Genomic DNA, 127,552 nt, shown 5'->3' on the forward strand with positions numbered 1-127,552 from the left:
TACTTCCAGTAGGATACAATTATCATCTGATTATCCCAGTTATAACGCCATATACTTCCAGTAGGATACAATTATCATCTGTAAACACATCTCTACTTCGTAATTGAATAGAAATATATTTTACAGATATTATTTTACGTTAAATACACTAATATTATATAAATGCAAAAAGCCTTAAATACCTTGCATGCACCTTGGTCGACACTTAAGAAATATTCGCCTTCCAAGTGAGGATAATCAATAATATTTTCTATTTGTGTTGGTCTGTTGCCTTTGGATACACCAGCCTGCATTGGTTCATTTCTAATTATGTCTTTACTCTTTACCATGCACTCAGCAATATTCCAGCTATATGGCAGCGGTCTGTAAATAATCGAGTCTGGACCAGACAATCCAGTGATCGACAATATGAGCACGAGATCTGCGCAATTGGGAACCAACCAAGTCAGCGAGCCTGACCACCCGATCCCGTTAGTCGCCTCTTACAAGCACAGTCACCTTTTATGGCAGGCATGGGTTGCTGAAGGCCTATTCTACCCCTGGAATCTATAGTGATTGACTTCGCAAGGTAAGCTAAAGCTCGGTAGAAAACATCGCCTTGCAAGATAAAGATCAATGAATAGTCAACTCTAATAAATCATTACCAGTTTATTGATAATGTATAAGGGTACAGAAAATACAAACAGTATTGCTTAATGACACCGCTATGAGTCCAGTCAGTGACGGCTTATTGAAACACTTCGTTTTGAAACCTAGAACCGCTTCTAAACGCCTACTTACAGAAACGATTTCAACTGTACACTCTAATTTGAGTCAAACCGTTTTACAACATGCACATACAAGAAATTCTAGAACATGCCGATTACACCAAGAAACCCAACAATCTGAACTATCCTTCAAGCAAACTAAGAAGTATGTCAAGTATTAGTAAATGCAGACAAGCAACAATATTTTGACCTTTGATTCCATTACACGATAAAAATGGCACTGACATATAAATCTCTGTTACTTCTACAGCTTGGAACCTGTTGACATTGTTATCTTGGCGAGCAGAGCTCTTGTTTTAGGATTTATCAACACACACAAAACTATCACTGCAAAATGTTTCACGGGGGTATCAACCTTAACCAGTGACTATAAGATGTTTGACAGAAAGCGTCAAACAATAGTCTTTCTGGGTGAATAAACACATGCTACAATAATCCATTTGAAATGTGGAATATGAGCTCTATCCTTGTAGGAATTCAACTGTTATGACCAATTAAAATACACGGATCATTATGGTTTGTACATGCCATCAAGACATCACAGTGCAAATATGCAGCTATTACAATACTAAACACAACATCCAGGTTATTCCCAATAACTCATCAATTTAAGGTGTTTTAAGAGACAGAACCAAAGTGTTTCATGGGGCACATCGGCATGATTTTATATTAGTTCATAACACACAGGGCAAATTATGTTTTTTTCCTCTACTCTCGAGGACAGATGTACACAGTTCCCGGATACAATTTTGCGTTTTATTTCCAGTGTGTAATAAAAAAAGTTACATAAATCAAATAAAAATAATAATAAATAAAATTGTTTCTGGACTAAATATAGGATAGGAATAGGACGTATAGGCTTGCCATACTGCACTGTATGGAAATAATGCAATGCACTGAACGTATGCAGGATCTGATTGGTTACGTCAGTTTAGGATTTAATGTCCCATGACCTTGACATCGCATACTCTCAACCGTATAGATCCTCCTGATGCCCTAAGTTCGACATACTGGTAGGAACCGAACAATCCCAGACAGGAGAACTCCTGGACACTGTTAGCTTCAATGAGCCCTGACGTTTTGGAGCATTTGTCCGGACAGGACGCCAACGGCCAACAGCCATTTCCGAGTGCCACTTCCATGATTGCAATAGGGTCGTTATCTGCAATGGAAATAAAAACAGTCTCAGCATTGTCTACTGTTGAATACAACGAAATACACAAGCGAACCGAGACCTTCTGCTAAATTAGTAATATCTAACATGCCGACTTACACTTTATACAAATATGGAAGTGTACTTGCCATGAAGTTTTTTCCTAATGACGCCGTCGTTTTTGAAAACGAGTTTTGAAGAAATTCAGCTACTATCATTAAAGTATAAAATGTTTGCTTTATAGGTCTTGTGAAATTACCAAGAAGACGTATAGACAGGTGCCTTCGAAGTTGCAGTAACTATACCAGTTGCTAATTGAATCATCTTGAAAAACAACATAACCTCAAAATCAACATCATTCATATCAACCCATATATTGAAAATAAGAAATGAGATTCTGAAATGAAAATCACATTTTTATTCCAATTCCACATCCCATCTTCAATGAAATTAAAAGTGTTGACTATGAAAGAAGATTACAATCCGTCATGAAGAAGAAACTCTGGGTGTGACTGAAGAAAGATCGTTTATGCACGGATTATTCAGTAACATAATACTCAAAGTTTGTTCAGGGCAAACTTTTGGATTACCAAAAATCGTTTAGATGATGAACAGAAAACGTCAGTAGTCACAGCACGACGTCCCCCATGTGCTTGAAAAAACGTTATTGAGTGTAATGTAACAGAATCGTCAAGCACTTTCGCGACCTCAGCGATAGAAACGTTTTTTTTCGGAGGTAGACGTTTGGATTAGCCAAACAATGACATGCGGGTGTTAGAATACAATCAGTAACACAGAGGAAAGAAGACACCTTTGTGACTTCGTGAATGCCACCACTCAGAGATGACAATCTGAACATCAGTGGCAAAACGAAATTATGCTCAAAGAATGCATGGTACTTTCCACCAGGCATGGCATCGGCCATGGAAGGTTAGCATTCGCATATCTCAGAGAAACACTATCAGGCATGTGTTGATTGGGCTGAACATTACTTAAATTGGACAGACCAGGACGCGGCCCAAAGCCTTTTCGTTAGTGAATCGCTGCTGTTGCTGACGTTGCACACTGTGGTGTCCGTGTGTGGCGCAGATAAGGAGAATGTTTTTCAGAATTTTCAAGTAGCCGAAAACAACCGTTATAGCGTTGGCTCAAACATGACAATCTGTCTCTATGACTGGAGGACACTGACTGTCGTTGATACCTTCTTTGAACAAGAGACTTTTGGCCTTTCTTGTCACAGCAGACCTCAGCTCGATGTAAATCATAAAAAAATCTCCCTTTCCCTACACCTTTCCTTTGGAAGCTCTACATGAACTCAGCTGTGTTCCTCTCAAGGAGAGGAAGAATCTTTCCTTGACAAGCCTTGACACTTATTGGGACAATGATACAACTGTGATCGCATCAAATGGATCACATTTACGCAATTCGGTTTTGTTCTCTGGATCAAGAATTTGTTTTGTCGACTTTTGGAATTTTCAAGTTAAGTCAGATACTTGTGATGTGACTGATTATTGCTCACAATTAGCTGGTTGGTGTAGTGTGGCGGATGAGAATGTCCATTAATCATCATTCAACGGTTACTTCAACAGATACATATAACTGAGCTTATTTTTTATCGGCATTCCAGACGTTGATGAGTCACAAATGAAACATACTACTTATGGAGTGATTTACAAGACTCTTATTTATGATTCGTCACCTGTGCTATTTGTGCTATTTTAAAGTAGTATGTGTCGTTTTGCAACCTGACTTTGTTAGAGATCGTCAGTAGTTATCATAATATTTCTTACTCTAAGGGAGCCTTCTGTTGCCTTATATGAGTGGTCATTCTAGAAGAGATATTATGTGACTACCCCTGTTTCGTATACATCATGCCAACAGCTCTCTGTTGAAAAAACTCACTGCAACAATGTTCCGAGGACGTTACTTGAACGGTATGTATTTTGTAGGGTTGACCAAGGTCCACCTTCCACCAGGGGTCGGTACTGTATGCAGTCCAGGCACATCCTCCAGACAGCGCCTTCGGTGCCGTGTACTGTGGGTATACAGTTGAACTCAGAGAAGCGGACTTGCTGAGAGCGACGTTGTAAGCTGTAAATTGAAAATGGCACGATATGGGTACTGCTGACACTTCAAATCTACGTCTTCATTACTGCTGGTATGGCTGCGACTATTAGTGGAAAACAGTATTGAATAGTAAGCAGTAACAGTGCAACGTTTATGGTGTGACATCATCTACAGCAACTACAAGAACATACTAATACATTTGCAAAATTTCAGCTCCCAAACTCTGCATAAATTCTGTAACGGACGTAATCGTCGTAAAAACTTGTTTTCCAAGTGAAATGTCAGCTCTGTCGTCTGTTTAATGCCATTTCAGTGCAGTGGCTGAGGTCCCATTTCGAAGTTGATCGTTACACGTCGGATTAATGCATGAAACAATGGGATGAGGAACATCATGATAAGCCATATTATGGGTGTATGTCCGATTTGGGGGCACATTTTTCGAAAACTCCAAGATGGCGTCCAAGATGGCCGCCCCAAATCAAAGATTTTCGGTTCTAAAAACTACATGGCTTTCTCCCGCAGGATTGTAACAGAAAATATTGCACAGTGTAAGGGAAAAACATATTTGAAGGGTGTGTCTGATGTCTGGGCCTGTTTTCCGAAAATCCAAGATAAAATCCAAAATGGGTGCCCCAAATCAAGGATTTCACATTATATACCTGTGTGACTTTTCCCCGCTAGATTAAAGCAGAAACCTTTGCACACTGTTAGGGAACATCATGATCATGACTCATGAGATATTACGACACTTTCCGCATAATAGTTCCAAAGTCCAACTAGGATGTTAGCGACTAGAAAAAAAGTCTTCATTGGTTACAATGTGAGACATATATTCGTCGTTCAAAGGGCTATATACTTTCAAGAAATATAGCAAATTAGATCTATGTTTAAAAGTAAAAGATATGATTAGTCATCCAATTAATGAAAATGGCATGTTTTTATCAGCCACGTGACATCATTTTGGCAAACATCGATCCCTGTGATTCTGAAGTCTCCTTTAACATTGCAGTTACAGGGCGATGTGCATAGAAGTTGAGAAGATTTACAAATACATTTCTATGTGCATATAAGTTGCTGCCACATTTGGTAATATTTTTTATAATAGGCACTGTTTCAAGATTTTCCAAACCTACACTTCCAGTCAGTTACTGTATAGTTCATGCAGTAGCCTGCAATGTGGAGAGAGTTAATGTGTCTGGAATTCACCCGCATCATCAAGTCGAGGATAATATCACCAAAGCTAAAGAAGAATCTTGGATTAAACACTGCATCATTGGCCTTCTTGCTAAAGAACATTTGGGAAAGGATGAGTTTATTATCTGGTGGATTTCATGCTTCTCGTCATTCCCAGGAACAGGTTTCAGAAGGAATAAGTTTCACCCTTCTCTCTAATGACAAAGCACCAAGGCTTTATAAAGGATGCTTGTTGTGGAAATGCGTTAGTCTTTCGATTTTGTAAGTGACCACAAGCAAAACTACGGACTCTTCATTCAAATGTTCATTGATTGATTGTCAGGTACGTCAACTGAGTCATAAAAAAGATCTTTTCTCATGAAAATCAGCTGTGGCCACCACCATATCAGTTCGTGGGAAACTTCATTTACCAAACTGCAAATCAGGTCTTGCAGCACCCGAGTATGAGAATGTGAAACTGTTCTTGCTTTTGATGCCAAAGTGTTTGATGGAGCCGCCGTTGTCCATGCACTGCACAGAGGTGATTCCCAAAGGTTGGGTGAATTTTGTGAATTCTTCTTCTTCTTCTTACTATAGACATACATTGTTTGGGACATCCACAATGAACAACCTGACAACCTGACAACACAAGAAAAGCAAAGAAAAGGCAGTGGAAAAAGTCCCCCATAGTACTAGACTACCTATGATCTTTTCTTCTTACTTAAACGAACCAAAGGGAAAAACTTTGCATTCGTAACAGATGGTGTGGCTGTCAGCTCTTACCAACAAGGAGTTCACGAAGAGGCGGGTACCAGAATTTGCCTTCATGTCAAGGATGAATTGCAAAGAGGCGCTACAAACATTATGGTTAGCACTGTCGATTCAGATGTTGTTGTCCAAACTGACGTAACTAAAGCCTGCTGTTATGCTGAGAGATTTCCTTTCCCTGCACAGCGTCCATTCAAACCTGTGGACCAAAGATTTTCTGCCATGGCCACAACATTCATCCAACGGAAGACGGTGCTCCGTGACTCATTCAGTTGCCTTGCAATCGCAGACTGAGACTCACAAATGACCAATTGCATTGTTGCGCTGAGCCCCAGTAAGTCTAGGATCGTTGGTCTTGGATTTTTTATGATGATGCTCCCTAGCACTGTGCAAGATTTTCTGCTTTAAGCCAGATGGGGAAAGAAAGCTACCTAGTGTTAGAATGGAAAGTGCTTGATTTTCGGCGACCATCTTGGACCGCTTCTTCGGCTTTTCTGAAAACATCGAGCACACCCCTCAAATATGTTTTATCATGATGTTCCATAGCACTGTGCGAGGTTTTCTGCTATAATGCTGCGGTGGAAAATCATATAGTGTCAGAACTGAGTGAGTGAGAGAGTAAGTGAGTATTGCACTCAGCAATATTCCAACAATATGGCGACGGTCTGTAAATAATCGAGTCTGGACCGGACAGTCCAGTGATCAACAGCATGAGCATCGATCTGCGCAATTGGGAACCGATGTCATGTGTCAACCAAGTCACCGAACCTGACCACCGATCCCGTTAGCCGCCTCTTACGACAAGTATAGCCGCCTTTTATGGCAAGCATGGGCTGCTGAAGGTCTATTCTACCCCAGGACCTTCATCGGTCGTGTTAGATCTGGAAATCTTTGATTTTTGAGCGGCCATCAAAATGGACACACCCCAAAATTGTGGTTCACCATGACTGTTCCCAACGAAACTTCATGCTTTACTCTGCCAAATGTCTATTTTCACCCCATGCTGCGGCATTTTTCGTCATACCTTATGCATGTACGAAATACACTTCTGTTTCCTTGGCAAGAATTTCTGTACTTTTCCCTCTTGTCTGTTATTATCCAGTGGAATTGCCCCTAACCACGACTTTAAGAAAGAAGGTTCTTAATTGCTAATTTGAAAAGAAAATGATCCTTCAAAAAGCTCCTAATAGCTCACTGAGTTGAGTTTGCTTTTAGGTTTAGCTTTGTCAGGACAGATACGCACCCTCCATATGTCTTCTGTATGATGAGAATCCCTGCTCCGTCACTGCTGCTGCTTCCGTGAGCATAGATGTCATGTCACACGTGCCGTTAGCATGGTAAAATCTGTAGCCAGCGCATCCTTGTGCACCAGCGCACTTTCGGGCACAGTCCAACACCGTCTGTGTCATCATCCTGTCCAGTAGATGACCATAGAATACCTCCCCTGTAGGGCTTCCAGTCAATGAGAACTGGACTTGGACACAGGATGCGGTGAAATGTTGCAGACATGCCAAATACAGGCTCAAGAATATGCCTTCACCTGATACCATTTCACCAAACATGACGAGTCGACACAATGAGACCAGTAATACGTCTTCTGTTGTGCACCTGCTTCAAAGAACCTATACATGTATATTCATTTGTCAACCACCAGTATTCACGAGACACATCCTAGGGGAGACTGGAAATAAAGCACCGTCAGTGTTCCCTAGGAATTGTAGAATACTTTACTGTTTTGATACCAAACCTTGTTAGTGATTTGATCGATCAAACTATTTTGGTTTCTTCATTGTTGCTTAGTAAGGTTATTGTGTATTGTCCCAGGATCTGCTCGTCGGGAGATTAAGATCACAGTTGCTCCGGTTAGTTTGTTAGTGTATTGTAGATGTTTCAATATACAGGTAATGATTTATATGCAAATGTGCTCAACGGAATGAAATGTTTGTTACAGTAGCTGCTTTGTAATTGAGTTCTGCATTTACTTTTGAATCGTTCACAATACGATTGATGAGCTTTGGTATTACACTATAGACCCACTGTTTAAACTTTTAACAGTTGGCGCATTGAAGAATTGATTTGTCTCATACAGCTTGTATCGCTATCAGCCAAGGATATAACGGCGAGACAATAATCATCCACTGGTTTAACTGTAAGACATTCAACGGATTTACTGTGTCCTGGTGTGAAAACAAGAATGAGAAACTCACATGCGCGCGTATGGTATATAAACTGGAGGATTATGCTGTGTAAACATGTGCATGTCCAATAAGAAATATTCTCTGTACATGAAATTCACTTATAGCTGTGAATATCTTCTCTGTGAAGAATATATACAGGAGAATTATCATAACAAGAAAGTTGAATTAGATGAAATAGTTGTAAATGATTTAGACCAAAACGTTAACATAGGCGTGTTAACATCAACAGAGTGTGACACTCTACCTAATTCACCATAAAGCATATATAGTCGGGTACTTCGACAATAATTTTCTTGCAAAATATATATGTATATATATATTAACATATCCCCGAATTTCACAGCTGTAAAAGGTTGGTGTCACCTGTGAATAAAAGCGATGTAGTTGACACTGCTTAAGTGCTTAATGTTGTAGATGATACGTGGAAAACCTGGATAACATAATAAGTCATTAGCAGGTTTAATGATTTACTTCTTTAGACGAACTTACTACATTCAATTTACATTTGAAAGAGAGTGAGTGAGAGAGTTTAGTTTTACGCCGCACTCAGCAATATTCCAAGCATATGGCTGCGGTCTGTAAATATTCGAGTCTGGACCAGGCAATCCCGTGATCAACAACATGAGCATCGATCTGCGAAACTGGGAATCGATGACATGTGTTAACCAAGTCAGCGAGCCTGACCACCCGATCCCGTTAGTCGCCTCTTACGACAAGCACAGTCGCCTTTTATGGCAAGCATCGGTTGCTGAAGGCCTATTCTACCCCGGGACCTTCACGAGTCAATTTACATTTGTGATGGAAACAATGTGGAACATAAATATTCACCAGTCAACAGAGATCAGTCATACAAACAAGATGCTTGATACCGAGCAATCGTGAAGACGTATGATGAGGTCATCATGGCTAACTACAGTAGCAGGCTTTTCAGTGACATTCTAAACGATCTCAGAATTCGTTATACAAGATCATCTACTTGGACAGTAGGATACCACTGCCAGCTGAAAACACACGTTTACTTCGTGATAAAATTGAAGTATTTCACATCTTTGTAAAGGAAAATGCAATCATATTACAACACGTCACAATTTGATTCTGGACTCACAAAAGTCCAGAAACTCTCGGCACTGTGGCCACTCTCTCACAAGGGATTTGGCAAAAATAAACATGCAGCTGTTATGAATATGTGCTAAGGATGAAAAAATGAAAACGGTTTTTTCTCGAAAACTCAAAATTTAAACTCGATCGCAGCATGGGGCAGAATTAAATTGTGACGTGTTTTACCTAAAAGAAGAGCCTTACATACCTTACCTTGCATTTGTGGTTACATCAGAAACATTCACCTTGCAAGTTAGAAGCCTATCAGTAATGAGCTGTTCTCTTTGTGTTTGTGTGTTGCTAGTGGAAACATCAGCTAGCGCTGGTCTATTTCTCATTGTAACTTTACTTTGTAAAGGGTACCCTGCTATGAAAAGAGTACCCTGAAAATGAGGTAAGTGGCTTATTGTTTGATCATTGTGTGTAAATATGCCCAACACAGTCAAGGTTATGATAATATTGACACAAACACCGATTAGTTTTAGATTTGTTTCTGAAATATCCCGTTACACAAAAGTAGGGGATGGCGTGATTACTGACGACGATTTCTCTGATGCAAATGGTAATGATAGTAACGTGACTATCTGAAAAGCTATCAGATACGTCATAACCTTCCGCAAGGTACGACCTTCGTCATCTTGACTCATGCTGTTCTATTTATTAAAGACAGGTGCCCTCAAACGCAATTTTTACGACGTCTCCAACCTCAATTCCGTCAGTCATTAAAGTCATGATAGAACACGTCAATAGAACAACGTCGATAATGTTGGTACTGACGTTCCTTGCGCCACTAACGCGTCTAATTCGAATGACGTGCTGCTAGGCCCGGGACGTGGACGTCGTGCCTGGACGTGACGTTACGCGTTTGTTGGTATCCGGCCAACACTGTTTCAGATCATTAAACAAACCCCGTATGAGCAACGCATTTCTGACGAGTGTCCTCCTGCCTCTGTCACAGTCGAGACGGAAAAAGACTCTCGTAGTTAAACCTTGCATCTAATATCTGGGGTCACTAACTTCACAGTGATCTTCGCGGGATCTTGAATTCTTTTCTTTTCTGAAAAGCTTTCATATCAAATCGTATTGTTTTACACAAACGAATGGTGAACATGTAAACATTGGTTAAATACTTAGCCCTAAGCTGTAAAACGTGTGGCAAAACACTTTGTTGATGCAGACTTCAACTTCTATTTGTCCTCGCCAGCAAACATTTGATCTTCCGCTACAAACCGTAGTCTCTTGACACTTGATTGAGACTATTGTAAAACATCTTTCCGTGGTGAGTGCTTATTGTTTACAAACTCATCCATTCAGTCAGATATTGTTAAACCATATACTGATCGAGAATTAACCTACAGACATACGTGACGACTTGTGTTGACTAGCGATAGTATGTCGCTAAAAGCAAATATACTAGGAACAATTCATAAACAGCCGGCATCCTAATGCATTACAAAGTTTCTCTGAATTTAAACAAAAAAATGCCCAGTTGTCATTACATATGGATGAATACAGGTAGTCGCAGTATTTCAGTGAACATGTAGACACAGAACTGGATATGTTCCTTCTTCGTGAAGTCTTGTCTCTGTTGAGACCCGTGCGTTGTTGTGCTCCAAAGTATTTGATCAATATCGATCATTAACTACACGAGTGATCATGAGATTGTGCAGTTCAAATATACAATGTACACTGGACAAATACTTCTTTACAATACTTACAGTATCAGAGTTATTTGACCCCATGTGAATAACACTCCTTTCATACATTTTGTTTGATACTTTGATGGTGTACGTCGGCTTGTGTCTGAATCCAGACCATGCTTTGTTCAGTCTGATGAAATATGCACATGATATCTGAGATCACCCGAAGGATTCGGATACTCATCTCACAGACACATATGACAATTCCCGTAGGTGCTTAGATATAGACGCTTCATATGAAATGTTGAGTCTTGACAGATGTAAATGGAGTTTTGTCAGTGGACAAGTAACTGAGACCATTGGAAAATAATTTAAGTATTTTTATACATACAAAATAAAAGTTGAATGCTAAACTATTTGACTTTGTGAAGTTATAAGAGGATAAGAGAGTTATGGTGATATATACATATTTATTATCCATACAGTGAAATATAACCAAGTATATAAAATCATATATTGCCCAGGTGTAATAAACCCTAAACCCTAATGGTCAGTTATCTGACCATCACCTCCATGACCACATTGGAATGTGGAACTACTTTCTTCATTCATTGTTTTACTACAAATTTACTACGAATGTTCAGTCTCGCTACTACGAGAACAAACCAATGAATTGCTATCAAATACAACACGTTACAAACATACAATTTATCACTAACCCTGTTTATTGATATGAGATTTCATGATCAAGAAAAGGGGAAAATAGAGTCGGCTCGAAAATGACAAGAGGAGTACACATGACTGGTGACAAACGGCTAACTAATCACAATGCCCGCAGACATTTGATTCAGAAGTTGCAGGGCAATAACGTAGCTCCAACGGAAAATCATGAAAGTGTCTGGACATAAAAATGTACAGTGTGTGAACAATTTTTCACTCCTTTCTGATGCACAACACATGGAAGTGGGAAATCTGTTGTCTTCAACCCGAAGCCTGGCATGCTTCCATGCTCGCTTCGCGCGTCTTCAATCGTTCCGTCATCTGAAGTTATCCAAAGTAAATCTACTTCCCAATGCATGTCGTACACAAACACAAGCAAAGTCTTGTCTAGTGACGATGTTTACACTATTTTCGGAGGTCCATTATACGTAGGGACATTCCACATCAATATTGGCAAGTCTTCTATGGCACTGAGTGAAACCGAGCCCGTTACAAAACGTCGCCGTGTTGCTCACTCTCGTCTCAGTGACGCTTCTCACGACGAATAACTTTCTCATTAACAATGTTTCCAGTTATACAATTCTTACAGATACTTAAGATGATAAAGATTAAATTTCAATTCAAAATGTGTTTGTATTTTTGTCTTCGTGCAAGAGTAGCTAGTCAGTATATCGCGCTCTTTACTTCCATAGTGCCATATCACTGTATTCTTAAGCGACCTTGACCTTTAAGTCAAGCGACAACAGCTGATTTCGGTTTACGTGGTCTTTGTTGTTTAGAAATAAAAAGTTAGATACAAATGCATAATAAAGAAATTAACACACTCGCGAGGGTGTCATATTGTTTTTACGAAACTCGTGTCGGAAAAATCCATATTTCTGAAACTCGTTTCTGTAAACAATATGACACACTCGCGAGTGTATTAATCTCTATGTAACCCTGCAAGGTCAAACCTGAGTAACTCTTCTTGCTGGTTGAATGAACGTTCGTGTCAAGGTCACCGCTTGCTGTCATATATGGGTGGAACCTCTGTGATATCTGACACCCACGTTATCAAACCATGCATGAGCATGACGTTTTCGGGCAGGAATTTGCTGTCAATCTTTGCTGGTTATGATATCTGTGATTGGCGCGCACTTTGAGCACTCCATCGACACGAACGTCCCTCCCTAGTATGACAGAAACAGCTTGCCGAGTTGTAGCTAGTTGTCATTTCGACGTAAGTCAGATTGTTCATAGCTATGAAATAAGCATACAGCAAAGGGCGCACTAATTCTCCCTTGTCATAAACATTTTGAGTAAATCTTCTGCAAGTGATTACACAATGTCATTTTGAAAGTGGTCAAATGAAACTTATTTAATATATTTGGATTATACTTTCTTAGTAAAGTGCAGATTCTAGTACTTGTATTTGGTTGAGTCCCAACCGGGATTCGAATCCCAAACCTTCAGAGCCACCCTTTTAATCAACAACACACAATATCAGCTGCATAACCCGCTCAGCCACCGCGACTTCGACGAAAAATGGAAGTGGGACAACTGGTAGTCCAGACTACGGACTCGGATGGGCGTAAATTGTCCCGGCTGCCATAGCTACGATTACACGATGCAATAATTAGAAAGCGGTCAAATGCAATATATGCCATATTTGTGATAATACTTTCTTGGTAAAATTTGGTGTGGGTCCGAATCTCCACCAAACAAAACAACTAGAATCTGCACCTTACTGAGAAAGTGTAATCCCAAATATTACATATGTTTCACCAAGTGACCTTTACACACATACTCACACAAACGCATACAACAAAACTAGCAACAAAAATAAAGTTTAACAAACAACAAGAAGACAAAAACGCAAACATATACATGTAAATGAAATGTCTTATGACCGTCAATAGCGCCCTAAACAAACAAGACACAGGAAATCATTAGGAAACGTGTGTTGCGTCCGAGGAGTGATGCTGTACATACATGTTTACTTTCTATATTGTGTTCACATGCACTAGGTTCTCATTGGAAGGACACGCTGTTCATATTTCGCTAAAAATCACGATCAGTAACTGTAAAAAAGGATGCACAATTCGCTTAAAGTTTATGATTCTTGAGAAATATCTGTCAGTCGCTCAATTTCGGATCAATCTTCCACTGAAAACAGACTTTGACATATTCAGTGAATACAAAGATATGAAATATGATTTAGGATCGAAACAATACTCAGTGGGTACCACTTATTAAGATTACCATATTATTAAAATGATATTCAACAAGGTGTACCTAAACATGCATTACAAGGTAGTGTTTACATTGTCTTAATGCTTTGTACCACCAATTATGATTACGATATGAAGATAACAGTACGAGGTGTATCTAAATATGTCTCGTTATCACAGTCTACACAAAAGTCATAATCGTTCTTTTCAAGGGCCTTTGCTCCCAAAAGCTTCGTAAGCTTTCTTAACATGGTTGTTCGAATCCCGCTCATCGATCCGTTTTCGTAATTCATCTATCTCCCGCTGCATGTTCGCATACTGATTCACGAATCCAAACGAACGAGCGAAGACACAGAAGAAGATTGTCCCTATCAGGCAAGTGATGAAGAGAATGATTCCAAGGCAGATCACTGTGATTCCAAGGCCGACTCTGACTGTCATGTATGGCTCACATTTGGAAGCCGCGACCTGATTGGTTGAAATACATTCACCAACTGCCCACCCCGTGGTCGCGAATTGGAGTGAGGCGAAGGTCAGGCATAATATGTTCATGACGTAGTTCACCATAACCTGAAAAAGGCGTTGAAATGATTCTTGATGTCTGAATCACACATAGAATATTAGACAATGAAGAATACTTCACATCGATACACTTTAAAATTTCTGCTAATTTTTATGATGAATGGGTGGACAAGGGGTGGAACCTGTGAAATTGTCCGAAACATATGTGAATTCCTGCGCTCAAAATCAACATTCTGGTTTATCGATGTATGCATGGCGCGCATGGAGGTGCTATCCTAAAGCGTTCGCTCATCACGCCGAAACCCGGGTTCGAATGCCCACATGGGTACAATGCGTAAAGCCCATTTCTTAATAAGGATCGGTTAAGGCAACTTGAATACGATGATGTCAACCAAGATAGCGAGCCTGACCACCCGATCCTGCTTGTCACATGTGCGACAAAGATGGTTTGCTGAAGACCAGTTCCAAAGCCGGATCTCCGCGGTTCTTACATGACCTGATAATCCAGTAATACTGCCCACAGCGGCGTCAAAGACATTTATCGCGGGGGAGCTTCAAGTTATTTTATGCCTCTTCAATCAATTTGTAACAAACTGATGAAGGGCGCTAAAACAAACCAGGTGTAATGCATTGAAAACAGCAACATCAGTGTCCACGGGGTTGGGGGCAGCAACATTCCATCTATATGGCGACGGTCTTAAATAATCGAGACCAGATAATCCAGTGATTGACACCATGAACAACCGTCTACGCATTTGGGATGATATCACATGTGAAAAACATGTCAGCGAACCTAACCACCCGATCCTATCAGCCACGTCTTCCGACAAGCATGGGTTACCGATCAGATCCGGATCTTGGTGGGTTTATTTCACTTTTATTGACATCATATGACGGTTACTGGATTGTCCTCATTAATAAACGGAAGGAAATAAATAGAAAAGAATGTAAATCAACTCCTGGTGCATACTTACGTGTTTTTTCACTAGAATTTCCCCATTTTCCAGAACGACACTGTTGGTAGCTTTTATGCCAGATAAACTTCCAATGAGGACCTAGAGAAAAGACGAATCATTTTTATTGAAGGCCTAGGATAACGACCGACCTTTTCAAGCTGGTATTGTTGACTGGTTGACTGGTTTGTTGTTTAATACCGTTCTCAGCAATATTACCGCTGTATATCGGCGGTCTGGAGTCTGGTTCAAACAATCCAGTGATCAACAGCATGAGCATTAATCTACGCCTTTCAAGTATAGCATCATTCGATTATACACAGCTGTCACCAACCTACGTAATAATAAATATCATACAATTTCATCTGGAAATATCAGAATGAGGAAAGAAATTAAATTTCAAAGGAGGAGTTGAAAAAGTTTTCATGCACGAGGCTGTTGAGTAGCCTAGTGGTTAAAGCGTTTGCTCTTCAGGGTTTGATTCACCACGAGAGAAATGTGTGAGGTCCATTTCTGGTGTTCCCCGCCGTGATATTGGAATATCGGTGAACGCGGCGTAAAACTAAACTCACTCACTCACTTTGATGCACACGTATATTTACATGTAATATAATAATGCCTTTTTTGTTCAGATATTCTCTGTCTGATCTTGTAAGTGTGTAGGGGTTCTCTAGACAGGTGTTTGAGTGGTGTGACATTTTACTTACTAATATCCCCGTGACGACAGCGTATCCATTTATCTGAGGGTAGTTCGGATTTGTAAAAGCCACACCCAGTGAAGCTACTCCGACCAGTATGCAAGGCACGCTGGTGAAAAACTGAACAAACGACAACCTTCGCAGATGTCGCGCCCCCTTGTCGCGGAAGTCCTTGCCGTCGGGGGTGTTACACGCTGAAAAATGACAATCAGGAGGTGGGCCGTATTGTTTTGTACCAACAATGATATATATTATAAGTTGTTCACTGGTCATGATTGGGACTTGGGTTGATGTACACTCTATGGACCATAAATACACGTGGAGGGTACATAAACCATGGGCCCCGATGGACCAGTGAAGAACGTATCTATCTAACCGCACACCTACTTGATTTAGAACTGATTGACGTACGAGTATAATATGGGATACTAAATGAAATAGGTTTATAATTAGGGATACTGAAGTTTGCAAATGAGCCGATGACAACAATGGGTAGATTTTCAGATGAGACAGAATCTAACAAGAAAATAAAAGCTATCTCCCAACACATTGGTAATTGTCGTACAACATATGCGTATCAATTATTCGAGATAAAGAATTACTGGCGCGAGGTACCAAATGAAATTCCACAATTCGGCACTCTCAGCGTATAACACAGAAATGTCAGTCGCTTGTAAGCGAGGATGCATTGAAAATAATAAAAGAGAGTTCAACCGATCAGAAAATGACATTTACGTGTGAGGTAAGATAAACATGGCTCTATCTGAGCTCCACAAAGCGTTTGTAGCGCTGCGACATTATTAAAGCTATGACAAACTATGGAGCTATATAGTTTTTTTTCGTACTTTCTATCCACAGTTGGAATAGGGAATGCATTTCTAGTTGAAGTGAGAAGAAGCGTGTCACTGAATTCTTTTAACAGCAAAAAAAACCAACAAAAAACAAAAAGCAACCCCCCCACCCCCCACCCCCCCAAAAAAAACAAAAAACAAAAACCTGCTCCGCAATACTTTGATGTTGGATTTTGGACCAATAATCACTACTATCACCCTTACAAAACTACGTTACATGTGTAGTCAACGATCTATTCCGTGCCGGTATAATAGATAATCCAAAATGTTCTTGTGGATATGTTTGTGAAAATTTTTATCATTAATTTACCTATTTGACTGCCAATTACATGCTCAGCAGAGATCTTCAATGATGACTAATTTACGCATTGTTGCCAATGTTTACATACACTCTGAGCATCTATTACATGGCAATGCAGATCTTACTGTTCATATAAATCAAGACATACTTACAATTGTTCATATATAAGTCAGTCAAAATGATTTTCTCAATTATTGTAATTTTTGCACTCTTTCCCATCTTTCTGTTCGTGTCTGTCCATCTTGCATAATGAATGTACTTAATATTATGTAACTGTTACAAGTTGTAAGTTGTATAACTTGTACCCTATCCTTTTCTAATGAATAAAATATGCTTAAAACTAAAACTATATACTGTAAAATCATTTATTTTCGCGCGGCTTAATTTTCGCGGAAACAGAAAATTTGACTAATTCGCGCGGTTTAATTTTCGCGCATCATCAAAGTACAGAAATCACGAGAGTATAACACAGGTAACTGTAAACTGTAAAGAAAACACTGACCCTAGCTGTCGTCCTGTCACCTGCCTAATTAGCTGGGGAAACATGGGCCTTCCGCTACATTGAGACACGCAATGGAGCACTGAAGAATCCATGTTGAGATTTGCGTAAGAAATCATTGACCTATGTGACCTCGACCCGTGACGCGCTCGGCCAATCAGCTACTCAGAAAGCTCTGTGCACGTGTACCAGTATTGTCAAACCACTACATGCGCAATGGATTATCCAGACCTACGACAACATATCCAAGAGGAAGGATTTAATCCAAAGCGGATTTCGCCAAGCTGGACTTTCGGACTAATTCACTAGTAGCAGGTGACCTAACATTTTTAATTTAGTAAAGTCGTGTGTATCGTGTCAATCAGAGACACTGAAAATGACGTGTTGAATCAACTATTTAATTTGTTTTTATGTATCTTTTTGTTTCACTGAGTCATGAATGAATGAAGTGTACTTGTAGTCAAATTACTAGCAATACAAAACTAAAACTCAAAGCTCTTTGTTTGTTTTTATTTCCACAATTTATCATAATTATTCGCGGAGGTTTGATTTTCGCGGATAATTTTTTTGCGCGAAAAGCGCGAAAATTAAACCCCCGCGAATAATAATGATTTTACAGTAGTTGGGACAGGTCGTAATGTTAGGAATACTTTGCGGTCAGGGCTGTGGCCTGTTGTGTCCTGGAGGTGATACAAATAAATACAAATTGTAAACCAAAAGTGAATGTGTTCTGTAATCTGATTGACTGAAAAACATGATTAAATGGTATTCGATTCCCGGAATCTGCAAGACTAATCGCTGCGTATTGACACATAGCAACATCGCAAACAATTATTTTGTTGTGCCATCAACAGTGGTGATGTCATTCAAATTATATTGTGACCAATTGACCAATTTTCGGGTGTTACTGAAATTGGCCAACACATGATGTTTATCTCGTCATGCGAGCCCGAATCTAGACGTCGACTCTAGATGTGATAAGCACTTTTACTACAGTCACTGTCAGACGTGGTACTACCATGGGACATGTTATCTCCTCACTACCCAGAAAAAGAGATATCAATGCGTAGTTAGAAAGGAAACGACAAGTACAAGTAACATGATGTCTAAAGCAGTCATCACAGATTCGGTCAACCATTCATGGAATACCGATGGCTGGTGCGTGTATTCATATGTCGTGTCTACAGAAAAACATCAGGTGTGCAGTGTTAACCTCTTATTGCGGTTCATGGGATTATTTTGATCTCCATGTAAGGCGTTTTCCCGGTACAGAACTGTAGCAGTTCCATCATATGTGTCTGTCTGTCTCTCCGTCTGTCCGTCTGTCTGCCTGCCTGCCTGCCCACCCACCCGTCCGTCCGCCCGCCTACCTGTCTGTCTGTCTGTCTGTCTGTTTATAACATTTGTCTCACCTGTGCTTCTGGTTGGAACAATAACAAATTGCGGTGAAATTACTTTATCCTAGAAGTGGCACAGGCATTGTCCTACTTTCGTAAACAATATCAATTATGTCACGAATTCTAAAACCTGTACCGGTTTGGGTGAATATCTATGTGAAGGTGCAGCTACTTGCTGGAAGGTATTTCTACTTACTGGCACCGGTATAGCAGACACAGCCGACGTCGTCCATGGCTGGTTGTGCAGGTACACAGCTGAGCAGAGATGTGACCTCGACACAGGTATCTGTGAACTGGAAACACGAGATCGTGTCACTGGAGATATCACAGGGTCAGATTACAGTGTTTACACATGAGGTAGTGACGCAGAGCTTAATATAATACCAGTAATGTCAGCTGCCCAGCACCTGACTGATAATGTCTGTAGGAGGTAGACAGTTTTATTACTAACTTGTAATGCTCTATACAATATCTCTTCTTCCGACTGTTAAACGGTATTTATTTCTGTAACAGGTCATTTTCCTCATTCTTAGCTCTCAGAATCCTTGTTGTCATTAGTGGGTGAGTTTAGTTACAAGCCACTTCTAGCAATATTCCATGAATATCACGGCGGGGGACACCAGAAACAGACTTCACGCAGGGTACCCTTTTGGGGAATCGAACCCGAGTTTCTGCGTGGCGAGCGAATGCTTTAACCACTGGACTATCCCACCGCCCATTGTTGTCATTAAGAGAAATCAGGAGACCTTTTCTTCATTACATTGAATGTATATCTAAAACTATCGTCAGTATGTCGAACGCCGCCTAAAATGAGGTTACATGTTACACAGCGGGTTGTGATATTGTCATTTGTATGTAGAAGCAGGCAGCGCGTTTGATTTTCAGAATGCATACATATGTCAATCCATAACATAATAATTTTTTTTGATATGATGTTCCTTTCTTTATACGGGTAAAGTGTTAATTCTCTACGATTTTATTAAGTGCATTGATTTGTGAAGCAGCAGTCAATTCCGTGTGGGAACGTCGTTGAACGGTGTTATTCCCTTCATTGTTTCATGCATGCTGGACCCCACGGACATAAACCCTTATGATCAGGGTATGCTGCCTGCTGGTAGACGACAGCGTCACGGAGTCATGCCGTCACTTACACATGATGTCGGTTAATACATGTTATCATTTGTTTACGTTGGAGGCTTAAGGTCAATGTCATATGGATCAGATTCACTCCACTTTATCAAATGTGACGTCACTGATAAGAAAGTTGAGCAAGCCGATGTATTTATCACCGGAATTTTGTGAAAGAGCCCCTCTGTATGGCCATATTAATGGAGTTGTCAAAATGATTTTCAAGCCACCGTGGATGCCGGTTTATTGTAGCCTCTGAACAAATGGCTTTGCTTCAAGCTGGAATGATTATTGCACCAACCCCTTGATCCCAGCCTGCTCATTCCGTTTGAGGTTTACATATTACGAAACAAAGTGCATGTCATAAAAACCGTCGCCTCAACATCCCGACTTCTGTCAGCCACGGCACTGACCTAGGTGACCTAACTCGAATATCGTTTTTCGCGTCCCTAAATATTTTTGTAATCAAAGAACAGAACAGTATTTCGGCATGTTCGCACCACGGTCAACCTAATGTGTAATTGAGCTGCATTGAAAGCTGACTTCCGGTAATGCGCTGTTAAGGCTAGTATATGTACGCCATCTAGCGAGAAATTTCGGAAGGCGTCTCCTGTTTCCGTGTTCTCGCCGTTTTGAACCAGAATGGCTCATCTACACTTGTACTTTCTGATGTGCTTCTTAGCTCCAACTCTGACATACGGACAAGAAAGCATAACTGCTGTGATAAACCACGTTAAAGTCTTACAGAAGGATATCAGCCAACTGAAAGAGGAAGTTCCGCGGTTTGAGACACGAGTGCTCACCAAGATGGGGATGCTGGAGTTGATACTACGTGCTGACGTGATGGAGAAGATAGTACCGTCGTATATACAGGGTCTGGTCGAACAGTCCTTTAAGCACATGCTCAGTGAGCAGTCTTTTGATGCAATGGTGCAAAACTACATGTACTCACAGGTAAAGCATTTGAAGCAAGCATATCAAGTGTTGAAGACTCAAGTGCAAAGTCTCAGTAGGCATATGAGACAAAATAAGATAACGAAGACCATACCAGGTCAAACTTTAAAATGTGACTGTCTGAAATCTGAAAGGAAGATAAACATACATTATTCTGATATCCCCGGAGTGATGAACGGTTCTGAACAGACTGAGACAGGCATATTAGTGAGGAATCTCCAGACAATGATTACTACCACTCGAAGCCACGTAAGACACGTGGGTCTTGAAGTCAAGTCCTTGAGTGCACGGGTGTCTCTGCTGAACCAAACATGTGAGAAGGCGTTACTGGAAAGTCATGCCATCAAATCGACTGTAGATTCCCTAGGAGTGAAGACGGATCAGGAACAGATAAGAGGTTTAGAAGGACAGTGTAGGAAACTGAAGGACTGTTTGTCACAGAGTGACGACAGTCTTATCGGGAACACTGGGGACGTGACCATGGGAAGTACCACTGCAGTGAACGTGACCAAATTGGAAACAAGTCCTCGGGGCTTTACTGCCTCGCCTGGGACATCAGTTGCGGCCATAACAGCAACTACACCAGTAAGTACGTTAGCAACTGCATCCAAAGCCACCACACAATCTGCAAGGTCCCATGTAGGTGAAATGACGAGGATATTAGTTGTGAAACTCGAGTCATTTACCGCTCAAAACCCTCACCAGATAGACATTCATAACAACGCTATGACAGTGTACGGTTCCTTGCATGTTTCACATATTTCATCTGTAACGTTTGATCCGAGATCAAGGAGACTAATTTTCTGCAGACATTTACCAAAGGTCATACTGTCTTCTAAGTTGGATTCCTCACATGTTCGACGACTACGTAAAGGTGTCGTTTCACTTGGAATGGCTGTTGACGTTGAAAGACGTTTGGTATTCCTCACGACCTTCATCCCTCGGCGTACAGTCAGTCGTATGTCAACTAGAGGGAAACACTTCCAGGGCATTGTAGACCTATCAGGGCATGGGTCGTATAACCCATACAACATAGCCCTGGATACCAAAAAGAAGAAGATCTATTTCTGCAAAAACAGTGATGGTCTTTGGTCTGTGGATTATAATGGCAAGAATCTTTACAGGATGTTGAAGACAGGAAGCTCCAGTGCTGTTACACTTGACAGTGAACGTAACATTATGTACTTCAGTGATGCTGAAAAAGTGATGAAGTTATCTTTGTCAACGGGTAAAGTGACTGAGATCATGAGGCTAAGGGCGAGGATATGGAGTATGTGCTATGTTCATGACAGTTTATATGTTGCTGGATATGCAGAAGGGTTTATTGATGTCATATATTTGAGAAATAATGTACACTTTAGTCTGCAAAACATGAAACATCCCAAGAATATTGTATTGCCGTTACCCTGACAATAGATGGTTTGTTTGTTTGTTGACCCGTGAAGGTCCCGGGATAGAATAGGCCTTCAGCAATTCATGCTTGTCGTAAAAGGCGACTAACGGGATCGGGTGGTCAGACTCGCTGACTTGGTTGACACATGTCATCGGTTCCCAATTGTGCAAATCGATGCTCATGTTGTTAATCACTGGATTGCCTGGTCCAGTCTCGATTATGTACAGACCGCCGCCATATGGCTGGAATATTGCTGAGTGCGGCGTAAAACTAAACTCACTCACTCACCCATTGTTTGTTTGTTGTTTAACGTCGCTTTCAGCAATATTCAGCTATATGGCGGCAGTCCGTAACAAATCGAGCCTGGACCAGAAAATCCAATGATCAACATCATGAGCATCTTTCTACGTATTTGGAATACGGTGACATGTGTCAAGCAAGTTAGGGAGCCTGACAAGCGGATCACATTAGTCGCCTTTCAGGAGAAGCATGGGTTGCTGAAGATCAACTCTAACCCGGATGTATCAGCGGAAGATACGTTGGGAGAACTAATGGATTCGTATATTTGTTCAAATGAATGGTTACTGAAACGCTGTGTGATATCTGTGGGTATACGTTGGAACATGGAGGATCTTCTAGCTTCTAGTAAACGATTACGAATGGTTTGCATGACACCGCCCTCAAACCCAAGATATTGCACTTGCAATTTTCTGTGAATGTAGTTGTGTAGTGTGTGGTATTCTATATGGTGCCTGACAAACAAATACAGGTATTATATCTTGGTCAGCTCTTGAGGTCAGCCTTGGTCAACGTTGAGGATAACGTGTATTATAATCAGGACGTACATTCGAGTCCGTGATCATCCGATCGTCGCACGGCTAAGGGACGCAACCCTGCAGAGCAACTGGTGTCGTGATCGTAACTCATATCACCAATGAAAAAAAATGTAATGATTTTTGTATTAACCTGTGTGGAATGAAATAAATAATAAATAATTTTACGCAAATGGGTCTACGCATCATATGTGTGAAATCAATTTAGGTTAGGATAAAACGTGTCAATGCCAGCACTGATGTTGAGGTGCCATGTTTGTTATACGGGATTGTGATTTAGGAGGAAGAAATTTGGGATGAGCACTTTGAGAGGACGGTGTAAAATTACATTCCAACGCCAATGCTCGTTATCTCAAACTCCATAAAACTTTTCACGTTTCCTACAACAATTTGGTCGTGATATTGCTGGAATATTGCAAAAAGCGGCGTACAACCATACTCACTCTCTCACAACATGATGTAATATCATTCCTGAAACAATTATCTGTGAAATAGCTCTTCGATTGTCTCCAAGGTTCATCACGTTGAAGTATTGAGATTTCATTCCACTTCGTGCATGCATCAATGAACACCACAACATAATCTGAAAGTTTATTGCCTCCTTGAATAAATGGAACACCAAAACAGCATCAAGGCTGAAGCATCAGGGTTAACCGTGTTTCACTACACGTGGCTACTCCGTATTACATATAGACAAACATATCCCTGTTGAAGGATTGGGAATAGTTGATATGACGTGAGTGAGTATGTTTTTACGCCCGCTTTTAGCAATAATCAAGCAACATCACAACGGTGGACACCAGAAATAGTCTTCACACCTTGTAACCATGAAGGGAATCGAACTCGGGGTCTTCAGGAATGAACGTGAGGAACGAACACTTTAACCACTAGGCTACCCCACCACTCGCGTTGAAATGAAGGTCACATTGACTTAGACCTGACTGCACAACATATACATATGATGTAAGATGTCAAGAATGTGAGAGACTAAAACATTCTTATCTCTATTCCTGATGTGGATTCCTGCAAAGAAACAGCGTTTCCATTCAGGAGAGAGGCTTGTGTTTACACTTACGTATGCAATCATGAATTAAAGTTGCATGGTCCTCTACCTGAAGGGTCTTTATACACACATCATTTATTGAGTGGGTGAGTTTAGTTTACCGCCACATGTAGCATTATTACAGCAATAGCATGGCGGGGGACACTAGAAATGGAGTTCACACATTGTGCTCATGAGAGGAATAGAACGCGGGTCTCCGGCGGGTCGAACGAACGCCTTAACCACTGTGCTGCCCCACCCTACCAAAATATTGGTATGAACCAGGTGCGACAGTCAATCAAAGAGAAGCGCCGGGGCAAGATATTTTTCAACATAGTCCCCTTGTGAGTCAAGACACTTGATCTTTTCTGCCAGTCGCTGATGCCATCTCTGTAGAAAGCGCCATTTTGGTCCTCAAACCAAGCCTCAGTAGCAGCAATAAGCTCATTATCATCCTGAAATCTACGACCACGCAAGTGTTTCTTGAGATTTGGGAACAGATGTAATCACTTGGTGCCAGGTCTGGAGAGTAGGGGGGATGCGTTCCTGGACAGCAGCGGCTGCAACGCGAGAGGTGTGTACTGGAGCATTGTCTTGATGTAGAAGAATACCACGTCTGATCTTGCCCCGGCGCTTCTCCTTGATTGACTGTCGCACTTGTCTCAACAAGTTAGCGTAATATTCCCCATTCATTGTTCTTCCTTTTGGTAAGTAATCTATGTGGATGACGCCTTTGCTATCCCAGAAGACTGTCGCCATTACCTTCTGCACTGATCTGGAGGCTTTGAGCTTTTTGGTCCTGGGAGAAGTGACATTCCGCGGCTTCTTGTTAGCTCTCAGGACCATAGGGGTGGATCCAGGTTTCATTACAGGTTACTAGCCTAAAGTGAAAATCTTCTGGATTCTTGTTGTATCTGGTTAGCATGGAGTTGATTATGGTGACCCTCGTTTGCTTCATTTCATCTGTAAGCATTCTTGGCACCCATCTTGCGCATACCTTAGACATGACGAGATGTTCATGAAGAATTGTCTCGACGGATCCATGTGAAATGCCTGTGGTCTCCTCTAACTCGTGGAGTGTGATTCGACGATTTTCCAGCACAAGGCTATGCACTCTGTCAATGTTTTCCTGTCTAGTACTTGTTGTTGGGCGACCTGGACGGGGGTCATCTTCAAGACTCTCTCTACCATGCTTAAATTCATTGACCCATCGTTTGATGGTAGCAGATGAAGGGGAAGACTTCCCATAAACTGCTGAAAGCCTTTCTTCAATGTTCTTCGCCGAGTTTCCTTCAAGAAGTAAAAACTTAATTACTGCTCTATACTCAATTTTATTCATTTTCACTGCCGTGAGGGGGTTCTCTTTCTGTCAATGTGAGCTGTTCAATAACTTCTGAGAGTAGGATACCAAAACTTTTATATCACATCAGCAACACCCCAAGGTTCAATGTCATACCATAGGCTGTGACACCTGTGTATGAAAAATGCTCAAGGCTCAAAACTTATTGACATCCCCTCGTACATTAATTGCCCTCGAATAAGGACGACATACTCAGTAGTGAAGGTCGGTTCAAATACGTTCCTTTTCCTCCATCATGTTTTTCACAAATGACGGGGTTGTTACTGTCTTGAATTTTAAACGCATTCTTTCATTGGTTAAACGCCAAAATGAATTCTACGTACTATGCTAAAGTAAAAGTTTAAAAATCATAGAATCGTCCCTAAACATTGTCTCTATGATGAAGCGAGTTTTGTGCAGGTGGATCATACGAATGTTTTCGTAACAAACGTAACTACCAAATTCAAAATGGATGGACCATGGTGAACCGGGAATCGAACCTACAATCACAGGTTTCTTATGTGGCGAAGGGACGCAACTCTGAACAGCAAATCACGGCGCCCTAGGCGACTTTTCCGCCTGGCCTGACAAGCAACACTCGGTGAATATGAGATGTGTTCTATTGCTTCACGGCCTTTATTCTAAATATTGGATTCGAACGCCAAACCTACTGACCAGTGCCATCCATTCCGGATTATAAGAAACAGTTTTCGATGCACGGTTTACACAATGAAATGGGTTTGCAAATGATGGACAATGCACAGTTTCAATAACGTAAGGTTTAAATGTTGTGAGTGTTTGACACATGTGACACTGGAACATTGACAGGATATCTTACATATCTAGCCCATCGCTCCACATAAAGTATGCTCCTACTGACATTGGATAAGGAAGAATGGACAGTGTGAAGTGATAATGTTAAGAGTCTGCAGAAACTCTTCTGGTCGCTTTGATGGATCTTTTATAGATCAAAACCGTGTGTTAACAGTTGACTCGTGCTGGGTCTTGCTGTCGTTTAGCATTGCTGTTTCGTGTTCAATACGATCCTGGCCATCCATGAATGCAAACACTCGCTTGTAAGAACAGAGGAACGTTGAGCCAACGACACTTGTGATGAACAGAACCAGACCGAGGATGATCGCAATCAAACCAAGGCTTGCATTGGCTGTTCCGTATGGCTGGCATTTGTAAGATGTATCCAGATTGGTGGAGAAGCATTCACTAACGGCCCAACCATTAAAGATGATTTGTAGCACGGACAAGGAGATGCACGTAATGCAGAGTGTGAAGTGAATGGTGATCTGAAATTATTACGTGAATGATTGAGCTATTAAGTTCTTCCTTCAGAGTATATATACAGACCCGTACAAAAGTATTCGGACGCTAATTAATTAACTATTGTAAAATTTGAGAGACAAATTTGTAATAATCTCTGCTATGAGCGCATAATTTTAGTTCTATTTCCGTCCACTATTTAGCTAATGACGTCACATTTACCGGCTTACATAGATCTATGGTTCCACAATTCACAACATCATATGCCACCATGTTAAAGGAGTTCTAGAGAGTTTGCATTTGTTGATCAGTCTAAGTAAACTTATCCTCAGTACTTTTCGTTACACTTCACTACTGAGTCGAACCAAACCTTATAGGAGGTCGCGTCAGGTAACCTTTGAGATTGACCAATCAGAGCAAAGCTTACCAAATCGCGAAAGTGGACATTCGCACATACCTTTTCGAACTTTTTATCTCGAAAAGGTTCGTACCCGAACGATTCCGAATGCTGTTTAGCGTACGCTCGCTTTCAGGTGATGCACACAGCGTACGTACAACCATGACATCGGTGAGTAAACAGTCACTGAAAATTTTGTTTTTGGCAATATTCAAGGATGTCATCTTGCGGAAATATTAGCTAATGGTAACCATGTCAACAGAAACCCCAAAGCGTATATATAGCAGGTCAAATAACTGTGTTATATGCGGATTTTTGTTTGTGGAGAGAAAACAAGTCCGGTCAGTGGTTGTGGTGATGTACTAACCCGACTGGATTTTTACAAGTTACGGGCTTACGTGTCACTGCGAATACCTTCACCTGCCCCTGCCACACCCTCCCTCCACCTGCCCCTCCCTCCACCTGCAGCTGCCACACCCTCCCTCCACCTGCCCATGCCACACCATCCCTCCACCTGTCCCTGTCCCACTCTCCCTCCACCTGCTACCGCTACACCCACCTTGCACCTGCCCCTGCTACACCCACCATGCACCCGCCCCCGCTACGCCCTCCCTCCACCTGCCCATGCCACACCATCCCTCCACCTGTCCCTGCCCCACTCTCCCTCCACCTGCTCCTGCTACACCCACCCTCCACCTGCCCCTGCTACACCCACCATACACCCGCCCCTGCTACACCACCATGCACCCGCCCCTGCTACGCCCTCCCTCCACCTGCCCATGCCACACCATCCCTCCACCTGTCCCTGCCCCACTCTCCCTCCACCTGCTCCTGCTACACCCACCATACACCCGCCCCTGCTACACCCACTCTCCACCTGCCCCAGCTACACCCACCTTGCACCCGCCCCTGCTACACCCTCCCTCCTCTGCCCCCGCCACACCCTCCCTCCACCTGCCCCTGCCACACCCACCCTCCACCTGCCCCTGCTACACCCACCCTTCACCTGCCCCAGCTGCTACACCCACCATGCACCCGCTCCTATTGCACCCTCCCTCCACCTGTCCATGCCACACCACCCCTCCACCCGAACCAGCTACACCCTACCTCCACCTGCCCCTACTACACCCACCTTGCAGCTGCCCCTGCTACACCCTCCCACCACCTGCCCCTGCTACACCCACCATGCACCTGCCCCTGCCACACCCACCCTCCACCTGCCCCAGCTGCTACACCCACCATGCACCCGCTCCTGCTGCACCCTCCCTCTACCTGTCCATGGCACACCATCCCTCCACCCGCCCCTGCTACAACCTACCTTCACCTGCCCCTGCTACACCCACCTTGCACCTGCCCCTTCAACTTCATCCCTCCACCAGCCCCTGCTACACCCACCTTGCACCTGCCCAAGCTACACCATCCCTCTACCTGTCCCTGCCAGATCCTCCCTCCACCTGCCCCTGCTACATCCTCCCTACTCTGCCCCTGCCACACCATCCCTCCACCTTCCCCTGCTACACCCACCATGCACCTGCACCTGCTACGCCATCCCTCCGCCTGCCCCTGCTACACCCTCCCTCCACCTGCCCCTGCTACACCCTCCCTCCTCCTGTCCCTCTATATCCACCCTTGCACGTTTCACCTGTGACAAGATGACATCTATGTACAGTTTATATACAAGCTTTTCTTACATATGCCCGGACTCTCACGCCAACTTCCTCAACGACATCCTTCTCCGTTGCTCTCCTTCCGTAGACGCCGGCGATTAACACCTGGAAATGTTCACATTACCCCTATTAGACCCACGCTATACAGGGAAATGAGTTCCACTGCACTGACCTCAGTGTACGACAGTAGCACCCATGGAATTTAAATGCAAAGTTGAGTTACAGTATGTTACTGGAACCAAACCATCAAGTGACTGACATCAAGAGCATCGTCCTACCCAGGTAAGATACGACATGAACATCGACATCTCCTGAACAACTATGCTACCCCACCGCCCCTATAGAAATCAGGAATCAAGAACCATACATAACACTGTGTTAGGAGGCTGTTTGCTAAATAAAAGTTGCACTCACCAGAATGCCATTGACGATCGCATACCCGTTTATCTTAGGGTACGTCGGGTTGGTGACAGCCACGCCAATGGATATAATGCCGGTAATTATTGAGATCACACTGACGACGATCTGAACCCCGGACAGACGCAACAGGAACCGAGCCGCCTTCTTCCGAACATCCTTGGCGTCTCGTGAATCAGGAGCTGGTAGTGTGTAACAGCAAACCATTTAAGTAATTTATTGAATTTTCAGAGATATGCTACATTAAATGATGCTACTTTAAATGTTCACAGATCTAGTCCTTAGCGTATTAAATATTGCGTACTATCCGTAGCATATCAACTACGTACTATTAATTGTATCGTATGAACTACGTACTATCGTGTGAATTACATGCTACAATGCACGAAGTATGTGTTATTCGTAGCATATGAATTACGTACTATCCGTAGCGTATGTACTCAATGCTATCCGTAGCGTATGAATTACGCACAATGCGTATCGTATGAATTACATGCTATCAGTAGCGTGTGAACTATGCGTTATTCGTAGCGTGTGTAATCTGTAGAGTATGAATTGTGTGCTATTCGTAGAGTGTGAACTACATGCTAGCAATCCGTACCGTGTGAACCAATCTGTAATCTGTAGGTTACGATCGATGTGTATAGAAACCGCTGTGTGGTGGAATAGACAATTAACTAATTTAGCGATGTATTGTGAAATACTTATGCATACATGTATATGAAAAGGAGTCATTGCTCATCAACTTATATAAAAATATAACTGACTAGGCTGAACATAACATAATTATATAAAGCAGATTCGAGACCAACGTCTGTTATTCAATAAAGCCAGAAAGCTCAATTTCACACAGGAAAATCCAGGTTACTTCAACCAAGAACAAAATTCTTCTTCTCTTTTCTTCAAATGGAGGTAAACATAACAAAACCACATCCTTGTGGCTATTCTATGGAAATGAAACCTTTTTTAACTCTGCTACAGCCGACAAAAATGATATATAAATTCCTTTTGAAAACTAATTCAGCTACTGATTCAGCAACTTCAGCTGCTCAAGTAATACCCCCAAATATACATTTCTAAATATTCTATAAAAGATTTAAAAAGGAAACTATTTATGTTTAGTGCAAATTACATCTTTAAATTTCCCCGACGTTGAAGAATCAAAGATGTGATTTCATACTTGAATCGATGATTAATGATAATAAATCTTTTGCAGGCAAATCAAATACAAAGTCAATACAAAATATCCAGTTTGGCTGTGAGAAACCTTTAAATGTATTGCACATAATTTCTACAAACCAATTCTCTCTCAGGATTCATAGCTACCTTCAACAGTAGAAACAAATATAACAGCATATGTGTTATCGGCAATCTGCTTTTAACACATTTATCTAATCTATCTAACTTGAACCAGGAAGACAGACGAGTTTGGATATGTACCTTCCTTGTATGATAAGTCATGAAATAGAAAAATACATTACGGCGCCAATATTCACAATAAAGAAATTGACATCCACACGTCTTGTTTTTCTGATACCCAAAAATATATTTGAGAGCCACCCTAGAAGATGGTGGTATAGAAATGACATGACTTTATGGTTGATCAGCTTCTTTGTTTTGACAATGGAGACGTTTAGTATAAATTTTCATACTGTAATAAGCTTGAAAACGATATCTGTACCGAAAGTGATGGTCGGTTGTTTATGTTCAACTCTATGCACGGTCATATGCACGTAATGCAGTGGCGAACTGTAATTGATCAGTTTACACAGCTCAGCGAACGGGGCTATCGCTGTGAGGAGTTTCCTATGTCAACAGGGCGGTTGGTAATCGGTCACTTATTTGTCAAACATCGTACGGAAATAAGAATCATATTTACCGGTGTTATTCGACCGGACGCAGCAACAGCTATTCTCCATACTTGGTAATTTCCGACAACGTTGGAAACGAGGTGATCAGATTTTCACGTCAAGTGTTCACATCCCACGTGAAACATAAGGTCATGTGACCCCCCACGTGACACTGTATCACCGCTGACGTCACTGATGTGGTTATTGTTATGTCCAGCAGCAGATACTGATACGTTCACGACGGCAGTCATTACTCGGGTGTCAGTTACCTTGTACGTGTCCGTAAGCAGTGTGAAATATCCACTGGTCCCGTAGCCCCTGACTAGAAAAAATCCAACTCTGGAGATTTACTGGCCCGACCGGCTAGTGAATTTTCATGGGGTCATTTTGTAAATAAACTTATATCACTCTCTCCGATTGTCTAGCAAAATTTTAAAACTATTTCGCACAGTCTTCTTTATCCATGAACCCCGATACACCACACCTCATCTCACACTTTACTTAGAAAATGAACGCCGCTTTCAGCAATATTCAATCAATATTATGGCGGGGGACACGAGAATTTGGCTGTTGACATTGCACACATGTGGGGAATGGAACTCGGGTCTTCAGTGCAGACGACTGAACCATTAGGCTACCCCTGAATTAATAATTGGTTATCAAAAGCCAAGACGCTTTTTCTGCGTCTCCAGTTAAATAAGTGCGAAGTGCTGTCTTTTTACGATTCGTCTGCTGTTTTACGGGGCAAGCTCCTTGACATTATGTTTCTGAGACAATCTATTTATAAGGCTAAATAAAAAATGTGAAACATTTCTCGGGCATCCACGCGTTACTTTATATCGTGCACGTAACAAATATTTATTGCCATTTTTGAAAACATAATTATGACTTAGCCGCGTCCCAATCGTCCATTTGTTCACTATAAGAATGAGCGTTTGTAAGAACGAGTGTGGCTGAATCTACAAATCATTAACACGTGCTAAACTTCCCAAGCTGTATTTCTGAGAGAAAAATAATGTGTTCCTCCCTCGTCACTTTTTTTATCAAGTATTAAAAGAAAGTCCTACCACCCTCGTCACTTATAAAGCAATATCTCAAATTTCATCCATGGAATAGTGAAATATCGACTGTTAATTTGTCTCCGAGGTTCTTCATTGAGGAGTTGTCAGTATTTCACTCCACTTCGTATATGAAGTAACGGACATCATTAACCCATGAGACCCGTGAAGTTCCGGGTTAGAGTAGACCTTCAGCAAGTTATGCTTGCTATAGAAAGCGACTATGTATGTCCTTAGGGGTGATTATCGGGACCGGAAGACAGGCTCGCTGACTTGGTCGACACATGTCATCGTATCCCAATGGCGTGGATATATCATGCTGTTGAGCTATGAAGCGTCTGTTCTGGACTCGATTATTTACGGCTGAAATACAGCTGAAATATTGCTGAAATATTGCTGAATGCGGCGTAAAACAACCAACCAACCTATTTTACCTTCTCCTCATGGCAAATGGTCAATTTTGACATAGCTCGAAAAATGCCAAGATCTGACATTGCAAATTACAGAAGTAATTAAAGTATATCTTAACAGACCTACCTGACATGACCCGTGAAGGTCCCGGGGTAGAATAGGCCTTCAGCAACCCATGCTTGCCATAAAAGGTGACTATGCTTGTCGTAAGAGGCGACTAACGGGATCGGGTGGTCAGACTAGCTGACTTGGTTGACACATGTCATCGGTTCCCAATTGCGCAGATCGATGCTCATGTTGTTGATCACTGGATTGTCTGGTCCAGACTCGATTATTTACAGACCGTCGCCATATAGCTGGAATATTGCTAAGTGCGACGTAAAACTAAACTCACTCACTCCTACCTGACATAATATTTAAAGGTGTTCAAAAAACAGGCAGGCCTATGGAGACAACGCTCCGAAACGCAACACCGCCTCTCCATTGGTCAACGATATGAAATCAACTATCAAATCTTGCTAACCCGTGTTTTCCTCGTGCAACATCACTTGTGCCGTGACTATAAAAGACTTGCTAAACACGTGGTGGTAATGCGGTCGCTGTCTGACTGGTGAGTGGCGTCTTTTCATTGGTGTCTCAAATGAATATGAGTTTTAATATTTTCATAATGTTCTTAGTGAAGATATGTTTTGTCTCAGCAGAATTCTAAATAACTGTTTCGTGTCGAAAGGTTTCATAATTTTGGGGGCTCTGGGATGGAAAGGACCCCGGCTTCTTACAGCCTTGTAGAGATCACAGAAATGAGAATTTGGTTGTTGCAATGTAACCTGGCTTCAAGAATGTGTAGATCAAACACCTGTCGCCGGACCTTAGTTGCACGGGTGGACGCTCATAACGTTGATCACTGGATTGTTTCCAGACTTGTTTACAGGAAGCTGCCATAACTGGAATATTGCTCAGTGTGGCGTTAAGCCGAATAACCAGATGAAAGTGATGTAGTCTGGGTGACTAAGCTCTTGCGGGCAGAGCTGCATTAGTGCAGCAATGCTGGACATGACTTCAGCCCTCTACTGCACCTAAGTCATAGCTTAACTCTTGAGGTTTAGGCTCAACCGTAGATAATTCTCCTAAACACACACATTGTGTAATTTCAGATTCAAGGATGTCTACCGAGCATACACTGTTGGCGTTGCTTGCCTTCGCGGTAAGTAGAATGGAGTATGTGAACCCTTCGTCGTCGGTAACACTGTATTTTGTATAGGGTTTTGAGGGAGATGCGGGATCATTGCTATATCAGCCCATGGGATGCTTACCCCAACTGATAGGCGTAAAGAATACATGTGACGACAAGTTTTGTGCAACTCTTGGGTCAGCAACCATTGCTTTGTGTGGTTTAATATTCATCTGCGGTATATGCCTTTGTGTCGAGCGCGGGGAATGTGGGAGGCAGAGAGGAGAAATGAGCGTTGCCTATCCTTAAATGAAAAGAGTGAAATACATAATTTATTTGCTCTCGTAAAGATTTAAGCTGTTTTGTGACGCAGGAGTGCAGGATACCGACCAAAGATACACCAGATACCGTTCCACATTGAAACGTTGCCAGGGCCTCTAGGTTCCAAAGCCGGCCGGGTGTAGATGTTTCAGTTAAAATGATCGCAGATGGACATCTATCGGGAGGATAGCAACTATATCGACATCTGCGACACCCAGATGCCAGTAGACGAGACTCGTTAGTCTGTCGGTTACAGCTGAATCTTCAGACAGTCTAAAGCCCTCATCTAAGATTCCTTTTGGCTGGTTCTTGCTCCGCGCTGATCTTTGCATTTTGATGTGCCTTTTAACACATATATCATGTATACCACTCTCAGTCAGCAGTTACACCACTAGCGCATTTCATGTAAGTGATTTCACATGACGATTCTCAAGATATTCCACCAACATCACTTAAAGACAACTGTTTGGGCAACATGTACAAATTTGTTTTGAAGTCGCAATCAGAATATACATTTCATGTCTGTTCTTGGAAGGAAATCCCCCAAACACCATGTCTGTTAATTCCTTCGGAGTATATCAAGGCGTGATCACAATCCTCAGATTACAAGTCGATAAGTCTTTGTACTGAAGGTTGTGTGTAGTTATGTTGAAATGTGATTCTGTTTGCAGGCCATTGTTCAGGCAGATATTCCAGCAGGGTATATCTTGAAAAGTAAGTTGTCGCAGAAAAAGGGCAGATACAAAACGCCATATCTGAGTATAGTTTTACGCCACTTTTAGCAATATTCCAGCACTATCACGGCGTCTGGTAAGGGGATTCTGGTTTTTCGCCGTGACGCTTGAATATTGCTAAAAGCGGTGTAAAATCACACTCTGGTCGATGATCATGCTGTTGATCACTAAATTGTCTGGTCGGAGTCTATTATTATAGACAACCGCCATATTGCTGAGTGCGGCGTAAAATGCTCACTCATTTTAACAACTTTGAATATTTAGAGTAAATTAAGTCCGTTATCATGGTAATATTTCATAATTTTGTTGTAATGTGACTACATTTAATCGTTCCAGATGCCCTTATTTTTGTTTGTATAGCCTTTTGCATTGTAAATATTGAAACCATGTGAAATAACCTCTTTCAGTTACGCCGAATTGTGGCGCTAACGGTGTTTCGGATGGATCGGTGACAATAGTGACGGATCTGAACGCAGACGCCAGGGCTATATGTGCTGGAGGGTTGAGCGTTCCCTTCGCAACCGTTGATGGGGTTAATTTCAACCTTCCCTTCTCGTTTTCCGGCAGGAAAGGTGGCCAGCCTTGCGTTTTTGTCGTAAGTACAGCGGGTAACCTCTAAATTTGAATGGATGATTCTTCCCAGCCGAGGTCGGAAACATACTGAACAAAAACATAATTTTCGAAAATTTCTCATGAAATTTAAGCATTCATCTTCTGCTGTTCAGTACATTTGGTTTCTTGCTCTCAAAAGCACTCGCTTTCTCAAACATAGCGTGAAATGAAAATATTATCCACACGCTTTCAACCAATTCACTGACCTGAACATCATAAAGTAAAACTGCGTATATATACCGATATCGGTGAACTGTTGTGTGCAAACTCTGCAGTATGAACTTGCTCCATAAAATGCAGTCCCTACGCTCTGTTTAATGTAGAGACGACCTAACTCCAAGATGTTTGCTGCTAAAGTTATCGTGGCCTATGGCGAACCGGGAAGCCTGTTGCACCAATACACGGAGGAATACACAATCTCGTGCTCGTTCGGTTCAAAAGGAAAGGACGTCAGTGCTGTACAGAGCATAGGCAAAACGTAAGAACTTTCATTGGAGGTGCCGAGCAGTAACTGTAAGGCGACAAATTATACTATTTGGTAGAAATATTACTATTTACAATTCTTTTATAAGATTATGAGCTGATTTCGCGATAAGGACTTGGGTCCACTTCCAAAACATGATTAAAATTTTAATATTAAATGTGTACAACACATGAGCGTAATGACAGCGCGTCTTTTACATACTACAATGGGCAAAAATGGCTATTATCTTACTTCACACATCAATGTCGTTTTCTGATTGGCTAAGCGCTATTCTATTTTCAATGTATACCGCTGGGAATTTGAACTCTTCAAGTGTTTCATGGTAGTACTTCTTCTTTATCTCGAATAACACTGAATTACACATGAAACACGTTAAGTGCCGATATTTTGCGATTGAAAATCGATGGAAGGGAGATAACTCTAAATCTGTTGACCTTGTGTCGTCTGCGATTCGCCTCGCATTCAACAGAAGTGCTTCAAACAGATTAACTTGCGGGCTCGAAGAACATGAACAAACCTCGAGGGTACATGAGCCCATGGCCCCCGAGGGACCAGTGAACAACTTATAATGTACACTTGCACTGCTTTAAAATATTGTTGACGAAGATCATAATATATTGGCCACTCAAAACGTGAAAGTGAATCTTTGGTATCACTACCATTACAAAGTCTGTCTGGTCCAGACTTGATTTTTTACAAACCACGTCCATATAGCTGGAATATTGCCGACTCTGGCTTAGCGTAAAACTGAACACGTTCACTCTATTGCAACGAATTGTTATCAAGGCTGATGGCACCTAAAGAGATTCAAACAAACGTTGGACGTTCAAGTAGCTCGCCCATCGTCTTGAGGATGCTTGATGTCCTTGGAAAGGACATGACTGGGGTTAAGGTCAATCATGGCCGGAAGGTGCGCCTTAGCGCTGCCTTTAGCGGTAAGTATCGTTACTGAATTACAAACGCATCAATATTTGTCTAAATTTGACCAGGTTTGTAGTCAACACTTCATTGTTGCCATTTCAAAATGGCCTTGGCATCTATTGAGTGTTAAATTGCTCTCTGAATTGGAAACCGTATATTTGAAGATAATAGTTCATGCTCCTTTAAAATCAGTACAGAAGAAAACTGAAGTTTCCGATATGACCTCAAATTTCAGTTTTTTACGACTGAAACAAATAAACACACACACTCTGGTTTGTGATAAGTACTCCTGATCTGCTTCAATAATTGGAGTCACTGGCAACAGTATTAGAAAATTTTATATTCATATTAAGTGTGGAAAAAGTCCTTTACCTTTTTTCTCATTGAACGAATACGATATGAAATAAAAGACAAAAAAATATCGGTCAAAATCTCAGGATTTGTACTGCAAGTTGATATTACAAATAACCGTTTTTTCCAATGACATGAATTTTTTTTCTCCAACCTAGCCTTGCAGCTATTTATCCCGAGTCAGGGCATGTGTAGTTTTGTCAAAGAACTCTGAATCCATAGGCACATGGATATTGTCAGTCACTGTGGTACGGGTCATTGCAAAACCCTGACAGTATCTTTCGCAGTTGGGTGGTTCATTTCACGAATTGTATTATGATGTGAGTCAATTAAAAAAAAATGGGCAATATTTCAGTTCAATATCACAATGACAATATAAAACATGAATTTACTAATTATGGTATAATTACTCCAGTAATTAACTAAAAATTGTACATTATTAAAGGTATCATCTTGTGCTGATATTAATGTTCGCACTGTTACTTACTTCGGCCACTGTCCTGTACCCGCTCATAACTGCATGAAGCATAGGTCATGTCTAGTTTTGCCCTGTCAGTTAGTAGCAATAGAATTGTTTGCACCTGCTTATGTCCTTGCCTTCCAAATTTGGTTGTTCCAGGTCCAGAGAAGGGCATCCGCCCTGTTTCTTGTGATGCTATCGACAGTACAAATGCTCGCTATGCTATTCTAAGAGCAGGGTAGGTTTACGTTAATACACCCCACATGTATGCATATAGACTGAGCATTACTCTAAACAGAATCTCTGCATATGTATGGAACGTGGTAATTCAATAGGGTAAAAATCTGTAACATGTCAAGGTCTTGGCATTAAGAGTTGAAGGAGTCCTACATTGAACTTAACAGCCCTGTAAGTTACCCAGTGGTAAACTGCTTTGTACAAAACTTTCATCTTAACAATGCATTTTCTATAGCTTGTCCATCAGTATTAACTAGCACTCCTGCTACAGTTGCGGAGACGGAATAGTGTTCCCAAAGAACAAAGGTTTCACGACAAAAGGCAAGAAAACCACCAGTCCGACCTTCAAGGCTTTCAGCATTAACACCGACACATCGCTCAAGTTTGAGTGCAACTTCACTCTGTGTGCCTCCAGATGTAATGGCGTGAGTACATGCTGTCACTTTGCACTAACCGTTCCTCTTGTGTTTCACATAGAAACTCTTCCAACTGTCAAATATCTCAACATGTATTTCTACACATTTGCCGGAAAGTCACCTGCAGTATACACAACTGCAGTCGTCGCTTCTCCAGAAATTCATTACCATAGAAGTCTGCAACAACACGTACGGTGTTTTTGTTTGTTTTTCTCTCCCAACAATTGAAATTTCAAATTGTTTAAATTGTATCAGGTGGGCCTTGGTCAATCAACTGTGACCTAATTAATATCTGTACGAAGTAATTGGTGTAATACAGTCCAGCAAGGTGACAACAGTTTTTCAATTGTTCGTGTTAGTAGTCAGAAATTCTGACAAAGGAATACGTGCACTTTCATGTGACTTCGTTTCTATGAGTGTTCACTTTAACTATGGTGGATATTGTCCCAAGGAGTTTGCTTATCGGACAAATTTTATGATTGTTACTTTCTTTTCTGCAGAATTCCTGTACTAATGCACGGGGTCGCCGAGGTAACTATGACAACCAGTCTACATAGCCATTACTCCGTCCTTTGGACGACCAATAACATGTCTCCGTACCAGACGGTGCTCATAACATCACCCATCCAGATTAGGTGTTAACGATTACATACAATGTCTTTTATGTGAAGATTTCTGCAACGTATTTTGGACCGAATGAACACGTTACCATCACCTTACAAATGTTCAGAATTGTTTTGTCACTGGGTGACCGTCAAGGTCTGCGTTAGAATATGGGTCTTCAGTAACTCGTGCTTGTAAGAGGCGACTAACGGTATCGGGTTGTCAGGTTCCCTGACTTGGTTGACACGTCATCTGTTCCCAGTTGAGCACATCAGTGGTAATGCTGTTGATCACGTGTCTGACCCAGACTAGCTTATTTATGACAGCTGTCATATAGCTAGAATATTTCTGACTGCGGTGGAAAACTAAACTCACTCGAACAATATTTTTCCACATCTTTTAGAAACATATTTTCCCGTTTCATAAATGTTCAAACTAGTTAATCACTGGAACTTGTCTTCTACTTTACAAATGCTTTTTTTCTTCATCCCACCTCCACTAATTATTCCTGGTTCGGGAATTATTTACATATTTTTCAATTGCTGCATGTTAAGTTAACCATGAACATGTTTTCAATATACTACTTGTGCTTTCAGCTGCAATCGCCAGGGAAGACGATAAAAAATTTGTATTGGCAGCGACCGACTCCTTAGATTTGAGCGGTGGAGCCAAACCTCGTCCTGTGGGAACGGTGGAACGCGTTAAACACCGGTCACCTTGACGACGACGACGCTTTGTACTAAACCGGTTGTGGGAGAAATAAATTCAATATATCATTCGGCTTGTCTGTTGTCCACATTAGGCATGCACCGAGTCTGGGAAGCATGCTGCATGTACAATCCATGAACAAGATTCAATATGAATAGCGTTTGAGTTGAACATAGTTGTTATCCTTACCAACCCATGATTGTCGTGCGAGGTGACAGTAGGTAGGGCTCGCATACTACTGCTAGACACATATTAGATGATCCTGCGCACTAAACGCATTTGTGACAAGAGGCGGTACAACGAATTGGGCGAGTACACTTACCTGCTACAGGTACATTTACGATTATGCACGTGCAATACATGCTAACCGTGACATGAAATGGACACCGCATATTCCTTCGAATGATAAGACTGCAATTTCAGGCATAAGATACTGATATTCCACGCTAACCTTTAGTTAAGACGAAGACAAATAGATGATTGAACTTCTCGATATTTATCAGACAACCTGTCTCCTTGTTTGAAGTGGATCGTTCTGTGGGGCGTTCCCAAGTATGCAAATTGGGGTCATTTGTCAGGTCGTGGATCATCTTATGTGTTTACCAGTAGGTTGGTGTATGGTTAATCACGTGCGTACTGATGATTATGCCTCGTAGAATGGTGTGATACAGATTTGATCGATATCATGAAAGTAATAAACAGCATTTCCATTAGCATCTAAACCGTTCAGCTAATCCTTTCGGATGGTATAAGAAGCAGTGGTGTAGCCCCGTGGTTCAAGACTTCGCCAAAGGCCCGGGTTCGATATCCCCAACACGTGTTCCACCCCATGATATTGCTAAAAAGCGGTGTAAAACAAGCCTCGCTAGGATCACCTAGTTAGCGTCGAAACAGTCATTTTTTTTTTTCTTAAAAAGCTATTTTCGTGCACCTGCTAATGTTTTTGCAATGCAAAAGTATAAGGTTATTGCAAAAACATTAGGATTGATACAGAAATCTGACGAATTGTAAAGAGGACTTCCTTCAGTGACAAGTAAACTAACCCATTTGTCAAGATTTGTGGGTTCATTTCTTAAAGTTGTGGAGAACTTCATATGGTGTTCGTGCGCCGTTTAGAAGACTCATGATCCGTGCCCAACACGAAGGCAGTTAAATATGTATAGTTCAGTTCTATTGAGAAGTTACTAATGTTTAAGGTTTCTCTGAAAGGTAAATCCTGATATACAAGATTTGTTCACCTATTGGTGCATTCGAATGTTCCCTCATTGAAGAGCAAGCCTTTGCTGTTTAGGTTTCCCAAAGTTGGGTGGGAAAATTCGTCCCCAACGATCTGAAGTTACTTTCCTGAGCATAAGCGTCAAAAGTGAAGTTACTAATCCTTTCAGACTGAACCCTCCGTCCAGTTCATATTGGTCAAGTAAAGGTCGCGCCCTTCACGAGGGAGTATAAAAGATACTGTACATGTGTTTCTTTCATGACTCACTTAATGCCGTAGTTTGAGATTATGACCGCTTGATACATTGGGACTTCCTGACTCACCACATGAGACACTACTTAGTTCTAATTAACATTTCACATATACTAGTATTGTAGATATAAATGTGAAAATCTTTACGACTGTACGTAAATAAAAACTACATGTCCAGAAAGATTCATTTCTGAAATAGGAAATAACCGTCGTCTAACAAATGTTGGATTTTGAGCGTACACTTCTGAGAAGTGTCTATGAAAACTAGTAATAACGTACTTCTTGGGATGGTTGCGATTGTGAGGTGAATTCGGATAACCTCCTTTTCAGATACGATTGACTGTCCATAAGCATCATGTACATGTGATTCGTAAACAAGAAACAGTCGAGTATCGGCATGTGAGACTGAAGATTCATCATGGATGCCTGAACATGGTTCATACTAGAATAGACAACGATCGTTTACCATCTTACGCAGCCAAAAGCTCCCTTTTTATACATGTACATTTTCTATTTGTGGAGGTCATTATAAATGCAGAAACAATACCCCAGTATCTACAAGTGTAATCTTGCCCGGAAACTGAATACACAATGCCATTTAAACACGGCAGGTGGGCACGTTATGGAGACAGCACATGTTAGTGAATAATTAACTTTCTTGGCACTTGTGCACGTGCTTCTCAGACACCTGGCTGTCCCTTTCTCCTCACTCATCCCTCGTAACAATGAACTGTCAATATTTTGATTAACATTTTGCGTTTTAGGACAATAAAATCCCAGTTTGTTTTATGATGAGGGTGTTATTGAGTATGTTGTGTTTCTTAGTTTCGTGATAGATTGCAATTCATCTGTCCGCTTTTGAGCAAAGCAGTTCACCGTCCGTCTTCGAACTTTGAGAAAGAAAAATAAACCAAATATCGACTTGATTTTATTTATTAACACAAGCACCAGATAAAAGTTTTGAAATTGGATGGGGTCGATCATCGCGGACTCAAGGACTCCCCGAGGCCGATGTCGGTCAGCTTGTAAGCCTCGGACACGCCCTGGGTCCCTCGCATCCACTGCATCACCGGCGACTCTGCAAACATAGGTTCATCTTCAGCTATTTGAATTTCAGCTTTATAAGACAAGAGCGAATGAGTTTGGTTTTACGCCGCACTCAGCTGTCTGTAAATAAACAAGTCTGGACTATCGATCTGCTCAATTGGAACCGATGACGTGTTAACCAAGTTACCGATCCCTTTTAGACGCCTCCTAGGAAAACATGGTTTGCCGAGGACCTATTCTACCCCGGATCTGCACGTGACCAAAGGGGCTACCAGGTAAGAAACCGAATAATAATCTGAATGTTTGAGAGTGCGTATAGGCAGGGGACACCAAAGTGGTCTTCACACATTTTGCCCATGTGGGGAATCGAACCCGGGCCTTCGCCGTGACAAGCGACCGCTTTTTACTACTATGCTACCCAATCGCTGGTGGATATTTATAATTTCGGTGAAACCAAGAGCACGCGTAGAGTGCCTTATAACCTTTGATATCTGGTTCGGCAATATATTCATTTTAGTATTTTTCAAACGTGAGCGAGAGTAGTTTTACACCTAACTCAATATCCCAACCATACGGCGGCAGTCTGTAAATAATCGAGTCTGGTCCAGATAATCTCGTGACTGATGTCATGAGCACAGATCTACACAATTTGGATACGATGACATGTCAACCAAAGCCGCTAGTCTGACGTAGTCGCCCCCTACCACAAGCCTTGGTTGCTGAACATCAATGCTAACCCGGATCTGCACGTGTTGCAAAACTTACTTTTCAGTTTTGTCAAAACTGCAACCCCTCTCCGTTTTCGGCCTGATTTTGTTTCCTTGGCACACGTAAACTGAAAGTTGAAGATAAATGTCACGACGTTTCATCGCGTTTTGCCTAGTCATGTTAGCCACCATAAAGCACCTTCCCCAATGTAGTTTCACTCCGGAAGTGACGTAACCATCTTTTCATTAGTGTGTAACTTTCATGTAAAACGATTATTTTGTTATTTCAAGCAATGAAATTTCGATTATCAGTAACTACAAACGTTTCATCGTAACCGATATGAAAAATGTCATTAATATTGTCAGAGGCCTTCAGACTTTCTTACGCCACACGGATAGTCGTTAACCTGATGTACATGTAGAAGAAACTTACCCCGTTGCAGTCTGTAGAACACACTAAAACCTTGCACTTAAAACGAATTCCTGGATCACCGTTGATGGTAAAGAGGCGAAAGAAGTGACTGAGGGCTACAGTTCCATTGGTCGTAAATCCTTTGTCCTTGGGGACAACCATACCATCGCCACATCTGCAATACAGCGACAGATTGCGTAAATCATGTCTGGACCAGACAATCTAGTGATCAACTGAATCAGCAGCAGTCTATACAAATTTAAGAAGACGACATATGTCAAGTAGTTGGAGCAACAGATCTCGTTAGTCGCTTCTTGATATATTACAGCTATATGGCAGCGGTCTGTAAATAGTCGAGTGTGGACCACATAATCCAGTGTTCAACAGAATGATCATCAATCTGCGCATCTGAGATACAATGACGTAGCAACCGACACCCCGATCCCGCAAGTCTCCCCTTGCTAGTACTGGTTGCTGAAGGCCAGTTCTAACCCGGATATAAACGTGTCTTCATTTTGGGCAGTGGTGCAGCATTTTTAGTATAAAAGCGGTTGAACGTTTAACCCATCCTCACTAAATTGTTTTGTTTTCATGTTTAATGTATTTGCCTCTCTAATATTCTTTCCGACTAGGTAAATACACTTCAAATGTTTTCAAAGGTGGGTATTCTAAGTATAATTTAAGAGGAGAAAGTCATTGACATCATGAACAGTAAATACTTGTTAATGTAATTTTAAGAGTTGCAATGGAGGTTTAGCTCAGCATTATTCCAGCTATATGGCGGTGTTAAAAGGACAGTTCACTACTGTCCTAACAATCACCTATATACCAAATTGAGTGAGTGAGCGAGTTTAGTTTTACGCCGCACTCAGCAATATTTCAGCTATAAGGCGGTGGTCTGTAAATAATCGGGTCTGGACCAGACAATCCAGTGACCAACAACATGAGCATCGATATGCGCAATTGGGAACCGATGACATGTGTCAACCAAGTCAGCGAGCATGACCACCCGATCCCGTTAGTCGCCTCTTACGACAAGCATAGCTGCCTTTTACCAAATTTAGAGAAAAAGTATCGTATGAATAAGATGATCAGGGAACATGCACGGAGGACGGAGACATGGATAGAGGCACGAGGGGCACGAGGGGCCCGGGGGGCGGCATGGACGGAAGGGCTTACCCATTCAAACACCACTGATAAGCGTTGCTAGGGATATGAAGTTGACATAAGGGGAACTAATGAAATTTGGTTTGAACCGACCTCAACTTACTTACCCATCTCGCAGCATGGACAATTTGTTTCCTTTGGAATCAACAGCGTCACAAGATTCTGGCTGGATTCCTTTGTCGCCAGCAGCTGAAAGTGGTTTTTCAGACAGGGTTATGCAATTTTAGCAACGTTTCCTATGTTTCTGCGATATCAGAACTCTTGAAGCAATCGGTAGTATTGAAGTCATTCCGGTTTTTTATCAACACATTTTATGACCAAATGTTTTATGATTACATATTTAGTACTCGATAATTCATTTATAACAACTGACAATTGCAAGACCACCTCACTACAAAGGAAGCGCTCAATAGTTTTTATTTCATCATTTGCTACGTTGGATAAATATATGACGTAATACGTGACGTCACAATTTCGGTGACGCACTTTACTGGCCACTCATTTGACTGCGTTAACCACGCCCATCAATCTGGACACGATCGCCGATAGATAGACGTGACGCCACGTTTGTTTACATGTGAAAGTAGTCCCTAAAATTTGCATATGACCCCCAATTTGCATCGGTATCCGTATGACCCCAACGGATACCGAAAATATCCGCTGGCTTTATCCGAGAACACTATCCATCGTATGATAAAGGGCTTCACGAAATATCGGAAGTTTGTCTTTCACATGCACTAGTCTGTTGTTTTGGGGCCTTAGATTCAAACATGCTGATGTGTTTCACTACCCTTGTTTTTCATTGTTTTGAACACTCAAGTTCAATAAACATTGAATTCGTGTTTTCACTACATCTTCCAACATGTCGTTTAAAGTCATGCCAAACAGACCTATATGATGTCAACCACAAAAAAAATTTGCTGCACCCTTAATTGTTATGGCTTTTTAGTTTGCTGAATGCCCTTTTGAATTATCAAGTGCCCTTTTTTTTCTACGAGACTACCCTGTCCTTTCGTAATCCTGGGAGGAACACTAAAGTGCCCATAACGCACACAAAACGTTGTATTTCCTTAGAGTATAATTTCCTCATCACTATTAAATTTGTATACGACTATCAAATTTTCGGGTATTCCATCCTTTTTGTTTGTAGTATACTTGCTTGCACTTACTGAGACTCATGGCTTTGAGGCGCACTGTCTTGCCCGCCGCGATGGGAACCCCTGAGAGAGATCTGCCTAGGACATCCACCATGATTACTTTGATGTGCGACTTGCTCTTAGGCGGTTTATTGCCCTGAAGTACCACCGGAGCGCTAGCTCTGAAAGGAATTCAAAACTGTTTCAACCTCCAGCATTGTTCGGGATCATGTTCCCTTTTAGACGCGACGTTCCTAATCAGCCTTATCAAACTATATGCATGTCCCATTTTCACAGTATTTACTCCCATGTCTTTCAGTGTACGAGTAATTGCATTTGGGGAGGAGTAACTAGCATTTTGTATACTCATACATGGTGAAGGAGCTGGCTAATTCGCCAGGCTAGTGATCCAGCGAGGTTGAGGTGTCGGGATCGAGCCCACCTGTGACCGGGTGTAAAAACCTTGGAGTCAACTTTGTGTGCATAATCTTCCAGTGTTGTCACAACCCCTAGTGTACAACCCTGTGCACTTAAAACCCACGAATCCGTTGGTATATGACCAGATGGTGGCCACATGAACACGTGCATACACCTAGTTGCGGGTACAGAACGTGCAGTAAACTTGGACAAAGTGCTGTGACTGTGTCCCAGTTCACCCAGCTGTCAATTGGGTACCTCGTTAGGATGAGAGAGTCACATTAAACTAGTGCCTAGTGGCAGCAAGAGTTGTATGATCCCCAGGGAGTTGAGAGTGAAATACGATGTGCTGTTGATATTGACATCCAGTGATGACGGGAAAACACCAGCGCCTTGAGCATGCACTAGTGCGTGGATATGTGCGCTATATAAATATCCTATGTAGATCTACTCTCACTAGTTAAAAGAATTGAGAATTTTTTAGTAATTGTCACATTGCCAAACATTTGGCAGCCATTTCTAAATACTCAACATGGAAGCCAGGTTACTATTAGAGTAAACTCCGGACAGTGGCTACGGCTGTAATAGTATATGTATAAAGGCATCGCCTACCATGTAGCTAACGCTGTTGTAGAGATTTGGCGCCAAGGCGAACCAATTTAGCTGATCGAGTAATCTGCGCAAGGCATCATACACCTAGTGGGTTTAAAGTGATTCTTATGCGTTTTTGTACTTCTAGATTTGTAATTGAGTAAAAGATTTTTATTGAGTAAAATACGCAAACACGCGTCTTATCTGGATTATAGACAGGCAATATCCTTTGAGTATCTGAATAATGTAAATTATCTTACGGTGGGGCGACTTTGAGAGGCTCACTGCCCTTCTCCCCCTCTGGCTGGAAGGAGCACGACAGTTTGAACTCATCTTCCGGGGAGTGAAGACGCCGGCCAGCTTCCCCAAAGGAGACGTGGATCTCGACCGTGAACACTTTGGCTTTTGGCTTTTGCTGAGGAAATATGCGTTAACGATATTCCGTATGATAATATTGTCTCAATTCCAATGTTGAGAACTTTCAGGTTTACGAGTTTTGAATATGGTGGTACCCCGCTTTGGGCATTATTCCAGCAAGAATGAGTGAGTTTAGTTTTACGCCGCACTCGACATTATTCCTGCTATATGGCTGCGGTCTGTAAATAATCGAGTCTGGACCAGAAATTCCAGTGATCAACAGCATGAGCATAGATCTGCAAGTAGGAACCGATGACATGTATCAACCAAGTCAGCGAGACTGACCACCGGGACCCGTTAGTCTCCTCTTACGAGCATAGACGCCTTTTCTGGCAAGCATGGGTTGCTGAAGGCCTATTCTACCCCGGGACCTTCACGGGTTATTCCGGCAAGAATACAAGGTGACATCCGAAATGGCTTTAATACATTGTACCCGGGTCTTCGGCGTGACTAGCGAATGCTTTAACCACTAGGCTACCTTACAGCCCCTTCAAGTTTACGAAGTAACGGTCTATCTACCAGCTTTCCGTGTATGCAATAAGTCTCTCCAAAACTGTTCTGCCCATCTTCTATTGAGCCTATGAAGCTACAGATGAACATGTTCACGTTTATGCACGTACAATTAATCGTCAGCAATATTGATTAGAAACAAAACCCGGCACTTTGTCAAACTCATCGATCATTTACATAAAGGGGTTCGTCCCCTCTGGGATGCGTGTTCTTTCAATGATTTTTCACGTGAGTGAGTTTAATTTTACATCGCAGTCGGCAATAGTAAGCCATACGGCGGTGGTCTAAATCGGGTCAGGACCAGTGACCAATAGAGTGTGTCACCAAGTCCTTGATCCTGACCACTCGATTCCGTTAGCTACCTCCTAATGCATGGATTACTGAAGATCACTCTAAGCCGGATCTTCACATAATATATTGATACAAACCGCAAAGACGCAAGGTGAAGACCCCTTGCCCGGATACGATACTGACAGCCCAAAGAAGACATTATCCTCAGTGCTGAAGAAAACCTCCTTTCCTCCCGCACAGATTGCCTTAGCTTCCATTCCGGTGTCCGTCATTATAGTGATGTAACCATCAGAAATACCATCAGTTCCACATTCTGGAGAAACTGAAGTCATAACAGAAGGCACGAGTGAGTGAGTGAGTTTAATTTTACGCCGCACTTAGCAATATTCCGGCTATATTGCGGCGGTCTGTAAATAATCGAGTCTGGACCAGACAATCCAGTGATCAACCACATGAGCATCGATCTGCACAACTGGCAACCGATGACATGTGTCAAGCAAGTCAGCGAACCTGACCACCTGAATCGACCTCGTGTCTTCGGCGTGATGTGTAAACCCTTCAACCACTTGGCTTCCCCGCTAATATGTTTAGCAAGGTTTAACATTTTTCAGGGGTGGCTTAAAACAGCGTCTGTCAAAAGCTGTCTCCTGTACTTATATAACAAATGATGTGTTCGGGTTATGAGCTCGGTACACGCTTGGGACAATTTTAGTCATATTACTGTTAGTGGGAAAACGACGCAGTCTTGAAGAAAGTACCAAAGGTACAATTTACGATATATTAGGTTACTTCTTTAACGCCTCACTTTGCAATATTCCAGCGACATGGCGGCGGCCTGTATTTAGTGGATTCCGGACCAGACAATCCAATGATCAACCAGCAACATGAGCATCAATCTACGCAACTGGGATACGATGCCATGTGTCAGTCGGAGCCTGGCCACCCTATCCCATTAGTCGCCTCTTACGGCAAACATGTGTTACTGAAAACCAGTTCTAATCCATATCTTCACGCCTTAAGATATATCAAATAATAATCCAAGTCTAATCACGCAAACGAGTGAGATGAGTTTTATGTCGCTTTAAGTGATATTCCAGCAATATCACGGCGGGGTACACCAGAAATTGTCATCACACATTGTGCCAATGTTGGACATTGAACCTGGTCTTCGGCATGACGACTGAACAGTTTAACCACTGGTCTACCACACCGCCCCAAAATCAAGCAATGGTTGGAAATGTATATATAGTGAATATGGACAAAGTACGAATACAAGCTGGACGCATACGCAAGATGTTTATAAGATGCATGCAACGCCCTCATGCCTCCTTTGCGTACATTTTACAAAATGAAAATATTCAGTGTACATTGTTAGGATTCGAACACAGGTCCGAGATAAAGTTGTTTTTAAGCAAAAAAAGCTTTAAAAGTACTTACTGTCGAATACATAGCCAGGCGGGGGAGGAGCCCAGACCGGTACCTGTGGGAATAAGACTTTAAATGACAATGTCAACACAAAATGAATTTCTCAATAACACTGTTGGCCCTCAAGAAACATGATTTTTTTAAAAATTACTTGTTTGGATTACAATATTGAATTAAAACGTCCGACTGAGTGAGCGAGTGAGTTTAGTTTTACGCCGCACTCACAATATTCCAGCTATATGGCGGCGGTCTGTAAATAATCGAGTCTGGACCAGACAATCCAGTGATCAACAACATGAGCATCAACCTGCACAATTGAGAACCGATGACACGTGTCAACCAAGTCAGCGAGCCTGACCACCCGATCCCGTTAGTCGCCTTTTACAAGCACAGTCGCCTTTTGTGACAAGCATGGGTTGCTGAAGACCCGTTCTACCCCGAATCTCCACGGATCTTTTAGAAGTTCGAACAGATTAATGCAACGTCGCAGTGGTTATGATATCCGGCCAACTGCTCACTATTTACACCAAGTTTGACCGAATATTGTCAAGGCGAGGAGCTCCCTAGAGTGAATGTTAGTGACCTATGAACAGTTATCAACTCTCTAAAACTGTCATATTTTGACACAGGCTTAAGTGACTTCGGCTGAAAGAGTTTATCAATCAGTTCCAATGGAGAAAGTAGGCTGTCCGACCTTTGGCCATCACTATGAAATAGCTAATTACAGGCCAGGAATTTGACATGATTGACACCACACATTGGTTTCTCACCTACATGTTATTTAGTTCACATTTAACGTCACATCGTCACATTTTACCCACATGTAAACGCATGAACTTGAGAAGTAAATACTGACCATTAAGCCCACAACCATCAAGACAATGTATGCAGTCATGGTGCACCTGCAACACATTCATAATTACGTCTTCATTAAAATAGGTATATTTAACAGTTCAAAACATCTATTTTACACAACTAGACATTTAATCCTCTGATCATCTAAAATGATCAAATTGCATCTCAACAATGGGTGTGTACTACCTGCAGTAGTGTTCAGAAAGAAAGATGCACGTGCGTGTGCGTTGCCATAGTGATTGTGTGGTTGACAATCAAAACTATGAATACATTCAAGAGTACATTCATGAAAAATGTATTGAGAATCAATTAGGAGAAAGGAAAAGGATGAATAGTTTGACTTTTTCATAAAATACATTGTGCACGCGAACCTATGGAGAACATGTGCATTCTATAGCTTGCACATTTTGACTGAGGGGCAAACAAGGACACAATTTGATCTGTGGACTCATTTCGGATGTTTCAAAAAAAGTTTAAAAGTTTTTTTTTAAAAACGAGCCGGAGTATTTGACAATCAGATTATCCACTATTACTATTCACAACGTGCATCACAGAAATGATCGAAAAACGGACATTAACACATCAATAGATCCTACTTTAAAGGTCGCATAAGTACCAAAACGCAGATGTGTCTGAGTCATATACACAGGCTTTCAGTTGGGGTGCATCTGTTTTTTATTGAATCGCCAAGGACCGAGTTGCTATGTCGGAAGTACGCAAAATCAGGTGAGCCCTTTAAAAACGATATATTAATTTATGAGTAAGGTTTTCGATCATGTCACTGTATTTCTGTGATGCACCTTTACACGTTTTATACTAGGGAGGCTGGTTAGTAAACTGGGGCTCAGTTTATCCATTTTGTGATCCGCAGTGGGTCACTATGGTACTGACCTGCCTTCAAATGAAACCTCGCTATACAAGAAGTGAGTGAGTTAAAATTTACGCCGCTTTATGAGTATTCCATACAGGCGGGAGACACCCGACATGAGCTTCACACTATCCTTCGAAACCCTGATTTTCAGCGTGAAAAGCAAACGTTTAAACCACTGGGCTAAGCCCACCTTCCCATTTCACAAATATTTCAGTTATTTAGTGAATACATTGATACATTTTGTTTCAGTGAGGTTTCCAGTTTACATTTCGACAAAATATTTTAACTGGAATTTTGTTTTGGAATCATGTAGACCCACTTCAGATTGTGGCGTTTCTTTGTGTTTACTGTGTTTACTATTATCTTGATAAGGCATATTTGAGTCTAGATAAAACCATTGATGAAGGTGGGAACATATAAAGCTATTGCCAACATGTACGACAGGATACATACAACTATTTTGTACATATTTTGGTTTGTAAATAACACCACACTCAGCAGTTTTTCAGACTTGTGTGGTGGTCTGTGGTCAGTGGCGTGTTGACCAGACTATCCAGTAACTGACATCATGAGCAACACTTTGTGACACGGCCACATGCATCTACAGAATATTCAGAACTGGGAGGTATCCGTGACTTGCATTCGTCTATATGGCACTATATTTAGTTATTTTTGCTTGATTCCGAGTCCTCTTACCGTTGTGCTCTCACCAAGACGGTTTCTCTGTCAACTGTCTCCGTAGAGCTTCATGAAATTACGTAATGGAAGAACGCAAATCACGTGAAAGTACAGACTTGGTGCGTTTTGGTGATTCGGTAACATGACCTGTCCTCGGTGTTAGGTTCTCTGGACAAACAGACCAGGAATGTCTTAACGTGGTGCACTGCGTGTGGTGTAAAACCTTGGAGTTAGCTTCAGTGTTGTCACAGCCACTTAATTAGCTTTTCAATGAACCTACGAAATCCGTTGGTAAATCACCAGATATTCTTTATTTGAAACAGTTTTTTAGATGTTTGCTTGGGGGTGAGGGGTGGGGGTGTTTATGGAAGTGAGAGGAGTCTATGGACCAACATCAGCTGTCGTTTGTGTATTTCCTCTATGCTTGGTAGCCAGTTTATCATGCTCAAACACATGTCAGTTCTCGTGCGGAGCTTGAATCGTTGCAGTGATTTCGCCAAGAAAAGCCATGTTGAAGAGAGGGTCTGATTTCCTGTCGAGAAAGTTGAGTCCAGAGTTCACATCCATACAACATGCATGGCAAAATGGTCTTGTGAACAGTCCTTGCAGATATCAATGGGTTGATTCCTTTGGGTTTCAATCCTACTCACATCAGGGCATGGAAGCAGGCTTTAGTTTTCTTGCAGGAGTGAGTCACTGATTCATCATTCTTCAAGGGGATGGTTGACTAGTTTCCCGAGGCGGCGTGTGGGGGATATTGTGGACATGTGTTCGTCTGTGTTGTTCTACTGTAGACGATCCAGACTGAGGGCCAAACACAATAACATGACACTTTCAAGGACTGAGTTCATACTGCCACACCCCAGCATATTGAAGGACAGTATCTAGCACATTTTGAGACAATGTCTAACATTGACTGGAGGACACTTGGGTATAAGAGTAACAAGGTCACGTCATCGGCTAGGGTCGGATTGCCAAGTCTCAGATCCATGACACTAACATCATACTTTAGGGACTCGAGTTGCACAAGGAGTTCGTCCATAAAAATGAGGTAGAAGTTTGTAGACAGGACACTGCCCTGTCGTACCCCTTGTTGTACTGGGGATGATCCTGACTGAGGTAGAAGTTTGTAGAAGTCCAGGGATACCGACATGGTGTAGCTTTAAAAACAGGACCCGTGAAGATCCGTGGTAGAATATGCCTTCAGCAACTATGTTTGTCGTGAGAGGCGACTAACGGCATCAGGCTCGCTAACTTGGTTGACACGTGTCATCGATTCCCAATTGCGCAAATCGATGCTCATGTTGTTGATCACTGGATTGTCTGGTCCAGACTCGATTATTTACAGACCGCCGCCATATAGCTGGAATATTGCTGAGTGCGGTGTAAAACTCAACTCACTCACTCACTTTGCAAACAGTCTACTGTGCAGACCTTGGCAACTTATAGCTTGCCAGGTCATTTTTAAATTTCTTGCCATCTTCATGGACTGGAATGATGATTCATTGTTTAGATGGATGAGGGATGTGGCCTGATGTTAGCATGCTGTTAAACAGGTCAACAAAATGTGTTTGAAGACAATATCAGTCATAGATTAAATGTTCATTTGTATTCTGTAAAGCCCTGTAGCTATGCGCTTTTTGAGGTTTGTTTAAATCTGTCAAGGCAAATGGTTCGCTGAGACTGTGGATGTACTGCGAAGAGTCAATAGTCGCAACTAGGATACACGTTGCTTAACTAACGACCACAGATTCAAATGCCATTGTTGGTGTGTATGGCAAAATGTTGCAATATATTTATATTTTTACTGCTTATAAGAGTAGAGAATTTTATGATGCTTGGATGAATATAATAATATTTTTAATATAATGTTTTATTATTTAAAGCGTTTTGAGTTAATATGATGGACAGAAAAGGAGAAAAATATTTCATTTTCAATTTCCTTTAAATTACAAAATGTACATATTCTTTCTTCTTTCTTAACATTTTTGTACCTGCCACTTTCAATTAAAAAATCGTGGGCTGATCATCGGAATCTTGATAGAGATCGCCACATGATAAGTATACTTCACTGAATAGATCTTTTTTAAAGATTTTGAATAATAAAAACAATTACTTGACAAAGATATTTTCTCACACCATCTTTGAAGATGTATGTCTTTAAGTCTTATGGTTAACCGCTGAATGAATGACGTATGTGATTCTAGATATTGTGAAGCCCATTTTCTTGTGTCCCCGCCGCCATATAGCTGGAATATTGCTAAAAGCATCGTAAAACTACACTCACTCACTCTGCATGGTGTGATTTCCAAGCATTTCCGAAGCCAACAGAGAATAAACCTTAACCTGAGATGTCCAATTTCTTTGTCCATTTTCATCCTACAATAACACCATATTGTAAAATTTTTTTCGGTACCCTATATGGAGGCATATTTAAGAGTTTTAACCAATATTTGACTACGCGTGCGTTGGATATCTGCCACATTTGATTTAACGCCAAATATTTCTTGCCAGCATACAGATGAACACTTTCTATTTGATGAAAGTCTGATAATCCCCAGATTTCTGCTCCATACATCAAAACTGGGTTTATTTTTGCATCAACCAATATCTCCAAGTGTACTTGATGTCGTCAGAATACCGATAATGTTTTTGTGCCTCTTGGGCTTGGAGCGAAGCATAATTGGCATGGATGATCCAAAACAAACCATTGGTAAAATACAATCCCAAATGTTTATAATAACTAACACAGTCTAGGTGTATATCCTTAAACAACCACTTTTCATCTTTGAAAAGATTACCTCCTATTTTAAAGACAGTGATTTTTGTTTTCTCTGTTTACTGTTACTTACCATTTATCTGGTTTTGGAGGCAACTAACCGCACTTGAAAATGTCGTCTGCAAACAACAGGGGAAAAGTTGTAACTATTTGTGGATGCAGTTGTATGTCACTCGAACAATTAGTTTCGATTTGAACAGCAAACTCGTTGATGAAAAATAAAACCAGGAACGGACTATGTATACGTCCTTGGCCGAACGCCAAAGTAATTCGAACGTTTCCGAAAATTCTTGATTAATTTTAACACATGCCTTCACGTTCTCATACATTAGATAAACGTTTACTCATTTTCTTACTGAGACCATGGCACTGGAATAGAGACCAAAGTTGGTGCGTTAGACAGAATCACAGGCTTTCGTAAAATCTACAAACAGGGCATATAGTTTTCCTCCTTTTGAATTCAAATATCTTTGTATTATACTTTGTAAAATAAATATATATGTATATATATGGTATATATGGTATATGGTATATCAATAATGGTATATCCATGTCTAAATCCAGCTTGTGATTCATTTATCTTATCCATTGTGTCTCTTATTTATCTTATCCATTGTGTCTCTTATTTATCTTATCCATTGTGTCTCTCATTTATCTTATCCATTGTGTCTCTTATTTATCTTATCCATTGTGTCTCTCATTTATCTTATCCATTGTGTCTCTCATTTATCTTATCCATTGTGTCTCTTATTTATCTTATCCATTGTGTCTCTCATTTATCTTATCCATTGTGTCTCTTATTAACAGTGAAAGAGAAAATTTTACTGAAAATACTATCGTCACGCTATGGCTGTAATATTGCCGATTTGACGTTAAATATGAACTCACTCACTCACTCACTGAACATACTAAATAATGTTATTCTTCTATAGTTATTGGGATTATTTGCATCAACATGTTTATGAATCGGAACAATGATACCAATCGTCCAAAGGTGTGGAAAAGTACCATTTTCCAACATAATATTAAACAGTAATGGTGCGATGAGGTCAGATGAGTGTTTAAAGTATGGAATTTATGAATAGAAAAAAAAATATTGTTACCTTCACCAATATGTGAATTAACGAAATAGTTTTTTCATGCTGTTTTTTTTCTTTTCATTTTTGGTGTCTGCATTGACGTACACAATCAAATGAGGACGAAAGTGTGGTCAAAGTGTCCTCAAGCCTGTTCGCAATATTGATTTATTGGTAAATAGTTGGTCCGGCTAATACTTTAGCCTGTATAGGCAAGTTTCTTTTCGTTGCCTTCCTATATAAGTTATCACATCGTGTCGAGGGAAATACGGGGTTTTATCAGTCCCGAGTCAGGTTGTATTACGAGTGACTGATAAACCCTGTATTATCCTAGACACGATGTGATAACGCATTTATCTAGCTAGCTGAATGTTTTCACTAAATCAAAACTAAACAACACGCAACTCAACACGTTTTGACATTGCTGCCATGTTGACACCAGCTGATCGTTTGACCTCAATGCACCGCACGTTACTAAAGGCTTGTCGATGCACGCTTTTCTCACTTCGCGTCGTCACCGAGGCGTAGCGGGGTGATATGACTTTCGTAGCGGGAGTACATGACTTTTATGCTCCCGCTCGAGGATCGTGATGGATGTACATGGTATTTTATCAGAGTCACGTGGACCAATCAAAACTCGACATTCTTACATGAGGCTAGATAATCTTGTTTCCAGTGGCCGTCCATATGTGTGGAATTGCAGAAGATCGATGGATACACTTGTCACTTTTCTAATTTAGTTTATCTAGGGTTCAATTATAAGTTGGTTACAAGGACCCGTGAAAGTCCGGGATAGAATAGGCCTTCAGCAACCCATGCTTGCCATAATAGGCGACTAAGTTTAAGTGGCGACTAACGGGATCGGGTGGTCAGGCTCGCTGACATATCGGTTTCCCCATGACACATCGATGCTCATGCTGTTGATCACTGGATTCTCTGGTCCTGACTCGATTATTTACAGACCGCCGTCATATAGTTGGAATATTGCTGAGTGCGACATAAAACAAAACTTGCTCGCTCCTTTCATATAAGGCCAATTTACCTTGTAAAACTTCCCTAATAAGGATGGGTACCATCAGAGAGTTCAAGTATACTGTTAAAACTAGTGGAACCTGAACTTTGAAGTCTGGTAGAAAGAACATTCAGTGAGGAACGTTACAATGACATTCATCTTGTGTATGCAGCATCGTTTCACGTTATCACCACACGCAAACAATGTATGGGAAGCACGTGCACAACGTGGGAGCCTACAACACGTGCATGGGGTGTCAGTATGATTCTTGACGTTTTTCAGGCAGGTCGACAAATCACTGTAGACCATTTTTCCGACATCTATGCATGGTCAGGGTTTTCAGGGTCAAATCACACACTACTGACCGACAAAATTGTAAACCTGAAATCTTCATGTCCTACTCCAGTCACCTAACAAGGGGGATAACTGAACGAACAGCTTTGCTTTGAATGAAATCCATGTGGTGATGCATTGAATTTCTCAAACCATCCATCATTATTGTATCAACATTGATTCAAACCCATATAATCTCCCAATTTCGACAATCTTACATTGAAAGTTCAACTATTTTTTTTAAGACTATATTTTAGCATTGAAGGAAAATGGTCACTTCCACGGAGGTCGATGGGAATATTCATGAGTAGTCAGATGTGTGGATGGAATCCAACGATCGTTGATTACAGGTGGACGGTCTTTTCTTGATAATGTCTCCACTAGCGGCATAGCATGTACATTGCTGTGTAAATAACGTTGCGCTCGGATGTTCCGGTTTCAATCATTCCATTGGCTTGCCATCTTTCTTTCTGAGTTAGCCGTGGCACACAGAAATGCAAGCAGATTCTGCCAAATTTGTGTTTTTCGGACCCGTAGACTGGGGTGACAAGAAACAGAAAAAAAACAACTACCGACAGTTATAGTGCAGTATGCAGAATATCAAAATGCGTTATAAATTTTTTCAGTTATATGAACAAATGTGTTTACCGTCGTTTCCCAGCCTTGAAAGTTTGAAGACAATTGCAAGTTCTTCGAACCAGGAGAGCTAAAGAAGGTGCAATATAACGAGGGCATAATGCAAGATCTGTAACATCTGCCGATCTTCCAGTGGCCAAATAATGACATGCATTAAAGTCCAAAGTATCCAACTCTTACAGATTTGGTGGAGACAAGTTATGCGCCCTAGATGTTGTTTTCAAACACGTATTCGTGGGATGCGTATTTGTTAAATATTTTAAATTTTACCGAGCATTTAGATTTTTTCAAAGAATTTGCCTGGGTTTACTTTTGCTTTTACATATTGTTCGAATAATTGTTGACGATTAAAGCTGAGACGATGAAGCCCTGATCACAAGGTTACCCTGACTGGATTTGGGACGTGTCAGCATGTGAGTCTGCCGAGTAACAAAAACCTGAGAAAAAGCAGTTTTGTGTCAAGTAATGTTCGTTCGACGGTTTACAGACTGGGTTACATTTGGGTCTCCGACGTTATTCTGGAAACTAATAAAATTCACCAGATCGGGTTTTCTGGTTGTTATTTTTCAGAACTGATTAGACCGGCGCCAAATAGCTGAATACTTCTACAAAAGTTAGCGAGTTTGGTTTTACACGTCAATATTCCATCATAACCGAGTGTGGACCAGACAATCCAGTGATCAACAACATGAGCATCGATCTCATTTGGGACACGACGACGACATGTGTCAACCAAATCATCGAGTCTGACTACCCAATCCCGCTAGCCGCATCTAACAGGGGTGACGTGACCCCTGTAACAAGTAGGCTAACCTATTGCCGTAAAATAAGATGTGAAACGTATGGGGCAACTAGGAGCTAAATGTATATATTGTACAGTCGAGGTTGGAAGGGGATAAGTAGTGCAGTGGAGAAAAGTTTGAGACTGATCTTGTTGAAACAGGGGAAAACAAATCTTCCAAAGAAAGTTTTTCAAAGTTTATTGCAAACCAACCACCTTGTACATTTCTAACATTTATAGGTTGTTTAGGTCACGGGACAGCCTAGAAGAACGACGTGGGTCTGTGTTGACGTTCTGCGGGAGAGCAATTCCGCTGTCCAAAGTATAAGGTTCTGTGAGAACATTGGTCTTCCAACCCGTTATGAAGGACTGGAGTCTTCCAACTGAAATGCGACTAGCTTGATTAATTGTGCAAGGCAGCTTGACGTTACTATCATTAATGAAATGTTATACAAAAGAAAGCTGCATTTATGGAAACTGGGTTTATATGCAGAACCTAGTGTTAAAACGATTTGTGAACTGAAAGGTAGTTCGCTTACCTAAACTTGTGTCTCGGCGTCTTCGTACCACCTTTTGTGATGAACACGAGGGCTGAAATAAATGTGTGCGTTACTGATTTTCTTTGTAAGAAATTGAGTTCTAAAGTCAGCGACTGAAACATTAATTTCAGCGATATAGTATTTATAGAAAATTAGTAAATAGTCAGCTGAGGAACATCGAACATTTGTGTTGTGAACTTGATCATGTGACAAATTACGTTTAAAGACTATAGCCTACAGGTTATTTAGGTTTGTTTGCCACGTTCTCAAGCAGAAAGTTACTTAAAGATATTCTTTAAAGAACATGTTAAGTTCGTATCCGTAACTTCCATTATGCCCTAATACTTACACCATTGCATTTCGCAGCACAGATAGTAAAGTTACACTCGAAGCGGAGCGTCCAGTCACCATTGACGGTGAATACTTTGAAGAAGGGGCTGAAGGAACGCCTACTGACGGTGATGAAACCCTCGTGTTTATTGATGATCATGCCGTCCCCGCAGCTGCAGTGAAGCAACAGTTTAGTGAGTGACGCAGGATACAATGCAAGTAAACCATTGGACCTTTAAGGATACTTCACTATAGTGACTGACAGGTGGAAATGTCGCACTCAGCAATATTCTAGTTTTATGGCGGTGGTCTGTAAACATCGAGTCTGGATCAGACAATCCAGTGAACAAGAACATGAGCATCTATCTGCTCAATTGGGAAGCGATGACACGTGTCAACCAAGTCCCGTTAGTCACCTGTTAAGCATAGTCGCTTTTTCTGGCAAGCATGGGTTGCTGAAGGCGTATTTATAGGATTCTACCTGGTTAGGATCTTCACCGGTCCTAGCATCAGAGGTCCAGGAGGCATTATGGAGTGAAGGTAACCTTTTGCAAGGTTGTGCATGTTTAGTTTTACGCTGCACTTTAATTTTGTAATATCGTCATATGGAATGTTTTACTGTCCGTCTTTGGGGACATGAATAGCAAGTAGTGAAGAGATTGACATTGTTGAATTTCGATATGTTTAAATATACTGTAAGAATATTTGCGAGCAAAGCACAATGTGGTCACTGAAATCTTTTTATACTAGTCACGAGTGGTTGTACATACCCCGCTCTCAGTATGGAGTATCTGTTTGCTTTAGAATCCATTGCGTCACACGACTCTACTTGTATGCCAATGTCCGTCTTGGCTGAAATGGACGTTAAGATATTAGATCGGCCGTCAACAAGGTGTTGTCGACTATCATAATAGCAGTATTGTAGTCAATTCGGAAATTCTTGTAGTGTAGGATGAAATAAACGAGGTGTTATAGAAGTGCTTACTGTAGGTCCGTGCCATGAGTCTGACGCTCTTGCCAGTTGGTATGTTTCCCTTGAGTGCGGCACCCTTCACGTCGACTAAGTACACTTTGACCACGGACTGGCTGGGCGGTGCCTTGTTACCTTCTATGACCTTTGGAGCACTTACACTGAAACATTGCATAAATGTATATATATAGCTTGTATTCCAGAGTGAACGAAACCAAGTAAACTGGGCTGATTGAGCCATCATCGATTAAGACTCGGTATAAAAAGTGTTTTGTAGAAGATCAGTTCAGCTGAAGCATGCCATAATTTATGGCTGGGGGTGCCGGATAGATGAGAGGCATGCGCGACAGTCGTGTAAATGTAGGGTTTAGCAGAGGTAACTTGTGTCGTTGCATGTTAAGTAAATGAATACTTACCCTGGAACGATTGTCAGAGGACCACTGTCTTTCTTGCCCTTGGGCTGGAAGGTACATGTAATGGTGTATTCCTCATCAGACTGGTGAAGACGACTGCCAGGCTCGCCGAAGGCCACGATCACTAGGACCGTGTAGACCAAAGAATCTCGCTTTTTCTGATATGAAGAAAACACGATGGTAACAATGTTTCCAACAATAGGTTCACAATGTCATTTGTTTAATGTTGCATGTGTGTAACTGGAATCTAACCACACGATGTAGTGATCATCATCTAATCAGTCTGGTATACTATGACGCTCGTTCATCGAGTCGGCAAGCTTGACCACCGAATACCCCTTGTCAACTGCAAAGTGTAGCTGAAAATGCATTATAACTTTGACAGTTCCAAGTCCGAGACCTGGGTACAACCGAAATTACTATCAATGGATTAAGGTGAGGCTAGTCACTTCCAACTTGACCAAGCCCACTATCCAGTTAACACCGTAGCATGTGTTATGATACCACAATAACCATGGGCAGTCAGCTAAGCTTATTTAGGGAGTACAGATAATTGTAATCAAAGTTATTTTGATAATGTCAAGTACGAAAGTCGGCTACGTCACGTGTGGGAACACGATATATACACATTTTTCCCATGCTCAGCGTTATCGCCTATGTTGGATGCATAGTAGGCTTTCAAAACACATTAAGCTTTGTTATAGTCTGCTAGCATAAAGTTTCTTAGCTAAGGATTTTATAGATTCAAACTGCCATTACTGGTTTGCATTACAAAGATTAAGCGCAGTACTTGGGACGATGGAAAATTCCCGTGCCCTACCCGAGGGTTAATTTAAACCAACCCCACTTGTTCACGCTGTTCTATTTCATGTGCATAACCCTGTTAATGCAAACTGAAAAAAATTGAAAGTGACGATTAAAACTTTCAAGCAAAGTTGAAATACAATCCTGAGATTTCAGCGTTCACTTTGCAAAGTAAAGTGATGGGGATTCTCAATCTTAATTTCAGTCAACTTGATTTAATGTTTTTGCTGTAGACTAAATCTGACGGTGAACTGCTTTTGACACGACGCACTTCGGGATAATGTAACCAAAGTAGTCAACCACTTGTTACTTTCAAAAGCAAGCGACAGTACATTTGAAGGTTTTAGCTGTATACCTACCTTGTATTTACAGACTGACTTTCCTCCCTTTCCTGGGTACGATACGGGCAGTGCATAATTGACGCCATCTTTAGACGTGAACTTGACCTTGACTCCCCCTGCACATACGGCTTTAGCTTCTGCACTGAAGTCCGTCATCAGGTTCACGACTCCGTCCTCGACCCCATTAGAACCACAGTCTGGAGTAACTGAAAATAGATTTTATGTCAAGCAAGAGTTGCTGAAGGCCTATTCTATCCCGGTACCTTAACGGGTCTCAAGTTGCAAGTATCCAAGGCGGTGGTAAAGAGAAAAAAATACGATTAAAAACGTAGGGGGACATGAACGAGTTGTTTTACACCGCTTTCATACCACTATTTCGTAGGGGTGGGTTTGACAGGAAATGTGCTTCGGAATTGAACCGGGCAATTTCATTCACAAAACATGAAATAACTACTTTTGATAGTATAGTGCCAAATGATTCGTCAATTAGAGGGGTGTGTTTAAATACTTGAGTACGCCGTTCTGAAAATTTAATTTCTCATGAAATTTATTGCTCTCTGGTAGCAGAAACTATGCATACGCTTAAAAAGTACAAATGTCTATATATATATATATATATATTAGTTACTTGGAAATATATGGGTTATTGTATTAATTCCACTAATTAGTTTACAGTTAATGCATAGTGGCAAAACTAGTGGAAACAGGATTAGAGTGATGCTTACTGTCAAGGATATAACCGGGGGGAATTGCCGATCTGACGTAGCTCACCTGCAACAAATGTTAAAAGACCCGTCACCAACCACTCTACATCAAAATTCAGTGACTGGGATGACGTTTTGTTAAAAAAAAGTTGCCATTTTCATTTTTTGAAGTTTTTTCAAACTAAAATTGTCCATTTCAGTGGTACCCTGGACACGTGTACTCACGTGTGCCGAACTGACGTTGGACGAAATGTTTCACTGGTCCGCCATTGCACCGACCTATTGCAAAGTATTGAAATGCAATTGCATTTACTTTTAGACTACATGTTTAAAAGAATGCACATTGTTTGTAGCCATTACTGAAAATTCCCTTACAAAAATGACCATTCCGAGAAGCCATGAACTTACTTTATATAACAAATGAGCCGACTGCCACAGATGAAGACAATGGGAATGCCAGACAATAACGAAGATGAATTTCACCACTAAATTGGGAGGACCCCACTGCAAACCTTATTCAAATGATTTGCAAGGATCATGCATGAAATTGCTGAAAAGCACGTGCAGATACCGTGCATGTGGAGAGCTAGGTTTTTGTGTAAGGTATTGTGAAGAACTGGCTAATTTTCACCGAGTTTCATCATTTATTGATGATCAATGTCTTCAAAGTTCTGAATTTGTCTTACAATATCAGTTCACGTGAAAACAATACCTTTTAAAAAGTATTGAATACATTACTTTAAAACTGACTGAAGTAAGTGGCTACATTTACATAACACAATCTGTATTTGTGTCAAGAATCCAGAATAATGCGCCTAGCACAAGGTTGGCTCCGAACTTAACCGAGACATTCTGATTTTCGTGAATCATGCTACAGGTACGTGGGAAGTTAGAAAAACGGGTTTCACTTAGCGAACTGACATAGGGAAAATCGCATCGGTGTTTGGCATAACTATGGAACACTAGGCTACCCCTCCGCCGCTCTAATTACCATAATTCTGACGGTTTTGACGAAGCTCAATTTGAAATACTCTGCCAGGTCACGATCGCCTTCAAATTAACAGATCGGTGATTAACGCGAGTAAATAGCTGTTTTCTTGGGTGTTTCTCCTAATCTAGGAGCTAGTGAGCTTAGTTTTACGCCGCACTATTAACCAGCTACATGGCGGTCTATAAACAATCGGGTCTGGACCACACAGTCCTGTGATTAACAGCATTGACATCGATCTGCTCAGATGGGAACCGACGACATGCAATGAAAGTCAGGAGCATGACGGATCCCTTCAGTCACCACTTAGGACAAGCATAGTCGCCTCTTGTTGCAAGCATGGGTTGTTGCAGACCTATTCTACCCTAGATCTTCACGGGTGCCCATGATTATATAACATCAATTAATGTAGAATTTACGTACCGCCAAGCAGAGCACCACCAGCACTGAGCAGACAATATTCATTTTTAATCCTGAAACAAAAGTAAAATATTAGCCAGGTTTTGAGCATGGCTATTTGGTAACAAGAATGATGGTCACGACCTTGCCAACAATATCCCGTATTATGTTATTAACAAAGTCAAAGAATAAATTCCCACCTTTGATGTGTGTTCTCACAGCTCTGCTCTCGCCACGGCGGTTAGCAATCGACAAGACCAAGGAACATGGCCAGCATTCGTATATATGACGCACGTGCGCGTGGAACACGTGCTACAAAGCCAGGTTGCGTTTTGGTGAACCGACCATCGCAATCTGCACACAACCCTTATTGCATGAATGACTTGAAGTTCAACGTTAGAGCTCTTCAATATCTCAGTCACATGACGAGTACAGCCTTTATGGAATTGTTATGAATACGTTGATAAGGGAGTGAAGACTATTCTGGGAGTTACTAGAACAGCTGAATAACCCGGCATGGGGTGGAAAAGCTCCCACGAGGGACGTATATTTTATAAAGATAAACACGTTTTTCTTTCGTAGCTAAAAGTACATCAAGATCAATAGGGACGATTGAACAGCCTGGTACGGTTCGATTCCACACATGGGTACTTTGTGTGAGGCCCATATTTGGTGTATCCACCGTGATGTTGCTGGAATATTGCTAGCCATACTCCCTCATTCAGGATTGTTGTTTTCACCCTAGATTCCCCGCACCCATTTTTTGATTCGTTACTGCTATGGCTGGTGTATGTGGATCGATGCTATAAGCCCGACACGGATATAGTCTTTTTTCATAGGCAGATTGTATCTCTAGATACTACCACTGGGTTTGTACTGCCACTCTGTTTCGTGTAAATTCTGTTCCTTTGTAATAGGGGTGGCTGGGTGGCCTCATCGCAAATGCGTTCGCTCTTCACATCGAAGACCCGGATTCGATTCCCTCCGTGGATACAATGTAAAGCCCATTTCGGGTGTCCACAACCGTGATATTGCTGAAATATTGCTGAAAGCGACAGAAATCTTATATCACCTCTTTTCAATAATTCACGCTGCATTGTGAACTTAGTTATTATACACTACAATTGTATGGCATTTCATTGTATTTGGACTGTTTCATTGTATTTGGATTGTTTCCCATGTCCTCGACACGACTGATGAAGTTGTGCCATTCGAAATGAGTCAACAGGAAATCGTGGCCCTGGCGGATGAACTACTGACAAGGCCGATAACTCCTTTTTTCCCATGCTTATGAGCAAGCATGTTGATGCAAAAGCTGAATCCTGACGATAGACAGTACACATTTGCTATGCGAAAATACCAAAATCGTACGAAGTTTGGGACGCACTCTCTTCTGAGATCGGCTTTCTATCGTGGAAATGATACTTGATAACGACCAACTTCCGGTTGAGTTTGGACAAGACTTACCCGCCAGTATGTACGTGTGGTTTTGTAGCTCGTTAGAAAACTCTTGATCAGGGCTAGAATTCTCATATTGGTCCCATTCACATGATTAGATAATATCCGTGTCAAATATACATGAGTGAGTGAGTTTAGTTTTACGCCGCACTCAGCAGTATTCCAGCTATATGGCGGCGGTCTGTAAATAGTCGAGTCTGGACCAGACAGTCCAGTGATCAACAGTATGAGCATCGGTCTGCGAAATTGGGAACCGATGAAATGTGTCAACCAAGTCAGCGAGCATGACCACCCGATCCCGTTAGTCGCCTCTTACGACAAGCATAGTCGCCGTTTATGGCAAACATGGGTTGCTAAAGGCTTATTCTACCCCGGACCTTCACGGGTCCAAATATGCATGTGCCTAGGTTGGTTCCATACGAATTATATATTTGACCAGACCTACGTTTCATTGGCAGCCAACACAGGGATAAGAACAAACGTGCATCTCGCAAGGGTAAGTTGCAACGTGTTCCCAGAGTTTTTTAATATCTTCTCGAAACAATGTTGTTAAGGCGTCTGTTAGGTGGTTAGGTTGTTTGTGTGTTGGTCAAGGTTTAAAAAGTCACTCGAAATCAAGTTGGTTTGGGTTTTATTTGTTGTTTTACTCCGCACTACACAATATTACAGCTATATGGCGCCGATCTGAAAATACTCGAGTCTCGACCAGACAATCCAGTGATCTAAGGTTTAAATAAAGTGTACGAGAGTAATTATTAAATATGAGGTTGGAAATGTAAGAGCACAACCCTTTGAGGAAGTAGATGTGTACCTTTGATGATGGCAATATCTTATACTGAGTCAAAAAAAGAAAGTTCACATTCTTTCTTCAGGGCACTATAAAAGAACAAGAGATGGTAAGATGGTTAAATTGTTATTATTTCATTGCTGAGATCTGTGTGATGTACTCGATACACGAACAGTGCCAGAATCAGTTCAGTTCCATTAGGCTATATCGCCGTTCCAAAACATGAGTATACAGAATGTCAAGTCACAAGAATATAAATTCGAAATTTCTCAGTTCAATATTGTGTGTGGCCGCCCCGCGCATTCAACACCGTCTCCTCATCGACTGCCTGATGTTTCTGAGAACGTTGTTGGGGATTCTGTGCCATTGCTCTTGCAAGGGAGCGCCAAGTTCCTACAAATTCTGAGGTTGGTTCCTAAGACCACGAAGCCTTCTTCCAAGCGTATCCCAAACGTGCGCTATTGGATTAAGGTCAGGGGACCGCGATGGTCAGTCCATGACGTTGATTGCAGCGTTTTGAAGGAAATTTCGTTTCAACATTGCTGTATGCAATCGAGCATTATCCTGCTGGAACTGTAGACCTTGGCCATGAGCCGCCATGAAAGGAACGAGTTCAGGGGTGAGCACCTGGTCGCGGTAGCAGCCCTTCGGTTTCCACGGATGACCAAAAGTTGGGAAACGGTTGTTCCCACAGAAAGCACCCCACACCATGCAACCTCCGCCCCCAAATCTGTCGACTTCCTGTACACAACATTGGGCATACCGTTCACAGCGTCGTCTCCAGACTTTATGACTACCGTCCGCGAATCTGAGGACAAACCTGGATTCAATGCTAAAGACGACTCGATTCCAGTCTCTCTGGGTCCATCGGAGGTGAAGTTGGGCCCACAGCAGACGTTGACGTTGATGACACGGCGCCAATATTGGCCCACGATATGGACGCAGGGAATGGAGATTGGCAGCCGCAATGGTATGTAAGGACAGTCGACCTCTAAACATCCTTCCTATGCCATCGACAATATGTTGAAGAGCACTGGTCACGAGGTTCTACGACAACCGCCATACCATTGCGATTTGAATCCAATTGAACTGATATGGGGGGATATCAAGGGGAAGGTACCACGCTACAACACGACATTCAAGTTATCTGACGTTGAAAAAATTGTTCACACGACAATAGGGAGATTGACATCAGTCGGTGGGAAGCCTGTGTCAAACATGTATTGGCAGTTGAAAATGAGTACTGGAAACTAGATGGTATTGGAGAAGAGACCATCCCACCAATCTTAATACATCTTGGAGATGAATCAGATGACCGAAGAAGAGACGCTTTGTGACTGAAAAATCTTGAAAAATTGGAGGCAAGCAAGTAAGTGACCAACCCCCAAAATACAAATCAAAGACCCATTTCAGTAATGTGTAATAGTTGCACAGAAGTATTATTCATGGACTGTGAATAATGCCTAGAAAATACACCCGTCCCCTAACTACTTCCAAGCTCAAGATATTTTCATGGAAACTAAACAATCAAAATTATCCGTTATTTACATGTACATGAAAAGACATAGCAATAGCAATTTGAAAACATCATATAAATTATGCGACATATTTGATTTTGAGATGGCCCCTTCTGACCTATACCGGAATTGACACCGTTAACTAATGCAAAATGCACGTGACATGACCTGCCGAGCATAATGTAAGAATGTGACATGTGGCCTGCCTATTTGCATGGGCGGATCGCTGTTCCGGCAAGCAACTCAACACCCTTGATATGCGAGGCGTTGTTGTGACTTAAAATAATGACAGCTCTTATAGACAACTTTTTTATTATCGAGTGATAAATTATGACAATTAAAATCCTCCATGGTAGAAGAATTATACAGACTCATACCAAACTTGAAACGGACAGCTCTTATAGTTTGAAAGTAGAGTTACTAAACACCGTCCTGAAACATTTCCTGCCAGACTATAGTTGTAATTTCAAGGGTTAACGAAATCACCGACCGAGTACCATCGTAAACAGGAGAAAGTCGGAAGAACTATCGCTTTCATATTTTTTCTAAGTCCAAACAACACCAATAAGAAGCAGATCTTAATTATGCAACTGGCCTTGCACCCAGGTCAGAACTGAACAGTTGGATAGATTAATATTATTTCAAATCATAATCTGAAATCAGTCTGCATTATTGTGGCCTCGAAAATGTGTAGCATTTCAATTTTGTTTGTGAGATGTGTAGGCTCTATATAACAATCCCGTGCACGAGGTGTACGGGTGTATAGTTCGTTTGGCTCAAAAGCGGAACGATGAATTGCAGTCTAGCTTTTAAACTAATAAACATAATACAGAGTGAAACGCTGATCATAAAACACCATACCAATTATGAGGGTTTTTTTTTAGATTTGTCCTGACAAGAAAGATGTTTAACAAACTAGCATTAAAATATTGACACGGTTCACTGTTTATTACGAGGGAGGGGTCCAGAGAAAGGCACAGCCAGGTGTTCGAGAAACACGTGCACAAGTGACGAGAAAGTTATTTATTGTTAGCTTGTGCGGTGATGTCTCTATGCTTTCTCGCACACCTGAGCTGAGAGGAGAAAATACAAGGCGATAACAATTTTAGTAGCATTTTTACAGTACTTCAATTCTCATCGCTTGTGACAACAGGTTTTTCCTTATCCCAGTTACTGTTATTTTGTAACTGCGTTTTGTATCTGTCCTCATTGAGTGTACATGCTCATCTCTGGCTTCCTTTAAATCTGGTGTTTAGATAATATATTTTATCTACACCCGTCTTTAATTACCTGAAGGAGGGGCAAGAAGTGACCCAGAAACAACGTGTTATACAATACATAATTCTCCATCTATATACTAGTTAGTCACCACCCTGTAAATGCCTCTCAAGAATGGTAAGTCAAGCCCTGACAGACATTTCTGTATTTAGTGACGTCGGACTTGTTCATCCTGGTTGATACTGTCGATACGGTTCAAAACAAAGAGTCAAAACCTATAGTGTTATTTCATTTAAATGTTTTTATTGACCAACCACCAGTTTTAAAGAAAGTACACGATTTATTGGTTGCGCCAGACACGTGACCGATGGGCTTCGGGATGTGACAGAACGTCGGTTGAAACTCCGTACAACGTGACCATTTCAGTCCTGGCAAAACTGACGGAGCTTCTATGAAAGCTTCCAGCACCGTTACCTGCAATATATACACGAACAACTGGTTATTAGTGGCTAGTCCGTAGCAACGGGACAATATTCCCCACTTTCATGTAATCACTGCTTGAAATCCCCACGAGGAATTTGGGTACATTACCTAACTTGCTTGATAAGTGTGTACAAGAGTTAGGGGAAACTACGTAGACTTGTAACTTGCCTGGCAGTTCCCTGCGTCTACGCCATTCAAAAGAACACGACGGCTGAAATGCAAAATATCGCAAGTATAACGTAATGTTCCGAAGTGTTTAATATTTCAAATATGACATTTCAGCTTAAATTTTCAAGTTATGCGTGTACAAGATCAGTTGAAATAATTGGTAAAAGAAAATAAAAAGTGGAATGTTCCTGTTTTCGTGATTCAGATTAGTTTGACGCCAAACTCGGCAATATTCGAAATATTTCAGAGAGATATTTGTGACATCGCTTAAGACATCGACAATGTACATCTATATCTATTAAAGCAAAAATAGCGTAAATAGAGCAATGTGACAGAGGACAGGTTTTGTTTGTTTATTCCCGTTCAGCAATGTTTCAACCTAACCAGACGTTCTCGACCAGAATCTAGTGAGTGATACAGTGAGCATCACTGGGATATGTTCAAGTCTCTTTGTTGGCTACCAGAGTAAGGGTGTTGAATTTCGTATCGATGTCTGCGAGAAAGATTCAGGTCATGTTTTTACCCCATTGCACGCTTTAGCGCAGATTGTAAAGTTGCAGTCTATGCTTAGTTGTGGATCACCGTTGATAGTAAACAGTTTAAAGAAAGGGCTGTAGGCCACCTTGCCATAGGTTCGGAAACCTTTTGTCTGCTTCATGACCATTCCGTCTCCACACCTGAAAAACACAAAGACGTTATGTCTCACCTGAAACAATGGACAAAGATGATACATCTCACCTGGGTCTCACTATTGGATTCGTCCCTATAGTTTAGTGCTGAAAGACCCAAACTACAGGGGTTCGAAGTCACTGTTCGGCAAATATTTTTTGAAAATAGAAATCTTGACATTTTACAATGTAAACGAACGAAACCGTTGAACAAATAGATATTTCAGAAACTTTTACTGTTACACTCATTACATTAAAAACCTGGGGCAAGAAATCGCGATGCTAACAACTTACGAAAAAATACTGTTATAAAAAAAGGGGGGTTCTTTGGGGTTTTTAGTGTGTAAAACATACTTGAGTCTGTAGGTCATTTTACCTTTCTGCTCACATTCATTTTTTCTAACTGCATTTCACATTTGAGCTCTGATCCTCGCATTAGCACTACCCTCCGTAAACAAACGTTGGCCTCTGTTCGGTAACCATCGACAGTTTCTGTAGATTTTTGTTGGTGACTTGGAAACAAAACGGCTCAGTCTGGGTCCCGGAGTCTGTTGCGCTAACGCTTCGACACGTGGATCTGAACGACCATACTGAATATAGTTTAGATCTATATTTTAGCAAATTCCATATCACCCTTTCTATCCCGTTCTTCCATCGTTACAAAGGGTAGGTTTCGCGTTTCGACCACCTGATGAAGTAACTAGGAAAAGCGTTTAGATCCACGTGAATGGTAAGTATTTGTCGTTCCGATATTTCGCCTCTATTTTTGCTACGTAAGTCATTTATAATGATAAATCTCCATCCATTGGTTTGTTTAAACTGGGTACGCTTGTAAAATTGACTGTGGCAAAGAAAAATATATTCCTCATACTTAATTACTTTGTACATACCTTTTTCACAGGATGTTGTCGTATTAGGTGTGTGAATGGGTTTGCAAAACATGAAATAGGTATGCCAGGTTTGTTCAGAAATGTTTATGATTGCAATAAACATGGAGAGAGATATACAGAAACATGCACACAAATATAGTGCTCAATACAGCGAGTTCTACACATTTTACTAAACTGACTATACTGAATCGGAAAAAAATCGCAAAGTGATTTAGAAATGTCAATTCTGAATCTACTGAACGCATAACCGTAACACTACGTAGAAAACAGACAAGAAATCTCTGGTGAAAACGCTCAGGTTTACCGTACAAGCACGAGTTATCACTCTATCGAACACCAGACAAACGTCACGAATCTGTCAGTCAGCAGCGTGTGCTACCTCCATTGGCTGCATTGTGCAGGTACCACAACGCCGTCTCATGAGTCATGTGTCTGAAAGAAGGTTTTGGTAATTTGATTCCATTCCCCGAGTCTGGCTTCCAAATCTAAGGTTTAGAGGTCCGTATCTATCAATGTCATTGCACATATTGCTCGATCGGCGCCATATCCAGGGACAGTGGTCCAGATCAGTACAGCGATGGTCTGAAGAATTCCTGTAGACCCGTGCAGTGTGAAGACTGTCCTGCCGGAAAGTCTGAAACGGAGGCTGGACCTAGAATAGCTGTACGACGTGGTGTTGGAGGACCTGGTCTTTGTAGACTACAGCTGTCACACGTTGAACAAACATGTTGTGTAGCTGAAGCCACCCCATACCATAAGGCTTCCACCTTCCCAGCGGTCAGCCTCCACAACACAAGTTCATTACGTCGTCTCGACACACGCAATCGGCCATCGGCGTGGACAGCTTGAATCTTGACCCAGGAGAAAATAACACTTGTTGCTGGCGGTGACGCTGCGTCAGAATTGGTCCGACAGCGAATTCTGATTCCTGCTGCCCTTAGACGACGAACAGTGATACGTGGCGTTATGGTTCCAGCTGTCTGTGGTGCTCGTTGTCGGTTACGCAGATGAGTAACCCGGGTGTGACTATCTTGCGCTGGCGTTTTCACCCTCGGACGTCCTGCATGTGGTCGGTCTTGAACATTACCGGTTTGACTACACCTTGCGGAAAGGCTTGTGATTGTTGTCACGCCTGTCTAAAGTGCCTGGCCATTGAAGTTAGTGTGGATCCTGTCTGCAAAATTCCAATGGTGATACCTCGTTGTCGTCGATTGTTTTCTCAACGTGGTAGCAGTTGATTGATGATTGTGTATATAATTTTGAGCATGAAAATCCTGGTGATATTATAATAAATTCGATACATGTGAATTGTCATCACTACTTGCTGATATCTAATTATGCTCTATGAAATGCTCCTATGGACTTTTTAGCTATACTTGAAGATGAAAGAGACAATTCAGAAAAAAGAAACCAAACTCACCCCGATCTTAGAATAGAGAACCGTGCGCCTTTAGAGTTCACAGCATCGCACGACTCCGGTCGGATTCCCTTGTCAGCAGGTCCTAGAAGATCCAGGTTGGTAAAGTATGGAAGTGATCACCTACAACGTGAAATCGCTACAACACCTTCATGTCACTTGGGTCACCAATGTCCGGAACCGGGATCTTCGTCGTGATGAGCGAACGCCGTAACCACTGACTACCCCATCGCCCCCACTGATAAATTACGGACCCAAGTTCAAGGTCAAATGTGCTTTAAAGAGTGTATACGATAACTTGTGAAATAAAATGCCTACTTTTAACTCACCGAAAGTTACGGCCTTCAGTCTAACACTCTTTCCCGCCGACGCGGAACCTATTATTTTCTTCCCAAGGATGTTGACCAGGTACAGGTTAATAACAGAGGTACTCTCCGGTGGCGTGTTTCCTTCCAGCACTCTGGGAGCAGTGTCTCTGAAAGGAAGGGTCTTGTTATAGATATGATACTATTGCATTTACACGTGTTCAGAGGTACCCGAGCGTACGGTACAGTTATTTTAAGCAGCATGGAAATAGTACTCCTTGAAAGTCATTTCAGTATGTTGGCACGTTGACGAGAAACTTGTCAAGATTCGGGCCAGAATTGATCTTTAGTAGCCCATGCTTGTAAGAGTTGACTAACAGGATCGTGCGGTCAGGCTCGGTCGACATATGTCATCGTAACCCAATTGCGTACATCGATGTTCATGCTGTTGGTCACTTGAATATTCCATCTATGTCGCCTCCGCCTGCAAATTGAGTCTCGACCACACAATCCAGTGATCAACAATATGAAATCAGTCTAGACCATGGGGTTACCATGACATTTGTCGACCAGGTCAGCGTGCCTGACCAGCCCATTCCGTTAGTCACCATCTACGACACGCATGGGTTGCTGAGGATCAGTTCTAACCCGGATCTCCACGGGTATGTCCTTTGGCATGTATTAGCCGAGTCTTTACAACTGACGGGAAAACATCACGCAAGGTGGAACACACCGTGTGTGTGCGCTTGTGTAATTGGTTAGCTGGTCCGATGTTTCTTGTGAGAGGCCATTTACAGGATCAGGCGCGGTCGACGCCATTTGCCTAGATTGGTGCTCATGATATCAACTACTGGTTTGTCTGCGCCGGATCTTTTTCAGACCGCCGCCATATACTCGTCGCTGAAAAGAGCATTAAACAAAAGAATTGTTTGTGCACATGTCACTTTACCTTTGAATTTCAAAGAAAATTACGTCCGCCTTTGGGTTTCCGTTCAGAGCACGTTGCCTGGCAACCTACCCTGGTTTGATCTTGAGGGGAGAGCTTTTCTTCTTGCCCCCTGGCTGGAAGGAGCACGTGATGGTGTATCGTTCATCCGATTGGTGGAGACGGCTACCGGGACTACCGAACGCGACCATCACCAGAATAGTGTACACGAATGCGTCTTTCTTTTTCTGAAATTAGGTTCACACAGTTACCAGCACTACGGTGCACATTGGTTAAAATGTCCCTGGTTATAAATCGACCCTGGATAAAACGTTTTTGGCGTTGATTGGCAGAATGGATTTCCTGCCTATATAACACGTTGGTTGTAATGCCAATGTTTTGGGGAACAAAAGTCATTTCCCCCTGTTACAATGGCATACCTTTATTGGTCTATTGACATGTCCCAGATTAATTGAACTAACTCACTGCTTTTACTCACATGTGACAATACACTTCCTCCAATCTACACGTCACCCGCAGTCCCTAGAGGATGGGATTATCCAGTCATTTAAGGCTAGTCACAGGCGCAGGTGAGTTTAGTTTTACGCCGCAGTCAGCAATATTCCAGCTATATGGCGGCTCTGTAAATAATCGAGTCTGGACCTGACAATCCTGTGATCAACAGCACGATTATCCAGCTGCTCAATTAGTTTACGATGATATGCGACGACCAAGTCAGCGAGCCTTACCATGCACCTGATCCTATTACTCGCCTCATACGACAAGCTTGGGTTACTGAAGAATTCCCACGCGGATCTTCGTAACACATTGACTTAAAACCTTGTTGATTCCATAGACAATGCCATGTACAAAAAAACCCATCCTTTTTAGGTCCTACCTGGTTATAATGCCACCCTGAATATTATGCCACATGTCCTCATGGGCAAATGGTATTATCACCAATGTATACTGTATATACGGCCACAGGAAACAAACTAGATCCTTTTTATGTTGATTTGATTGATAATTATTTCAGACCTAAAAATAAGGATTTTATTAAATATCGATCTACCTGCTAGAACTTATACCTATGTGTAGTGTGTATGTGTATGTGTATGTGTAATGTGCAAGATACTCGCCACAAATTTACATGGTGATGACCCGGAGTGGGGATATGACACGGGTAGATTGAAGAACACTCCGTCATGTGTTGTGAAGCTAACTTCCTTGTTACCGGCACAGATTGCCTTTGCCTCGGCGTCGAAGTCGGTCATCAGATGTACAGCACCGTCGGAAATACCATTTGTCCCACATTCAGGTGTAACTGGAACCCCAAATAGACTGTTTGTTCAGTAAATCTAAACTGAACATACGTAGGTGTCAATCTTGTACATTCTAACAACGAACCTGCCAATATATGGATGAACAACTTCTTTATTGCTATGAGAGCGACGTTTCGGTGTGGGCTCTAACACCGTTATCAAACAAGTGATGAACAGTATGAGGAAGGGGAGCATATATACAGGTTCGTGGATATATTTCCTTACTACTCCAACTTCTAAATGCCTCTCAAAGAAGATAACGAAGCCCAATACCCCATTTAGTATTCGATGTTCGGCCAAACAGCCTTCTTGAAAAGTTTCTGTCAATGAATGTATAGAAAAAGTAGGGCTTTTTAGTTTTAATGAATAGGGCAACTGACGTTTTGAAATAAAATCATACGAAATGACCACACAGTTAATACGAGTTATGAGTTACATAATGCATCACATCAACGTCTAGCCCGACGGATATTTACGAAGTCGGATGTTCATTGCCACAACAACGTCTTACACTTGAGGATGAACTTCCTTCCAGCGGCCATCTTACTACACAGTTTAGTCCGTCATTGTGTCACTTCTATGTGTTCCCCTTACAATCCTTGATGTCAATCTTATCAAATAACTTTTTCCTACAGATCAGATGTCCGTGTATATTTAACCCGTGAGCACATGATTTTCCGATGTCCTTTCAAGATAAAAACATTAGTCTAAACATTTAATCTGTCATGTGATTTCTTCATGTGTTTTTAAATATTTGTTGTCAGTCTTTTCAACAGAGTAAATCAACTGAATCTGTTTTACTACAGAAGGACTAAGTCTTCTTAACCAAGGATTTCTGCTACCGGTACAAAGTAGCAAGATAGTAACGTGACTATACTTACTGTCCAATACATACCCTGGAGGAACAACTGCCTGGACGGGTGTCTGCAGAAAACATGCAGAAAACGTAGACAAACCAACGTAGAGAAAAAACACCGTGGCCAAATAAAACGGGGAGAAAACATTTAAATGCAGGAAGTCTCAGAGGTAGAGAAACACAATATTAGCGAAATATGAATGATCTTGTTAACGAGCATTGTAAACCAAAAGTCACTGTGTCCTGTAATCAAATCGGTTGAAAAACATGATTAAATGGTATTAGATTCCCGGAAACTGCAAGACTATTCACTGCGTATTGACACGTAAACAATTGTTCTGTTGTGTCATCAACAGTGGTGACGTCATTGAAATCATATTGTGACGTAAAGTTAGAATGACGTCACAAATGAGCAACTACAGATGCTACCATGGGAAACAGCAGAAACGGCCAGCTGATGACACTTCACTGCTGTACCCCTACTCGATGTAAACGAGTGCAGACAGTAAAACGCCTTTGGTTTACTTTTTTGTTTACAATGTTGATAAACATCATGTGTTGGCCAATTTCCGGGTGTTACTGAGTATTTGAAGCACGGGAATATTCAATAACACCCGGAAATTGGCCAACACATGATGTTTATCTCCTAAATCGACCATGTTACCAACTTTTAGGATACATAAACGCGTGTATATTTACGACGTTTAATAAGTGTTTGTATATAGTATGAAGTCAGTTACTGATCAGTGCACACGTGCAACGGTTATTTTTACTTCACGGTGAAACCATTTTCTGCAAACGAGTTTGAATTTTTTCACGCCGCAGTCAGCGATCAGATCGACAAAACAGGTCGACAGCATAAGCAACTAAATCCAGGTATGACTCCAGATCACTGCAGCAATTGATGTAAGTACTTGCACTAGTGTTCGAATAAGCCACTAGCCCGCCAGTACGTGGCTAGTAAAAGTCCAGTCGGGCCAGTATTGGCTAGTGGATGTTCACGTGGTCATTGTGTGATTATATCACTCTCCGACTTAAGGTGTAATAAGCGTATAAATCATGTAAGATTATGGAGTGATAAAATGTTCATATTAGCAACTTGATTATGAAACAAGTGTCTGCTTTGAAATTTCGTGCTAGTTAATTATTTTTTTCATATAGGCTAGTAACTTTCAGGCAGGCTAGCCCGACTGGCTAGCAAAACTGATACAAGCATTCGTTCCGTACTTACTATGACGGCAAGAACGGCTAAAATAGCCCTAGGAGCTGCCATTTTTTCAACCTTCGCCTGCAAAAGAAAATTTTCAGCTAAAACCCTTATTATTTATAGTAAATCGATTCGTAAACGAGTTATATTAAACTTAACTAATATACTCTTTAAAACGCAAGGGAACCTGAACTTTCAATTTGGATAGGAAGTGTAAACGCTGACAAACGTTTCAAGTACAGACATCTTATGAACGCACCACCATTTCCCTCTATTACCACCCCTAAACACAACGCACGATATGCACGTGTACAACGCAGTAGCCCCATACACGTGCGTGGGGGCCAATTCTTGATTCTGACGATTTTCAAGAAGGTCGAGAAATCACTTAGAACATTCATTTTGACGATCATCTTGCATCACACATTTGTTAGGGTTTGTTTCTAATCGTTTGTTTTAAAAGGAAAATTGTACACATGCGAATTACATGCCATACACCAGTCACCTATCAAAAGTGGCTACATTCCAAATAGCTATGGTTATAAGGAAGTGGAAATGGTGATGTACTCTCAAAACATTCAATAATATCATATCAACATTGATTGACTCCGATAAATCTCCTAGATATTTTCCATCGTAAATAAAAAAAAATGTTGCCTACTTTTTTGAAGAGTATATTACGTTTTCGAAAGTTTAAGATTTAAACGTCATTAAACCGTTCCAGAAATTATGCATTACTTGTGTCACGACGATTCAAGCTCTGACTCGGTACCTGTCGTCTGAAACCTGTCGATAAACCCTTTTATACCTCAGATGACGTCACATGCACGTTTTGCACGCGGGTGTGTTCAAGCAATTGAACCATGCTCATTACGATACCTCATACCTCACACATAGTTGTACTTCGATTGGGTCAATGTTGTTTTGTTTTATGGGGTTTTTGTTTTTTGCAATAAGTAATAATGGATAAGGGTATAACTTGGCCATGTTGCTTGTACACCTAAACCTTTTTCAAAGCATCCAGTCAATGTTTGCTTGCTTTAAAGTTTTGGGGTTTCTTTTGCAGTTGTTCTCTCTCTCTCTCTCTCTCTCTCTCTCTCTCTCTCTCTCTCTCTCTCTCTCTCTCTGTCTGAACCACATATTGCTGGAGTATTGCAAAAGGCGGCGTAAAACCATATTCACTCACCCGTAATGTATGAAGCCCATTTCCGGCGTCCCCCGCTGTGATATCGCTGGAGTATTAGTAAAGGCGGCGTAAAACCATACTCACTCACTTATAAAGTCTCACGTTTACATGACGCTTATTTCTGTGTGACGAAACGAGCATTCCCACCAAAGAAGTGAAAAGTGAATGGTGATAAGCCTGACACCTTATCGGCGAGGATTACACTATTGGCAATATTAACTGACTATTTGTAAAGAACGACACTACACGTGGCCGTTGTCCATGGGGATGACCTGCAAGTGGACCATTTCTAGCAAAACCATCGTGGCCCGAATAAAGTTTGCAGCAATCTGATCCACCGATTTAAACTCGATTGCGTGGAGCCTGGTTTAGAATCAACCACATCCGTTGTCTTGTCGTTGACCTGGGAAGCCATCAGTTTGGTAATACGTTGGGTTTGATCGTACCAGTCACAAACTGTGAAACATTAAGCCTTTTAACTGTTACATGCCAAGACCTTAAAGCTGGCCCGGCATCGCCATACACAAACAACATAACTATGAAACCGGGCAAATCACTACTGTATGGGAGTGGGTTTTGTTTTACGTCGCACTCGGCAACATTCTAGCCATATGGCGGCGGTGTTTAAATATTCAATTCTGGACCACACAATCCAGTGATCAACAACATGACCATCGATCTGTGCAGTTGGAAACCGATGACATGTGTCAACCAAGTCAGCGAGCCTGACCACCCAATCCCGTTCGTTGTCTCTTACGACAAGCATAGTCGCCATTTATGGCAAGGAGGGTTGCCGAAGGCCTATTCTACCCCGGACATTCACGGGTGCTACAGTTTGAGAAACAAAATTAATACGATTGACAGAAACAATTATCCACAGATATTAATCTACCACTTTCGAAAATGCTAAAATCAGGCATGACATGCTGTTGTTACTGCATGCGACACGTGCCAACTATCCGCTGCGTTTTGGTGTTATGTTTTACAGGCATAGAGTTTAACGTTTTTTTCTCATGTTTAAACATTTGATATTAACATTACATAAACGTAACATCCGGCTAAGATGGCTATGGTTAATAATGTTAGTGCTGTAGAATGTCACTTCGGGGCGTGAGTTATTGGTGCAGTCTCTGGGGTACCAGAACACAAGTGCTATGCCTCATACGTTGTACGTTAATGGGGAATTGAATGGGTTGTACGTTAACGGGTGGATATCCCGTAGGTTTGTCGTAAGAGGTGACAAACATTATTGGTTGGTCAGGCTCGCAGACTTTGTTGACACATGTCATCGAATGCCAATTAAGTACATCAACATCATCTTGGTCACAGGGTTGTCTGGTCCAGACTGAACTATTTACAGACCGCCGACATACAGCTGGAATATTGCTTAGTGCGGCGTTAAACAGCAAACAGACCAATGCGAAGATATGACTGGGATACGGAGTTAAAGTAACGGTGAAGTTGGGCGGCGTGGTAGCTTAGCGGTTAAAGCGCTGTCTTGTCATACTGAAGACCTTGGCTCGATTCAGAAAATTGGTATAATGTGGGAAGCCAATTTCTGCTGTCACCGTCGGTGTTACTGCTGGAAAACAGCGAACAAACACCCAACTCAATCACACCCAGGCTTGTCGCCGCCTAACCCGTGTTTGCAGGTTTCAACAAGCACCACTCAACCCTTGTTTGCAGGTTTCACTCCCTGGCTTGTCGCCGCCCAACCCTTGTTTGCAGGTTTCACTCCCTGGCTTGTTTCCACCCAACCCTTGTTTGCAGGTTTTGCTCCCTGGTTTGTTTCCGCCCAACCCTTGTTTGCAGGTTTCACTTCCTGGCTTGTTTCCGCCCAACCCTTGTTTGCAGGTTTCGCTCCCTGACTTGTCACTGTCATACACTTGTTTGCAGGTTTCGCTCCCTGACTTGTCGCCGCCCAACCCTTGTTTGCAGGTTTCGCTCCCTGGCTTGTCGCCGCCCAACCCTTGTTTGCAGGTTTCACTCCCTGGCTTGTTTCCACCCAACCCTTGTTTGCAGGTTTTGCTCCCTGGCTTGTTTCCGCCCAACCCTTGTTTGCAGGTTTCACTCCCTGGCTTGTTTCCGCCCAACCCTTGTTTGCAGGTTTCGCTCCCTGGCTTGTCACCGCCATACCCTTGTTTGCAGATTCTCACGACATGGCGTTGGGACATCGGGGTCGAACTGGTTTCCATTGCGCCTTAGTAGATAGAATAGGCAGGGTACGTGAACTGGGTAAGTGCTGACCTTTGTATCTCGGAAGCCTGGGAACGTTTGCTCATGACATCTATCACTGGACTTTCTGGCCAAGAAAGACCGATGAGATATTGTAGCGCTACACAAGAAAGGTTTAGGTATGCTATTATGAACGTTTTCAGAGGAATATGCCCGGGTATATTATGTTATTTTGATATTGCCTCTACATTTGGGCTCTACATTTGGGCATCTAACATTTCTTGTCACCTAAGAATGACTCAAATTCTCCACAATTGATACCTACATCAATCACCCATCAGCACCTTAGCTGCACGCCTTCAACAAATCCAGTTTAAAGGATGGTTACACAAAATCCACTCACTGTACAATATCACAATTACGTCTGTTTTCATCATAGTCGTTAGGGACGCTACAGAACGAGCAAAACACTTTACCAGTTAGCTTGACTTTGATTTTCAGGATTTTATTATCATATAAAACTAGTACATAACAAATATGCACAGTACATACTCAAAGAAATATTTATAAATCATTATATATGAAAATATTACAACTGTCTCTTAATAAAATCTACAATGCTGTTCATGAATGTCGAACCAGCATCGAACCCATACTTCTCATAATCAAGTGCATTCATGATTCCATGAAACGAGTCTGCCAGGTACTTAACCTGAACTTTGTTCCCAGCTTGTTTCAGCCTCTCGGCTAAGATAAAGTTCTCGTCGCGAAGTGGATCCCATTCCGCAGCCACGACAAGAGAAGCTGGCAGATTTTTCAGATTCTCCTCCATCATTGGGGCCGCCCTGGGATCACTGAACATCTTGCTGATGTATTTGACGTCATCGGTTATAGAGCTTGCAAGGCTCACTTCCGGTTCATAGCCATCAGGAATAAACTCCTTTGGGAGAAGTCTGTAATCAATGAGTTTGGTACATCGCTGCACTAATTCCGGTGTAGAGAAATTCCTTGTTGTAAGAAGTTCACTTTGTGCCTTTGTTAAATTGAAATAAGAGTCAATGAAATATGTAGACATTGCCGTGGGTTTCTCATACTCTTCACGCAGTTTCATGGAGGGCAGGGATTTGTCGCAAAATTGGTAGATCCCGTATATCAAGATCTGTGCTTTCAGGGCTGGCTTTGTCTTTTGGTCCCTCAGCGTCAGGGAAACTGCTATAGCATTATTTCCACCAGAACTGTCGCCTAGATGAAAGTGATGTTTAATTAGTATTCACAGCGTTATATGCCGACACAATCATGCAAAACAATCGTCATCATTGTATAGTATAATTAATAATTGTGGCACCTGGAACAAGCTTGGTTTCCACAGCAGAAAATTATATATTTCAGTAATATTTTGCTATGTCATGAAAGACTGAAGTTATTTTGTTTACCAATACTAAGCCGTGAAATGCATGAGTCTGAAGAAGTGTGTTTGATTCTGATAGGTCAAAATAAAGATGAAAATTCCTCACATTCGAATCCTGAAAATTAACACGTTACATATATAAATGCACATTATTACATATATAAATGACCGCCTATAACCTATTGGAATTGTATACTTTTGATACAAGAAAAAACGCATCATATTCAGTATGATGAGATATGTTTGAGATAACGCACTTATGTAAAATATATAAAATATATATCGCCGACGTGTATAGGTCTCACAATCACAAGCCAAGATTGTCATGAAGAAACAGGTACACAAAATAGTTCAGGTCTCGCTGTCGCGAAACCAGCCCGAGTTTTTTACTCAAATTTCAAACAATTTGATAATTTGAAACAGCTAAATTTCTAACTTATTTACATTCCTGCAAAATACGAAACATGTAACTTATCAACCTAAATCAGATTGACTACGTTTGAGTCTTATATCCATTTGAGATTATTATGGGAAATGTATTTTCCTGCTTTTCAACAAATTTGAGTAAAAACTGTAACGCAAACACTGAGACTTAAGTTTGTTTCAAGAAATCAGGGTCAGAACTCCCAAACCCATGTCGCGAAAGGTGATAGGGCATGTGTATCATTTATGATATTTTCCCATGAATCCATAGAAAAAACACGGCCATGATTACATTTACCTCCAACCGATATCCTGTTTGGGTCAAGGCCGAGGTTACGACCCTCTTTCAAAGCATAAAGCGCCACCTGGATACAGTCATGGAAACCTGCAGGAAATGGGTGCTCTGGAGCCAGTCGGTACCTGGCGAAAACAGTTTACTTTAGTTGTCACACTTACAACATCTTACGTCAAGTGCGTTACATGTCAGCAATAGAAATGAGTGACGTATATGGTTAATGTCTGCTCTAGGGAGTATTAATGTGTGAGCCAGCTTTGGATGAAGACCACTTCGAGAGTGTTTCCGTAATTGTACGTCATCTCATTCCACTGAGCATCGAGTGAGTGAGTGAGTGAGTGAGTGAGTGAGTGAGTGAGTTGGACTTTACACCGCTTTTAGGTATATTCCCGCCATACCTCGGCTAGGGGCACCAGAGACTGACTTCACACAATGTAGCCATTTGGGGAAACCAAGGAGGGTCTCCGGCGTGAAGGGCGCACGCTATAGCCACTGGGCCATTGAACAATGTTCAGCGTTTCGATTGGTCTAAGACCGTGAATGCCCCATAGTGATAGACATTTGTTTTCCAAACAGAAGAGCCTTTGAGTCGTTAGTGTGCGTAGGTAAAAGATTCGGATATGCGCCCAAAGTTGTGATCTGTAGTAAACAGAACGAGTGTGCTGGGTTTTAACGCTGCTTTGAACCGTGTACATGGCGTGCAGCTTGACTTCGGAAACCCATTCGTGATGCGGATCTCACAGAGTATTTTGATTATACCCACGAGCAGGGTGCTTTCAAATGTAATCAGGACCAGTTGTGATTTGTATCCACAATAATGTGTATTTCTTGTGCCTTGCGACATGTTGTTTGTTTGGTGTTTGAAGCCGCATTCGTCTACATTCCAGTTATAAGGCGGCGGTTAATCCAGTGATCAACATCATGAGGATCGATCTACTTAACTGACATACAATATCAATGTCAGAAAGTCTGACGACATGGAAAGCGAAACGTTGCGCCTGCGATTGGATCACTTCCGCCAGATGCATGAGATGTTATTGAACTTACTCAACAGAAATGACGATTATATTGGCTTTGCGAGCAATGGAGGCGCACGGAAGATCGTAGGAATCTAAAAGAAAAAAGGCATGTGTTTTTAGTCTGATTAGAAGATCAACACACTGGAAATCAACACACTCACCAACCATTCATTAATCCAGATAAATGCTATTTCTCACTATTTCACTTAACATCAAAACCGTCCAGATGATGGCGAGTGTTCGAGAACGCGGTTGCAATATCTCTTAAATGAGAACTGATTGCACTTTGCCATTTGGAAATGGTTAAATGAAATGTATGCTGTATCACTGATAACACTTACTCGGTCAAATACGTTCTGGTTGAATCTCATTCGGGATTCAAAAAAAAGAAACACTTTTAGAGCAAGGCACCCGATCGCTAGCACACTTTCTCGGAGACCTGACCCACTGAGTCGAAGTCTAGTAAGGAGTGGCCGAGATCACGTAAACCGGCACGGCTCCAATGGCCGAAAACTGTGAATACACTCTGTCAAACTATCTCGAGACATTTGTTTCACAGAAAATATCCATACTCCTGTTTATTAACATGGACACTTACTAACGTTAAGTACCATGAAGCCCCCGCCATGGTAATACACCAACCCAGGTAAGGCTTCTTTGGCTGACTTGGGTTTGTACACCCTTACTGGGACTCCATTCAATTCTGTGTCGTAAATCTGTAACGAAACAAATTATTTGAAACCTATATAGAGAGAGAGTCAAGCGGAACATGGGTTCAGTTCAGGGTGGGGAAAGACAGTAAAGTAGCTATGGCAGAGTATGAGTTACGATCCTTTCTTTTTCAAATGAGCGGATGTTAGAGACGATTTGTGTAAAGGAAGAAGGCGAGAAAGCATTCTCCCCCCTTACAGCTGTGTTCACAGATCATATCTTTAAGTAAAAAATGCTCTGAGTTTAACTAGAATATTCTTCTCACAAATCAAGAAGGTCGTCAAAATGCGGACCGGGTGGTTACCTCAAGTGCAGCCAGATCCTCCGCGGATGGCCCAGATGAAAACAAGTCTTCCATTACTCTACGTATTCCCTCAATCCTCTCTTTCCCACTCCAACCAAGCTGGTACGACAGTTCATTCTTGCAATGGAAACAATATATACTGCATTAACAAATAAACATCAGTGCTCACATTATTCAAATGTCCTGAGAGAGATTCCGTTTGGTTTTAAGCTAAAATTAAAAAGAAAACAGACCACTGAAAATTATTGATCTCACCTGGGGTTCGAGGAAAGGTTTACAGCGAGTGACTTATGATGGTCTTCAGAACCATCCCAAACTTGGCTACATTATATTAGTGTTCCCGTGGCATGGAGTTTGGTCATGCTAGGAGCCACTGCATTGAAAGAATTGATTAAGTTTAGTTTCACACCGCTTTTAGCAGTGTTCAAGCGATATCTCGTGTGGTTTACTTACAACCATAAATGCCAGCTTTAGTCTGCCAAACATCTTCTGCAGTTGCCACTGGTTGGCCAGGTGGGCAGGAAAAGGTGTGTACATAATGTACCCAAAACCGGCAAGAAGGACGCCGCTTACCACAAACAGTGCTGTACCGCATTTACCCATCCTGCAACACAGATAATCGCAGTCAAATGTCGTTATAACCATTCCTTAATTATGTCTCTTTGTAATATTTAAAAAGCTGCTATTAGTATAGAAGTGAAATTTGTATTTTTCTATTGTTCACCTAAAACAGATTATTGAATGTCAAAACGTGCGGGTTTTTATCTTGATATTATCACGACATTGTTTGATTTGCAATGTACCGTTGCACTGCTGGATATGGGCCTAGTTTGTTCTGTTTTATGTGTTACAAACACATGTGCAAAAGCTCTAAATGAATAACCAAACACACACACGTATACACACAAAGACATCACGCCGGTGGACACCATATATGGGCTTAAAATTCTACCCATGTAAGGAATCGAATCCAGGTCTTTGGCGTGACGAGAGAACACTTTAACCGCTAGACTATCCCACCGCCCCTACTGGTAGTGATGTTCTTCAGTTGTAGCTCATTGTGACTGTATTATCGTATTTAACCACCCGATCCCCGACCTGACAATGCCATCCTTACATGAAAATGCGGAGTGCGTTATCGTTTACAATCTGCGCAAGCAAAATGTCTTGTGTCGATACTGATAAAGTAAAGTTAAATAGTTATTCTTGTGACATATGCTTTGCAATAGTATCGATGAAAATGCTAGGAAAGTATTGTAACGGTCCATTTTCGGATTATTCTGCAGCAAATATATGGAGTGCCGTCAGGTAGTGAATACCGCTGTTGTGTTGTCTTTGCCGGGCCCGTGAAGTGCCAACGCAGCATACCTCGAGAACTAGGCTGGGCTATAGCCACCCTCTCCTCCTCGCCACACCAAATGTAGTGCAGGTGGTTGAGCCCGAACCAATAGTACGTCGATTAAACAATCGCGTGCGCCATGTATAATTCTTTGTGATGTCTGTCTCACGTCTAATCAGGATGGGTTTATTGGTGTTAATATAAGGCCGCTGGTCGCAATCCTGCATTCTAGACATTTCCCAACGTATTCTCTTGAAATGTTTAAACATGTTTGTGTGAAAAGTTGCTATCGTAATAAGTTTTATTCCTTAAATACATTCCTACAGTTATACTATAATTACATACAGCCAGACGAAAATACATTAAACAAGTCCGTACACAATTTATGGCATGCGTGTGCGTGCGTGTGTGTGATGATTTTCTCTCTCTCTCTCTCTCTCACACACACACACACACACACACACACACACACACAGAGAGAATTATAAAAACCTGTGCCCCCCTAACCTACAGAAAGTCAGCCACAAACAAAAAGATGAACGGTCCCAGGTCCGTCATAGCGGCTTTGAACTGCCGAACATAGTATGCGCATGAGCGAGATTTCTGTAGGACCCCATCGCTTCTCCCTCGCGTACTTTGTCTTAGATGTTAACTCGTCGCAGAATGGTCGACCCTATGTTGAATAATAACCCACTCACTCACTGCTTGTTAACGCCCAAATTACAGCACCGAATCTGCCTGTATGTATCTAGCCCACATGCACGCACGCGCGCACACACACACACACACACACACACACACACACACACACACACACACTTTACTTGTAACATCTCGGTGTTCGAGGTAATGTGGAAAGATAACGTTAGAAACTTAATTACTGTACATGTTTACCTGCTTTTGTGTCCGACTGCAGTGAGAGACCGCCTTGCAATGTACCCTGCATCAAAGCTGGACTTTGACTTGAAGGTAAGTAGTTATATTGAGCGCCTGAGTCACACGTGTAGCGGACAGACATGGCCCACTTAAAAACCCCGTCGATGAAAGGTCACGCTGTTCGTCTCTGAATACTATGGAACACTGTAAGGGACATCCTCGCGATATCGGGTTGTCGCTATCGCACAAATGCGAAAACGCGTGATTCCCGAGCCCACTTCGGCCTATAAGGTCATGCAGTGAGATACGTTTCAGGAAAAGCACATTTAGTCGTAAAATCAGGCAAAACTTTGAGATACGAATGCTGCAGAAACAAATAAGAAATCAGACTATATTCGTGGGAGTTAGGTCGCTGAGCCAGGTACGACGCCGGGCCGTCAACTTCCCTGCATGAAATGCATGTGCTGCCAACAGGCACAGGGGGGCATCTCAAAGATAGTTTGTGATTTTTCACGTGTGTTGAATGTGTCTCATCTAGTGATTAACATTCTACTTGTCTTTCTTTCATGACGTTTATGTTGATATATGTACAAGAGTATGACACCTGATACCCACAGAACAGCTACCGTCATAAATGTCTCAAAATATATAGATGGTGTGACAAAGAGAACGTATTTTTTCACGTGTGTTGAATGTGTCTCATCTATTGACTGACATATGACGATGACAGGAAAATCCGGATGAGATCTCACTCCCAACACACCTTAGGGAGTTGGAACATGGTTTAACACAGGAATGGCAACAGTTTCCCACCGACGTCATCAGACCTCTTACAACGTAAATGAGACGTTGTGTTTATGCATGCATTAACCCTAGATGAGGACACACAAACTATTGATCATAAGCACTTCCTGGTTTTTATTATGAACTCCACAACGAATTTCAAACTTTGTAAATGTAAATGTCATTGTAAAACTGACATTTGACTCCCTGGCCAATCATCCCTCTGTAAATTTAATAAGTTTGCATTTGTCACTTGTCTAAACCATTGTTAATACTTTAGAAACAGTCCATTCTTCCAATACAGATGAATTTTCATTTAGTGCATTTAGTTACTTTTTACTATACAAATTTTGTGATGGGGCATATTGTTTTGGCATTTAGTGTATAACCACATTCTCTAACCAAGCAATATCGCAGCTATTGCAAGTCATGTGATATGTTTGGGGCGCGGTGGGTGAGCTGTCTAATAAGCCCCTTTCACATGCACATATTTACTTATATGAAAAGTTTTTGCATGTATGCAAATATACTTATGTGTGCAAATTTCGGCATGTGAATGCAAATACTTATGTGAGCAAATTTGCATGTGGAGCAAATTTGCACCTACTCCGAGCAGGTGCAAAATTATTTTAACTCATGTGTAATTTTGCGCTAGGAGCAATTTTACTCGCGTGAGTATTTTCAGTTGTTTTTCTGTTCATTGGTTTCATCATCGCTATTTATGGCACAGGTGTGACCAAAATCGTCATGATGCAATCTTGCCTTATTGGTGACAGCGTGATCATTCCCATTTGGATATTTCACAGAGCTGGATGTCAGGTAAATCGTGCAGATGAAGAAAGAGAGAGGTAGGGCGGACTGATGAGGACACTTCATGTTTGTGAAATGTTTGGAAAGAGCAGAATATAGAGAAGGAACGTGAAGATCCAAAAATTAATAATTCTGGGATTTAATCGAAGCTTACTCTGGAAATGGTCAAACCTCGTAGCAGTGCAAAATAAAGGTGCATACTCTGAAGCGGTGTTATAGACTGTGTAAAGCAAACCAAAATAAAAGTGGTGTGGGAAGAAAACTTTGCACGTTTTTCAACTTGATGAAGTATTGGGAACTAGGCCAGCTACGTCCCCAGTGAAACTTATAGAGCCACTCAGTAAGAGACGAAAGCATGATGACTCTGACAGTGAGTTGAGCGAATCAGTAGACGAAGCAGACCCATCAGATATTAGAACAGAAAAAGGTGAAAGAGACAGGATTGAAGATAACCTGGAGGATTCGATTGAGCAGAAGGGCGCTAAACCTGAAGACAAAACAGATGACATAGAAGAACACCAGTGTACATCAAACAAAAATAATAGCAAGATGGTTCAAGAGGATAACAAAAGTGGGAAAGAAAAGCAAGTACAGAAACCAAAGAAAACTACACACATGATTCGACTGGCAGTTAGATGGAGGGGGGGGGGGGGTGTTCTGGCATCACCTGTGTGGTTATTTGGTAGATACAGGCAAACAGTTGCACCAAAAGGTTATGTCACTGTTTTTGGCAAGTGTCATTGCACTTAGCTTTAACATATGTGTGGGATATGACAGACCTACCCATCTTTCCAGTCAGGTTCAAACCTACCAACATACTTTAAGTGATTCCCTGTGGGCAAAAACTTGATTACTGTTTTGACTGAATAGAAGAAAGCAAGGTACCTCCAGGTAATTAATATAACTGTGAAACTTGGATAACACAATTATATAAAGCAATAAGAACATCAAAGCAAAACAATTGAACAGGTCATAAGTTTTGAGTAGTCAAACAAACCTTCCTTCCGAAAGAAAGGCGAATGCAAATATAAAAGCTCTTGGCATGCCAATATTTTTCATATAGTAACAGATCTCAGGACTGTCACACAACATTGTGAACGAAAGCAGAAGCAACGTCATCTCGATTTTTGCTTTCACACATGATATCACGTATGTCAGTATCTCCCTGTTCTCCAATGTCTTCCTGCTCGTCTTCCTCTGCTGTCCATTGGTCTTCATACACTTCAATCCGTAGTTCACAGATGTTATGAGGAATAACACAAGCTGCAACAACGGTGCATGCAAACTCAACATTTGCAGACTCTTTCAATGTTGTCACAACCCCTAGTGTGCAGTACACAACCCAGTGCACTTAAAAGACCCCAAGATTCCATTGTTAGAATACCAGATGGTGGCCACACGAATACGTACAAACACCTAGTTGCCGGTACAGATACGTGCAGTAAACATGGACAAAGTACTGTGACTATGTGTCCTAGTCCACCCAGCTGTGAATGGGTACCTCGTAAGGACGGGAAAACCACATTAACTTGATACACCAAGAAGGATGCAAGAGTTGTATGGACCCCAGGGAGTTGAGATTGAAAATAGGAAGTGCACTTGTGATGGACATCCAGTGATCAGGGTAAAAACAAAGCTCCCTTGAGCAGTGGAACTGGCGAACTGGATTTCGGCGCAATACAAATGTATAGCATATGTTAGCACAAAGAAAACACTTCATCACTTTGTTTTGGCTTTGATTTTAAGTCTGATGCAATTGTTCCTGTATCTACAATTGCAAAAAAGTTAACATACATAAAGTCACTGTACATATTCACGGATGCACGGGATATTAAAACGTTACTTCAGTTCTTTGTTAATAAACTCTATAATACTATTCATGATTGCTGGACCAGCATAGAACCCAAACTTCTCATAATCAAATACATTCAAGATTCCATGAAATGAGTCTGCCAGGACACGAAGCAATGGATCACCATTGACAGTCATCACTTACGCGTGCACCTGTATTGAATAAGTAAAATGCATGCAGTACATACATGCATTGAGAAAATGTACTATAGCCAACGCGGGTACTGGAAAAGCAGGACACCATCCGGAAAATCGCCTAGGCCTCTCGAGTCAGAGAGGCCAAAGCCGTAATCTGGCTAAAAAATCCCAAGCTGTCTAGCAAGTCTACCCCCTGGTGCCTTGGTACATCCCGAGCAGAAAATTCGACATTTCATTGCCAAATCCTGTCCACCACGCCGACCTCCTGTTTCTACCTCACAACTATGTAACGTGCAAAACCAACAACTGCACCCTGACAATCATCAACATCGCCAGTCATTACACGGAGGCTGAATAGTGTACCCTTAAAGATTCAAATGGAGTCACCGAGGCCTTAGAACGGGAGTTCTTGGGAGCCGTGTTGCAGCTGGTGGCGAAATACAAAGTCCAAGTGAGACGAGGTATAGAGGGAGCTCACTGCAGCTAAGCCATTGTCAAGAGATTCAATCAGACCTTAGCCGAACGCCTGTTCTCACATCAGTACTCACATGATCACAGAAACAGAAACACAGCATGGGTCATACACCTGCAGTCAGTGGTGGATGTCATCAACAACAAAGTCACCAGACTTGTGGGCAAGAGACCTCTTGAAATCACCAAAATGAAATGTGTCAGATTGTCACCAGTGGTGTCGGCACGTCGCAGTGAAACAGAAATAAACATTACCAAACCATGTCACCGTTAGGGATTTATACCAGCTGTGTGAATACGAGGAAAACGAGAAAAATGAAAACATCGACCTGGTCAGCATCAAAGAAGGTGAGCCGAACTCGTACTTTTTAAAATACGGGCCGCCGAGAGCAATCGTCAGAGAGGAGTTGATGATCGTACCTCATGACACAGCCCCACACAGACCACCTACTGCTGAATAATTGTCATGATTTGTGTGCACTGTTAGTTGTAGTAAGTAGTATACACAATAGCTGAACGAGATTAGGGACTTCCTTATGAAGGGCCAGGTCCCGTTCCACTACTGTATATACTATTATTGGAATCCTACAGTGACCCATAGGTGCATACCTCTTTTGTCTTGTAGGGGCGGTCGGGCAGCTTTGTGGTTAAGTATCCTCCCCCATCTCAAAAAGCTTTTGGTACCCAGGAGGTTGTAGTGTTCGCTGCTCAGGTCAAGACCTGCGTTCGATTCCCCACATGGGTACAAAGTGTGTATCCCATTTCTGGTTACCCCTCCTTGATGTGACTGGAACATTGCAAAAAGCGGCATAAAATAATGCTCACTCACTCTTGTAGTGTCCTGTACGTACATGTTTGAACGCCCACCACCGATACAAGCTTATTGAGGTTGTTTATGTTCATTGACACTGGCAATGAAAACATCCCAGTAAGGTACATCAAGCTAGGTCGGTTACATAAGCTTGTGTTCAATTTTGAGAAGTGCCTTTAACAAAAGCATGAAACTTCTTAAAGCTTAATGAGAACACACGAACATTTTTTTATCACTTTATTTCGTTTTGATGAAGGAACAGCATTGATAAGTCAGCATATATGTGTATAGAGCATAAAGCAAGTGAATTGCGAATGAGATCATGTCAACATGACCTGAATGTCACAAAAGTGTCATATTTGCAGTGGGAGTATGCATTAAATTTATGGTTTTGGTAACTGTAATTCATTATTTGTTTCTGACCAGCGAGAGAAGGTACAAAGTTTGCCACCCTCCAGAATATATGTATTCTTCAGTTAATATGAAAATGAAATTTAGTAATCATTTCTTCCCTCTTTGAGCCTGAGAATAATGGTTTCAGCGTTTATTTTTAAATGGGTGTCTGTTTCATTTTCAGTCCATTCTAGGACATCTTGCCACAACTTTTTGTATATGTTTGCATTCATATAATAAATGAATAATCGATTCGATTTCAACATCACAAAAAATACAAAGTGGTAATTCTGTTACTTTGTATTTATATACATATTTATTGCTTGTAAGAATCCTATGCAGAATACGGTATTGAAGCCATCTGTGTCTAGAACTATACAATGCTTGAAATGGTATAAAATTATATGTTTTCCATAGATTAGGTGTGATATCTATGTTCAGCTCTTTTTCCCACTTACTTTGATAAGCTGGTTTTTAGCTTATAGTATCTTTGTGAAGAAGCTTCTGGTAAAATAAGCTACATCCTTTCTTAGCTTTGAATAGTGGTGCCAAATTAGGGGGAATAAAAAGTAAGTCTTTTTGAATATTAATTATACTCTGTTTCGAATATGATTTCAATGAAGATAATATCCCTGTATATTCAAGGGAATTTGTTTTAACCCCATACAAATTCTTTATAAGAAAGAAATGTATCGTCATTATTGCCATCTTTTAAGAAATCAATGTTACGTTTTATTGTAGGTAGTGGGTAGGTAGAACACACGAGCATAATTACCATCTTGGTGTCTTTATTCGTGCCGCCAGAAGACTCAGGCCGGCGGATCTGAGTTTTGGATGCACAAATTCGGTAGAATCGAACCTTGGCCTTCAGCGTGACTAGTGAACACTACAACCTCGAGGTTATCTCAAAACAGGGACAGACACAGCAATTTGAGAAAGGGGGGATTTGCACTCCTTTTTCATCCGTTTTCACAGAAGTTTCAAAGGCCATTCATTAAACTTTTAGGAGTGAGGGGTGATCCCATGCAAACTATCCAAAAAACACCCTCCCAATAACCGCACGGATACTCTGATAAACATACATGTGTTTACCCATCACACAAACGACACGCACCCTTGACAGATTCATGTACATTGAATATATCCGAGCCGCTAAGGAATTATATGTCTAATTATATCTCTGAATTCTTTTCCAGTAACGCACACACTGGGGGGATTTTGGTGTCGATAACAGAAGCACATTTAGGTTGAAATGTTGACAAAATGAAATACGATCCTACTATTGAGTCAGTCAGTATGTTTCTCAACCTGATCTTCAGCTTGACGAGCGGACGCTTTAATCACTAGACTACCTCACCATGCCTGAGTCTCATTTTGTGGTTCCACCTGTAGTATCAGTGTGGGGAGTTTTTAACAACGCGCAGAGAGTGATATATTTACAAAACGACCCCAAAAATATTTACCAGCCAGTAGGACCAGTGACTGGAGATTTAGTGGAAGATAGTTGCTATTTTGCACACTGCATGTGGTATGTATACACAATGAAAACACTTTATCAGTTTGTTTTGGCTTTGATTTCAAGTCTGATTCATTTATTCCTTTATCTACGATTGCAAAGAAATTTCCCATACCGATTCCCGAGTTATCACAATGGGATATTGATATGTTACTTCACGTCTTTGTTAATAAACTCTATAATACTATTCATGATTACTGGACCAGCATCGAACCCAAACTTCTCATAATCAAACGCATTCAAGATTCCATGAAATGAGTCTGCCAGGTACTTCAACTGAACTTTGTTCCCAGCTTCTTTCAGCCTCTCAGCGAAGATCAAGCTCTCGTCTCGGAGCGAGTCCCATTCTGCAGCCACAACCAAAGAAGCTGGCAGATTCTTCAGGTTCTCCTCCATCATTGGGGCCGCCCTGGGATCACTGAACATCTTGCTGATGTACTTGACATCATCGGTTACAGAACTTGCAAGGGACACTTCCGGTTCATAGCCATCAGGAACAAGTTCCTTTGGGAGAAGTCTGTAATCAACAAGTTTGGTACATCGCTGCACTAATTCCGGTGTAGAGTACTTCTTCGTCGTCAGGAGTCCAGTCTGGGCCTCGGTTAAATTGAAATAGGCTTTGTAGAAGGCGGCTAACATTAATGTGGAGTTCTCATACTCCTCACGTTGTTTCATGACTGGTAGAGACAAGTCGCACATTTGGAGTAAACCGTAGATCAGGAGCTGTGACTTCAGAGCTGGTTTTACCTTGTCGTCCCTCAGCTTCAAGGATACTGCTGCCGCTAGATTCCCACCGGCACTGTCACCTAGGAGATAACAGCATCTAATTGAAACATTTGTGGTTCAGTCTTCAACTGTTATAATTAATCAGTGTTAATATAACGAATATAACGAAAGAGGTTATATTCCTGTCTGATTTATCGACAGAAATGATTACTATTTTTTTTTTTTGTTAAAAAATGAAATTTCATATCCAGCATCACAGGGAAGACAAACCACTGATTGATATAATGAGCAATGTGTACCGTGTTACGGGTATGTCGACAGTCACGGAGGTTCAAATACACGTGTATCTTAAGTTATGAGTGTAGCGCTTCGGTTACCTCCTACTGCGATCCTTGTCGGGTCAAGGTTGAGGTCGCGACCCTTCTGTAGCGCATAAAGCGCCACCTGGACACAATCATCGAAACCAGCCGGAAATGGATTTTCCGGAGCCAGTCGGTACCTGATGAAGTGAGCCAAATATAATATATGTGCTTGTTCTGAAGTTCAGGTGTGTTTACAGTCTGTGTTTCATCTCATAGGCGCTTTGTAGCACTTGCAAGATTACTGACAATAACTCAAGCGGCAAACGTGTACAACATATGTCATATTTGGGATTTCACTTTCTCAGTAAAGTACAAATTCTAGTTCTTTTGGGGTTGAGTCCCATCTGGGATTCGAACCCGCACCCTCAGAGTCAGGCACTTAATCGCAAGCACACAAAGTCAGCTGCCTAGCCCGCTCAGTCGGCTGAGTGGAAGTGGCTATGGCTGAGCGGGCTAGACCACTTTCTAAATGGCGTCGTGTAATCATAGCAAACATGTAGAATGTAAACCTGCGGGGAGAGAGTGGGGGGCATGGTTATACTGCGGTTTGAGATGAGCTGTAAGTTTCTGCAGTTGAACTTACTCAACGGAGATGACGATTATGTTGGTTTTACGAGCGATGTAAGCACATATAGCATCGTAGGTTTCTGAAAAAGAAGTACCTCATGATTTATATGGAGTGAAGAAGTACAAAAGCATGGTGGGAAGCCATTAGGCCCTATTAGTCAGTTCACTCTTTGTCAAGGTCTGTGTGCACCCAGGTCATATTTTCTATCACCTTGTCATTCTCCGCCACTCCTCCCTTCTCACTTTCAGTGTCAGTGTCATTTTCACAATGGGGCGGATGGGTAGCCTAAAGGGTTCGCTAGTCATGTATTGTGATATTTTGCCGGAATAGAGCTAAAACTGGCGTAAAACTAAACTCACTCCTCATTTCTGGTGTCCCCCGCCGTAATGTTGCTGGCATACTGCTAAAAGTTATATAAGTCCATGCTCACTCACCCCCCCCCCCTCTCTCTCTCTCTCTCTTTCTCTCTCTCTCCAGCACATACTCACCAATGTTCATGACTGCCCAGCCCCCGCCATGGTAATACACCAACCCAGGTAATGCTTCTTTGGCTGACTTGGGTTTGTACGTCCTTACTGGGACTCCATTCAATTCTGTGTCGTAAATCTGAAACAAATGGTACAAAAATTCAAGGTGTTGAAGAAGAAGCCTACCCGTGATGAAGAAAGGGTGTTTACATCAGATACACACCGATATATATTGCTTCTGACATCGTCATGATGTGTGTAGTAACCACGTGGGTGTTTTCTATACCCAAGCAAAAGTATTCGACCTTATGTTTTACTGAAATTGTGCTATCCTCATTTTAACATATCTTAAAGTGGAAGTGACCGAAACAAAATAGTTTTACCTCAAGTGCAGCGTGGTCCTCCTCCGTTGCCAGGTTTTTGAACAGGTAGTTAAAGGCTTTCCTCATTCCGTACATCCTCTCCTTTCCATTCAGACCAAGTTGGTACAATACTTCAGACTTCCAAAACAAAAGGTAAAATGTGCAATATTGTTGACACAATTTATTCATTTTTTTCAAAGTAAGCGTTTAGGGTGAGGTTCTCCAAGGAGTGACAACAAGAAGACACAGTCATCAATATCGCCCGCATTACTTTTAATTTCAGTCGCACTCGTTGACATGGAAACGCGAAACATATTTTATTAAGAATACCCAAACTACCAAAGGGACTAATACACCACCAGATCTATGTATGTGCCAAGTTTGGTGAAGAAATATTGAATGGTTTTAGGTTCTGCTCCAGAAAAGATAAATGTGCACGGACGGACGGGGTACATTTTAATATCCCCGGCAAAATGCGTTGCGGGGATAAAAATTGAATGTGTAGGTCATAGGAGACATTAGGAATTCTGTCAGAACTAAAATATCCTGTGCCAAACATGTTTCAGTTTGTGGTCAATTATCATAGACTGGCGTGTCATATATACTATCATTAGCTCGTTGTGTAGAGCTGCGTCCGTTAGCCAAAACGGATTTCTTTGGTTTCAGACTAGTTCTGAAGCATGGCATGAAGATTAAAAGGAAGCATGAAAAATGTGTCATGCAAATTGTATAGGAGACAGAGAGGTGTTGGACGTTCTGTGTGTATGTATAGTTTCTGGATTGTATACTTACGGCCATAAACGACACTTTGAACTTGCAGAACATCTTCTGTAGTTGCCACTGGTTGGCCAAGTGGGCTGGTAGAGGTGTATACAGCATGTATCCAACACCGGCTAACAAGACGCCGCTTACCACAAACACTGTTGTGCATTTACCCATCCTACAACACAAGTCACACAGTCATACGTCGTCATAACCACTCTTCAGTCTGCTACGGTTCATAGTCATTACTCACAATTGAATATGTACGACTATGATAAGAGACAAAGATGTAGAAGTAGGTTGTAGAAAATACCCTTTTGATACGATTGTTGCTTCTGGAGATTGATGTTTGACATCGATGTCAATCTTTAGTTAATACGATGTTTTGACCATCAGTGGTTTCAATGGCTCATATAGACAAAGCTAAGATTTTCAAGTCTTTCTTTAATTCCCAAATGGTGTTACAATCATATTGAATTGACAAATTTATTCTGAGTAATCAAACTGAAATGTATAAGATTGAATAACACAACCAAACATATCCATGACATTGATTTTCTAATTCTATAATGTATTCGAGTTATTCACCCAGGTTCAAAATTGTTGATCAAATGAATTTTGATTTTTCCAAACATGTCACTGTCTTGCCTTTAACTTAGATGATCCATTTCAGAATTTAAACCTGTTTTAATAGTTACTGAACCATGACAAGTGTATTTCACGTGAGTCTTGGTAAAATGTGTGAAGCCAGCCAATTTCTGGTTCCCCTCGCCGTGATTTTGTTGGAATGCAGGAGGTGTAAAACTAAACTCACTCACTCACCATGTACCTTCCTGTATACCGCCATCCCAGATAGCATAAATATTGATGGCCTACTTCGATATGATCATCGGGTCCACGTTGGCCCATCATGTTGGGTCATCACTGGGACAACGAATGTAAGGTCATACTAGACCATGGCCCCAATATGGCCCAACATAGTGATTTAGTTGGTCTTATGTTGGCACGACGGTATTTCAACATATAGCTCTTCCTTCACCTTTGTACTTAACCATGGCCCACACTTGGCCCAACGTAGTGATTTAGTTCGCCTTACGTTGGCATGACGGTATTTTGACATTTAGCTCTTTCCTGACCTCTGCAGTCAGAATCATATAATACAAACAACAAAACAAGTTAATCAAGTGAACTATATTTAATTTTTATATTTTTCATACTTGTTATTTGAACAGTATTGCAATTACTGAAAAAATGCTTCTCTTTCGTCTGTCATTCCACCCCTTGCTGATCTTTGGCATACGAATGTGGACACTGGCGGGTATTTTCAAACAGCTCCTGAAAAACAGCCCAAAATGTCATGAAAACAGTGATGCTTCGCCCTTAACTGTTATCATTGACAATTGACCCATGATACCGGGTAGAATAGGCCTTCAGCAACCCATGCTTGCCCTCGTAAGAGGCGACTAACTGGATCGGGTGGTCAGGCTCGCTGACTTGATACATGTCATCGGTTTCGAAATGTGCAGATCCATGCTCATGTTGTTGGTCACTGGATTGTCTGGTCCAGACTCAATTATTTACAGACCGCTGCCATATAGCTGGAATATTGCTGAGTGCGGCGTAAAACTAACCTCACTCACTAACATTGACAATTAACTTCCGTTGTTAAACTGTCAGATATCATAATTTCAGACATGAATTTCAGACAGTATTTGAGGCTATTATTTATTTGAAAATGAAACATACAACTTTAGAAGATTGTTATGTGGATAGACCGACGTTTTGGTGTAGATCTTTACACCCTTACCAAGCTAAAAGTGACTACAGCCAAATGATGACAAACATGTAGTGTCACGGTTAAGAATTTGCCGTGACAAAAGGTGTAAGAAATTCCCTGTGGACCAGCAAAACAGAACAAAGACAAGTCTAAATCATTCAAATTTTGTATTAAGGCAAAGAGTGCAAGTTATAAAAAGACACAAGTCAATTCCACAATACCGATTTCGAATACAATACAAGTGAGACAAAATCTAAGGCAATGGGTCACAAAATATAATATAGCAAATTCACCAAAGTCTTAGTGTGAGGGAGAAACAGTTATGCAGAATGTAACACATTGAGCTGTCTGACAGCAGCTAATGTTGATTCTGGCATTGACGGATTTGTTGGCGATGCGAATGTCTATGTCCGTGTCAGCCTTTTTATATATATTCAGTCATCACTTGGGGAGATTCACAGTTAACTTTGCTTCAGACAGTCTTTCAAAGAAAACACAAGTCCTTTTCAGATGGTCATCCCACTCCATGGCCTGATGTGACATTGTTGAGAAGTCTCTGGAACATCGTTGGAGCGTTCTTCAGACCAAACGGCATCACTTTGTATTGGTACAGTCCATCTGATGTAGTGAATGCCAATATTTTCGTTGCACGGTCTTTAAGTGAAATCTGCCAGAAGCCCTTCAGTAGTCAAACTTACTTATATGCTTAGCTTGACCAATGTGATCGAAGCAATCGTCCACTCTTGGAATTGGATACGAATCAGTTCATGAGAGCGCATTGACAGCTTTCATGTCAGCAGAGCAGCGCCAACCACCTCCACCCTTCGGCACAAGAACACATGATGAACTCCATGGACTGTCACTGGGTTCAATAATGTCATTGTCCAGCATGTATTTCACTTCTTTCCACAGAATTTCACGCTTCACTGGATTCATCCGATAAGGCTGTTGTTTTACAGGCACAGCATCACCTACATCTATATCATGGCTAACAACATCAGTTCGACCAGGCACATCCAGAAACAAGTGAGAGAACTCATGAATCAAATCTGACATTTGAACTTTCTGCTCCGGGGATAAATGTGATAGTTTCTCATCAAGGTGAGCTAACACATCAGAATTTCTCAACTTTGGTGAAACATTATCTCTAAGAACATCAAACTTCACATTGCTAACACAATCATCAATGTTGACAACATTTTCACATTTGTCTTTAGTACAATCAGTATCTGGAGAGAGTGTGGCAATACAATTGACATGTTTGGTTTCTAGTCTTTCATGATTTTTCTTAATCATGTTCACATGACACAATCTCTTTTGTTTACGACAACCAGGCGTCAGGACTACATAATCTGTGTCGCTAACCTTTTTGTCAACAACATATGGACCTTGATATCTTGCTCTCAGTGGGTGACCAGGAATGGGAAGCAAAACTAATACTTTCTCACCACAAGTGAAATTTTTCTCTTTTGGCTTTCTATCATTGTTAAGCTTCATTTTTTCTTGTGAAACTTTCCAGTTTTTTTTCCTGGCCAACTCACTTGCTTTTGATAGTCTGTCCCTAAATGTAGACACATAGTGTAAGAGATTGATCTCAGGTCTGTCACTGAGCCATTGTTCTTTTAAGTGTTTCAGTGGCCCCCACACACTGTGACCAAATACAAGTTCAAAGGGGCTAAACCCTAAGCTTTCATGAACTGACTATCTGACAACAAACAACAACAAATGCACACCCTCATCCCATTCCTTCTCTGTCTCAAAACAATATGGCTTGATCATATTTTTCAAAGTTTGATGAAACCCCTCTAAAGCTCCCTGTGATGATAAGCACTAGACTTAACTCGCTTAATACCTAACTGGTACATAGCTTGTTGAAACACCTTAGACATAAAATATGAGCTGAACAACATCTGGCAAACCAACTAAGGTGAAAAACTTAATCAAATCCTTGACAATCACAGGAGAAGTGGAATTGCTTCAGGAAATCTGGTAGAAGCACACATGACTGAGAGTAAATACTGATTACCAGACTTAGTCTTAGGTAGTGGACGAACACAATCAATAACTCTACTCAAAGGTTCCTCAAAAGCTGATACAGGTTTCAAGGGAGCGGAAGGAATTTTCTGATTTGGTTTTCCAACAATTTGGCAAGCATGACATGTCTTACAAAATTCAGCCACATCCTGTCTCAAACTGGGCCAAAAGAAATGTGTCAACATTTTCTCACAAGTTTTGTTTACGCTCAAATGACCTGCCATGAGACTTTCATGTGCCAGTGAAAGTACGTTTTTGAAATAATTTCAGTACCACAATTTGATTGTACAATTTCCATTTATCCTCCACAGGGACATCCGGCGACCTATATTTTATCATCAGAACACTATCCTTGTAGTAATAACAAACTGGAACCTTGCTAACCTCCTCAAAAGAAACAGCCTTACTAGCCAACTTCTGCACTTCAGCATCCTCACCCTGTGAACTAATACGCTGCTCTCTAGAAAGAAAATGTTCACCACCTGACAAACTATCTGACTTATCAAGAAGACCTGAAGAGCTACTACTCTCTGAAGATAAGTCACCTATCTCTACCTCACACAAAGAATGATCCATGAATGTACCTGACAAATCATAAATGGCATCATTCTGCAAAGAAGTCTTGGAAGAAACTGCCTTTCAACATTGAACGAGCCACTGCACAAGAAAGAAAAATATCTGGAAATTCATCCTCCCATTTTTCTTTACTAAATAAACTCTCCGGCAAAACAGTGACAATTAGATCAGCACCAACTTTGGCCCACATAAGATCATTACCGATCAACAAATCGACACCCGGAACTGGGAGAGAGTAAAAAACACTTTCACCTCACATGAAACCAGATCTTAAGTCAAATTCACAAAATGGAGAAGAGCAGAAGAATTGCCTTCTATACCCTGAAGCAAAACATCTGAGTGACCCAGAACCCTTGTAAACAAAGGGCAAAAACTGCTATCAAACTACAGAATCTGGAGACTTACTCCCACAAACAAAACTCTCCTCAGAACCAGACACAAAAGCATTTGGGGAACCCGTAGCCTGATTTCTAAACTGGAGTTTGTAACGTGCAGACATCAAATGACGTGAAGTCTTACAATGCGCATAAACAGGATCAGAACCACTGGTAGTCTTAGGCTTAGACTGAAAAGTATGTGACTGCTTGCTACTAGGATTTGAACCTGTTCTAACACCAATGTAACCTGCATGTCCTAAAGTCTTAACCGGGGAAAAGCCCTATTGGCCAGAAAACTTTGTATTACCTGGAGACGTAAAAGAACTCTTGTGAGTCAAACAATAATCATCTGCCAACATTGCTGCCTTATGAAAGTCATCAACCTTTTGTTCATCCAAATAAGTCTTAAGGTCAGCATGAACACTCTGCTTGAAATCTTCCATAAACACTAACTGTCTCAAACCATCAAAATTTGTGACTTCCTTAGACCCACACCACCTGTCAAACAATGTTTCCTTTTCTCTAGGAAACTCTACAAAAGTCTCATTGTCCCTTTTGTGAGCATTTCTGACGATAAGCCTCAGGCACTGGCTCATAAGCTTTCAAATGGGTACTCTTGTTGTACTGACAAAGCTGAATATCCATCCTGAGCTTGATCCTTCAAAACTGTTCGCAATAGCATAGTCCAATACTCCCTAGGCCACTTGAGATTTTCAGCAACTTTCTCAAAATATAGAAAATATTTGTCTACTTCTTTCCCATTAAAAGGGGGTACAAGCCTAGCATGCCTTGCAATGTCAAATGTCTGGAACCATTTCCAGGAATCTGAGGGTTGAGAAGGGTTTTCATGTTTTTTCAGAACAATTCCTTTGTCATTTTGCAATTTCTTAAATTCTAGTTCCTTTCTGTCTCTCCATCTCCATCTCAAACTTTTTCATTTCCCTTTCGTATTTTTCTTTTTCTTTCTCCATTTGAAACTTTTTCATTTCCATTTCTCTGTCATTTTCTATTTCAATCCTTTTCAGTTCTTCCTGTATTCTATTTTCTTCTTTTTGAATTTGTAATCGAATTTCAAGTTTCCTTATTTCTAATTGATCTGAACCTTCCTCTGGCACCATTTCCAAAACATCATCTTCAAAAATTCCCTCATGTACATAATGATTCAACACAATTTTCAAAATTTGAAATTTTCTCATTGCAGGTTTGGCATCAAGTTTGAGATGTGAAGAAATTTGCAATAAATCTGATTTCCTCAACTGACTGATTGTCTCAAAGTCAGGGAACAATACAAACTTCTCAAGTTCAAACACCATTTTGCTGGTTCCACAATAAACTTGTTGCAAAATTGCATAAATTTGAAATAAATTTCACAAATGGTCTCGGATGTCAAATGAATTCTCTCCCGGACGAGGCCCCAATTTTCTTACAGTTAAGAATTTGCGGTGACAAAAGGTGTAAGAAATCCCCCGTGAACCAGCAAAACAGAACAAAGACAAGTTGAAACGGATGTACTGGTTGAAATGGGTGGGTTTTCTGTAGACTGTGGTTTAGATCCTTACACCCTTACCAAACCAAAAGTGACTACAACCAAATGATGAGAAGTATATATACATAGTATGTTTTGACAAACAGCTAATTGACATCAACAACACGTAACTGAATAAGAACTGGTTCATTGGGAGAGGTACAATTGTTACTGGGGGACTAAAACAACATATGGAACGTGTGATAAAGCCAATAAACAAGTTGGGATTAATTTGTAACAACAAGTAACACAAGAGTTACAATTAATCCTGTAGATCACTCTAGAGAGTGACCCTGACTAAGTTGGTGGGGTTCTGGTGGAGGCTCATGAAGAAATGTTGTAGGTAGGTGCTAAAGCGCATGTTCTATGTCATGACTACTGGAGTAAAGGTTCTTGGTGCGCGGGTCAGGTTTGAGATGTCGCTAGATTACGTTTGGGGGTGGGGTTGTGTTCAAATGGATGTAGTGATTGAAATGGGTGGGTTTTCTATAGACAGTGGTTTGGATCTTTGATCTCTGGATACATGGACATCTTGGAAGTGGAGTTTCATGTCGTTCTGTTTCCATAATGAACTTGAAATATCTCCAAACTGACCAAGCCTGAATCTGCTCCCATCAGAATCCCAGCACCCTATATCGACCTCCCATCAGAATCTCAGCACCCTATATCGACCTCCCATTAGAATCTCAGCACCATATATAGACCTCCCATCAGAATCTCAGTACGCTATATCGACCTCCTATCATAACCACAGTACCCTATACAGACCTCCCATCAGAATCTCAGCACTCTATACAGACCTCCAATTAGAATCACAGTACCCTATATACACTTCCCATAAGATTCTCAGTTTCCTATATCAAACTCCCATCAGAATCACAGTACCCTACATCGACCTCCCATTAGAATCTCAGTACCTCATACAGACCTCCCATCAGAATCTCAGTACCCTATATAGACTTCCCATTAGAATCTCAGCACCCCATATAGACCTCCCATCAGAATCTCAGCACCCTATATCAACCTCATATCAGAATCACAGGACCCTATATAGACCTCCCATCAGAATCTCAGTACCTCATACAGACCTCCCATCAGTACCCTATATAGACCTCCCATTAGAATCTCGGCACCCCATATAGACCTCCCATCAGAATCTCAGCACCCTATATCAACCTCATATCAGAATCACAGGACCCTACATAGACCTCCCATCAGAATCTCAGTACCTCAAACAGACCTCCCATCAGAATCACAGCACCTTATGTAGACCTCCCATCAGAATCACTGGACCCTATATAGACCTCCCATCAGATCAGCAGAATACTCATGTTAAACACCAAACAGGCATCGAAACCATCTTCACTGAGTCTCCAACCCTCAGAACCATCCTCAAGCCAAAGGCCATAACCCATCATCCGAACAGCAACCCCAAATTGACCTACAAAATGAATTATGAATGCATAATACATACAGGTGAAACTTACAGTCCCGTTAATACAAGCATAAAAGAACATACAGCCTCAACAGATAGTAAAACAGACAGTAACCAGTAAACCATCTAAGATCACCAACAAATATAGTAACTTGGTTGTAGTCACTTTGAGCATGATAACGATGTAAGACTCTACACTTACGTCTAATTATTACTTAATAACAAAATGTACAGAAAATACACACTCTAACAATGTATGACTCTTATGTAGGTGAAACCTACAGTCCCATTAATACAAGCATAAAAGAACATACAGCCTCAACAGACTGTAAAGCAGACAGTAAATCAGTCATCCAAGATCACAAACAAATATAGTAACTTGGTTGTAGTCACTTTGAGCATGATAACGGTGTGAGATTCTACACTGAAACGTCGCCAAATGCAATAATGAAGCAGTTGACATCAATAAAGTTGTATGTTTCAACTTTTCCTCACCAACCTCTAGAATGCCGATCAAACAATGTTTGTCATATTTGGATATGAAGTGTAACCACAGTAACTGTGACACATGTTTGGTATGATGACGCTTGCCACTTTTGGTTGTACAGATGAATAATAGAGTGAGTGACATTAGTTTTACGTCGCTCTCAGCAATATACTAGACATATGGAGGGTGAAAAATAGAGTTGTATATGGACATAGGAGTGTAACTGACAGACACATAATCTTAATAAAGTAAACACAATAAATTCACATTATGTAAAGTGACATAAGATTCATAAATGGTGATTTGAACCCAATTATTTCACAATATATTCACATTTCAGTATCACATACTTACCAATAGAATGCCTCCAAGCATGTAATGTCGTCTGCTCTTTGAATATCAGGTAAAACTATCAGTGATGACAAGTTTTGTATTCAATTTGGAGAAGACAGCCCTGTAAAATTCTCTGCATAATAGGTGAAAGACAAGGATATAAACTCGTTCATTTCTTCGGTGCAAGTATTTTAACTTTCATGAAAATCTTAATACGAATGTCTGTAATGGCGGTGTGCTCACTCTTTCATTCACAATGTTGGGCTAACGTTGAAATAACTTTGTGAAATAGATATAAAATCAGGAAAAATAGGCATAGTTTTCAAATGTTGGTTCAAAGTCACCGTTATTTTTAAGTCATTAAGATAACGTTGGGCCTTTGGTGTAAAACCGTTGGCCAACCAACCAGCCATATACTAACACTGGGCCAACAAACCTTTGCTATCTAGAATATAGCTTGAAGAGTGCTGAATGTGGCGTTAAACAATAAACCAACCATCCTTTATGTATTGGTTTACATTTCAGTTAAATTAACTTAGATCGAATCCTACAGCGACACACATGTACATATCCCTCTTGTCTTGCACCTATATGTTAGAAACCCATCGCAGACACAAGCGTATTGAGGTTGTTATGTTCAATGACACTAGCAATGAAAACATCCCACTAAGGTACATCAAGCTAGGTGGGTTACATAACCTTGTGTTCAGATTTCAGAGATGCCTTTAACACAAGCACGTAACTTCTTAAAGCCTAATGAGAACACACGAATATAATTACCTTCTTGGTGTCTCTATTCGTGCAAAGTCGCCAGAAGAAAATGCTGACTCCGGCCAGCGGACTTTGAGCTCTGGATGCACAAATTCATTGAGCGCTTGAGTCGCGAATCAGGTGAAAGTTTACTGTTTTCACACGTGATCATACAGTTCCCGTTGAAATAAATGAGTTAGTTTTAAGGAAGTTTTAATCACTAGTCAGTAAAATGACGTAAGGGGGCACCAGAAATGGGCTTGACATATTGTATTTATGTATTGCCTTCAGAGTGACGAGTGAACACAACTACGAGGGTATCTCAAACCACCCCAAATTTCACACACCCAATAACTACACCGATACTCCGGTAAACATACCCACATCTCCCATGCAAACAAACGACACACACGTTTGTATGTGTATCAAATGTATCATAGTCTGCTAAAGAATTATTTGTCTTGTGACTGACCTGCATATCCAACTGAAAACGTTCCCCGTATTGCACAGTCGTCTCTATTGACAACAGAGGCAGTTGAAACGTTGTGACCTGGCTATTCATTAGATGCTTTTGACCCCATATTTGGGCCCATATTTGGTAGCTGAATACTTGTATTCAGGTATGGTGAAGAGAGGTTTGAAATACTGTATCGATTGTCGGCTGTAGTCAATTCTCACCTAACCAAGCAGGGACCTTCGTGTTACTGCGATCTCAACAGTATTTCAGTATTTTTGTGGTGTGTTGCGGTTGAGAGAAGAATGTCATAGTGTTACCCACGAATGATCGAAGTCTTTTCCAGCACTTTTACCCAGCAAACAAACGACACATACCCTTGACACTGAACATATCCAAGCCGCTAAAGAATTATGTGTCTAGTGACTGACCTGCATATCCAACTGAAAAAGTCCCCTGGGTCTCGCAATTGTCTGTATTGACAACAGAGGCATGTGAATGGCTGTGACCTAGATATTCACCCAGAGCATTTGACCCCATATCTGGGAGCTGTATACCGTTCTATTTAACTGTGGTGAATGTATGGGAGCTTTGAAAAACAGTTTCCATTGTTGATAATAACTATCACCTAACCAAGCAGGGACCTTCGTGGCATTGCAATCGAGGGAGTCTCTTTCAACAGTATTTCAGTATTTTTGCAGTGTGTTACAGTTCAGGGAAAGAATGTGATCGTACTACCCACCAACTTGCACACGTTGCACACGTCTTTGTTGTCACTAACAGAGACACCATTGCAGTGTAAATGTTCAGACAATTAAATACGCTCCTTATATTGAGAGATTATTCTTTTGCATTGGTTTTAGCAGCCCAGCTGCAACAGCAAAGGATAAATGAACGTCACGCTTTGTACCCATGTGAGTAACTGATCATCGGTGTGATAAGATGATCTGGCTATATCTGTAGGATATATGTATGTTGATTTGACAGAGATATGCAGTTTATCTCGTACAAGGGACTCAACTCGTAAATTAGGCTATGGGTGGACGCAGAGAGGCGGTGTAGCGGGACCAAACAACAGTCGGCAGTCGTAATTCATGGTGTCTGTGTTGTCCAGCATCACATCTGAACTCCTCAGTCGAATTTCGAAATCGTGGATATTTATAGATCAGATCTGACGTATTGAATATTAGTTTACGGTGAAGGTATTAATTCAATTTAGATATCTGAAGGTCTTCCTTATTTCAGAATGCCATTGCCAAGCCTAACAAACATATTTTACGTCGATTCCGCCAGTCGAGGCGCCAAGGGAAAGGGACATAACTCGATTCGCCTTGCGTGACATGCACCAAAGTATCTTTCGACATCCAATTGCCACTGTACGCAACGTAACAGTTATTGACTTGACGAGTGTATCACAAATGTTTTGAGGGACGTTAATGTGCAGATGGCATGCATTTCCGTCATTAAATATAGGTTTCGTAGCACAGACCTGTCAATCAAACTGCCTCTGTTTTTATAACTGCACGCGGTTGCATACATGTTGTAACCCGCATGTGATAAGTACGTCTTTGGCTTCTCCGAAAGAGTGACGGAGGGAGGTGCATGCGTGCGTACATGAGGGAGGAAGGTAGGGATGGAGGGAGTGACGGAGTTGAGCTTTTCAGTTGAGTTGACGTCATTTTCAGCAACATCCCAGCATTACCACGGCGGGGGACACCAGAAAGGGCTTCACACTCTGTACCCATGTGGGGAATCGACCCTGGATTCTCAGCTTGCGAGCGAACGCTTTAACCACCTGGCTACCCAACCACCTCAGACACAGAGTCTGATCTTGTGGTTCCACCGGCAAATCAGTTTTTCCCCATATGAAGTACTTACAAGTACATTGTATGTAACCTACATAAGTATGACTACAGTATCGTCTTACGGTTTTTACTGCTGCTTCCAGAGACTTGACTTGAGTTTGTTGAGATATTCAAGTGAACACAATTTCTTGTTGAGTAACTTCCCAGCACACATGACTTAACTCTCAAAGTAGCGACTTCCTTCCTCGCTTGTAACTTCAGTAACGACCTTCAGTATTAACCTAAAAGGCCCAATGTGTATCTTACATTATTGTCGTAACGGTATTGTTTTAATACTGACCCGGTAGTAACATCGCAGTTTGTTTAAAGGTAAAGTGTAAAGTTACAGGGACAGTATGCTGCATACAGTATAGTCCAAGGTTACTGGTCTGGTACTGGCACAGTAATGAAATACTATAAGGGACCGTTACATTAAAGGGCCACAACAAAGCCAGACCTTACATGGTACATTGTGGGACAATTGAATTGCATTATGGGTTCAAAATGTGCCCGCCTTTTATCGTCTGCTGGTTGTGAGGGGTGGAGGTGTCAGCATAACGTTTGGCCAAATATACTCACTACCAAAAGAAACGCGTTATTCCTCAGTATCTACTGTGACGTACATCTACAGTGTTAAATAGGTTTCTGATGTGTAATGATTCCGATATTGCTGTTTTCCACGGTAAAAGCAAAATGTTTATCACATATGCAGCATACATGACGTCACACATCACTAAAATGTGAAGTCAGTTATTTTCAATTTGTTCTTGCAGAGACAGGTCGTGTGCTTAGAATTTTCTTTTTTGCATGATGTTTTTCAGAATATTTTTGCTCTGTGCGATGCAACTTAAGGAACGGATACTGCATAACGTCCACATTCACATTTTCATACAACAGAGAGCATGCCACGTTTCAGTGCTAACTAACGTCAGTGAACAATACGGAATATTGAGGCAGACTGGAGCATCCAAAGCGTCGCCAGGAACACAAAAGTCCACCATCTACTGACTGCTTGACCTCTGTCAACAGACAAACACCTCCGCTGACCACCCTCGTAGCGGACGTACACGCGTAACGTCGCACTGGCAAGACTGCAACATTGTGACTCGTCATTTGCGGAATCGCTTCGTTCCAGCAACCACAGCAGCCCTTAACGCCACAAGAAGATACAAAAGACGCATCAGCGACAATACTGTACGTCGCCGTCTCATTCTGGCTGGTTTACGTTCCCGTCGACCATACGTCGGTTCACGTTTGACGAAACGAGATAGACGTGCTCGACTGATGTGGCGGCAGTCCATTGCAACTGACGCAAAGTCTTGACCCTTGGTTGAAAGGATTTCGAATTTGTCAGACTTAATGGGTTGTGATTTTCTGTTGGTGATCGGAGAGGGCTGATTTGCTGTCAACTTGGGCTGTTGAGGTTTTGTGTTCTTTTAGTTTGCGGATCTCAACGGGACGGACGATTTAACCTATGTAGGAGTCCCAACATTCACAATTAATTTTGTAGATCACTCCTGTGGGGGGTGCTTTTTCGGGGGGAGGTTACGGTCATTGGCTTGGAGGATGGTCCTGAGGTTTGGAGACCCAGTGAAGATGGTGTCGATGCCTGCTCAGCGTTTCAGTAGTCTGTTGAATGTTTGGAAGGTCTTGCCGATATGAGGTAGGGTCGTTCCGGCTTGGTCAGTTTAGGCTTGTTGTGGAGGGTGGTGGAGATAGTCCTCTTGACTACGTTGCTGGATCGTGAAGACATGTGGCAGGTGGTTCAAGACGGACACACACGCATTGCCCCATAACAACATCCAGACCATGGATCGGCCAGCTGTAAGCCCAGACTTGAATCCCATGGAACAAGTCCTTGATGACAAGGAAAGACAAATTCACTAGCATCGAGTACGCCCAACAACTGCAATGGATTGTTGTTGAAGAATACAACATTTCCAGGAGGTCCATTCGACGTCTTTTCAACAGTATGGGGAGGAGATGTGCAGCTGTTGCTGATTCCAGTGGAGTTCACACCTGGTATTGGCGGTAACATTTGTTTCCCTTGAAGGAAACGCATACCTAAAGGGATGCGTTTTGCGACTTCCATACTCATTTGACTGACTGTATTTTCATGTCATATGGAGAAAAAACACTCTAAATGTCTTCTGTCGAGTTATCGTTGTCTGTTATGAAAGTAAAGTTAGAAGAAAGTATGTCATGTTTTCACTCATTGTCAATATCATCTATTCACACTATTCGCGATTCTTTTGGAGGTGAGTGTGTAAATCATATATCACTTTATATAAAGGTGCACTAGAAAAGGCTTATTACCACATTGGTTCCAATCAGTTGTCCTCAAAACAAAACTGTGTTCCCTTCCACATTCTGCGTTCAGTTCCATGACCTCAGTCCAACAACAGTAAAGTTGTACTGAAGAAAACTAAGCTGCGAGAAAACGTACAGATTATCCAACAAGGGGCCTTACAGACTGAAGCAGGCTCAAGCTAACATATTTCACCTTATATACAACAAAGAACAGATTCTCAACCCAGTACATGTGCAGGCTATTATTACCCTTAAGATAAAATACGACACATACGAATGACCTTGAACTTAGATGGCATGTAGCTGCCAAGCGGCTCATCGCTTCAAAATTTTAGAAATGACATATACAATTATGGGGATAAACAGAGTAATAAAATTGTTGCCGCAATTTCTTATTTGTTTGTGTCAACAAATACATCCTGTTTGCCCGTCAAGCGGAAGCCAAAGCAAGCTTCCTCCAGTGAAGATTAGAATGACGGCCATGAACCACCTAGAAGGAGTTGTAAGCGAAAGAGCATCCTGCCTCCTGCACCACAGCCACCAGAGATCCCAATGCCTTCTACCTCGGCAGTTACTGAGTCGGATACAGGTATTTCCCTATACTCGGACAACAGAACAAGGGAGTGAAATAGCTCTCATACATAGTTCTAGATGATGTAGATTTGAGAATTAACGGAATAATGTCAATGAAAGTAAGCACTTCAGCTGGAGTGCCTATACTATATAGCAGTTCACTATACTAAACCATATGTGAAATTACTGGCGGTCATTCCAATCAGATTTCAAATATGGCCATATTGAAAATGTCAGTTTAATCAATTGATCAATTATTTCTACAGTGATTAAGCAGAAATTAGGTGTATATGACGAGTGTGATCTCTGTCAGTGTTATGGGTATGTATGGCGATCATGTTTTGTTTTGATCCGGATGACCTGAAATACAGTGAATGGACAACTGCAGTAAGGTCAGTTTTCCAGGGACACTATTCTGAAAATGTGAAAACTTTCTTGAAAGAATAAGGCATTACACTGCTGTTAAATAATTGGAAATTTCTGCATAGTTTCTTTGATCTGATTGAAAACTGTGATATTATATTCCACTATGTCTTAGGAGCTGTTCTAAACAACCCCCTGATACAACAGCAACGGAAAAGGAGGCTCAGAGTGAGATGTGGCTGACAAAGTCTGGGGACTGGGACGGCTACTAGCTGAGGAGGATGCGGACACCACCCGCTATAACAACATATTTGAGTAACTACAATATACTGTCAGAGGACATAAAAGATGTTGTAGCATGTTCCCTTGTAGCATGTTTAGCATAAAAGATATTTTACTCTATCCCTGATTTCCCTTGTGGCATGTTTAGCAAACTGAATACAAATGGGTGATGCTTCCAAGTTGTGGACATTAGTGGACAGTGGTGACAATTTGGTATACATGTAGATGAATAGTAGCACCGTATCAATGGTTGTGTCTTGTGTGGTTTAAATCCGTAGTGTGCTCTTGTTGAATTTTGAATGTAACCGAAATTTTTTGGAGGGATTAATGAACATAGTTCGTGTACATTTGCACTACTTACTTACATCATAATGCATGACCTTTTGGGTGCATATCCTTGGGGAGGTGCGTCCCCGAGCTCACGGTTCACACTGAAGAGCTGGCTGGTCATGGGCTAGAGCTATTTGGATTTCGTCTTCATGGTCAACGCTGACCCCCGAATTGAGGGTTGTCATCTTTCCTTTAACGACTGAAAAATTGTTAGATATCTTGGCAAGACTAGTACCACTAAATGCACAAAAATAAGTTTCCATTGCGTTCAAAAATGAATTCTCAAGAAATTAATGCTTGTCCGTTGGTTCAAATTGTCGAAAATATGAGAATTTTAGAAAGTAAGAGAGCGCGCATGATTTTACGTCACTTTTAGCAATATTCGATCAATATCAGGAACGCCAGAAATGGATTCCACACACTGTGCCCATGTATTTCTTATCTAACTCTACTTAAAACTCCTGAAGTACTTTGTAAATGAACTTTTCTAACACGTCGGTTGTTCTATACATGTATATCTAAGCCATGCATTTCACTGAGAGTAGTGTCATCTTTGTATAAATTTACTTTAACTTTAATGATTGTTTAAGTCTTTTAAAATACCATAAGAAACTGGTAGTTTTTTTCTGAAAAGAAGACTTGCTACAGGAAAGTGCTTGTTACATGAAAAGACGAGCATTTGAACAAAAACGTGGGAACATCTCAAAAGCTGCATCAAACGGATTGCATTGAAATGATCTGTTCCTGTGGTTCATTACACTGACATGTAGTCTTGGAAATAATTTACAGACAAGTCAGTTATATTGTACAATGTTCGTTCTTCAAAATGAGAGGGCATAATTTTCTCGTTTCTCGTTCACTATACATCCTGTACATAATCATCTGATGACCCGTCACAGGTCAACATCCTGTTCGACATCTGAAATGACTAACAATGTACATTAGTTGGTGGGAAAGCAGCTTTCTTGAGCTTTACTGCACTCGCATACTGTGTTCCTGACGAGCAACCCGAATCAGTTACACGGACGTTGGGGAAGAGCGAAACGTCACTCTGAAGCTTGGTATGCTAAAACAAATAATCAAATTGTCATTAAAGCAAACACCTTACCTAAACACTTTTGGTTGCGTCTGTGACAGGTTGTCTGTCCGCCTTGGACGGATGTACTGTGGAATGTGCTTGCATATACAGGATTGCACTAACCTAATGTGAATTCGTAATGTCACATTGAATAAGATAAGTTATTACCCATGAAGATTGATTTGCTTTTTTTAACGTATTTCATTCATGAGAAAAGGGTTAGATGCAAGTTATGCTATTTAGAAAACCCTCCCCGTAGTATTTACATAGCATTATTTAGATTCATTATACAAGATGGGAAAGAATGGAACAGATGCAAATCGTTTTGAATGACAAATATATATTTGAACAAATTTAAATATGTTTTCATTTATATAAACAGCCATATCTGCGTCGTCATGTAATAGTAAGAATAGTAGAAGTATATTCACATTGGCAACACTGCGTCATCATGGTAGTGCCCTGTTGAGTATATACTTGACATTCACATTGGCAACACTGCGTCATCATGGTAGTGCTCTGTTGAGTATATACTTGACATTCACATTGGTAACACTGCGTCATCATGGTAGTGCCCTGTTGAGTATATAGTTGACATTCACATTGGCAACACTGCGTCATCATGGTAGTGCCCTGTTGAGTATATAGTTGACATTCACAATGGTAACACTGCGTCATCATGGTAGTGCCCTGTTGAGTATATACTTGACATTCACATTGGTAACACTGCGTCATCATGGTAGTGCCCTGTTGAGTATATAGTTGACATTCACATTGGCAACACTGCGTCATCATGGTAGTGCCCTGTTGAGTATATAGTTGACATTCACAATGGTAACACTGCGTCATCATGGTAGTGCCCTGTTGAGTATATACATGACATTCACATTGGCAACACTGCGTCATCATGGTAGTGCCCTGTTGAGTATATAGTTGACATTCAGATTGGCAACACTGCGTCATCATGGTAGTGCCCTGTTGAGTATATACTTGACACTCACATTGGGAACACTGCGTCATCATGGTAGTGCCCTGTTGAGTATATAGTTGACATTCACATTGGCAACACTGCGTCATCATGGTAGTGCCTTGTTGAGTATATAGTTGACATTCACATTGGCAACACTGCGTCATCATGGTAGTGCCCTGTTGAGTATATACTTGACATTCAGATTGGCAACACTGCGTCATCATGGTAGTGCCCTGTTGAGTATATACTTGACATTCACATTGGCAACACTGCGTCATCATGGTAGTGCCCTGTTGAGTATATAGTTGACATTCACATTGGTAACACTGCGTCATCATGGTAGTGCCCTGTTGAGTATATAGTTGACATTCACATTGGCAACACTGCGTCATCATGGTAGTGCCCTGTTGAGTATATAGTTGACATTCACATTGGTAACACTGCGTCATCATGGTAGTGCCCTATTGAGTATATACTTGACATTCAGATTGGTAACACTGCGTCATCATGGTAGTGCCCTGTTGAGTATATACTTGACATTCACATTGGTAACACTGCGTCATCATGGTAGTGCCCTGTTGAGTATATAGTTGACATTCACATTGGTAATGATAAGAATTTTCACAAACATTTCCACAAGAACAACTTGAGTTATCTATCATCCCAGCACGGAATACGTCATAATTCAGTTGACTACACATGTAACGTAGTTTTGTCAGGATGATACTAGTGATTATCGGTCCATAGTCAAAGTATTGAGAGACAGGTTTATGTGTTACATCAATATTAGACTTCTAAGACTTCAGTGACTTTTTCGCTTCAGTGACATTGATTTGCTTCGGAGGAACATTGGAATATACACCAACAGTCTACACTATTGACAAAAACTATGGTCAAGTGTCCACATGTGAAAAGCGCTGTCACATTTAAATGTAGAATTGGAATGAACATTTTTTTTCTGTCAGTGGTGCGTCAGATTTGAAACATCTTGCAGTTTTTAATTGCAGATCTATCCTGTATATACGATTTATACAATGGCACTGTTTTTAACACAGCATGAAAACAAGGTAGTATTTTTTCCCTGTATAATTCAAAACCACACATTTCTGTCAAATTTTACCAATGTTCCATAGTATGCGACATTTACCTGTCTGGCATATTTAACTGACCCAAAGGAGAGATGAAGTGTGAGATTAAGCTGCACATATTATACAGATAAGAAGGGAATAGGATTGTGCTGTTGTTGGTAAGGTTTTAATAATTCACATTAAATAAATGAGATGAGTGTGTGAGTGGGTGAGTTTAGTGTTGCTCCGCACTCAGCAATGTTCCAGCTATATGGCGGCGGTCTGTAAATAATGGAATGTGGACCAGACAATCCAGTGACCAACAACAGGAGGAAATTTGGAAACCGATGACATGTGTCAACCAAATCAGCGAACCTGACAACCCGATCCCGTTAGTCGCCTCTTATAACAAGCATAGACCTATTCTACCCCGGACATTCACGGGTCTGTTTGGAAACAGTTCGACTTGTGACATATAAGGTTATGATTCAAAGCCATCTCGTTTTATATATATAACACCTCACCTCAGTAAATAATAGTCGCTCATATACGAGTTTTATGCATACTCAAGGCCCTGCGTACATTACTATCCTGTCCATTGTAAATATACCATGAGTGTATTAGTCTTAGTCTTCTTATGATAACACCTTTGTCTGATTAGAATGGCCAAAAGGTTCCTACTTTAGTTACTGTATTTCAACAGAACTCATATGGGTACAGTGTGTGACGCACATTTCTGTTCTATTGCTGGAATATTAAACCATACTCACACACTCACTCACTCACTCAGCAGAACTGCAATATATTTTGATCAAAGTATTGTAAAAATGGTGTATCCGAAGTTAAACATGAGTGAGTTTAGTTTTACGCCACGCACAGCAGTATTGCACTTGTATAGCGGCCGTCTGTAAATAGCTAGCCAAGTATGGACCAGACAATCCAGTGATCTACAGCATTGGCGTCGATCTACGTAACTAGGATATGATGACGTGTCAACCCAGTCAGCGAGTCTGGCCACCCAATCACGTAAGTTGCCTCTTATTTTACTGAAGCTTATTACAAGCTTATTTTACTGAAGATCAGTTCTGACCTGGATCTGTACGTGTAGATAAACATGAATACCTTTAGCAGGTCTGGCTGCATGTCGCCGTTTTCACACGCGGTACGTGGTGACATGTGGTACGTGGTACATGGTACATGGAGTTCAGATCACAATCAGGTGAAGTTATGCAGTGTTGGGCTCGGAGAATCCTTGCACTGGTTTCCGTGACTTGACTCCTGAGAGTTTCTATGACTTCAGTCCCGCCCCACAACGAAGCACATGATCTCACCTTAGGCAAGTGAGGTTGTTCAAAATTGCCTCTGCACACCCAGCAGAAAATGGGTACCCGGTGTTATATGCCATGTAACTACTAACCTTCTAACTACTAACAGGCAGCTAGGGTTAACCAGGGTAATAATAATCAGATTATTTCAAGCATGCATTGTGCATGGATTAATGCGCGTGATTACATGATCTGATGTGATCCGGTACGGAACGTAGCCGTAAATAAGATTAAATAGAATGTTCCTTAAAAGAGTGAATTAATGCAACGTTGCATTAAATCAACTATCGCGCCCTCTACCGGCCGAACACTATTTCAAGCGAACCCTATAGAGTTATGTCTATATATATTATGGACCTAAATATTCTCTCAAAATGTGTGAAATTGTGCTTTTAAATGTGGATTACTAGCACAATAAGAGATACTGGGCCTTAAAGAGCCCGGATTCCTTGGTTTGTGTGCATAGCGTACGCTGGGGATGTGACTGTAGGAGCGCGTATCTCTTGGTTATATGTTACGCAGTTATTTCCCTTTGTCTTGCTTCTAATCATACTATTAGTTAACGATATTTTGGCCACACAAGCATTTATACTGAGTTAAACCTGAACGAGAGTTATCCTCTTATCTAATTTGCTATGGGTACGCTGTTTTCATTGGAAATTATGTTCATACTCTCTGGTAACATACTGTTTTGGTTTATTTTTTAATATTAATGCAGTGCGAATTTACTAAATAAATTCTTTTTATAAGAAAAATCTTGTTATTACTTGTTATTAGGGCTTCTTGCCATAGGCAGAAGACCTATTGTAATTACTGATGTTTTTATTAATATTTATTTTTCCGCCGTCTTTTGTGCCAGCGCTACAAAGAGCACCAGTGGACAGAATCGCTTGAAAAAAATCAGGCAGATGCGCACCGAGGTGTAGATATTCCCCATTAAAATCTCTAGGCTGTAGGTCCAATAGCAAAGGGCAGATAAATCAATATTAATTCAAAATTTTCAATTTGAAATGCAAATATCTCCAAAACTACTGCTGCAATGACTACCAAACTTCTTGAGCAGATGCGCAATCAAAATGTCTACAATTTCATCTGTGATGCCGAGTCGCTAAAATGCACCGTTTGGCCGCTATTTGGGATTGACGTTTTTGCTGCTATTTTTCAGCCAAATTCTGACTACTTTGCTCCCAAAAACTGCTGCACTACAACTACAACAGCTACCGCTTTCAAACTTGTCATACTTTGTCTCTAGGCACCTCCCTACGCACTTTCATCATTGCACTGTTTTGACGGTGATAGAGACTGCATTACCTTATAAAAGAGGAGAAAAGATTTGAGACGTGCCCCGAAAGAAAGGAAGGAGTACGCAGCAAAGTCGCTAATACTTGTACTCATACCTTGTAAAATATCTATCGAAAGTGCTTGCCTCTATGTACATATCACTATAAACAATACTAGCCTTCAAAATCCCGAAGTTTCTGCATATTAAGATAAATAGGCACTTCTTTATATCACCGACGGCACAGGAATACGCGGCGGAATGTGCCAAAAGTTGGTTCAGCATTTAACGTTTAACCCTTGGAAAGAGCACGAAAAACTGAAGGAAAGCGGGAAGACGATTACGGCCGCTTTTTCAAACACCTGTCTCACAAGACCGTACATCAGCACTCATTGTTGTTTGTAAGTTCAACTGTTCCGTTCAAAGTTGTATGAGTCCTGTGTATATAAATAGGTGTCTTTATGTATGTCAAAAGTAGTAACACTTACCGGATACATTTTATCTGAGCCTTAGCTGAAATTCGCTACAGTTATTTGCTGAAACTCCATTTACAGAGACTATATCTGACAGCAAACTCTAAATGCGAAAAAGTTAAAGGTTTTTGTGTGTTCTGTAGTGCATACGTGGATTCATACAAGTAAAATTCATAAACAAGCAAAGGCTGATGTGTATTGGTCAATATCCCTTCTATTTTAGGCGTGGCGCCTCCGATGCGTCTCCATGTCTAAAACAGTAGAAATATTTACCGATGCAGCGAGGAAACCATGAATGTAACTTATAATTACTTATACTATATTTCCGGTCGAGCTTCCGTATTCTTTGTATATTATAAATGATTTTACATGCATTTGAATAGATTTCAAGATCAAGACTAATTAAAAATCCATTTACTTGCCTCTCTCTCCTTTTCACCTTCATTGTCTCTGCATGAGCATGAAATGCACGTGAAATTCGTTCCAGGTCGCGAGTAAACAAATCTACAGAGTCTCGCTAAGCAGCGGTGTGGTAGGTCGACTTGCTCACTTGGTTAAATACAACAGACTTCCTATGAATGCGCCTAAGTTCATTTACTTTTCAACTCAAAGCTTATTTACTGCTTTTCTATAGATAAATAAACTTGAAACTGAGAAGTTGTCTATTATTTATGCTGTAACGTTTTCCACGTCGTAATTAATAACGTCTTCACAGGGACAGTTTGGTCTACAACAATCATACATAATTCATCTAATTAAGGTTGTAAGGGATTGTACATTGTTAACACCGTGTAGTGACTATGGCTGAAAGACAATACTATATGTAATATCTGTAATTAATCTTTGGGTGACTGGAGGCCATTTGTTTTCAAAGGCATTATAGTTGTTGTTCTTACATGTAATAAACTTTTCAATGGCATAAAGTTGTCTATGTTATTTATAACCTTATCCATTGATAAGGTGTTGCCCTTTAGATTGCATAGAAAAATATCATGCCTTTTGCTCGGTAGGATTAAGTGATTCAGCAGGATATGTTGGCCTGTATAGCCAAAAGGAACTGATTCGTATCCAAAGTTATATCCATAATAATATGGTCATTCAAAAATAGTTCCAGACACATTGACAAGTCTTTCTAAAGAGCAAATATCATCGTTAGTTAGGTTCATAAACATTAAATCCTTCTTAGTATAGATGTGGTGTAGAAATGTCAGTGGAATTCTATAGGTTTAATATCTTTTGTACAACACCGGTCCTGGAGTAATATGCTAGTATTTGTCCGTTTGGAGAGGTCAGATTAAAGCTTTCCACTCAGTTATCACACACCATGAATAGGTTGAGTTATTCAGTCATGTGGGTGCTATATCTATGTAAGTATTCTTTCTCAAGATGTTCTGACATTTATTTTCATTGCATGTGGACTAAATTGTTTTTTTAAAGAGTGTGTGCACTGTGTACGCCGACTTGAAATGTAGCAGCATTGAATCACATTCAGCTTAGGCTTCCAAGTTTTATGTTTTGGACATTTTGAACAGATCGCTGTGCCGTATGCATTCTTTGGTTACTGAATGGACAACCTCCAAGTTTTTTTTCTTTTGATGTTCTAATACAAGTAGCATCTGTTTCAAAGCCAATAAGAATTCAAAGTGACAACCATTATGTTTCTTCCTTTGATGTTCTAATACAAATAGCATCTATTTCAAACCCAACATGAATTCAAAGGTAAAGAATTACGCATTTCCCATTACTGGCAATAGTATGTATCTATATTATCTGTAGCCATGACTACGTACGAAGTACGTCACAGATGCAAATAGCTGTATTGCATAACATGCAAGAAGTCCTCATCGCTGCTCGCAGCTATATTTATATTTTGTTATTGATGTATCACTATTTTTCCTTTGTTTTTAGAAGTCAGTTAATGTGTCAAATCCTACATACTGCCCTGAAAATTGATTTTCATAATTATTTATTTCATATCAGTAGTGAAACACCATTATAAAAAACACATACCGAGTAATGAAAGAAAAAGATTACTTTTACGAGACCACTTATTGATGCATTACTATTTACAGTCCGCGCCACTATGGGGTACCACAAACAAATGCCGTGGTGACTTGCTAGTTTTATTGCATAATTGGAATAAGGACACAGTTTTCCGCAAAACGATACACAATTTAGCAGATTCCTTAGTGGATATACTGGTCTTTTGTCATGTCCACAGGTCGTTGTCGGTTTGATCATTGGCAGGTTTAAGACTGTGGAAACCGGTCAGATACTTTGTAATATTCCTATGGCAATTAAAATGATAAAATATTGTGACAACTGTGTCTGTTTTCGACATAATACATGCACCTTAAAATTCACACAATCCCATTACAGCACTTAAAATACTCTTCAGAATATGAACCGAAAGTCCTGCAAGAATAGTAAAATACCATGTAGGGTATTGCCCTGACATTTCCAATTAAGTGCATTCTTCCTTTGAACTTAAACTGAGGTCTGTTATTCAATACTTGTGTAATGTCAATCACCCTTTAATCAGGTGTGGGTTAAGGACGAGCGTGTGATTGGGATCATTGTCAATAATGACTGTCTCTTTTGTGGCGTCGGCGAAGTTAAACCACAGGAAGGAATATATGACACTTGACTCATCCAGTTGTGTCCGAGTAAATGGATAACGAGACAGGTTCAGTATATATAAAACCAGAGTCCGAATACATGACACAGCCTGTTCTACGCTGACAAGGTAAGTGCATGAGATTGAGTGAGTTTAGTTTTACGCCGCACGAAGTATTCATGTGACATACTGCTAGTGATTATTTGCATACAACCAATGCATAATATAAATTTAATAAAAGTATTTTAAAAAACCGTTTCGTGATATAGGATGGCATTTTTAAATGTTAAGTTATGATACAATAAGTGATATAAAATTAATAAATTAGATTAAAGTATTTTCTGTTCAAATGATACATTCTGTTTACGGACACCTAAACATGCTATTCAGCAATCGATATATTCATAGCAGATGCACATTTCCATTTAGGGTGGGAATTGAAAAGACATTAATGATGCTTATTGCCGTTATATCGATCCATTACTATTGCCGTTATGTCACTCCGTTATCTGATATTGATGTAAAATGATTTTAGTAAGACTGCGTCACAGAATTACCCCTGGACAACCTGTTTATTGGGCTAATACACTATTTAAAAGTAGGGGAACTCGAACTTTCAATTTGGATAGGAAATATAAACGTAAACAAACTTTTGAAAGACAGATATCTTATCGACGCAAAGTCATTTCTCTTGATGAACCCAAAACCCACCACCAACACCAAACAAACCCGCATAGATGCACGTGCACAACGCAGTGGGATGTCATTCTCTATTTTACCGGAGTTTTTTCTTATTTTTTTATTTTATTTTTTATTTATTTTTTTTAAATGAAAATGGTATAGATGGAAACACATCGCGTCAAGACACCAATCATCTTTCAAGTGATGTACAAAAAAATGGTCATAAGAAAGTGCAAGTGGTTATGCACTCTCAAAACCTTCATTATTCTCAAACCTTCATTCTCAAACCTTCATCATAACAACAATGACTGGCTCCGATATATCTTCCAGTTTTAACAATTGTAAATTTAAAATGAAGTTACCCTAATCCCTAATTTTTGTAGGCGCATATATTTAAATACGGCACTATCTACCGGCAACCTCACTCACCCAGCCAAATCGGTTTGTTGCATATTTCGCCTCAGAATTTATAGAGAAATGTGCTGGAAATTCAATATGGATAAACATACTTGGTGTAGGTCTCAGCTGAAAGCTGTCTTTAGCGGCACGGCCTCCGAGAGTTATGCTCAACTGGCGCAGTTTAAAAAATACGCCTCATTGTCTTTATAAGGTTACACATTGATACTGTTCATTTGTACTGACATAAATAAGTGGATTTAAAGTATAACCAACACACTCTATCATGGCTTGAAGTGCGATATTTTATCCCTTAAGATGTTTCAGAACATAGACTGAAAAAAACATGCACATACTGTACATTAAAAAGTCATTCAAATGAACATACCTTTTTATAGGAAAATAGTACCTTTTTATAGGAAAAATGTTGAATGAAAACTTGTCAGCAACCTTGACTAACATTATTCCATATTTGAGTGATTCTTATGGGTTGTTGCGAACATTACGGAAATGAACCTCAAATTAATCCTGAAATGACAGCTTAAGTAGTGATGTTCTAGCACTAACTTGCCAAGGCCAGTTCTGATGTTAAGGCTGCAGGAGGATTATAGTTCCGTGTAGGACGTTTCCCATGCGGTCGAAGCATCATTTATCAGATGAATAAACAGAGCAAAACAGTAATATTAAATTGGCCAGGAGTCATTGCTCTAATTTAATAATAAAAATCCTCAAATTGTACTGGTTTCCGTTGTTAATGACATGACACTGTTTTCAACAAGATACCGCAAGTGTGTAAAGTATGCGGAAGCAAATGTTAGTTCATTTTCTTTTGACAACACTTCACGTCTTTGTACAAACACACGCTCGCCGCGTGACAATCAAGGTGTGTTTGTATATTCTGTGATCTTTGAGGAAGGCAACGTGCACAAACGGTGTTTGCGACAGTAAGAGTCAACTGCGGGCACGGCATCCGTGGCTGCAGACAGTAACGTTGCTGACGTGCCCTCATGCTGCTTGTGACGCAAACACATCACCACACATTCATAATACAGTTGGAGAGTATATAGCGGCTGACACTTAGTCTAGACACTGATTGCTTGTGGAGGTAGAAAGGGACGAGTTCGGTATGTACTGGTACAATTAAAATTCCATGATTTTATTTATTTATTTATTTATTTATTTATTTATTTATTTGTTTGTTTGTTTGTTTGTTTGTTTGTTGGACATTTTGATATTTTGTATCCAACATCCTTAAAGATCACATTATAACAAGGAGGTAGAAATGCATAAATCATTTATTGACATCGTCATAAATGAAACCCCGTCCATACCGAAACAGCCGATCCCAGTTGTTTCGTGCGAAAGCGAAACTGGACATCACAAACAACTCTCGTTACACTGAATTCCAATTTCTTGTTTCATAAGAAAATGGTTTTGACGAATGGATTTTACTTTTGAACTTTAATAACATCGTATTTCTATGTTTTATGGTGAGGTGTAGGCTGCATGGCCTTAACTAAGACGTCACAGACCGCCTCTGTTTGATGAGGTCGTAAAATGTTTCACAATGCATCTGACTGACTGGTTACACCTGATATGAGCTCATTCAGTGTAGTTCAGTAACGCACAATGAGATTGATATGATATCCGTTCAAACTTGAGACAGCCAAACTTTTCAAGCGGCAGAGCCTCGTTTTGAGATTTCCACCATTTCCCGGTTTCTTTTTGTCAGAGCTCGATGTACGACGCAGCACGCTGTACGACCCCTTTGCAAGGATTAGACGGAGCGTAGTGTCGCAGTATACTGATTAATATTAAGTGTCCAGTTATGAATCAGTAAATACACATCCTGGACTGGTTATTGCACTAAGACTGGGACTACCCATCCACCAGGGCAGCCACTGCAACAGAAAAGCTGGTTAGTGCATATTAAACCTCCTAACTCTGCCCATCTTTTCATGTTTTCAGATATATTCAGAACCCAGATCGCTTACAGATCCCTCTGCTATCAAGATGCTGAGTGCGGTACGTATGTTCAAAACACAACCTACGTGTACAGACATCCAGTAGACATTTTTTTTTATTTTGTTTTATTTTATTCATCAAAGTATGGACCCGGCCATTCATAAATTAGGGGTGACCATCCTGGCCCAATTAATTTGTGCGCTATTTTTATGTGCATTTGGGGAGGTCTGCGTTATGGGAATGAACCATCTTTTGTAATAGCTTTTTAGTTTGCTGACCCTATATGTATATTTGCTCATGTTTTGTTAATCAGCGTTCCTGGTCAGAGTTGAGTGGAGTTCTGATCCTTATGGTTGGTTGTCTTAGTAACACTTAATTGATCAAAATAAACTGTAAACGTTTACTTTTTCCTTGTACTGCTTTCTTATTTAATGAAATCTTGACCTAAGGATCCAAGTGCAGGCACATACCGTTTCAAACTGAATGCGCATGCCGCAAAGCGATCGCAGCGCAACGACTGTCGTAAGCCTGTGTTACCTGGCCGACATTTTCGAAGTTCTCTTAGCTATAGTTGTACGTTGAGGTTAATGTATGGCACTTACGACTATCTTACGGTCTATCTACGGTAGCTTTGTGAAGCGGGGCCCAGATTTGTAAAGCTGTAAAACACCTAGAAAATAAAAAAAATCCCAAATCAAATTCTTTGATCAATGTATTCATCCAGTACTAGCGTATATGTAATCCGAGGCATGGGGCTCAGAGAATAGCAAACAACTTGACTCCTTATGAAGAAAAAGACTGCATGCATGGCAACCAGACAGCTGTATGACAGCTTATAAGGTCAGAATGTGATCCCACCGCCCCACTTATACACATATGTACTAGCCCTTGTTATGGAGCTGTAGTTTAGAATGAAGATTACTCTACTCGTTGTAATGATAATCCTCATTATCTATTCCTTCTCTGCCGAGAACCTGTGAATGGAAATATCTTCCGCACTCACACAATATTTTCTGGAAATAACCGGCCATCCAGTAAACGGTTTGCATTCGTAAATACAACGAGCAAATATTCCTTTCAAAAGTATGTTGTTATTTCAGAGACTTACAATCCTGGTCATTCTGGCAGTGACTGTGGCAGTGGCTGTGGCTGTGACTACGACAGACCCGACAACCAGCTGCATATTGTGCCTACGCTCCTGCACCAACCAGGAGATGAACTGCAGATTTAACAGAACCATCTGCCCTAATGGTCCCCTGGAACCCAGCTGCATGTCTGTATGTAGCACTGAAGTCAGGAACTGTGATTCAGCATGTGACTGCAACTGATGGCTTGCACCAAATCAACTGGCTTTCACAGTGAATGACGTGTAAACATCACGTGCAATATACTACACGCACCTGAAAGCATTGTTGTTTTGTGTTTACTTCTACAACAGTTTTAGTGAGAGAGTGATGTTGTAAGGCTGGGTTTACAAAGTCTAATTGGTAATGAATGATTCGGATCATCATGAGTTTGGGAGTGATTTGATGTCACACCCACTGTAAACCGTATTTCTGTTATGTCCTTACGGACCCATGAAGGTCCGGGTAAAATAGGCCTTCAGCAACCCATGTTTGCCATAAAAGGCGAGTATGCTTGTCGTAAGAGACGACTAACGGGGCTTGGTTGACACGTGCCATCGGTCCCCAATTGCGCATATCGATGCTCATGCTGTTAATCATTGGACTATCTGTTCCAGACTCGATTATTTACAGATGGCCGCCATATAGCTGGAATATTGCTGTGTGCGGCGTAAAACTAAACTCACTCATTCACTTACCATGCCCTTACGTGTATGAGTGAGGAGCTTCAACCACTAGGTTACCCGTTCGCCTAAGGAATGAGGATAGTCCCTTGCTCTGTTGGAGCAAGAATCACAATAGGTTCAGACTTTAAATCCACTTGGAGCAGTCCTGAGGGGAAATAGGAAAATAAATCATCGTAATAAATGAGTTAGTCAGTTGAATTGATGCCGCTTTATCATAATCACAATGTTGATGATAATAAGAAAAAAACTAGTAGTAGAGATAGGCTATTTCCTCTCAAACTCAACATTGATGTGTTTATGGGAAATGCAGTAACCGAAATCACTGTCAGTTAAAAAAACACGGTCGTCCCTGTCTTCACACACCTCACCAGCATCCTTAGTGTGGAGTGAAAATGACATCTCTAGATGCAACCATTATTGCACACTCACTCACTCACTCACTCACTCACTCACTCACTCACTCACGCTATCGGTACGTGAAGGAAACCGTGCGGAACGCAATAAACAACAACAACAAAAAAGAACCAATATAAATTAACCCATCTAACACCGTAGGCCGAAAGCCGGTCAATACATCACCAGTCACTAGTCACTAGTCACCAGTCACCAGTCACCAGACACCGGAGGCCGACACATCGGACAGGGAGTAGTCACATCTAAATGATATTTAATTTCAGGAACCTAACTAACTTATGATTCATTTATCAAATCTATCACTCTTCATAGCGCCTGTAAACACTTACTGCATTTCAAATGGCCATATATTTTCGACAGGATTAGAATTATAAACTATTTTTCGTAATGTTATTGAAAACAAACATTCTCGCACACATGCATCGGGTTCACATCAGAGTTCTCAATGAGCAAATTAACAATGTTTTCAGGATTTAACTCAACAAATCAAATACACTGAAGAATAGAATCAACAACATTACTCATAAAAGTTGTCAACCGAGCATTATAACTTACTATTTCCATCTTTATTGTAAAAAAGTTAAGTGACATCTCCGCTTTCTTCACTTCGAACTTCACGCTTGGACATGATGTTTAATGCTAAAATATATGCATAAAGGTCATAACAATGAAATACATCCTTTAAGTTCCATTATGTACGTATGGGTGGTGAGTTTTTGTCTAACGCGTTCAGAATAACATGATTCTACCCAAAACTTTCGTCTGAATATATAGGGACAGTATCCACATCCATGTGTGATTTTGACCAATCACAATCCTTATAGCAGACTGATGCTCAGAGCTTTCGAACTATACCCGCCCTCAAACGAATCGCCTCACATGTTATTCACACGAAGCTTCGAAAACGGAGATATGTCACGCTGTTCACGTTACCGAACGTAATGTCACTGATATCGGGAAATACACGATCATATATATTATTTCAGAAATCTTTTTTATAATAATTTTCTGACAGTGTAAAAATGGATACATAAAAGAAAAAGGAAAGGAGAAATCATGACATTTTACAAATGGGAAAAAAATCGCCCCAGTTTCTGCTTCCTTTATGCTGGCATATAAATGTGTAAGCCTGCATTTTCATTAAAATAAACTTATT

The 127,552-nt window shown here is 41.1% G+C and overlaps 9 protein-coding genes across 10 annotated transcripts; 1 reads left to right on the plus strand and 8 right to left on the minus strand.

The window, feature by feature from the left end:
• Nucleotides 1-1,705: 1,705 nt before the first annotated feature.
• Nucleotides 1,706-7,490, minus strand: LOC137282717 (fucolectin-6-like). Its single transcript, XM_067814505.1, has 3 exons — nucleotides 7,172-7,490; nucleotides 3,823-4,011; nucleotides 1,706-1,929 (listed from the first exon to the last, which is right to left on the minus strand). Exons 1-3 carry the CDS (start codon nucleotides 7,488-7,490, stop codon nucleotides 1,706-1,708), a joined length of 732 nt encoding a protein of 243 aa, XP_067670606.1.
• A 3,827-nt stretch (nucleotides 7,491-11,317) lies between these two features.
• Nucleotides 11,318-19,356, minus strand: LOC137282409 (uncharacterized). Its single transcript, XM_067814156.1, has 4 exons — nucleotides 19,212-19,356; nucleotides 15,977-16,161; nucleotides 15,291-15,371; nucleotides 11,318-14,364 (listed from the first exon to the last, which is right to left on the minus strand). The coding sequence occupies exons 1-4, from the start codon at nucleotides 19,246-19,248 to the stop codon at nucleotides 14,002-14,004; spliced, it is 666 nt and encodes a 221-aa protein (XP_067670257.1). The 5' UTR covers nucleotides 19,249-19,356; the 3' UTR covers nucleotides 11,318-14,001.
• A 6,320-nt stretch (nucleotides 19,357-25,676) lies between these two features.
• LOC137282410 (uncharacterized) lies at nucleotides 25,677-31,633 on the minus strand. The gene is made up of 4 exons (XM_067814157.1): nucleotides 31,340-31,633; nucleotides 29,458-29,642; nucleotides 29,068-29,148; nucleotides 25,677-27,005 (listed from the first exon to the last, which is right to left on the minus strand). Exons 1-4 carry the CDS (start codon nucleotides 31,377-31,379, stop codon nucleotides 26,673-26,675), a joined length of 639 nt encoding a protein of 212 aa, XP_067670258.1. The 5' UTR covers nucleotides 31,380-31,633; the 3' UTR covers nucleotides 25,677-26,672.
• Nucleotides 31,634-33,286: 1,653 nt separating this feature from the next.
• On the plus strand, nucleotides 33,287-39,865 carry LOC137281447 (vitelline envelope sperm lysin receptor-like). The gene is made up of 10 exons (XM_067812678.1): nucleotides 33,287-33,389; nucleotides 33,934-33,983; nucleotides 34,943-34,985; nucleotides 35,413-35,600; nucleotides 35,941-36,095; nucleotides 36,888-37,036; nucleotides 37,993-38,071; nucleotides 38,342-38,495; nucleotides 38,987-39,017; nucleotides 39,686-39,865. Exons 2-10 carry the CDS (start codon nucleotides 33,942-33,944, stop codon nucleotides 39,808-39,810), a joined length of 966 nt encoding a protein of 321 aa, XP_067668779.1. The 5' UTR covers nucleotides 33,287-33,389; nucleotides 33,934-33,941; the 3' UTR covers nucleotides 39,811-39,865.
• A 2,311-nt stretch (nucleotides 39,866-42,176) lies between these two features.
• On the minus strand, nucleotides 42,177-51,903 carry LOC137281448 (vitelline envelope sperm lysin receptor-like). The gene is made up of 10 exons (XM_067812679.1): nucleotides 51,808-51,903; nucleotides 50,242-50,287; nucleotides 49,398-49,440; nucleotides 48,098-48,282; nucleotides 47,003-47,157; nucleotides 45,768-45,916; nucleotides 44,706-44,787; nucleotides 43,453-43,606; nucleotides 43,078-43,147; nucleotides 42,177-42,343 (listed from the first exon to the last, which is right to left on the minus strand). The coding sequence occupies exons 2-10, from the start codon at nucleotides 50,278-50,280 to the stop codon at nucleotides 42,246-42,248; spliced, it is 975 nt and encodes a 324-aa protein (XP_067668780.1). The 5' UTR covers nucleotides 50,281-50,287; nucleotides 51,808-51,903; the 3' UTR covers nucleotides 42,177-42,245.
• A 6,516-nt stretch (nucleotides 51,904-58,419) lies between these two features.
• Nucleotides 58,420-64,158, minus strand: LOC137281449 (vitelline envelope sperm lysin receptor-like). The gene is made up of 10 exons (XM_067812680.1): nucleotides 64,095-64,158; nucleotides 63,919-63,968; nucleotides 62,529-62,574; nucleotides 61,822-62,009; nucleotides 60,662-60,816; nucleotides 60,261-60,406; nucleotides 60,046-60,127; nucleotides 59,295-59,448; nucleotides 58,946-58,997; nucleotides 58,420-58,789 (listed from the first exon to the last, which is right to left on the minus strand). The coding sequence occupies exons 2-10, from the start codon at nucleotides 63,958-63,960 to the stop codon at nucleotides 58,641-58,643; spliced, it is 1,014 nt and encodes a 337-aa protein (XP_067668781.1). The 5' UTR covers nucleotides 63,961-63,968; nucleotides 64,095-64,158; the 3' UTR covers nucleotides 58,420-58,640.
• A 4,994-nt stretch (nucleotides 64,159-69,152) lies between these two features.
• On the minus strand, nucleotides 69,153-77,940 carry LOC137281450 (vitelline envelope sperm lysin receptor-like). The gene is made up of 10 exons (XM_067812683.1): nucleotides 77,854-77,940; nucleotides 77,140-77,196; nucleotides 75,934-75,976; nucleotides 74,870-75,054; nucleotides 73,824-73,978; nucleotides 72,830-72,975; nucleotides 72,504-72,585; nucleotides 70,049-70,202; nucleotides 69,526-69,568; nucleotides 69,153-69,348 (listed from the first exon to the last, which is right to left on the minus strand). Exons 2-10 carry the CDS (start codon nucleotides 77,179-77,181, stop codon nucleotides 69,215-69,217), a joined length of 984 nt encoding a protein of 327 aa, XP_067668784.1. The 5' UTR covers nucleotides 77,182-77,196; nucleotides 77,854-77,940; the 3' UTR covers nucleotides 69,153-69,214.
• A 3,007-nt stretch (nucleotides 77,941-80,947) lies between these two features.
• LOC137281461 (arylacetamide deacetylase-like) lies at nucleotides 80,948-87,017 on the minus strand. The gene is made up of 7 exons (XM_067812700.1): nucleotides 86,870-87,017; nucleotides 85,090-85,240; nucleotides 84,637-84,753; nucleotides 84,220-84,337; nucleotides 83,650-83,713; nucleotides 82,606-82,727; nucleotides 80,948-81,718 (listed from the first exon to the last, which is right to left on the minus strand). The coding sequence occupies exons 2-7, from the start codon at nucleotides 85,237-85,239 to the stop codon at nucleotides 81,066-81,068; spliced, it is 1,224 nt and encodes a 407-aa protein (XP_067668801.1). The 5' UTR covers nucleotide 85,240; nucleotides 86,870-87,017; the 3' UTR covers nucleotides 80,948-81,065.
• A 4,920-nt stretch (nucleotides 87,018-91,937) lies between these two features.
• Nucleotides 91,938-107,235, minus strand: LOC137281459 (neutral cholesterol ester hydrolase 1-like). 2 transcript variants are annotated; one of them, XM_067812698.1, is made up of 8 exons: nucleotides 107,051-107,235; nucleotides 106,196-106,265; nucleotides 96,902-97,049; nucleotides 96,131-96,247; nucleotides 95,769-95,886; nucleotides 95,296-95,359; nucleotides 94,728-94,849; nucleotides 91,938-94,430 (listed from the first exon to the last, which is right to left on the minus strand). In XM_067812698.1, exons 1-8 carry the CDS (start codon nucleotides 107,157-107,159, stop codon nucleotides 93,775-93,777), a joined length of 1,404 nt encoding a protein of 467 aa, XP_067668799.1. In that variant the 5' UTR covers nucleotides 107,160-107,235; the 3' UTR covers nucleotides 91,938-93,774. The 2 variants fall into 2 exon arrangements, with proteins under 2 accessions (XP_067668799.1, XP_067668800.1); XM_067812699.1 differs by lacking the exon at nucleotides 106,196-106,265 and having other exon boundaries at nucleotides 91,944-94,430; nucleotides 107,051-107,151.
• Between the last annotated feature and the right edge of the window lie 20,317 nt (nucleotides 107,236-127,552).

The sequence above is a fragment of the Haliotis asinina genome, chromosome 4, assembly GCF_037392515.1.
Source record: "Haliotis asinina isolate JCU_RB_2024 chromosome 4, JCU_Hal_asi_v2, whole genome shotgun sequence".
NCBI lineage: Eukaryota > Metazoa > Mollusca > Gastropoda > Lepetellida > Haliotidae > Haliotis > Haliotis asinina.

Excerpts from the sequence above, each read along its gene's own strand:
- LOC137282717 (XM_067814505.1), bottom strand. The coding sequence starts at position 7,490 with ATGTTTGGTGAAATGGTATCAGGTGAAGGCATATTCTTGAGCCTGTAT. Across the intron at positions 4,012-7,171 it reads ATACAGAAGACATATGGAGG|CTTACAACGTCGCTCTCAGC; the intron begins GTGCGTATCTGT and ends TTCAATTTACAG. Across the intron at positions 1,930-3,822 it reads GTCCTCGGAACATTGTTGCA|ATAACGACCCTATTGCAATC; the intron begins GTGAGTTTTTTC and ends TTTCCATTGCAG.
- LOC137282409 (XM_067814156.1), bottom strand. The coding sequence starts at position 19,248 with ATGGACGACGTCGGCTGTGTCTGCTATACCGGTGCCA. Across the intron at positions 16,162-19,211 it reads TGTCTGCTATACCGGTGCCA|CGTGTAACACCCCCGACGGC; the intron begins GTAAGTAGAAAT and ends GTCATTTTTCAG. Across the intron at positions 14,365-15,290 it reads AAATTCTAGTGAAAAAACAC|GTTATGGTGAACTACGTCAT; the intron begins GTAAGTATGCAC and ends CGCCTTTTTCAG.
- LOC137282410 (XM_067814157.1), bottom strand. The coding sequence starts at position 31,379 with ATGGAGAATAGCTGTTGCTGCGTCCGGTCGAATAACACCG. Across the intron at positions 29,643-31,339 it reads CGTCCGGTCGAATAACACCG|CTCCTGATTCACGAGACGCC; the intron begins GTAAATATGATT and ends ACACACTACCAG. Across the intron at positions 27,006-29,067 it reads GCGTGAGAGTCCGGGCATAT|ATCACCATTCACTTCACACT; the intron begins GTAAGAAAAGCT and ends TAATAATTTCAG.
- LOC137281447 (XM_067812678.1), top strand. The coding sequence starts at position 33,942 with ATGTCTACCGAGCATACACTGTTGGCGTTGCTTGCCTTCGCG. Across the intron at positions 37,037-37,992 it reads CCTTAGCGCTGCCTTTAGCG|GTCCAGAGAAGGGCATCCGC; the intron begins GTAAGTATCGTT and ends TGGTTGTTCCAG. Across the intron at positions 39,018-39,685 it reads TAATGCACGGGGTCGCCGAG|CTGCAATCGCCAGGGAAGAC; the intron begins GTAACTATGACA and ends TTGTGCTTTCAG.
- LOC137281448 (XM_067812679.1), bottom strand. The coding sequence starts at position 50,280 with ATGACTGCATACATTGTCTTGATGGTTGTGGGCTTAATG. Across the intron at positions 49,441-50,241 it reads TGATGGTTGTGGGCTTAATG|GTACCGGTCTGGGCTCCTCC; the intron begins GTCAGTATTTAC and ends TTATTCCCACAG. Across the intron at positions 43,607-44,705 it reads TTGTCCATGCTGCGAGATGG|ATGTGGCGATGGTATGGTTG; the intron begins GTAAGTAAGTTG and ends GCTGTATTGCAG.
- LOC137281449 (XM_067812680.1), bottom strand. The coding sequence starts at position 63,960 with ATGAATATTGTCTGCTCAGTGCTGGTGGTGCTCTGCTTGGCG. Across the intron at positions 62,575-63,918 it reads TGGTGGTGCTCTGCTTGGCG|GTGAGCTACGTCAGATCGGC; the intron begins GTACGTAAATTC and ends CATTTGTTGCAG. Across the intron at positions 60,128-60,260 it reads ACTCATGGCACGGACCTACA|CCAAGACGGACATTGGCATA; the intron begins GTAAGCACTTCT and ends CGTCCATTTCAG.
- LOC137281450 (XM_067812683.1), bottom strand. The coding sequence starts at position 77,181 with ATGGCAGCTCCTAGGGCTATTTTAGCCGTTCTTGCCGTCATA. Across the intron at positions 75,977-77,139 it reads TAGCCGTTCTTGCCGTCATA|ACACCCGTCCAGGCAGTTGT; the intron begins GTAAGTACGGAA and ends TGTTTTCTGCAG. Across the intron at positions 73,979-74,869 it reads CATCACCATGTAAATTTGTG|AAAAAGAAAGACGCATTCGT; the intron begins GCGAGTATCTTG and ends ACCTAATTTCAG.
- LOC137281461 (XM_067812700.1), bottom strand. The coding sequence starts at position 85,239 with ATGGGTAAATGCGGTACAGCACTGTTTGTGGTAAGCGGCGTCCTTCTT. Across the intron at positions 82,728-83,649 it reads ATAATCGTCATTTCTGTTGA|GTACCGACTGGCTCCAGAGC; the intron begins GTAAGTTCAATA and ends TGTTTTCGCCAG. Across the intron at positions 81,719-82,605 it reads AAACAGGATATCGGTTGGAG|GCGACAGTTCTGGTGGAAAT; the intron begins GTAAATGTAATC and ends ACTTTCATCTAG.
- LOC137281459 (XM_067812698.1), bottom strand. The coding sequence starts at position 107,159 with ATGGGGTCAAATGCTCTGGGTGAATATCTAGGTCACAGCCATTCACAT. Across the intron at positions 106,266-107,050 it reads TTTTTCAGTTGGATATGCAG|AGCTCAAAGTCCGCTGGCCG; the intron begins GTCAGTCACTAG and ends TTGTGCATCCAG. Across the intron at positions 94,850-95,295 it reads ATAATCGTCATCTCCGTTGA|GTACCGACTGGCTCCGGAAA; the intron begins GTAAGTTCAACT and ends TCACTTCATCAG.